We start from the raw sequence: 119,625 nt of genomic DNA on the forward strand, positions 1-119,625 counted from the left end.
CAGACAGGGAGGCTGGTCTACACTGTGCTGTCAGGAATTAGGTGCCAGTTCTAGTCCTCCTGTGCCTTGTTCTAGAGGGTTCTAGAAGGTGCTACATTCAAACTCTAATACAAATTTCTGGGACATTGAAGGGCACCTTACACTTCATGGAGCCAAAGAGAAATCCTGATTCTCATATCTCCTGCACAATATGTTCCACCAGCTTCCCACCCATACCTTCCCCTCATTTCCTCCTCACCTCTGTAAAAGGCACCAACTTCCCACTTGCCAAGGACAAAAACCTAGGCATAGAGGAAGTTTTTGTTCACTACAAAACACACCCCTTGGGAACATTTGATATCTTGCTCCCCAGCATATGTCATCATCACTTTGATTCAGATAAACTAACAAAAATTAACAATAAAAAAAAAAATAAGAAAACATCCTTCTGTGTTATCAGATTCTATGGTGTTCACTGTCGGCACAATAGTCTTTTTCACGCTCTTGCAGTCATCTTTTGGAATCAAGTTTCTCCTTACCTAAGATCAGAATTGTTTGTATTTGACAGGGCTAGCTTCAATTCCTTCCTTTGCCTTCAAACCCAATTTGTCAGCAAATCCTGCTGTCCCTACTGTCAAATACATCCAATTAAAAAATGTTTTATTGGCCCTGGCCGGTTGGCTCAGTGGTAGAGTGTCGGCCTGGCGTGCAGAAGTCCCGGTTCGATTCCCGGCCAGGGCACACAGGAGAAGCGCCCATCTGCTTCTCCACCCCTCCCCCTCTCCTTCCTCTCTGTCTCTCTCTTCCCCTCCCGCAGCCAAGGCTCCATTGGAGCAAAGATGGCCCGGGCGCTGGGGATGGCTCCTTGGCCTCTGCCCCAGACGCTGGAGTGGCTCTGGTCAGGACGAGCAATGCCCCGGAGGGGCAGAGCATCGCCCCCTGGTGGGCAGAGCATCGCCCCCTGGTGAGCGTGCCGGGTGGATCCCGGTCAGGCACATGCGGGAGTCTGTCTGACTGTCTCTCCCGTTTCCAGCTTCAGAAAAATACAAAAAAAAAAAAGAAAAAAAATGTTTTATTAAATATATTGGTTAATAAAAATATTTAAATTTTAAAAGTACCATTCTATAACACATCATCTCTCTCACCACCCAAAGTCAAATCTCCATTTGTCACCATATGTTTGACCCTCATTACCCTTTATTACCTCTCCCCCCCCCAAAAAAAAAAATAACCCAAATTGATCTATTTCCTTATCTCCCCACTGCCACCCACCCTATTCCAAGCCCCTGTCGTCACTGGCTTGGACCTTGCTTATACAGGTTTCCTGTTTTTTCTTCCCCTGCTCCCTGTCCCCTAAATTCCTTCACTAAAGGCCAGCCGGGAAGGTCTTTTTAAATGTGAAGAGAAAACCAATCTAAGTGGTGTAGGAATCAGTACACAGTGGGAAGGAGGGGTTGACTGAAAGGGGCATAAGGGAGGTTTCTGGAATGATGGTAAGTGTAGCTCTGTATCCTGATAGGAGTTTGGGTCACACAGATGTGTGCATTTGTTGTAATTCATCTAAAATAGACTTAAGAGGTTCCCCTACATCTACCTCCTATAAGTTGTGCTCTAAGAAGCAAAACTTCTCTTCCTTTCCACCGTCCACTACACAGCCATGAAGCAGCAACCACGTGTGAGTGCATCTTCATCCACACTGGCTAACCCAGGGCCAGATGCCAAGTGACAAGACCTTTGGGAGGGGAGATGACTCCTTCAACACCTTCTTCAGTGAGACAGGCTCTGCCAAGCATGTGCCCAGTGATCTACAAACACTTGTGTAGACCTAGAACCCACAGTCATTAATGAAGTTCACACTGGTACCTCTGCCAGCTCTCCCACCCTGAGCAGCTTATCACAAGCAAGGAAGATGCTTCCAATAACTATGCCCAAGGACACTACACCATTGGCAAGGAGAGCATTGCCCTTGCCTTGGAATGAATTAAGAAACTGACTGACCAGTGCACAGGTCTTTAGAGCCTCTTGGCTTTCCACAGCTTTGGTGGGGGAACTGGTTCTAGGTTCACCTCCCTGCTGATGGAACATCTCTCTGTTGATTATGTCAAGAAGTCCAAGCTAGAGTTCTTTATTTATCCAGTCCCCCAGGTTTTCACAGCTGTAGTTGAGCCCTACAACTCTATCCTCACCACCCTGGAGCACTCGAATTGTGCCTTCATGGTTGACAACAAGGCCAACTACAACAATCTGTTGCAGAAAGCTCAATATTGAGTGCCCAACCTATACTAAGCTGACTAGGTTTATAGGTCAAATTGTGTCCTCCATCACTGCTTCCCTCAAGTTTGATGGAGCCCTGAATGTTAATTTGACTGAATTCCAGACCTATCCCCGCATCTACTTCCCTCTGGCCACATATGCCCCTGTCATCTCTGCTGAGAAAGCCTACCTTGAACAGCTTTCTTTAGCAGAGATCACCAATGCATGCTTTGAGCCAGTCAGTTGATCAGACGGTGAAATGTGAGCCTCACCATAGTAAGTACATGGCTTATTGCTTGTTTTACCATGGTAATATGGTTCCCAAATATATCAGTGTTGCCATTGCTACTATCAAGACCAAGCATATTATCCAGTTTGTGGACCATTACCCCGCTGGCTTCAAAGTTGGCATTAACTATCAGCCTCTCACTGTGGTGCCTGGTGGAGACCTCGTCAAAGTACAGTGAGCTGTGTGCATGCTGAGAAACAACACAGCTATTGCTGAGGCCTGGGCTCGCCTGGACCACAAGTTTGACCTGATGTATGCCACGCGTGCTTTTGTCCACTGGTACAAGGGTGAAGGCATGGAGGGAGGAGAGTTTCCTGAGGCCCTTGAGAAGCATTATGAGGAGGTTGGTGTGTATTCCATTGAAGGAGAAGGTGAATAAGAAGAATACTAAAGTTAAAATGTCACAACGGTGCTGCTTTTACGAGAAAGCCTAACCTGCTTTATTTATTTTTATTTTTATTTTTTGCTTATTCTGTTTTAAACATTGAGAAGTTGTGGTCTGATCAGTTCATCTGTATGTAGCAGTGTATACTCTCATATGCAATCACTGGCCTGTGCTTTAAAACACAGCACTTGGCCTTGGCCAGTAGGCTCAGTGGTAGAGCATCAGCCTGGCGTGTGGAAATTCCGGGTTCAATTCCTGACCAGGGCACACAGGAGAAATACCCATCTGCTTCTCCACCCTCCCTCCTCTCCTTTCTCTCTATCTCTCTCTTCCTTTCTGTAAAGCCAGTAGCCACAACCACCATCACAGCCACCTGGCCAATGCAGGTTCGCATTTGATTCGGACCATCAGTAATGAAACAACGGAGCCAAGAACTGATGGGCCATTACCTTTAATCCTAGCTTGCACCCGGCGGGCAAGTAAAAACACACACTGGGCTCCAAAACCCACTCATTCAGTGTTCACAAGCTACTGACTTATCTGAGTTTCCTAGAATCAAAGATTTCTAGCTCACTAGCCTTATTCATCTCTGTTCCCCATCTCTTTCTCTGTGCACAAACTGGCTTCTCCTTCAGCACTCTGCCATCTTGGCTCCTTCTGCTCTCTTCCACGTGGTCTTTCTCTGCTCTCCTCTCTCTGCTCTCTCCTCTAATGCTAATCTCAGGAACTGAGAGAGAGCAAGCTCCCCATATGTCCCACTTTATAGTATAGAAATCAAAACCTTTAACCCAATATACAAACAAGGAAGTCTCTGATACAAAGTCACTTATCCAAGGCATCATGAGAGTGCACCACCCCACATCATGCAAACTATAAGTGAGCAAACATATATATCATTATTTACAAACTTATTTGACCAACACCTTCCCACAGCCAAGGCTCCATTGGAGCAAAGTTGACCCAGGCGCTGAGAATGGCTTCATGGCCTTCGCCTCAGGCACTAGAATGGCTCCAGTTGCAACAAACAACAGCCCAGATGGGCAGAGCATCGCCCCCTAGTGGGCTTGCCGGGTGGATCTCAGTTGGGTACATGCAGGAGTCTGTCTCTCTGCCTCCTCACTTCTCACTTCAGAAAAATTTTAAAAATAAAATAAATTTAAAAATAAAAAATAACTTTGTTATAGACCCAACCTGTCCATTTCTCTGATGGGTTTGAATAAAGTATTCCTTGTCTTAAATAATAATAAGGCCCTAGCTGGTTAGCTCAGTTGGTTAAGAGAATTGTCTCAAAAGCACAAGGTTGTGGGTTCCATTCCTGGTCAGGGCACACGGGAGAAGCTACTAATGAATGCACGACTGAATGGAACAACAGATGAATGCTTCCCTTCCCCCTGCCCTCTCTCTCCCTTCCTCTGTCTCTCCAAGAATCAATTGATAAATAAAATTAAATTAAAAATTAAGCCCTGGCCATATACCTCAGTTGGTTGGAGCATCTTCTCAGAGTGCAGAGGTTGCTGGTTCAATTCCCTGGTCAGGGCATGCACAGGAGCAGCTCGATATTCCTGCCGCTCTCAAAATAATAATAATAATAATAAAAGTAGACATAAGGTTTGTGATTTTTACTGTATGTAAAATATATAATTGGGGAGGAGAGAAATGACCTGTAAACAAATATTGAACTCTACCTAGCAAATGATATGCATGCTAATGTGTTTAGGAGTGAAGTGTACTGCTGTCGTCAACTGTATTTCAAACACATCCAAAACAAAAATAAGATGGATCCATGGAGCAAGGATAGTAAAATGTTGTTAGTGGAATCTAGGTGGTGAATATATAGGGGTCTGATCTATGTTTGAAAGTTTTCATAATAAAATCTTAAATGAAAATGCAAAGTAAACTAAGTAACTGTCCTGTTGGAAACCCTTCATCTGTTTCCTTTTGCACTGGAAAGAAAAGGCAAAGCCTTTTCCAGGACCCTACAAGAGTCCCTGCTGACTACAATGACTTCATCTCCTACATTCAATCTTTGATGCAACAAATATTTATTGAGCACCTCCTGTGCGCCAGGAGACGCTCTAGACACTGGATTACAGCTTTGAACCAAACAGCATGAATTGGAACATTGTAACCATCTTCTTTAACAAGCCCATCCTCCTGGCCCGGCTTTGCACTACCTGAAGTTATCTTAATTTATGACTTCATTTGCATGTGGATAAGAGTTTAGGGAGAGGGTTGAGCCCATCTCTCAGTTACTCATAGCTACATCCTCAGGTCTAGAACAAAGTCTTGTTTGTAATTAGACCTCAATAACAATTAATTGAATGAATATTAACTAATATATATATATGTATTTAACACTTGGTCTATATGTACCTGGCCCTGTTTTAAATTGTGTCCACATATGTTCCTATTTAATTTTTAAAAGTATCTTATTTTACAAGAGTTAAGGAGGCACAGAGAAGCTAGGCTGTGAACTCGGGTAGTATGGCTTCAGACATGATGCTCCTAACCACTATACACACTGCTTTTATTTAAAGAATGATTCAACCAATCATTCAAAGTGACTTTAGTTTAAATCCCAGCTCCGTCCCTTGTGAACTGTGTGGCCTATAGCACCTACCGATTTACTTCTCTGAAGGTCAGTTTCTTTATTGTTAAAGGTCACGTCCCTCCTCCTAGTTCGTGGTGAAGATGTCAAGTGCTGGAGAAAACTGGCTCAAAGACACCACACAGGCACGCACAGGCGAACGAGCATTCAGATTACAATGAGGAGGGAGATAGGAGCTGGGGAGGGCGGCGCGGGGTCACCGCCAGGCTCGGGGTGTGGCCTCCCGGAGGCTGCCAACATCTCTGGCTTCCAGGTTCCTCCAATTTGCCCACGCCCTACTTGGGGCCCCGGGCGCTGTCTCCGCCCCGAACCTGGGCGACTGGAGAGAAAGCTATTGGAAAAGGTGTCCCCGACACCAGGCGGAGGGGAGAATATTCTGCCTTTACGCAGAGTGAGGGGCTCGTTTCCTCGCCTCCCTCCACCTGATTTCTGCGGGAAGAGAGCTGCCCCGGCTGGCCCTGCAGCGCGGAGCTCCGGGAAAGGAACCAGCCTGCGGAGATGGAGGCGGCCGGCACCTGGGCGCTGCTTCTGGTGCTGCTGCTGCTCCTGTTGCTGTCGCTGGCGCTACCCGGGACTCGGACCCGGACCCGGAGCAACCTGCCCCCCGGGCCCTCACCGCTGCCGCTGCTGGGGAATCTCCTGCAGCTCCGGCCCGGGGCGCTATACCTGGGGCTCTTGCGGGTGAGGAGCCGCGGGTGCGCCCTGGCTAGGAGCGGGGGTCCAGGTTCAGGAGAGGGAGGGACTCTCTCCGAGGAGAAAAACGGGAGTGCCAGGCCAGAGAGGTCCTCGGGTATCCTAGGGAGGAAGCAAGCAGGGGTCTCAGGGCAAAGGGGCGAAGGGTGTCCTGGGGTGGGGAAGGAGCAGCGGTCCAGGACTGGAGAGGTGGGTCCCTGGGGAGAAAGGATGGAGGACCAAGGCTAGGAGAGGCAGAGGCTTCTGCCCACGGGATTCTGAAGTAGGCATGAGAGCTGGGAAGCAGGATCCAGTGGCAGGGGTCCCAGGGCAGAGGAGACCTCAAACTCCTGGAAGGCAGAGGGGTGGCGAGAGAAACACGAGCCGTTGAACAAGAAAGAAGTTGATGATGTGGTGTTGGTGGGCTTCTCCCTAGAGGTAGTTGGGTAGATACCTGTGATCTCCCCTGAGAGTGGGAAGAGAAGAAGAGGGAGAGGTTCCTGGTAGGAAGTAGAGACAGAGGCTAGAGGTTTCCAGGAACTTATCTGCAGAGAATCACGGGTGTGTATGTGGGGGGTGGGGGGCATGAAGGGACTCAGAGCTCCTCGGACAGAGAAGGGTCAGGAGAGCAATAAAGAAGGTCAGGCAGTTCCAACCTTTGGGATTGGTGGGAAGAGGCCAGAGGTTCCCCATTTGACAGGAGCCTGGGGGGTGGGACTTCCAGGACATAGGGGTTCTTAGGGAGAGCTGGCAGGTGCTCAGCAGTATGTGCTCCAGAATTTGAGGGTTTAGCAGTGATTGAAAAGGGTGGTTAGTCTTGGGGTACAGGGAGTTAAGGAATTATAGAAGATCAAAGCCTAAGCTGCCCGTTTTTGCTGCCAAATGTTTGAATTAGGAAGGTCGGGGTGGGCTCTGGGTTGTCACAGCTCGGAAGTTAGGGTCTGCAAGAGGCAAGAGAATGGGAAGGAGAGAGTGTTGGGGCAGGAGTTTGGGGACCTGGTGGGTGGTTCCTAGCAGGTATGGCGGGGCCATGATGGAGACACTGAAACTAGAAGAGGCACCGCCCCCTTCTTCCTCCCTGCCCTTAGCTGAGTAAGAAGTATGGACCAGTGTTCACTGTGCACCTGGGACCCTGGCGGCGCGTGGTGGTCCTGGTTGGACACGAGGCTGTGCAGGAGGCCCTGGGAGGTCAGGCTGAGGAGTTCAGTGGGCGGGGGATAGTGGCAACGCTGGACCGGACCTTCGACAGCCATGGTGAGTCTTAAGTGGAGCTTGATGTGCTGCTGCTACTTCACTCAGAGCCTGCCTTCATTTTCTGGTTATGTGACCTTTACCCATGGCTTAGAGTCACTGGGCCTCTGTTTCCTCATCCATAAAATGGGGTCACAGTAGTGCATGTACTTTGGGTTGTAGTGAGGATTGAACGAGGACAGAGCCTTGCACAAAGCAAGCGCTCAGCAGTCCCCAGAGTGCAGTAGTGAATACTCTGGTCCAAGAAAAAAAAAAAACAGTGCTGGGAGGAAAGGGTAAGCTTTCCAGGCACTAGGCACTGACTGATATGCAAACACAAAATGCAGAAGCAATTCTCATGCTAAGACTGAAAGCTGGAGTCCCGCACAGCAGGGATAAACAGCCCCAGCCAACCCCCTACAGTGCCTCAGCTAGTGGGGAAATTAAAACTGTCACAAGACGGTGACAGTCTGGAGAGGTCAGAAGTGGGGGAGGCACTGGCAGAAGGTCAGAGCCAGGATGGGGGAAGCTCTGGGACTCTGGATAGGAGGAGGTTCCTGACCCAGCCTTTTTGCTGGAGGATGTCCAGGAAGTCTGAGTGAAAAGCCGGGTGTCTGAGCTGAAACTCTCAAGATGAGTAGGAAGGATGTTCTAGGGCAGTGGTAGTCAGCCCGGTCCCTACCGCCCCCTAGTGGGCGTTCCGGCTTTCATGATGGGTGGTAGCGGAGCAACCAAAGTATAAATAAAAAGATAGATTTAACTATACTAAGTTGTTTTATAAAGATTTATTCTGCCAAACTTAGCAAAAATCCAACACAAAGTACTTGGTAAGTAATTATTATTATATGCTTTAACTTGCTGTAATTCTGCTTTATAAATTTTATAAAGTAAAGTTACTTCCCTACTTTATAAGTCACCATTACTTTGGAACCGGTGGGTGGTTAGAAAATTTTACTACTAACAGAGATACAAAAGTGGGCGGTAGGTATAAAAAGGTTGACTACCCCTGCCTGTTCTAGACAGAGACCGGGAAGTACAAAAGCATGAAGATCAGAAAACCATTCATTTGTTCAACTGACAAGTTTTCATTATGCCTGGCCCTGCACTGAGTACTGGTGACACAGAGGTGACTGAGATAGGTGGGATGTCCTGTCTTACTCTGAGAAAGGTGGGCTTGCAATAAGGCAATGAGGGAAGAAAACAGAATTCTAAAATGAGAGGAATAGACTTGAGAGCAGGACACAGGATCTGTACAGGTCTGGGGACAGGGTGTGGGGAGAATGGCAGGAATCTGGAAAGTTTTCTCAGAGGAGATGGCATTTGAGTTGAGATGTATGGGATGAATGGAGTTAGGTCAGGGAGGATGAAGAGGTGAATGATCCAAGCAGAGGAAACAGTAGGAAACAGCCAGAGGGGGGAACCCTGACACCTTTGAGGAAGTGAGAGAAGCCAGTGTGATTGTAGTGGGATGAGTAATAAAGAAGTGGGCAGAGCTGGGCAGACAGGGCTGGAGTCACACCAATGTTTGGGCTTGGGTCTTTTAGGAAGTGATAGATTTTAAGCAAGGAAAGAGTATAGGGTTAGAACAATCCCCTGTTTGCTGTGTAGGAGCCTAGGGAAAGGACTGGGCTGGGCTAGGGCTAGGGCCTTGAGGTTAGAAGGGTGGCGGTGGTTGGGAGAGGAATCCAGGGCTCAGAGCAAGGGGCAGAAGATGGTGGACTGAGAACATGGAGGAGGAGAGATGCTGAGGCCAGTTGGGGACACAGTGGAGGGGTGGGTGAGCAGGGGACATCCAGGAGGAGGCATCCAGGAGACTACTACAGGTAGGAATACTGAGCTCAGAGAAGGGAAGGATCGGTTTAGAGTAGATTTCTTGTATGAAGAAGAAAAACAGTGCAGTTCCATCCTCCTCTTTCCATGTTCAACCTTCAAACAGCATGGGGCAAGGAATCCGATAAATGTTGTGGTAGGTGGATGGATAGGTGGGTGGGTGGATGGACAGATAGAAGGAATTCAATAGTAATCTATAAATGTTGGGGTGGGTGGATAGATGGATGGATGGATGGATGAACGGACGGATGGATAGATGGGTGGATGGATGGAATTCAGTAGTACTCCATAAATGGATGGATGGATGGATGGATGGATGGATGGATGGATGGAATCTAATAGTACTCCATAAATGTGGATGGATGGATGGATGGATGGATGGATGGATGGATGGATGGATGGAATTCAGTAGTACTCCATAAATGGATGGATGGATGGATGGATGGAATCTAATAGTACTCCATAAATGTGGATGGATGGATGGATGGATGGATGGATGGATGGATGGATGGATGGATGGATGGAATCTAATCGTACTCCATAAATGTTGGACTGGTTTGGTAGGTGGATATATAGAACCAAATAGTGCTCCATAAATGTTGAGATGGAAGAAAGGAAGGAAGAAACCTTCACTCACCCTGGTTAATCACAGGTGCCTGCCTAATCCCAGTTACCATTTTCTCAAGAGAATGTCACCCTCTGATCAAAGATTGGGTATTTATTAAGTACCTCCTGGGCTTGGCAGATGTTGCCTCAAGACAGGGCCTGACGAGCCTTCCTCGAGGCACCTCACTGGGAGGAAGAGGGTAGTCCTAGGGAATGGGAAGAAGAGCCAGTCCCTCCTTGAGTATATCCTTCTGTGCAGGGGTTTTCTTCTCCAATGGGGAGAGATGGAGGCAGCTGAGGAAATTTACCACACTCACTTTGCGGGACCTGGGCATGGGGAAGCGAGAAGGCGAGGAGCTGATCCAGGCGGAGGCTCAGTGTCTGGTGGAGGCATTCCAGGGAACAGAAGGTCAGCAGGGCAGGGTCAGCCCAGGGTCCCTGGGGTCCTATGTGAGTGTGGGGAGGACCTTCCCACAATGCCTGGGCTGGGGGCTCTATTCACCTCCACCTGTAGCTCCTCCTTCACCTCTGTCTTCGTCCTGCTGTCTCCCTGAGGGTCTCTGTGTCCCTGGTTCTGTCACATCACTTTCTGCCTCTTTTCTTTCTCTCTCCACTTCTGTTTTTCTCCCTTGTAAGGTTGTTTCTGTCTCTCTACTTGGCTGTTTGTCTGTCTCCCTATCTATCTCTTTCTCTCTTTCCTTGCCTGTTTCTCTGGCCCTGTATGTCTGCCTCTGACTCTATGCCTATCTCTTTGTGGTTGCATCTGGCCCCTGAGGCTCCATCACAACACTCCTACTTGCCCCCTCCCCACCAGGACAGCCATTTGACCCCTCCTTGCTGCTGGCCCAGGCCACTTCCAATATTGTCTGCTCCCTCACCTTGGGTCTCCGCTTCCCCTACGAGGATGAGGAGTTCCGGTCTGTGGTGCAAGCAGCTGGTGGCGTCCTGCTGGGGGTCAGCTCCCCATGGGGCCAAGTAAGCCAAGCGACATCCCTCTCCAGCTATCATTCCCAACGGCTCCTTCCTACCTCTTCCAGGAGACCCCCAGAGCACGCCTTCCACCTGCCTCTCCACCCTGGTGCAGGGCCAGGCTTCCCTGGAAACAGCTGTCCTTCTCCCCACAGACCTATGAAATGTTCTCCTGGATCCTGCAGCCCTTCCCAGGCCCCCACAGCCAGCTGCTCAGCCATGCGGGCACCTTGGCCGCCTTCGCCGTTGAGCAGGTGCAGCGGCACCGGGGGAAGCTGGACACCTCAGGCCCTGCTCGTGATGTTGTGGATGCCTTCCTGCTGAAGATGGCAAAGGTGGGGGAGGTTAGGGTTGGGTAGGGGGCTCCTGAATGAGGCGCTGGTGGTTTGGCTGCCTCCCACCTGGATGTGGCTGGGAATCTGTAAACCATTTCTCTTCCTTTCTCTTTCCTCTGCAATTCTCTCTCTCTCTCTCTCTCTCTCTCTCTCCATGTCTCCGTGAATTTGTGTTGGCATGTGTATGCATATTTCTTCTTTCTGGTGCATTGTTCCCTCTGCCTCTCCCCACCCCCGCCCCCACCTCACGCTGCTTGGGTCTCTAGCATCTCTTCTTTTCTCCGCCCAACTCAGCCCCATGCTCAGTGACCTGCCACTAGCAAACACTGCCTTTGTTTCACCCTACCCCTGTTCCGCCCATCCACACAGGTATTTCCTATGACTTACAGTCATTTCCTCATGAAAGCTTGCAATAGCAAATTATACTAATAAAGTGTGCTTTATTAATTATATAAGGACATTTTATTATTATGAGAAAATAAGAATTAAGGTGACTTGCAGATGTAACTAGTTTTAGATTGTACAAACATTGGAATTATGTGAGATATTCAGGGCCACATCCTTTGGATAAATGCAATCAACTTGTTCATAGAGAGAGAGAGAGAATTTTTTCTTATCCTTGTGGCCTCATTTCTTTTCTCTTTTATTTTTTAAAATTAAGAAAAATTAATTGTAGTAAAATATACATAAAATTTACCATCTTAACTATTTTAAGTGTACAATTTAATAGTGTTAAGTGTATGCACATTTTTGTGCAACCAATCTTCAGTACTCTTTTCCACTTGCAAAGCTGAAATCCTATGCTCTCTAAACAACTCCCCATCCCTGTCTCCCCACTTCTGGCAAGCACCGTTCTACTTTCTGTCTTCATGAATTTGCCTACTCTGGGTACCTCATATAAACGGAACCATACAGTATTTGTTTTTGTTTTTGTTTTCTTTAAGATTTTATTTATTGATTTTAGTGAGAGGACAGAGAGAAAGGCCGTGGGGAAGGAGCAGGAAGCATCAACTCATAATTGTTGCTCCTCGTATGTGCCTTGACCGGGCAAGCCCAGGGTTTCAAACTAGCAACTTCTGTATTCCAGGTCAATGCTTTATCCACTGAGCCACCACAGGTCAGGCTACAGTATTTCTTCTTCTTTACTGGTTTATTTCATTTAGCTTAATGTCCTCAAGGTTCATCTGTGTTGTAGCTTGTGACAGAATTTCTTTATTTTTAACATTCAATCATATTCCATTGTATGGATAGACCCATCAGCCGTCAACGGGCACTTGGGTTATTTCTACCTTTAACTATCGTGACTAACACCACTATGAATACAAGTGTACATATTCTCTTCGAGACCCTGTTTTCAATTCTTTTGGGGAAAGCTCAGAAGTGGAATTGCTGGATCACATGGTAACTCTATTTTCATTTTTTGAGGAGCTGCCATTCGATTTTCCATAGCAGCTGCACCATTCTACATTCCCACCAGCGGTGACAGTGGTTCCAATTTCCCCACATCCTCACCAACACTTGTCATTTTCTGTTTGTTTATGATGGCCATTCTCTTTCATTTTTAAAACACTTCAACCAGAGAGAATAATATCAAGAGCCCACTTCCTGGCTTTCCCGAACATTTATTTAAACTCCTGACAAAGCTTGAACTTGTCGTGCTGCACCCCACGCCTGGCAGGGCTGGGCCTCTACTCCCTGCAGGTGTGTTCTCTGAGGCCCTCTGCCTGCTTTCTCCCAGGAGGAGCAAGATCCAAGCACAGAATTCACTGACAAGAACTTGCTGATGACTGTCATTTATCTGCTGTTCGCCGGGACGGTGACAGTCAGTGCCACTGTCCGCTACACCCTCCTGCTCCTGCTGAAATACCCTCAGGTCCGAGGTAGGGGCCTTTTCCACCAGCCAGGCCCTGGGAACAGAAGTGAGGAGTGGGAGGAATGATGCTCAGGACAGTGGGTAGCCTGAGTCAGAGCCTGGAGGTGATCATAAACCTGGCATCTGGGGTGTCTGAGCAGCAAGAAGTGGGGGAACTGCTGGCTTCCTCATGAGGCATAGTGAGAAATGAGGCAGGATGTGCCTCGGGGCCTCGTCACCTAATCCTGAGCAGTGGGGAACCATGGAAGGATGTTGAGCAGGAGAGGGAAAGGTCAAACTGGCATTTTAAGAAAATTCTTTAGGCTACCGTGAAGTGATGACAGAGGATGTCACCGTGAAGTCTTTCCGAGGAGGAAAGACTGGGTAAGGAATGGGTGGGAGAGGGCAGGGCTAGGTCCAACTGTGGAGAGAAAGAAAGAGGCCAAGTAGGCAAGTGGTGGACAATGGTGGCAGAGGGAGGCATCCAGGGACAGGCCCAGGACTCGGCCAGGGGTCTAGGGGACCGTGGGGCTACCCTGAGATGGGGACAGAAATAATGAGAGGCTGTTTCAGGGGAGACACTGAGACTAGATTGGGACACTTTGAGTATGAGGGGACCAGGGCTGCCTGTGAGGAGGCATCCAGGAGGATCAGGACTAGAGATAAAAAACAAACTGGGATCTTGAGAGCACAGGCAGAAACTGCAGCTGGAATGGTAAGAGGTGGTGCAGGGCTGGTATGAAGTCCCAAGGCACTCCAGGTCAAGTAGGTCAGTGCTGTTGAGCCACGGGGGGGTGGGCTGACATGGAGTATGGGACTTGGGGTGTGGAATGGAGTCAGCTGTGACTTCAGCTCTCTGGGCCTCAATTTCCTCATTTGGGAAATATGGATGGATACTGAGGGAGTTAAGAAGAGAGATGTAATGCCCAGTGCACAGGATGTGGGGGACCCAGGTTCAGTAAGGGTTGCCTCTCCTCCCCCCCATCCGCCAGATTCCCCCTCCCGCCAGCCTCACTCCTAACCGCAGCTGCTCAAGAAGATGTGGTTTTCAAGGAGAGGTTCTCACCCCACCTCTGACCTCTAACCCTCCTCTTTTTGTGGGCAGAGCGCATGCAGGAGGAGCTGACAAGGGAGCTGGGGGCTGGCCGGGTGCCAGGCCTGGGGGACCGAGCTCGCCTCCCATACACGGATGCGGTTCTGCATGAGGCACAGCGGCTGCTGGCGCTGGTGCCCATGGGGATACCTCGCGCGCTCACAAGGACCACCTCCTTCCGAGGGTACACCCTGTCCCAGGTGGGTGAGCGCCACTGCACGCCCAGCAGTGTTTCTGCCGTGGGCCTGAGGCTGGTGCTGTGTCTCTCTGACCTTTTCTGGATCTTGATCTTTCTTTCGGAACCGTACTCTTTCTCTCATTTCCCTCTCTCTTGTTGCATCTCTCTCTCTCTCTCTCTCTCTCTCTCTCTCTCTCTTTCTATATGCATTTCTCTGACTCTAGGCCTCAGTTTCCCAATATGTCAATGGATATCCTAATTCTACCCTGTCCCGAGGTGGCTAGGACCATCAGATGAAGGGATAGGCCATCACTCTCAGCCTCTGCTGCAAACACACAGAATCAGTCTCTTCCCACCCACTTTCCCTCCCTACACACACACACACACACCATCCCCATCTCAGTTCCTGCCTCTGCTGCAAACACACGTAATCAATCTCTTCCCACCCACCCCCCTACACACACACAGACTCACTCACCCACTCACTCACTCATTCACTCACTAAATCTGGCCCCTCCTCAGTTCCTGCCTCTTCATTAGAGAACAACTCAGAGCCAGCACCACCAGGGGGCGATGTCTCTCAAGAAACCTAAGACACCTTCAACAAGCTGCTCCCTCCTTGGGCTTCCCTGTAGTAAAACCAAATCCATGGCAGTTAGAATTCCAGACTACTGTCTGGGACCTTGGGCAAATCACTTCCTCCTCTGAGCCTCCATCCACTCCTCCTCTATATTGGGAAAGATAAGAGTATCAACCAAATTGTACGGAATATATAAGACAATGCTTATAAAACATCAACTCGGCCCTCAGCACTGGGGCTGGGAGTTCTATGTACAAGGCTGCAGCAGGGACTATTGCTAGTGCAGAGTCTGTGCAATGGCAACCAGTACGGATGGTAACAACAGTAATAACAGGCACCAAGATTGAGGACCTGCTCTGTGCCAGGTGTTTAATCTTCATCTACACCACTTACATGACCATTTTACAGATGAAAAACTGAGGCCCCGAAAGGTTAGAAGACTTGCCAAGCTCACTCAGCCTACAAGCAGTCAGGACAAGATACTAACCAAGTCTATGCTTTACCACTGCTATCTACCTTTCTCTTACTTTAACAGCAATAATATGACCCTGTCTTTTCCTGGAGTCCCCACACCTCCCCAACTCAAAGCCCAGTAGCCAGAGTTCCCAGCAACAGAGGCCCCTCCCCCTCCCCTCACTCCCCACCTTCCCTCCTCCTCCACCACAGTTCTGGGAACATGGTAACTGACCTTGGCTAAAGGGGCTACCAGTCTCCCTGAACCTGGCAGGGGAGCCTTCATGGATAGCCCTCACCCACCCACCGTTGCCTTCACCTCCAAAAGACCAGAGTGGCTTAGGATAGCCATAGCTGAATCACAGTGAACCCTTAAATTTAACAAGGTCTGCTGTCCTTGGGCAAGTTGCTTTCATTTTCTGGGCCTGTTTTCCCATCTTTAAAATGGGATTATATTAGTAACTGTTTCCTAGACTTGTTAAACTATTTAGTAAGTTTACATGTGTGTTTAAGTGGAAGACATGTACCTATTACATATAAGGAAATATATATAAAAAGCTTAATAAATTGCTTGACCCGTAATAAGCTTGTTATATGCTGATGCTATTACGTTTTATGAACTGGTGTCCCCAACACTCCAGACTCTGTGCTCTGCCGTTGGGAACCTGGGCAGTGAAGGATATTTGTAGCTCTGTTATGATTTCCCCTCAGGGCACTGAGGTCTTCCCCCTCCTGGGCTCTGTCCTGCATGACCCCGGGGTCTTCGAGCAGCCAGAGGAATTCAACCCAGACCGGTTCCTGGATGTGGATGGAAAGTTCAAGAAGCAGGAGGCATTCTTGCCCTTCTCCTTAGGTATCTGCTAGGTCTGTCCCTACCCACCCACTGTCTGCGGTATGAGGAGGGCTGGCCCAGCCTTATCTCCCTCTGCCCTCCAGGTAAGCGTGTCTGCCTTGGAGAGGGCCTGGCGAGAGCAGAGCTGTTCCTCCTGGTCACGGCCATCCTGCAGGCCTTCTCCCTGGAGAGCCCGTGCCCGCCTGGTGCCCTGAGCCTCCAGCCAGCTGTCAGTGGCCTTTTCAACATCCCCCCAACTTTCCAGCTGCAAGTTCGGCCCCGCTGATCTCCACCGCACCCCATCATGTGGACCAGATGACGGACAGGCATTGGGTGGTGGCAGCCTCGACATGTCTATGTCCAGAGCCACAAGTCTACACCACAGGAAACCACATTCACATAAACACTTGTAGCTGTTTTCAAGAGTCAGTCTCACAGATGTTCAGCCTGCTTGTCCACAGAGCCACATTCACTGTCCCGCGCAACTGTTGAGGCATACAACCACACACCCATACACAACCACGCACCCATACACAACCACCAGGAAACTCAGCCACACCAGCTTTCTACAGACATAAACTCAGTCTGTCTGAAATCACAACCACATGCCCAGATAACCCATGAACTTGCACATAACATTAACTCCCCTGGACTCACTACCCACATGTGGAAATTCAGCTGCCACCAAAACAGCCACCATGTTCATGGCCCACATGCTGTTCACTCATCAAGCTTACCGTACCATCATCTCTGGGGGCCTGGTGCAGAGAACATGTACCTTCCTGGATCATGTCACCTCACAGAGAGACTGTCCTCAGCCCTCAAGTGACTGCACCACTATCTAGGCATATGGCCATTACCAGCCACACTTTTCCAACCACTGAACCACACAGCCAACTCACGGATGACCTCGTCCTGACTCCCAAATATCTTCCTACTGAGACAGAGTCGTAGCCCGGCCTCCTGTGCACCTACAGCCTTCAAGAACACCACTTTCCAAACAATCTATTTCAAAATTCTTCAAAATACAGATAAACACCATTGTGCAATTATGCACACGGGCCTGGGAACCAAGTAAACTTGGACAAACGGGGACCCTCAGATCAGAAGAACCACACACACACACACACACACATATATATATATATATATACATACACACTCCAGCTTATATAACTGTGTTGAAAACCTCCCTTATGCCCCCTTAACATACACACATACCATCCCTACTCAAAGTCCCAATTAAACTCAGGGGAAAGGACTAGATGACCAAGTAGCGACCAGACTCCAACTCCCTATGTCAGGGAAGATACCAGGTCTGCTGGCCTTGTGACTTGAAGATCCTTGTTTTGCAATAAAAGTTTGTTTCTGGCTTCTGGTCCAGCCCCGTGGCAGGGCCCAGTGTATGACAGTGTCTGACATTGTGAGTAAGAGGTGGGGATGGGGGGGTCCACCCCTCTCTAGAGGCTGGGCGGGAGCTGAAAAACATGGCCCCCACCCACCCTGACTGTTGACATCAGTACCAGATGTTGGTGGGGGAGGGGCCTGTCCAGGCCTCACTTCCGGTGAGGCTGAGTGGGGGCGGGGTGGCACGGAGAAGGTAGCTGGCCTGGAGAAGGGCCTCGGCCAGGGAAAGCTGGAACGTGACCCATTCCAGCTCTGGGAACTCTCCCAGTCTGAAAGCAGATGCTGAAACAAACCCCACCCCTACTCCCACCTCTTTCTCACCCTCTTCCTCCTGCTTTCTCTAAGAAAAGAAACCAGAAGCATCTTTTTTTTTTCTTTTTTTAAAAAAAAATTTTAATTGATTTGAGATAGAGAGAGAGGAAGGGAAAGAGACAGAAACATTGATCTGTTTCTGTAAGTGCCCTGACCGGGGAATCAAACCCACAACCTTTGTGTATCAGGATGATGCTCTAACTAACCAAGCTACCCAGCCAGGGCAAAGCATTTTTTGACTTGTTAATTTATCTAGTAAGGAAATTTTCAAACACAATAGTAGACAAGTACAATCACACCAGTCTCATTTGATAACCATCAGCCATCACTTCTGCTATTTTTATTTCATCTATCCGCTTTTCTGCTAGTTTTGTTTGTTTGTTTGTTTTTGTTTGTTTAAGTGAGAGGAGGGAAGATAAACCGACTCCCTCACGCTCCCAACTGGGATCCATCCAGCAACCCCCATCTGGGGCCAATGCTCGAATTGAGCAAGCTATCCTTTGCGCCCAAGGCTAATGCTCGAACCAATCAAGCCACTGACCGGGAGAGGGGAGGTAAGAGAGAAGGGTGAGAGGAATGGGAGACAAGATAGTCACGTCTTCTGTGTGCCCCGACCAGGGATCAAACCCGGGACATATGCATGCTGGGCCAATGCTCTATCCACTGAGCAAACCGGCCAGGGCCTGCTAGTTTTATTTTACCTATCACTCTCTTACAATTATTCTAAAGCAAATCCCAGAAAATAATTGAATATGCATTTCTAATAGTAAAAAACATCACCCCCCACCATATTTTATTGTGACAATTTTCAAACATGCAGCAAAGTTGAGGGAATTATTATTTGTCCCTGGACTCAGTTTGCTTTAGGACATTTCTATTCGCCTATACATCCAGATTATTTTCTAGGAGTTTCCAAGTAACTGTAGACATCAGTTTATCTGACCCTAAATGCTTCAGCAATGCACATATCATTAAAGTGTTTTTTAAAATTTTCCATGATGTTATCACATTATTTTTTCACTTGAGTTCTATAGAGGTAGACCAGGACAGTGATATAAGAGAGAATTGAGCTCTTCAGGTCCCAGGTGCTCCAGGGCTGAGGGCTTTCGTGCAGATACGGCCAAGTCCAAGAACCACACCACACACAACAGTCCCAAAAATAGCACAGAAACAGCATCAAGAAACAATGATCGCAGGCCCTGGCCAGTGATGCCGTGGGCAGAGAGTCATCCTGGAGCACTGTGGTCACCAGTTCAGTCCTGAGGTTGCCAGCTCAATCCCGGGGTCACTGACTTGAACCTAAGAGTTCTTGCTCAACCGTGAGGTCACCGGTTTGAGCCCCAGTCAGGGCACTTGTCAGAAGCAATCAATGGCACAACTAAGTGGAACAACAAGTTGATGCTCCTCTCTCTCTCCTTTCCTCTTTCCCCCTCCCTCTCTCTTTCTCTTCCCCTTCCTCCCTCTCCAAAAAGAAAAGAAACTTTGATAAGATAAAAATCCCTTAAGGGAGTAGACCCCAATCTGAACTTTGCTAAGAAGCACGACACGTAGAACCTGAAGAAGGGCAGGCCCACGACACCAAGGGCGTGAGTACCAAGGCCACTTAGGCCCTCAGAAAGCCAAAGGAGGCCAAGCTCAAGATACCAAAGGGTGACAGCTGTAAATCAACCTGCTCACCCCAAGCTTGGGAAACATGCTCGAAGCCACATCACCCCTTGGGCCTCAGGCTCTGCCAGCCCAAGTCCAAGGCTAAGGCTCAGGCTTCCAACAAGGTCCCAAAGGTGCCCAGGCCCTCATAAATGTTTCACAGAGATCTCTGTCTACCCATATGAGGGCAGAAGGACTGGTGTGACCCCTGGGCACTGTCTGCATGGAGCTGGTGCCTTCCGGTGTTATTTGTACACATAAACTGAGGCAGGATCTGTTAAAAAAAAAAAAAAAAAGTGAGAGAGAATTGAAAGATGAGATTGGGATCAGATCCTAACTTTGCCACTTTCCGTCGCATCACAGCTTGACTGAGGATCTAGCCTCTGAAAGACTTGCTAAACTTCAAAAAGAAATGTGAAAAATTCTGAGACTTAAGAGAAACAAAATACACACTAAATTCCTGGATTTTCTATTACTGTTTTTTTTATACATCAGTGTTGTGGACAAAAAGGAGCTACATACTAAACCGGATAAGCTCCAGGGAGGCCTGCACGGCAGGCCTTATAAACTCAAACCAATAGTAACTGCCTAGGATGGTCTGAACATAAAAACTCCTAACTAAATGCAGGTCGTGGCACGTAGTCATGTCCTGGGCCTGCAATTTCCTTGACAAAGGTCAATCTTTACCTTAAGTGGGGCTATCTTTCTCTTAGACATACCTTTGAAATGTCAGCGTGATCTCCTTTTCCAGACCCCTCGGGACACACCCATGGCACCAGAGCAGAGAACACAGAAACTCTTGTTATCTTGTTTCCTCGCATACCATCTCTATGTGCTGTAACTTTAACTATCGTACTCACCAATGTAAAAGAAGTACGTGCGTTTCCTTTTTACTTTTCATCCAATCCTAGAGATCCACCGCACCCCACCCTCTCCGATCACCCCCACGCCCCACCTCTGCTTTGCTTTCTCCCACCCCCTAAATCTACCTACCACCAATGTATTTTATGTAACCCTCCCAACACCTTCTCTTTTGATTCTAAACATATAAAATAAGCTGCAAAACTGCCATCCTCTGGAGCTTTTCTCAATCCATTAAGATTTTGCTTCTTGGCAAGTGTTGTCAGTCAAATAAACTCATAACAATTGTCCACAGGTTTGGATGTTTCTTATGTCGACAGTGTGAATGAATGCTGCTTAAGGTTGTCTCCTTTTAAATTAAGGCAATGATTTGCTTTCCTTTGCACTCAAAACTCACATTCAGGGAACTGTAGGATCAGAAATACCAGCCAACTCATTTCTTTAAGGAAGGATAGACCTTGCATTGCATCAGTGTGAAAGATGGTATGCATTAGGATTGTGGATGAAGGAAAAAAAAGAAGGAGCCACACACTAAACCTGACAAGCTCAGGTGAGGCCTGTTTGGCAGCCTTACAAACTCAGAGACCAAAAGTAACCACATAGGATAGCCTGAAAAATTTAAACTTTCTAACCAAAAGCAGTTCATGGTGGGTAGTCATGTCTTAGGATGGTATTTTTCTCTAACAAAAGTCAATGTTTGGCCCTGGCCGGTTGGCTCAGCAGTAGAGCGTTGGCCTGGCGTGCGGGGGACCCAGGTTCGATTCCCGGCCAGGGCACATAGGAGAAGCGCCCATTTGCTTCTCCACCCCCCCCCTTCCTCTCTGTCTCTCTCTTCCCCTCCCGCAGCCAAGGCTCCATTGGAGCAAAGATGGCTGGGCGCTGGGGATGGCTCCTTGGCCTCTGCCCCAGGCGCTAGAGTGGCTCTGGTCGAGGCAGAGCGACGCCCCGGAGGGGCAGAGCATCGCCCCCTGGTGGGCAGAGCATCGCCCCTGGTGGGCGTGCCGGGTGGATCCCGGTCGGGCGCCTGCGGGAGTCTGTCTGACTGTCTCTCCCATTTCCAGCTTCAGAAAAATACAAAAAAAAAAAAAAAAGTCAATGTTTACCTTAGCTGAGCCTGTCATTTTTTGACATCTAGGATAACCTACTTTTGGAATGACAGGATATTTTCTTTTTTTCTGTACCCCTCACTGCACCAAAGCAATGACCACAAATCCCCTCATTGTTATTACCATGTTAATTGTTAACTCCCAACTATCCTATACCTGCCTATGTAAAAAAGTATGAGTCTATACATTTTGCTTTTCAACCAAACCCAGAGATTTCTCCACTATGCTTTCTCCCGCCTCCCTAGTCTATCACCAATGGATTTCAGGTAACCTTCTTGTCTTCCCTTTTGATACTAATGTATAAAATAAGTGGTGAAAACCGCCATTTTCCAAAGCATTTTCTCAATCTATTGAGATCTTGCTTCCTGACAATTGTCGTCAGTTTGGCTCAAATAAAATCATAAAAATTATTTACAGGTTTGAACATTTCTTACATTGACAGGATTATTTCAGTCACAAACAAAAGAAAATATAAACTCAAAATGACTTAGTCCAGTGGTTCTCAAACTTTTTGAAGTTGAGGAGCATTTAAAATCCTACAAATAATTGTAGGCATACTATATACAAATTTCTGAGAAATGTGTTATAACAATTAAGTCAAATATTAAAGAAAAAATATAAAGTTCAAGCATGCTTTTATGGTAATTAAATGAAATAAATATGACAAAATTAAATTTATTCTGACATTAAAAACATTTTTATGTTACATTTTGTTATACTTTTTAGAATTCATAAAAAAGAGGGGTTAAAAAATTTTAAAAATAACAAAAAAGTTATCTTTATATATATATATATATATATATATATATATATATATATATATATATATATATATATAGATACATTCTTAGTAAGATTTAGTAAATTCAGCAGGTCCCAGCATGAATGTGTTAAGTTTTTTAATTCTTGTGTTTATGAGAAACATGAGCCTGATGTGTCCTAGCAATTTCTTCAATGTTTGGGTATATATTTGAAAGGCAAACTCTCATTTCCTCATCAATACATTGAAGAATTTCTCTCTTTTTACTCTTAATTGTGTTGAGTGCAGAAAACCCCCACCATACATATCATCTTAACTTTACACCAAACAAAGGATAGAAGAAACTTGCCTCCAGTCTTTCTGGGGAACATGGGGGTAGTGTAAACAATCCAGCACCACAGCTTAACAGCCATTTGCAACCTAAGCAGGCAAGTGAGGTGGGGGGTTGGGCAGACTGTCTGCCTACAGCCATTTCCTCACACTTCTGTCCCCCAAAAATCTAAACTCCAAAAACCCTGTTGGTTTTTTTGGTCCCCAACAGACACATATTTCTCTGGAATACCATAGGGCGCATCTGGAAATCTAAGATGCACCAGTATGCCCTGGTGCACACTTTGAGAACCACTGGCTTAGTCAATAAAAAATTATTGGATCCCAAAATAAAAATAAAAGTGTGTGTGTGTGTGTGTGTGTGTGTGTGTTAAAATACACATAATAATATTTATCATTTTAATCAGAAGTGTACAATTAGTGGCATTAAATACATTCACAATGTATCTATAACCTAAAATTTCATTATCCGCAACAAAGACTTAACTTTTTAAAACAATAACTCTCCCTTTAAAATTTACTTTTTAACTCACCCTGGCCAGATAGCTCAGTAGGTTGGAGTATCTTCCTCATACACCAAGCTTATAGATTTGATCCCTGGTCAGGGCATTTACAATAATCAATCAGTGACCTGACCAGTGGTGGTGTAGTGGATAGCCTCAACCCAGAACACTGAGGTCACGGGTTCGAAGCCCTGAGTTCACTGACTCTGAGCACAGGCTCATCAGTACTGGATCACTAGCTTGAGTGGGGAAATTGTCCACACAATCCCAAAGCTCTCCAGCTTGAGCTCAGAGGTCACTGTTGTGAAAAAAAGCTCAAGGTCACTTGCTTGAGCAAGGGGACACTGGCTTGCCCTGGTCAAGGCACATACAAGAAGTAATCAATGTACAACTAAAGTGAAAACAATGACAAGTTGATGCTTCTCACCCTCTTCTTTTCTCTCTCTCTCTCTCTCTCTCTCTCAAAAAAAAAAAAAAAGATCAATCAATGAATGCATAAGTAGAACAACAAATTGATGTTTCTCTTTTTCCCTCTCTCTCTCTAAAATTAATTAAAAAATGAAAATTTGCTTTTTAAAAGTTACAACCACAATACACATTTTCATACCTTTCACAACAGTATGGAAATTCTTTAACAAAATTAAATTTAGAATTATCATATGGCCCAGCAATCCCACTTTTGGCTGCATACCTAAAGGAAAAGAAATCTATATCTCGAAGAGCTATCTCTGCACCCCATGTTCATAGCGGTATTACTCACAATAGCTAAGACATAGAAACAACGTAAGTGTCCTCAGCAGATGAGTGGATAAAGAAAATGTGATACGCAGATGACCCCTGAACAACACAGGAGTTTAGTGCACTGACCTCACACAGACACAAGCAGAGAAACAGTCAAAAATTCTCATATAACTTTTGACTCCCCAAAAACTTAACTGCTAATAGCCTATGTTAACTGGAAGCCTTAATGATAACATAAACAGTTCATTAACAAGTATTTTGCATATTATACGTATTCTATAATGTATTCTCACAATAAACTAAAGAAAATGTTACTAAGGAAATCACAAGGAAGAAAAAAATATCTCTACAGTATTTATTGAAAAAATGTCAGTGTGTATGAGACCCCGCACAGTTCAAACCTGTGTTGTTCGAGGGTCAACTCCCTCTCTCTCTCTCTCTCTATATATATATATATAGATATATAATGTATATATATATATATATATATATATAATGGAATATTATTCAACCATAAGAAAGGAAATCCTGCCATTTGTGACAACATGGATGGAAATTGAGGGTATTATGCTAAGTGAAATAAGTCAGCTAGGAAAAGACAAATGCTGCCTGATCTCACTTATATGTGAAGTCTAAAAAAACAACACTTATAAGCCCTGGCCGGTTGGCTCAGTGGTAGAGCGTCAGCCTGGCGTGCAGAAGTCCTGGGTTCGATTCCCGGCCAGGGCACACAGGAGAAGCGCCCATCTGCTTTTCCACCCTTCCCCCTCTCCTTCCTTTCTGTCTCTCTCTTCCCCTCCCGCAGCCGAGGCTCCATTGGAGCAAAGATGGCCCGGGTGCTGGGGATGGCTCCTTGGCCTCTGCCCCAGGTGCTAGAGTGGCTCTGGTCGCAACAGAGCGATGCCCCGGAGGGGCAGAGCATCGCCCCCTGGTGGGCAGAGCGTTGCCCCCTGGTGGGCGTGCCGGGTGGATCCCTGTTGGGCGCATGCGGGAGTCTGACTGTCTCCCTGTTTCCAGCTTCAGAAAAATACAAACAAAAAATAAAAATAAAATAAATGTGTATTTAAAAAAAAAAACACTTATAGAAACAGAGACAGATGGAATGTATAACATTGTAACTATAGTTAATAATGTTGTATTGCATATTTAAAAGTTGCTGAGAGCAGATAACGAGAAACAAAAATTTTGTAATTATGTATGGTGAAGTAGGTAAACTAGGCTTATTGTGGTAATCATTTTGCAATATATAGAAATGTTGAATTGGTATGTTATACACCTGAAACAAATATAATGTTATATGTTAATTATATTTCAAAATTAATTAGTTAACTAAAAAGAAACAAAAACCAGAATGGTGGTTGCCAGGGCCTGGAGTGTAGGGGAAATGGGGAGATGTTGGTCAAGGGAATAAGGTTTCAGTTATAAGATGAGTAAGTTCTGGGGATCTGCTATACAGTTTGGTGATTATAGTTAATACTGTATTGCATACTTGAAATTTACTAATAGAGTAGAACTGAAATGTTCTCACCACACACACACACACAAAAAAAGATAACCGCCTGAACCGTGGTGGCGCAGTGAGTAGAGCGCAGACCTTGAATGCTGAAGTCACCAGTTTGAAAACCTGGGCTTGCCGGGTCAAGGCACATACACGAGCAACCAATAAACAGCTAGAGTGAAGCAACTACTTCTCATTTCCCTCCCCACCCTTGTAAAATTAGTAAATTAAATCTTTTAAAAAAAAAGATAACTATGTGAAGTTATGGATGTATTAACTACCTTTATTGTAGTAATCATTTAATAATACATACGTGTATTAAATCATCATGTTGTACACCTTAAATTTATACAATTTTATTTGTCAATTATATAGCAATAAAACTGGAGGGAAAATAGCCCCCGGTGGTTTATGTATTCATTACAATAGCCAAAGTTCTCTCCAGGCCAATGTCCTCCCTTATCTCACCTCCTCCCTGACCTGCATTCATTCCAGCCACATGAGTCTTCTCCTTGAAATTCTGCACCTGACTGCCTCTGTTCCTTCTGCCTGAAATGCCCTTCCTTACATGACTCACTTGCTACTTTACTTCAGATCTTGATCAGAACCTCAGAGAGGCCTTCCCTGACCACCTTCTCTGCAATGGCATTCTTACCCTTTGCTATCGTCTCCTCTGCTTTTGTTTTTTTCACTGCCCATGTTGCACCCTGTTAAGTGCTTAGCCGGTTGTTCTCTCTCTTTCCCTTGAGAAATGAGCTCTGTGAAGGCAGAGATTTGTCTTGTTCACTATGGAATCCCCAATCCTTGGTACAGGGGACATTTCTATCCAACTGTCCACCTCATTTTTAAATGCATTGGAAAGTAAATTACAAGCATGTATACTGCTCACAAAAATTAGGGGATATTTTCCAAATTAGTATGAAGTGATAAAACATCCCCTAATTTTTGTGAGCAGTATAGTAAGGGCTCAGTAAATAGTTCTTGAGTGAAAGAACACAGATTCAAGTTGGCCATGCACGCAGCCAGGTCCACTGAGCCCTAGATGTGTAGGCCCCCCTAACATTGAAACAAGTAGGTAGATCTTTACACATATTTGCACCCCCAAAATGCCACAATAATTAATTGGCAGCTTTGTGGTAGGTTTTTATAGGGTGGTGGGGATGCAAAAGCGATCAATAGACCCAACCTCTGCCCTCCCAGAGTCCACACACCAGGGGGAGGAGACAGATATGGAACACATAGTTACACCAGTAAATATACAGCAGCCCCCCTTACCCACAGGGCATATGTTCTAAGACCCTCAGTGGAGGCCTGAAAGCATCAGTAGTACTGACCCCATATGTACAATGTTTTTCCCTATACATACATGCCTATGAAAAAGTCTAATTTATAAATTAGGCACAGTAAGAGATGAACAACAATAAGTAATAATAAAATAGAGCTATGATAAACTGTACGGTAATAAAAAGTTATGTAGATATTCTCTCTCTCTCTCTCTCTCTCTCTCTCTCTCTCTCTCGACATTGATCTGATAACCCATGGCACAGTGAGTAATGAATGGGGAGCATACACAGCATGGATATATTAGACAAAGGCTGGAGACCAGGGAGGAGGTCAGAGCAGGGAAGAGAACAGGGCTGGGCCAGAGTGAGGCTGTGGGGGGGGATCAGGGCCACGTGGGAGTAAGGTTTGTGGAGGCTGAGTCTTCCATGGGACTAGGTAACTCACTGCCCGGTGAGGGGATCCAAGAGGACCCTGAACGTCAGGCTTGGGTGGCAGGATGCATGCTGAGGCCATCACTGAAATGGGACACAAACGAGACAACTCGGGGTAGCTGAGGGTAAAGAGCCCTGAGTGCCAAGCTGAGAGCCGGGAGCTCACCCAAAGGGCAGAAAGGAGCTAGGGCCAAGCAGGGCAGGGACAGGGTCAGAGGTGAATGAACATCGCTCTGGTTTCTGAGTGGGAAATGATTTGGAAGGAGCAAAAGTGGAGGTGAGGAGGCCAGGGAAGAAGCCAGGGCAGGGGGCCAGTGAGAAAGGATGGGGCTGGACTCTGGGATGGGAGAAGAAGCAGGTGGGAGAGGAGCAGGAGGGAGAAGGAGCAGGAGGGAGAAGGAGCAGGAGGGAGAAGGAGCAGGTGGGAGAAGGAGCAGGAGGCTGAAAGGGCAGGACTTAGTGACGAGCTGTACAGATAACACAAACAGAATGGTCAAGAGCAGAGAGATGGGTGCCCAGCTCCCTAGCACAGATACACAAGTTTACAGAGACCCCCACGTGCAAAACACACTGGGGCCTGGAAATGGACACGCAGCAGAACCAACACACAGGCACTGGGTCTGCAAGGACCAGGATACATAATCCCACTGCGGGAGATCCTAATGCAAGTTCATGGAGAAACAACAAATGGCATGCCAAAAAATAAGGGCACCCAGTCAGGTGTCATCACCACGTGCAAAGAAAGAACTGCACACGCACTGACCTAGGACGTCCTCCCTCAAGTCTGCTAAGTGGGTTCATTTCTCATTTCCATCTTACAGATAGACGAACTGAGGTCCAGAGAGGCCAGTCACTTCTAAGACTACCAGTTCCTGGCAGGGCTGGGATTCCAGCCCAGCTCTTCAGACACCCACCTGGGATACTTCCACAGGACACCCTGGGGTCCTGTTTCTGTGCCCCCAAGGGGGTCTTTTTTGCATGAAGCTTCACATCCCCCTGAGTGTACCTGAGGGATGCCCACCCAGCTGGTGTGCTCCTGTTTCTGGTTTCTGAAGTTTCTCTAGGAACGGAGTTCCTGTTCAGGCTTGTCTTCTCAGCGATGTCCCGTGGGCTGGCAGCGTGCCACTGCGTGTCTCCTCCTGTCCCGGCCTCTGTCTGTCGATGACATCTCTGTGTGTGTGTGTGTGTGTGTGTGTGTGTGTGTGTGTGTGTGTGTGTGTGTGTGAGCGAGCCCGCGCTTCTGTGTCCTTGTCAGAGGAGGAGGAGCTGAGAGTGAGAGGAGTGCCTGGCTGGGGCTGGGCTGGGGGTGGAGGCCGGGGAGGGGGCATCTCAGACGCTGAGAAGGGAGAGAAGGGAGTGGAGTTCTGGAAGAATGTTTACTGGACACCAAAAGAGCCCAGGAGAGCCCACGGCGCCAGAGCCCAGAGCTCGGTAGAGAGACGCACAGCCTTTCTGCCTCACTGGCCCAGGCTAAGGAGCAAAGCCACCAGGGCCCCTTCCCCTTCTCAGCTTCCCTCCGGGGTCCCTTTAAGACAGGGCTGGTCCTCTCTCTCCTCTCCAAGTTAACCCCTGGAAGTCCTGTGGCCCCCTCGGCTCCTAGCCGGGTGGGTAGAGGCAGGGGGAGCCAGGGGCGGGGAAAGGGTTGCTGAGGTCTGAGAAAGAGAGAGAGAGAGAGAGAGAGAGAGAAGGAGTTGGGGAGCAGGGAAGGCGGCCACCAAGCAGAGCCATAGAGAAGCCCTCCCTGTGCCAGGCAGACAGTGCCAAAGCCGGGGCGTCCGGAGCTGGGGGGAGGGCCGGGGACAGCCCGGCCCTGCCCCCTCCCCCTCCGCGTGCCAGCAACTTCTGAGGAAAGTTTGGCAGAGATCACTCCGTGCCCTGAGGATGGGCAGGGTCCCACTGGCCTGCTGGTTGGCGCTGTGCTTCTGGGGATGTGTGGCCCCCAAGGGTGAGTGATGGGAGCCTGTGGGGCAGGACCACCCGTGGAGGGGCTGGAGCAGGCGGGAGAGTAGGGGGACGGACGGCAGGTGATGGGAATGAGTCCTGAGCTGGCTCAGGGGATTTTCGTGGACAACAGAGAGAAAGACAGGCACAGAGACAAACCCAGAGAGACCAGGGGGCACAGTAAGGGGCTCTGAGAGAGGAACAGAGGTACAAGAAGCAGAAACTAGAAGGGTCAGAGACAGAGAGCGATGAACACACAGAGAGACAGACACCCAGGAGAACCTGAGGGTGGAGGTGGAGGCTGGACTTGGTGGGGGCTCTGGGGAGAGAAGCAGAGATGGGGGCTGCCAGGGAAGGAATGTTCCAGAAAGGAGCACTCAGTCAGGCAGCGGGATGGGGAGGGCTCGGGAGCTGAGGGAGAAAACCCTCAGCACAGTCACCCCTACACACACACACACACACACACACACACACACACACTTGTCCCTGCCCCACCATTGTCTGTCTGTCCGCTCCATCTCTGGGGCCGAGGCTCTGTCTCAGGCTCCAACTCCACTAGCTCTGTGGGTTTCCCGTTCTTTCTCTCTCTCCCAGTCTCTGTCTTTATCTCTCCCTATTCTCTAAGTGCCTCTATCAATGTCTCTGTCCGCTTCCTCCTCTATGTCTCCCCCACACATACCCTCCTTTACCCGTGGGGTTTCTCTCTTCATCGCTCATCTCTAGTCTCTCTCTGGGTCTCTCCTCTTCTCTGTCTCCCCATGCTCAACTTCTCTCTGGCTTCTCTCTCGGTCTCTCCTTCCCTCTTTCTTTTTCTCTCTCTCTCTCCTCCACCCTTTCTTGTCCACCACCTTGACCTGTCAAGTCTCTGGAGACCCTAAGGGGGGTGTGAGGGGCAAGGGCTGGCCCTGCCAGGCAATCCAGGGCGTGGGAGGCTGCCAGATCCCAGGCCTAATTCCAACGATGAAGGATGGAAGCCGGACAAGGATGGAGGCTGGACCCCAGTCCCCTGGGAAGGCTCCCGTCCTCCCCTCAAAGCCTCCTCCCTCCAGCCCCTGCTGAGGTCACTCTACAGCTATGTCAGCTTAAAGCCTGGCAGGGTCCTGGCAGCCACAGGCAGGCCGGGGAGCATAGCACTGAGGAGTTGGAGGGAAGTGGGATTTCCTCAGTTGACTCTTCCCTATCTCTCCGCAGGCTCACAGGCACAGGTGGACCCCTTTGTGGGGAGCCCAGGGAATATCACTGGTGCTCGAGAACTCATGGGGACTCTTCAGTGTGAGCTTCTGGTTCATGGGGAGCCCCCTGAGGTGACCTGGCTTCGAGATGGACAGGTCCTAGAGCTGGCGGACAGCACCCAGATCCAGGTGCCCCTGGGTGAAAATGAACAGGATGACTGGAAAGTGGTCAGCAAACTCAGGTGACCAGGCTTTCCCTGACCGGCCACCCCACATCCCTCCTGACCTCTGTCCCCCACCACCTGCATCACATGGTGGGTGAAAAATCGCCAGTAGGAGCTCTACCTGGGTTGAAACTCCAACTTGGCCACTCGCTTGGCTGTGTGGCTTTGAGCATGTGATGTAGCCTTGGGTTTCACTTTCCTCTTCTGTGAAAGGAGTTAATAATAGTGTCCACTTTTTAGCTCTTACGTGTTTCCAGTCCAGACCCCTTCTTCCCTCTTTCAGTTCTAATGACTCCTTCAGCTTTGATCCCTAATGCTTCTGACCCTCCTCTGTCTCTGTCAGGATCTCATCCCTGCAGCTCTCGGACGTGGGATGGTACCAGTGTGCGGTGGTCCTGGGAGGAAGGACCTTTGTGTCCCAGCCTGGTTACATCGGCCTGGAGGGTGAGCCCTAAGCTCAGAGGTCATGGGAGGTCAGGTATCCTGAGAAGTCAGATGGTGCTGGAAGATGCATGATGTCTCCCAGGGACATACAGCCTAGCAATGTCAGAGATCTTGGGGTATCAGTAAGCTGGGGTCCATAAGTTATTGGGATTATATGTCTTAGGGAGGAAAACATCCTGGGGGGGATTGTTATATATCCTGGGGCCAGTCATGGTTGGAGTAGGACATTCTGAGATCAGATAAGGAATCAGAGACATGACTTAACCCTCTCCCCCATCCTCAGGGGCTTCCCTTCCTCGCTGGTAAAATGGGATAAGAAGTCAAATATTCTAGAAAAGAGACATGAGGGGCTTAGATGTGCTGGAGGCCCAACATTGGTTGGGGGAAGCAGATATTGGGAGCACATGTCCTTGGGGAAGAAGCCTGAGGGGCAGACATAGGGGTTAAAGACTCTGTAGCCTCCAGCAGCCTGGCAGTGAGTCAGACACCCGAGCGGGCGCAGGGAGACCCTAGTCTCTGCTTCTGCCCCCTCCCCAGGCTTGCCTTACTTCCTGGAGGAGCCTGAGGACAGGGCTGTCACCGCCAACACCCCCTTCAACCTGAGCTGTCGAGCCCAGGGGCCCCCAGAGCCTGTGAACCTCCTCTGGCTCCAGGATGCTGTCCCCCTGACTCCAGCGACAGGCCATGCCCCCCAGCACGTACTTCGTGTTCCAGGTGAGTCCAGGGATGCAGCCAACTCAACAAAGAGGCCTTGGCAAGATGGCAGTAGGGAGCAAGAGTGACCTTCGTGCCCCTGTGTGAGTGTCTGCCTGTCCCTCTGTCCTTACCTGTCTATCTCTTTCTCTCCCTGTGTCTGTCTCTGCATCTTTGCACCTGTCTTTCTCCTCACGTCTCTCTGTACGCTTTCTCTATTCCTTCTGTCTCTGTTCTCCATCGTTCTCTGTTTCTCTGTGTCGTTCTGTCTCTCCGCTCTTTCTCTCTCCATCTACCCCAGCTTGTCTCTGAATGGAACTCTGTGTGCTGGGTTTCCTCTGAGCTGTTCCATAGCCTAAGTGCACGTAGGTTTGATGGGCCTTTGTCAGTCCTCGACCCCAAGCAGGGCACTGGAACCAACAGTGCCTTCCTCTCCCAACTTGCACACCTCTGTCACTGAAGGGCCCCACGGTGGGGACCGAACCTGAAGCAAAGAGAGGGAGAGAAAGTAGGAGTCAGGGAGTGAGAGTTGGAAAGAGACAGAGAGAAAAACAGAGACAGAGAGGGACAGAGATAACCCAAGATGGGCTAAGACCTAGCTTGGTCACACAGCTGTCAGTGGCAGTTCTGGGTAGCCATGGGCACAGGGAGTTGTCCTGTCCCTCTCCTCACTAATACCCCTGTAAGGTATCGGCTTCTGGCACCCCCAACCTGCTCCTGGACCGTCTTCTTGGATGGGGAAAGGACTCCTGACTGAGGGTCTCCCAGGGTGGAGGGAGGTGCCCAAATTCCCAGCATTCCGGGGGCCCTGAGTGTGCGAGGAAGATGTGGTGAGCATGCCAGCCCCAGAGAGCTGACTCAGGCCAGTGGCTCTGGGGCCTGAATCAGCCTGGCAGGACCCCAGAGAGGGGGGTAGAGGGAGAGAAGGCTTGTTTCCCCACCCCATCCCAGGAAGAAGAAATGGGGGGGGGACCACAGGTGGGAGAGAGTTTGTGCATATATCAGTGTGTGGTGCAGCTGTGAGGGTGGATCTGTGTGTGAGGGAGGGGTGTATCCATGTCTCTCTGGATCTGTGTCTCAGTGTCTGTCAGCATCAACTTCTTTGTATGAGAGTGTGTCTTAGCAAGGCCAACTTATACGGCTGTCTCAGTGTGTGTGTGTGTGTGTGTGTGTGTGTGTGTGTGTGTGTGTGTGTGTGAATAGTTATGTTTCTGTCAGCTTGGGTATCTGTCCACTGTGTGTTTGGGTCTTTATAGTATGTCTCGATAAGTTTGTCAGGGGCTGTGAGTGTATGTGTATGTGTGCATGTGTGTGACTAAGTATACCAGTGTCAACCTGTGTCTGTCCTTTGTGTTTGTATGTTCTTAGCTGTGATGCTCTGTGTAAGGGTAGAGTGTGTATATGTGTGGTGTGGGGGGAAATGGCAGAGTAAGAGATGGAAGTGGCTATCTCCTATACCTCTATATAGAGATGACAATGTCAGCTCAGTTTTGCACCTGTGAGTGTGTGTGTCTCAGTGTGGGCTTCTGTTTCCTTGTGGAGTTAGAACGTGTCAATGGACAACTTGCGTTTTTCAGTGTATTGCCACTGACTATGGCTGTCTGTGTGTATGCATGTCTGTGTATGGATGTCTGTGATGTCTCTGTATATGTCACAGGGTGACATGTTGGTATGTGACTCTGTGTGTGTATGTGTGTGTATGTGTGTATGTGATTCACACCAGGGAGTAACAACACCCTTCTGCTTCTTTCTGTTCTCCCTGTGTCCTGGCCTGGCCCCAGTGCCCTGTTGGTGGATGAACATGGGGTGCTTAGCAGCCAGTGTGTAAATGTGTGTCTGTGTCACCTGTGTGCCTGTCTCCCCTCTTGTGTGTCTGCCGCAGTCCTGCATGTCTGTGCAAGTGTGTGTTTTTGTATCAGTCTGCACCTCAATGAATGTGTCTTAAACATCCTGAGTATGTCCAGCTGTGTTTTGAAGGTTTGGCTGCTTGGCTGTGATTGTGTGTAAGAGAGTCCACATTACCTTCTCCAGGTTCTGGTGTGTATCTGTTTGTCCACTGCAGCCTCAATGTATGGTTGTTGCTTGGTGTGTGCACCTCAGGAAAGTGCACACAGGGAAGTTTGTGTGTCTGTCAGCTGCAGTCTAGGTAATATTGTCTTGCTAGGTAGGTAGTTGTATTCAATGTGTGCAACTTTGATTGTATGTTCGTGTTTGTGTCTCTTCATTTATGTGCATCAGCCCATGTGTGTACACACAAGTTACTGAGTGTGTATTTGTGTTACTATGTGTTTGCCACAGCACTAGCCCTGTGTGTAGCTTGTCCAGTGTGGCCGTTTCTGTTTTTGTGCCAGCTAACGGTCTGTGTGTGTTAAGTGTGATTCATTGAATGCGGAGGAGGTGGGGGCTATGTCAAGGAATTTCAGTCCGTTTGTGTGCGTCTGTCCCTTGATCTGACTCAGGGCGTGCCTGCTCTCTCCTTCCATCCCTCTTATTCCCTCGGAAAGAGCACAGAGTTGGGGGAGGAGCAGGAGCAGAGGGGAGGTGGACAGTGCATCTGGGAAGCACATCTGGAAAGGGCTTGCTCCAGTCAAGAGGGAGAGCAGGTTGGATGGAAGAGGTCCCCAATCCCTTCATCTCTGCTGTCCCCCTCCTCAATGGGCTAGTGCCCAGCCTGGAAAAGGGGATCCTGGGCCTCGCCCCTCAAGGCCAGCCGGAAGTGCAGGGGGGAGCAAGGGGAAGGCGCACAGTGACTCATGCGGGGCAGGAATGCTGTGGTTGGAACAGGACCTGGCTCCAGAACTCCCACCCTGCTCCAGAGCTCCTCTGGTGGGCAGCACCAGCTCCCGCAGTGACCCTGGTGGACCCTCGTGTGCTATCGGCTGGAGGGAATGCAGGCTCCCGCCCTTGCCGGCTGCCTGCCTGACCAGAGCCGTCTTGTCCCTCCGCAGCAGCAGCAGCGGCGGCGGGCGGCGGCGGGGGCTGCGGCTGCGGGCAGGCGGGCACCTGACCTTGGCTGGGAACTGCCGCCTGAGCAGCAGAGCTAAGGAGCTTCCCTGCCCACCCCCCTTCCGGCCTGGCCTTGGCCAGCTGACTTGGCCAGGCGACTTTCCCTCCTTCCACTCCCTCTACTGACTAAGAAAAGGAAACTTTGTGTCTGCGTGTAGGTAGTGTTGGGAACACCAGCGCACAAACGCAGAACAGACACAGGAGGCACACGCAAGCTCCCAACATCCACAGACACACGCAGGGCCACTAACAGACCGGCATAGAAACAGACAGGCACAAACTGCAGTCACACACGCAGACTTAAGGTTTGGTCCTCCTTACATCCTGCAACCCAGACGGTGTGTGTATGTGTGTGTGTGCATGTGTGTACGCACACGTGTCTGTTTCTGTTTGTGTGCATTTGTGCATATTGTGTGGCTGCGTGTGTTTATGTCTGTGCTTCTTCTGTCACTGAACTTATATGTGACCCTCTGTGTGTGTATGTCTGCCTGTGTTCCCTCCATCACCACACTAAAGAGGAGAGGCAATCCAACCCCAGACACTTAAAAACAGTTATTCATGACACATACATTAACTCACACACAGAACTACTCATGTTCGCATTTCTGTATACACAGCCAAAAACGCTCATAAGTACACAAATGTATACACATAAATTCACTCACTCATTCGACAAGCATTTTAGAGCATGTGCCATGTACCAAGCCGTCTTAGACACAGAAAATACAACAGGAGACAAGACACACAGAAATCCCTGCCCTACAGGAGCTGACATGGTAGTGGAGTTGACAGACAGTGAACAGATACACAAGTCACATATAAGTACATTGTGATGAAAAGATCTTAAAGAAGAAGTAAAGCAGGAAAAAGGCTGGATATGGTGGGAGTAGAGGCAGATTAAGGTTGGTTGAGGCCCCGGACACAGAAGAAAATATTGGGCCCCTTAAAAAAAGAGAGAGACAGGGAAAAAAAATACATGTTAACCATATTTTTAAATAAATAAAAAATATTGTGTACTATTAATGTTAAAGTTGCACATATGAAACCAAACTTGGTGTCATTAGAAAAAAGTGTAAAGTTGGGGTTTTGTGAGGCCCTTCAGAAGTCACGGCCCAGGGCAGACACCTGGTGAGCCCACCATTAAATCCATTAAAGCTACCTCTGGGTGGTAGCTTCCCATTTTAAACAAGGAGGTCAGGGACAGAATGACTGAGAAGATGGGATCTGAGTAACATGTGTGAAGGAGGGGGAGTAAGGCACTTGAACATCTATGGGAAGACACTCCAAGCAGAGAAAACAAATACAAAGTTCTCATCTGACCAGGTGGTGGCGCAGTGGATAGAGCGTCGGACTGGGATGCGGAAGACCCAGGTTCGAGACCCCGAGGTCGCCAGCTTGAGCACGGGCTCATCTGGTTTGAGCAAAAAGCTCACCAGCTTGAGCCCAAAGTCACTGGCTCGAACAAGAGGTTACTCAGTCTATTGAAGGCCTGCAGTCAAGGCACATATGAGAAAGCAATCAATGAACAACTAAGGTGTTGCAACGCGCAACGAAAAACTAATGATTGATGCTTCTCATCTCTCCATTCCTGTCTGTCTGTTCCTGTCTATCCTTCTTTCTGACTCTCTCTCTCTCTCTGTCTCTGTAAAAAAAAAAAAAGAAAGAAATACAAAGTTCTCTAGGTGGAAATGTGCCTAACATGCGCTTCCCAGAAACACCAGGAGGCTGTGTGACCAGAGCCAAGTGGAGTGAGTGTGTGAGTGTGTGAGTGAGTGAGGGGGAATGGGGTTGGTGGGAATGGGGCTTAGAAACAAAGACCTCTACATTTTCACACACCCACTAGAGCCTGTTTTCTTAGGTGTGTGTCTATTGTGTGTCTCTGTTTCTGCATCTATGTGAGTGTACTTGTCTGTGTATGTGTCTGCATGTCTAGCTATGAATAGGTATGTTTCTGTATGTGAGTGAGTTTCTTTATGTGTCCATGGGTATAACTGTGTGCATTAGTCTAGGTATCTTGAGTTTATCTATAAGTATATATGTGTCCGTGTATGCCTGTATATAACTCTGTATCTATTGGTCTATGCATATATAGACTTTAACATTAATAGTACATAATATTTTTTATTTATTTAAATATATGAATATGTGTGTCTTGGTGTGTGAATGTGTTTCTAAGTGTGTCTATATGTATGAATATGTATGTGTATCTTTGTGTGTGCATAATTATGTGTGTCTGTGTGTCTGTGTATATGAGTTTGTGTTTCTGTATGTGTCTATGCGTGTGTATATGTATATGGGTCTGTGTGTGTGTATAAGTCTACCTGTGTGTCTGCATGTATGTGTACCTATGTGTTGGGGTGTTAGGGCTGAGGCCTCAGGCCTGTCCTTGTGTTATTGATGGAGGCCTGTATTCCCAATGCATTGCCTCCCCTTCCCAGATAGTCTCTCTTTAAGTAGGTGCCCCCGTGGGCTGGACTGACCCTGTCAGGCAAGGCATGTTAAGGGGTGGCCCAGCATGGCCCAAGAACCCCTTTTTTCCCCTTTGGCCCTGGACCTCACCCTCTTATGATTCCCCAGGTCTGAACAAGACATCTACTTTCTCCTGTGAAGCCCATAATGCCAAGGGGGTCACCACATCCCGCACGGCCATCATCACAGGTGACAGAAAAGGGAGCTGGGGTGCTGGGTGTCAGAAGATGTGGGACTGGGGTCAAAGGTCAACGCTGGGGTAGAAGGCAGGGTGGGGAGTTTGGGGCAAAGGCCCCGTAGTCAGTTCTTCTCCTCATCTCCACAGTGCTCCCACAGCGGCCCCATGACCTCCGCTTGGTTTCCAGCCAGCCCACGGAGCTGGAGGTGGCTTGGACCCCTGGCCTGAGCGGTATCTACCCCCTCACCCACTGCACCCTACAGGTGAGACTCAGACTTTGCTAACCCCAATCTCAGTCTCCCTTCCACACATACCCACAAGCCCTCAGCCTCTCCCTGGGTAACCAGCCCTTCCCACTGATTAGTGTGTTGAAAGGCAGTAGAGCCTCAGGTTAAGCCAGATGTCCTATGTTCAAATATTCACTCCGTGAGCTGCTAGTTGCATGAGCTTAGACAGATGACTTGACCTCTCTGAGTCTCAGTTTTTTTATCTGTAAAATGGGCTTAATGGTAGTACCTACCTTAAAGGCTTGTTGATGAGAATTCAATGAATAAATTCAAATAACAAACTTAAAATAGTATCTGGAACATAAGAAACATGTAATAAACTATTAGCTCTTTTCAGTTTTTTAAAGTATTAGTGATGTTGACTCTAGCCAGAATGGGAACTCTAAGACAGCAAGACCCAGAACCATCTCTGATCCCACTGGGTATCCTCAACCCTGCTTCTCCCACCCCTGACCACTACGTGTTGTCATTGTCTGAGGGTGAATCTGTCTCTCTACTGTGAGCTCTGGAAGGGCAGGGCCAGGCCATCTCAGTCACCACTAGGTCTTCATTATTGCCAATTGCCTGGCTGAGGGCCAGTCAGACCAGGGAATTTTTGCTGAAGACTACTTGACAGCTAAGATGGGCCAGACTCAGCCTTCTGCACCCAAGTTGTTCCTCCTCTAGGATAAGAAGAACAAATATGTCTGAATACAAGGTCCAGTTCTTGCCTGAAGTTCTCTATGATTTGGAAGTTGGTGAGAAAGTGCCCATAATGGGAGATGACGATAATTAATAACGGCCAACTTTCATTGAGTATCAACCATGTGTTGAGCCTTGTTTTATGGCTTTAAACATATCACCTTGTATGTTTATGAAGATGGTCTAGGTTTATACCCATTTTTCAGATGAAGAAACTAAGGCTCAGAACAACTTGTACAAGGTCACAGGCAGGAAGTGGCAGAGGTATGGTTCAAACCCTTGTCCCATGAGATCCAAACGAGGCTCCTTTTCTCCTCTGAGACCCTTTAGAGCCAGTGTTTGTTTAAACAACAGTTGTCTTTCTTACCATTTACGTGCCCTGGGCACAACCTCATTCACTTGTTATTTTAACCTAGACAGTAGTGACTGTTCATCTTCCTATTTTCAAGGTAAGGAACTGAGGACCGGGGAAGGGGGAGGGGGGAAGAGTGACCAGCCCTCCCCAGTGTGGCTAATGAGGAGGAAACTGATTCAATCCCAGATGCCGGGCCAATCTGGGAGACCTCAAATGTCAGGTCAGGCATCAGCTGTACTCCCACCCATACCCGTCCAGTGTCCTCAGGAAAGCAGAAGTGTGTCCTCTTCCCTCTGCAGATCTCACTTCCCGCTGCGCATGGCTGGGGCCGAAGCGTTCAGATGGGAGGGTCACAGGCATCCCAAGGAAAAGAGAAGTGGGAGTGGGCATGGGGAGGCTGACTGTCTGCATCCTTGTCCCCTTTGTCCCAGCAGAGGTTCCTCTTCTCATCTGCAACTGTGGGTCAAAGAGCAGGCATGGGAACAGCCTCCCCCCATCCTGCTACCCACCATCTACCCGCCTCCTCCCCAGTCCTGGGGGTAGTATCTTCACATATGGGGGCTGTGTGACTTTGGGCAAGTGGTTAAACCACTCTGGGCTTCTTTTTCTTCACCTGTAAAATGGGAATAGAAAAAACCACAGGGCGGTTTTAAGAAGTCACTGAGTTCATCCAAGCATGTGCTTGACAGGGTGCTTGGCACATAGTTAGCACTCAAGAAATAACTGTTGTTGTGATGTGTGATCCAGTTTACATGCTACACAGGTATATCCCCCAGCTGTGGCCCTGCCATCCTGACTGTGCTGTTCTTGGGGACCACTTGGATGTGCCAGCCTGTGCTGCTATGCAGAGGGTGCGGAGTTGGACACTTGTTGCATCTCACACACGCGCACAAAATACTAATAACAGCAAACAATACATACTAGCACTCTTCTAAACCCTTAGGTGCCTCATTTCAGTCAACTTTGCTAAGTAAGGAGCCATTGTTCTACCCCATTTTACAGATAAGGAAACTGAGGCTCAGAGAGGAAACATCTCGCCAGAGGTGGCTGTTGCAAGTGATGACAGAGCCACATCGTGCAGCTGAGTGGTCTCCTCGCTTTGCAGATGCAGGTGCCCATGGAGCACTAGAATGAAACTACCATACACACACACACGCACACACACATCCTTGCTGTAATAACGAGGACCACCACCATTGAGCATTGTCTGACTGTTCGTGTGATCATATCCTCATGCCCTTTTCCTCTCCCCAGGCTGTGCTGTCAGATGATGGGGTGGGCATCAGGCTGGAAGAGCCAGAACCCCCAGAGGAACCCCTCACCTTGCAAGCAGCCATTCCTCCTCACCAACTACGACTAGGCAGCCTCCGTCCTCACAGCCCTTATCACATTCGGGTGGCATGTGCCAGTAACCAGGGCCCCTCGCCCTGGACCCACTGGCTTCCTGTGGAGACACCAGAGGGAGGTAAGAAGAGGCTGGTGGGGGGAGACATTGCCCACGGCCTCCCTGGACCTTGCTCACATCAGTGTCACCCCCAGCATTTCCTCTCACCCATTTACCCCACATGGATTCCATCTCCTTTTGCTTCAGTCCCCACTCTACCTGGACTTCATCCCTATGCTTCTGCTCCTGGGAGGCCTGTAGGAGTTGCCCACGTGCATGCTCTTTGCACCCTGCCTCCACTTCCTCGGGGCAAGGGGGTCAAAAAGAGGTAGGGGTGCCAGCTTCCCCTCTTCCCTGTCCTCCAGTGCCCCTGGGTCCCCCCGAGAACGTTAGCGCCATGCGGAATGGGAGCCAAGCCCTCGTGCGTTGGCAGGAGCCAATGGCACCCTTGCAAGGCACTCTGTTAGGGTACCGGCTGGCCTATCGAGGCCAGGACACCCCTGAGGTAGGTGCCGCTGACTGGGGTGGGATGGTGGAACTAGGAAGGAGGGAAATAAGGAGAAGATGACAGAGCAGCCATAGACAATTGTGCAGGTTGGGTAGTGCATGATTATACTCTGCATAGGAGAGCACATTGTGGAGAGGTTAAAGGGATCCAGGGGAGGGTCAGGCAATGGCAATTTACAACTTATTTTAAAAGCCTTTCAGTAGATATGTATTTTACTATGACAATTTTACAGCAGACAGTTGTATAGCATCTTGGGGAAAGGGTGCGTTTTCTTATTTTCAAAAAGGTATTATGTGAACAAACAGCATCCCTGGGAAGGAAAGATGGGATGGGAAAGAGGGTGGAATTTAGAAAGGGAGGGAGAAATGGGAGTGAAAGATGAGAATTCAATTCTTCAACAAAAGTACTGTGTACCATGTTCTGTTGTAGGACTTGAGGACATGGAAGTGAATGAGACAAGTCCTGTCCTGGTGGAGCTGATATTTTAGTGAGCACAGGGATGGAGAATGAAGATGAAGCAAGTGAGGATGAAAGGATAGGAAGAGGAAAGGGAGAAGCAACTAGAGACAAAGAGAAGGTTTCCATAAGTTTGGGGAGTTGAGGATAAGGTTGAAAGCTTAAGAATTAGGAACCGGGGCTCTACCCTGATGCCAAGTGTGGATGTCCTAGGTGCTAATGGACATAGGGCTAAAGCAAGAGGTGACCTTGGAGCTGCGGGAGGACAGGACTGTGCCCAACTTGACAGTGAGCGTGGCAGCCTACACCGCCTCTGGGGATGGACCCTGGAGCCTCCCTGTACCTCTGGAACCTTGGCGCCAAGGTAACTCTTAAGCCATGTCAACCCTCTTCAGCCTACCCACAGGACCTTGTCTTTACCAGATGCCCTGACTTGTTTTCTGCAACTTTCAGTGTTACTGCAATCTGGGCTTTATTCCTACCCAGAACCTTACTGAGTCTCACTTCTTCACCCTTGTTACACCAGTCTTGCCCTTCCTGAGCATGTCCTCCCTCTGTCCTTTCTCCTCACAGGGCAAAGACAGCCAATGCACCACCTGGGTAAGGGCTTTTGTACCCTCTTTTCTCCCTACCTTCCCTCAACAACCAGTGAGGACCCCATCTCAACATACATGCTCTTTTCCCATCCCTTTTATGTTCCTCAAACTCATCACTCTAATCCTCTATTTCTTGGGTTTGTAGTCTTTAATAGAGGTGCTTGAAATAACAGTGTACTATAGGTGCTCAGTGAATGATGGGCTGATAAGTGGATGGATGGATGGATGGATAGATGGATGGACGAACCAACAGATGAATTACCCCTCTCACATTCTTCCCTCTCAAGTATTTCTCAACAATTCTCAAATATTTCTCTTACACCCATTGCACCCTCCTAATACTATTATAGTGCACCTCTTATAACTCATCTCACTATCCTTAAATATTTCTTACATGCCTTCTTGCATTTTTTTGCATAGCCTTTTCACACTAACCCACTTTCTTTTCCTCTTCACCCAATTATAATCCTTCATTCCTCATATATGTCTTCCAAACCCAATACATGCCCACACTTCTCATTCACAAACTCTACACATTTTTTACACACTCCCTATACATCCCACATTGTAAACACTGAAAAACTTTCAGTCCATACTATCTCTCCTTGAATACTTATCCAACACTCCTTACATGTTTCTCCCTCACCACTAGGCAATCCTAGCCCAGTCCCACTGTCTGCACACATGCTGACCCCAAACTCCTGGTATACTCAGCACATGCCTGTTCTCCATTTCTTACACATGCACTGCCACCCTTTCTGCACACCCTTTCCATTAATCCCCTGTTCCTCATCTATCCTTCCTACATTTTTACATGCTTGTTGCACACTCTTCTCACACCAAAGTTAATCACTCCTTGTATCTAGCTCTTTGAATACTTCTTACTCACATACCCACAATTCCTTTAACATTCATCTCTACACACTCCTTTGCACACTACACCCTTTTGCACATTTATTTTACTTTATCCTTGCTATGTAAAATGTTCTGTAGTCATCATATACTCCTCAAAAATATTCCTGGTCATTTATCCTAAGAACTTCACAGTTCTTGCGTGTTTATTGCACCTGCCTCATGCATCCATCCTACACTGCATGCTTTCTCTCCCCTACTTGCCTGTTTTTCTACACCCAGTTCTCCCTCCTTGCACAATTATCACACATATCACACACTCCTACACTACACTACATGTGATTTGCTCATACCTATCCCATGTTCATCCAGCCCTCCTTGCATTATTATAACCCATTCCACACAAGTTTCTCACTCCCCTCCCACAATCCTTCCACACTCAATTGTCCATCCCACTCTTACTTCACCCACCCTACATGTTTCATAGTCCCACTCTAGTGCTCTCTCATATCGCATTCATTGCATGCCCTGACCAGATCAGCTCAATCTCCCCAGCTATGTAAGTGCACCTATCACAGACCTCATCAAATATGTTCACCTTCCTCCAACATCACCCCCTTGGGTCCCAGGGAGATGGACCCAGGGCCTCAGCCATGACCTGTCCCCCATGCCCCTGACAGTGAGTGAACCTCCAACCCCCTCCTTCTCATGGCCCTGGTGGTATGTACTGCTGGGAGCAGTTGTGGCCGCTGCCTGTGTCTTCATCTTGGCCCTGTTTCTTGTCCACCGGCGGAAGAAGGAGACCCGCTATGGGTGAGTTAGAACTCTGTGAGTAGGGAGGCTCATGTGGACTAGAATGGAGAACCTGGAGGCAGGGAGACAATGAAAAGGCTGGTGCAGAAGGAGATATTACCAAGAACTAGAATGAAAGCAAGGGTCTGGGGAAATGAAGAATGAATGGAAGGAAGAAGGTAGCAGTCCAAGACATGTTCAGCAAATGCTAGAGGAGAGGGCAGGCAGGGCTTGGGCTTAGGATGGTGCTTGCTTTCAATGCTGGTGGAAGGAGGGGTTCCTCATGGCTCTGCCCCGTCCTCACCTCCCCCCCATTCCCTCCAGAGAGGTGTTTGAACCAACAGTGGAGAGGGGTGAGTTGGTGGTCAGGTACCGTGTTCGCAAGTCCTACAGTCGTCGGACCACTGAAGCCACCTGTAAGTGAACGCCATGCCTCCCTGCCCTGGTTTGGGGATAATGGTTATAGAGATTTAAGCTTCTGTAGATGCACGAACCAAAAGTTTCTGAAAGTCTTGGCATACTAGGATGTTAGAACCACAAACCAAAGAACGTCAGAATTGTGGAATCACATAGAACCTTAGAATAATAGAATTTTAAACAAAATAAATATTGGAAGACTAAACCTCAGAGCCATAGGATCTTAGAACAATATGTTGTTGTTGATGATGATGATGATGATATAATTATGATGCTTATAATAACAGTTGAGTTTAGTACCTCCTAAGTGACTGTTCTAAATACTCTACACATGTCACTTAATTTAACCCTCCAAGCAATCCAGTAAGGTAGGTGTGTTATCCCTTCACACACACACTTCACAGATGAGGAAACTGTGGCATAGAGAGGTTAAGAAACTTTCTCAAGGCCACACATCTTGTCATCTGTAGAGCTGAGATTTTAAGCCAAGCAGTTTTGCTCTGAAGTCCATCAACTTTACTGTCTCTTGGAATTATAGAATGTTAGAGGTAGAATAGATCTTGACCTAAAAAATTATAGGCTCTCCCTGTTAACCACTTCACTTTTATCTATGTCCTTGTGTCTCAGTTTTATATCCCACCTATGTGTAAAATCCTAGATATTATTCTTAGCTTTTTCTTTTATTTATTTATTTATTTTTTTTTTTTGTATTTTTCTGAAGTTGGAAATGGGGAAGCAGTCAGACAGACTCCCATATGCGCCCGACCAGGATCCACCCGGCATGCCCACCAGGGGGCGATGCTCTGCCCATCTGGGGCGTCGCTCTGTTGCAACCAGAGCCATTCTTGCGCCTGAGGCAGAGGCCACAGAGCCATCCTCAGCACTCGGGCCAACTTTGTTCCAATGGAGCCTTGGCTGCGGGAGGGGAAGAGTGAGACAGAGAGGAAGGAGAGGGGGAGGGGTGGAGAAGCAGATGGGCGCTTCTCCTGTGTGCCCTGGCCAGGAATCGAACCCAGGACTCCTGCACACCAGGACAACGCTCTACCACTGAGCCAACTGGCCAGGGCCTCTTAGCTTTTTCTGATTCACTTATTTCACTTATTATTATGTTCTCAAGGTCCATCCAGGGACCTCAGAGGCCATCCAGTCAAATCTCTTCATCTTTCCATTTGGGAAAACTTAAATCCAAGGGGAAAAAAATCATCAACGACACAGAGTTAGGTCTCTTCCTAGCACTCAGTGAGAAGGCTTCCAGGCCCCAGGGAGATATTAGAAGGATCTGGAACAGCCATTAATTTAAGAGGAGAATGAAGAGGAAACGAGCAAGCCACAATGATCTAATGGAATAATATGCGACGGCAATTCTCAAAGTGTGATCCAGTCCCTGGAGGTCCCCGAGATCTTTGCAGGGAGTCTGTGAGGTCAAAACTATTTTCATAATAATACCAAGACACTTTTGCCCTTTTACACTCTCATCCTCTTACAAGGATTCAATAGAGTTGTCCAGAAGCTTCCTAATGTATGATGTCATCACTCTGTTGGTTGATGGACTGTGTGCTTATATATTCTTGTGTTTTAAAAATCTATTTGTTTTTATTTTGAATACAGTAAATATCTATATATATAAACCATATAAACAAGACCTCTTTTTTTTTATTTTACTAGGGTGACATCAATAAATCAGGGTACATATGTTCAAAGAAAACATGTCCAGGTTATCTTGTCGATCAATTATGTTGCATACCCATCACCCAAAGTCAGATTGTCCTCCGTCACCTTCTATCTAGTTTTCTTTGTGCCCCTCCCCCTCCCCCTTCTCTCCCCCCCCCCCCCGTAACCACCACACTCTTGTCAATGTCTCTTAGTCTCTAAACAAGACCTCTTTACAGTTCTCTGTAATTTTAAGAATGTAAAGGGTCCTAAGGCCAATAAATTTGGGAACTGTTTCTATACAGCAATGAAAATGAATACATTACAGCTACATACGGCTTCACAACAACTGTCTCATAAACATCTTGTAGAGTGAAAGAAGCCAGCACAAAAGAGAACATAATGTGTGATTCCATGTTACTAACAAACCCAAACAGAGAAGGGTAATCTGTGGTAAGAGAAGTCAAGAAAGTGGCCACCGTGAGATGACAGGTCATGTTCAGATGGTCGGGGTTTTTTGTTTTTGTTTTTTTAGTGAGAGAGAGAGAAAGAGGGACAGACAAGCAGAGAGAGAGACGAGAAGCATCAACTTGTTGCAGCATCTTAATTGTTTATTGATTGCTTTCTCGTATGTGCCTTGACCGAGGGGCTCCGCTAAGCCAGTGACCCCTTGCTCAAGCCAGCAACCTTGGGCTTTAGGCCAGCAACCTTTGGGCTCAAACCAGCAACCATGGAATGTCTATGATCCCACACTCAAGCCAGTGACTCTGCGCTTAAGCCAGAGACCTTGGGGTTTTGAACCTGGGTCCTCAGCATCCTAGATCTATGCTCTGTTCACTAGTCAAGTGGTCATGATCTGTTCTTGATCTGGGTGCTAGTTATACGGTTGTGTTGTTTTGTGAAAATTCATCAAGCTGCTCACTTGTAATTTATTTCAGATTATATACCTCAATAAAACATTAATAAATATCTTTAACAACTGGTATGGCAGGGTGCTGCCCTCTGGTGTGAGGTTATATGACAGGCTCCAATCCTTTAGCTGGCCACCATGAGGAAGATTCAGGGGGTCTAGGGGAGGAGCAAGGGTGTGTGGGGGGTACTCAAGGCAGTAGCTAGTTTTAAATAAATGCAGAAGTATTTCAGTATTTTAATAACGGGTATATGCCTACTGGTGAGCGTCGCCTGAATGTCAGCCCGGCTCCATGGCTCTGTATGCCTCCACCCCCATGCAGTGAACAGCCTGGGTATCAGCGAAGAGCTGAAGGAGAAGCTGCGGGATGTGATGGTGGACCGGCATAAGGTGGCCCTGGGGAAGACCCTGGGAGAAGGTGAGTCCCCCTTAGCGTACATACACATCCCTGAACCACAGAGTCCTTCACTTCCCTACACCCACCCAACCACAAGAATGCAATCCCCACTGGCTCCGCTGAGGTCAGCGTCTCCCTCTGGTCCCCTACAGGAGAGTTCGGAGCTGTGATGGAGGGCCAGCTCAATCAGGATGATTCCATCCTCAAGGTGGCTGTGAAGACAATGAAGAGTGAGTCTGTGCATGCATATGCACGCATGTGGGACCCTCACCCCCTAGCCTAGAGCCCTTCCCTATGCCGCTAGGGAGGCAGAAGAGCATAAATGTTTACAGCAAGTTAGCCCTACCACAGAATCTCAGTGTTTCCAGGCAGGGAATAAAGTCCATATCAGGTACTTCTACGGAAGAAATTTAATATGGAAAGATTACTTCAAAGGTGTAGGAAGGACTGAAGGAACACCTGGAAGCAGTGAGGCAACCTGGAGATTAACAACACCTCTCAGCCTGAAGGGTGGAGGGAGGGAGTGGTGTTTCCGGTGGAGGGAGGAAGTGGTGTTTCCAGAGCCCATGGCCAGGGGCACCTGGTAGGAGTTGGGAATCACAGAATTAGGGGCAACCTTGTGGGAGCTTAAAATACAAAGGAGACACAGCCACCACCAGCCCAATACTAAGAAATAATAGACAGGGTGAAATACCCTGGCTTCCCTCCTCCTGCCCACCCGCCAGTTTCCCTTTGGCAAACTCCAACAGAAAACCAATAGGAAAGTGAGACCAGAAATGTAGGTTTTGTTTAGAAAGAGAGAAAGAGATCTGTTGTTCCACCTATCCATGCGCTCATTGGTAGGTTTTTGTATATGCCATGACTGGGGATCAAACCCACAACCTTGGTGTATCAGGACAATGCTGTAACCAACTGAGCCACCCAGCCAGGGCTGGGAAATGTAGTTAGCAGAGTAGGAAAGGTCTGAAATGAGGTACACCTAGAGTCATCATTTACCAGCTGTGTTATCTCAGGCAAGTGACTATCCCTCTCTGAGCCTCCCATTCCTCATGTGGAAAAAAATGATCGTAATGGCCCTACCTCCTAGGATGCTGTGAGGCAAAGCACTTATTGCTGGGGATGGAACACAGTACATGCAGTTAATGTGACCCTATTATTTACACATCAGAGAAGGTGAGAGCCAGTTCAGGGTCACACAGCACAGGAAGTCCATGGCAGGAAATGCTTTCCACACAGAGAAAAAGCATAGAGGTTCAGGCTGGAGCTGGAGGTGAAGGAGGAACAATCCGTTCTGAATCACAGGGGCTAAGAGCTTGGGTTATAGTTATCCCTCACTCACTCATTTATTTTTAAGCACTTCCCTATGTACCAGGTAATATTCTCAAACTGGATTTCAATCCCAGCTGTGCAGCCTTGGGCAAGTCACTTTGCTTCTATGAGCTAGTGTACTGAGCTGTAAAACAGGAAAAATCATATGGATCCCATGGCTGTTGGAAATATTCTGGGACACAGTCTATTGTAGTGTGTGCACATGGACCAAGAGCCTGACATTGAATTCCCCCTATTCCCCTTGCAAGCTGTGTGTGCACTCAGACAGGTTGCTTAAACATTCTATGCCTTGGTTTCCCCACCTTTAAAATGGAGAAAATAGTTCTGGCCATATAGCTTGGTTGGTTAGAGCGTCGTTGGTGCAGAGGTTGCCGGTTCGATCCCTGGTCAGGGCACATACAGGAATAGATTAATGTTCCAGTCTCTCTCTCTCCCTCTTCCTCTCTCACTAAAATCAATCTATAAAAAAGAAAAAAATTAAAATGTGGAAAAAAATAGGAACATCCCAGAGGATTAAATGAGTTAATATATGTAAAGCGCTGAGTATAGTACCTGGCACTTAGCAATCATGTTTGGTGGAGAAGAAGAAGAAGATGATGATGATGATAATGATGAAAAAGAGAAGAAGGAAGGGGAATACTCCTTCCACCCCTTTCTCCTCCCATCCCCTCCTTCTTACCCCCCTCCCTCTCTCCCCCAAGTTGCCATCTGCACAAGGTCGGAGCTGGAGGATTTCCTGAGTGAGGCTGTCTGCATGAAAGAATTTGACCACCCAAATGTCATGAGGCTCATTGGTGAGGAGCGGCTGATTTAGGGGGGCTACAGACTTTGTGGAAGCAACACTAGAGGGAAGACCCGTCTGGCACTGGGAAGATCAAACCTCCAGGCTCCCTGTTCTAAACTCCCTCAGAGTCAGTAAACTACCCCCTCCTTCTCTCCCTCAGTTTGGAATGTGACCTCTGACCTTTCCCAGACATAGCTAAGGTCCCAGGAGAGCTATGGAAACGTCCCTGAAAATAGTGCTGGAAATGGCTTCTCTGAAGCTTGGTCTTTGCAAACCCCCACAACAATTTGGAGGCCAGATTTGAGGGAGAGGTACAGACAGAGCTGGGAGAAGGGATGGCTTTCCTTTCTGTCCAACTGGAGTGACAAGGCTGCCTGGCGTGGGGGCGGCTCAGGCGTCTGTTTCCAGGGTTCCGAACTAGAAGGCTTCCCGGCACCTGTGGTCATCTTACCTTTCATGAAACATGGAGACCTCCACAGCTTCCTCCTCTATTCTCGGCTTGGTGACCAGCCAGTGGTGAGGGGCATTTAATTGTCCAATTTATAAGTATTGATTGAGCATCTACTCGGTACCTGGCACTACTCAGACACTAGGAAGACTGTGGTGACCATGAACTGGCTCTCATGGAGCTCTCTGCCAGTGGGGGAACCAGCAATAAATAAGTTAACAAATAAACAGGAAGATAATTTGAGTGCTAGGAAGGAATTATAGAGTAGGATGAATAGTAGGAAGGCAGGCAATTAGTTTGGATGGACCAGGAAGTCTCACTAAGGAGGTGACCTTGAAGGAGGAGCTAGTTGGTGGGAGGTGGGGAGATCTGGGAACAGCATGGGCAAAGTCTCGGAGATAGGAACAAGCATGACTTGTCTGAAAACCAGAAAAGAGTTCCCTGGAAGGAGCGTTATGCAGAGGGCAAGAACAGTAGGAGTTAAGTCACAGAGGAAGCCAGGACAGGATTTTATTAAGGGCCTTGTTGGAAAGGGTTGTATTTAATTCTTGGAGCCATGGGAAACCATTACAGGGCAGAGCTAAACATACACAGGCAGGGAAGAAGAAAGGGAGGAGAGATGGATCTCGGAGACTCTACTGACCTCTACTCCACTCCCTCCTGCCCTGGCCCCCAGTTCCTGCCCACTCAGATGCTGGTGAAGTTCATGGCAGACATTGCCAGTGGCATGGAGTATTTGAGTACCAAGAGATTCATACATCGGGATCTGGCTGCCAGGAACTGCATGTGAGTGCTGAGCCATCCAGGAACAAAACCAGCCCCTTAAGGAAGCCCCTTCCTTCCTTCCTTCCTTCCTTCCTTCCTTCCTTCCTTCCTTCCTTCCTCCCTCCCTCCCTCCCTCCCTCCCTTCCTTCCTTCCTTCCTTCCTTCCTTCCTTCCTTCCTTCCTTCCTTCCTTCCTTCCCAAGATGGAAGGAGGAGCTAGACACACACATTCACCTCACACAGGTCAGAACTCAAGACTGGGATAGAGAGGTCAGCAAGGAGGCTGGGGGAGGCTTCCTGGAGGAGGTGGGTCATGAATTGAGATTTAAAGAATGTGGAGCCTAGCGTGCGGAGGACCCGGGTTCGATTCCCGGCCAGGGCACACAGGAGAAGTGCCATTTGCTTCTCCATCCCTCCGCCACACTTTCCTCTCTGTCTCTCTCTTCCTCTCCCGCAGCCAAGGCTCCATTGGAGCAAAGATGGCCCGGGTGCTGGGGATGGCTCTGTGGCCTCTGCCTCAGGCGCTAGAGTGGCTCTGGTCGCAACATGGCGACGCCCAGGATGGGCAGAGCATCGCCCCCTGGTGGGCAGAGCGTCGCCCCATGGTGGGTGTGCCGGGTGGATCCCGGTCAGGCGCATGCGGGAGTCTGTCTGTCTCTCCCTGTTTCCAGCTTCAGAAAAATGAAAAAGAAAAAAAAAAAAAAAAAGAATGTGGAGAGAAAAGAGGCAAGAAGGTGGACTCAGTGGGCAGCATGAGGTGAATAGAGTGGTAGAGGTGACCAATTAGGGTGGTGACATTTAAACCTCAATTCTGTCCCCCTCCCTGCTGAGTGTCTTGCCTGGGTCTGCCCTTGGGGAGGGGTCATACTGGGTAAGGAGATTAGACGGGCCCATCAATGGATGTGTGTGTGTGTGTGTGTGTGTGTGTGTGTGTGTGTGAATCAGAATCTTCTATTAAATGTGTAAAATGTTCACAACTCTCAGAAATATGGAAATTTTTTTATTCCCCTACACTTTTTATTTTGAAAAATTCCAATCCTACAGAAAAGTTGAAAGAATTGTACAGCGAACACCCTACACCCTCCTTGTTGAAATTTTCCCATCTTTCTCCTCTTCTCTGTCTTCTCTCTCACCACCTCAACCATTTAATATTAAGTTGTCAAATTGGTGACATTTCTTCCCTGAATCTTCAGTAGATGTTTCCAAAGAATAAGGAGTTATGCCTAGAGAGTCATAATTCTATTATCACACCTAAGAAGGTTATCAATAATTCTGTAACATAATCTAATATCCAATTCATATTCAAATTCTTCCAATTGCCTCCTGAAATGTCTTTAGGGCTATTTTTCCCCCTGAACCAGGCCCTCTTCAAGGTTTCCACATTGCATTTGGTTGTTATGCCCTTTTGGTCTCTTTTAATCTAGCATAATCTCCTCCCCACCACCACCTTTTAATATTTTAATGGTATATTTTGGTATATTCTTTTGGAAGAGACCCATCCAGTTTCTTGTAGGATGTCCTGTATATATGATATATCTGCTTCTTTATCATGGCATTTGCCTTGTTCCTCTGTTCCCTGTATTTCCTGTTAATGAAAAGTAGATCTAAAAGCTTGAATAGACTCAATCAAAATTAAATTCCTTTATATCTGTAACTTGGGTTGATTCTAGTCTAGCCCCCAAGGTAACACTGACACTGAAAATCAGAGTGGAAATTAATTGTTATGCACCTGTCATTTTTAGGTTAAGTTAAAATATTGAACTATTTCCTTACCATGTTGGCAGTTGGTCACTACCCTACGCCTCCCACACGCTCCATAGCCATCAGCTTAGATGCCTGACCACCATCCCTCTCCACCCCCCTGCCATGACCCTCTTAACCTCCCCTGGGCCCAGCAGTTAAAGTTTAACTCCTGGGATATCAAGGGCCTCCAGGGTCTCTTCTAATTGGTCATTGCCCAAAGCTAGAAACCATCAATTCTTAAAAAAAAAAAAAAGAATCCTAGAAACTCAGATGCAAGAATCTGGAATATTCTATTTACCATATATAAAGCACAAAGACAAGGAAAAGCAATCCATACTGTTAGAAGTGAAGCTCATGGTTAACCTTGGAAGGCTAGTTACAAGAAGGGAGGACTGGTAATATGTTTCTTTTCCATACTTAAAAAAATTAATGTCCACAATTAACTTATTTGCACTAAAGTTTCCTTCTTCAAAAAAATTATGTATATTTTACATACACTGAAATATGCACATCTTATGTGTGAGCTCAATGAATGTTTATATTTCTTTAGACCCATGTAGACAACCACCATTGTGTCAACATAAAGAACATTTCTGACCCCAGCAGTTTCCTTAATGCTCCCAGTACCTTTTCCTAAGAATAAAAGGGATAATCACTCTTCTGAACCTTTGTCACATCAACTTCTGTCACTTGTTCTTAAATGCCGTATAAATGACATCATGCAGTCTGTACTCCTTGGCGTCTGGTTTCTTTCACTCAGCATGATGTTTTTGATATTAGCCCATATCGTGTGTGTGTGTGTGTGTGTGTGTGTGTGTGTGTGTCACTAGTTTGTTCTTTTTCTTTGCTGTGTAATGTTCCTAGTATAAATGTCCCACAGCATTCTGTTTCTTAATCTGGTTGCTGTTGCCATGGGTGTGTTTGTGAAAAGTCAGTGAGCTGCTCACTTAAGATTTGTGCATGTTTCTGTATATATATATTATACATCAAGAAAAATAGTCTGAGCCTGACCAGGTGGTGGCACAGTGGATAGAGTATCGGCTTAGAATTCTGAGGACTCAGATTCAAAACCCCAGGATTGCCAACTTAAGCGCAGCTTCATCTGGCTTGGGCATGGGATCACAGACATGACCCCATGGTCACTGGCTTGAGCAAGAGATCACTGGCTCTGCTGGAGCCCCCTGGACAAGGCACATATGAGAAAACAACTAAAGTGCCACAATGACGAATTGATGCTTCTCATCTCTCTCCCTTCCTATTTGTCTGTCTATCTATCTTTCTCTCTCTCTAAAAATAAATAAATAAACAAACAAACAAACAAACAAACAGTTTTTAGCCCTGGCTGGGTGGTTCAATGGATAAAGTGTCATTCCAGCACACCAAAGTCACAGGTTTGATCTCTAGTCAGGGCATGTACGAGAAGCAATCAATAAGTACACAATTAAATGAAACAACTAAGTGGAACAACAAATTGATGCTTCTTTCTCTCTCTCCCTTCCCCCCTCCCTCTCTACTCTCCGCCTTCCTCTATCTCAAATCAATGGAAAAACTTGTTAAAAAAGAAAAAGAGGACCTGACCAGGCAATGACACAGTGGATAGAGCATCAGCCTGGAATGCTGAGGACCAGGTTCGAAATCCCAAGGTCGCCGGCTTGAGCGTGGGCTCATCAGCATGGGGTCGCTGGCTTGAGCATGAGATCATAGTTATGACCTCAAGGTTGCTGGCTTGAGCCCAAGGTTGTTGGCTTGAGCAAGGAGTCACTGGCTCAGCTGGAGCTCCCTGGTCAAGGCACATTTAATAAAGCAATCAATGAACAACTAAGGTGCTGCAACAAAAAATTGATGCTTCTCATCTCTCTCCCTTTCTGTCTGTCAGCTGTTTTCTCTCTCTCTCTCTCTCTCTAAAAAAGAAAGAAAGAAAAAAAGAAAGAAAGAAAGAAAGAAAGAAAGAAAGAAAGAAAGAAAGAAAGAAAGAAAGAAAGAAAGAAAGAAAGAAAAAGAAAGAAAGAAAGAAAGAAAGAAAGAAAGAAAGCCTGACCAGGTGGATAGAGCATCAGACTGGGACTCAGAGGACCCAGGTTTGAGACCCTGAGGTCGCCAGCTTGAGCCCAAGGTCGCAGGTTCGAGCAAGGGGTCAGTCAGTCTGCTGTAGCCCCCCGGTCACGGCACTTACGAGAAAGCAATCAATGAACAACTAAGTTGCCACAAGGATGAATTGATGCTTCTCATCTCTCACCCATCCTGTCTGTCTGTCCCTATCTGACTCTCTGTCTCTGTCCAAAAAAAAAAAAAAAAAGAAAGAAAACAAATGTTTTTAAGACTTTATTTATTCACTTTAGAGAAGAGAGAAAAAGAAAGAGAGAAGGGGGGGAGGAGCAGGAAGCATCAACTCCCATATGTGCCTTCACCAGGTAAGCCCAGGGTTTCGAAACAGCAACCTCAGCATTCCAGGTCGATGCTTTACCCACTGCACCACCACAGGTCAGGCTGGATTTTGTTGCTGCTTTTTTTAAATCAGTGAATCAAACCCAAGAAGCTTAGGAAAGACTTTAGGGTCTGGCAAAAAGCCTAAGCTGAGAAGGCCATGGAGGAAAGAACATGTAACACAGCTCCCTCCACAAAGGGGGGAAGGAGGGACGACAGACTTCTACCCCCAAACAGGCAGCCAGGGTGAGAGATAGAGACAGGTCTGAGAGTCAGGGTAGGCGTCCTGGTGGAGGGAGCCAATGTCGTGACCCTGTCCCTCCCCTGCTTCCTGGCAGGCTGAACGAGAACATGTCTGTGTGTGTGGCAGACTTTGGGCTCTCCAAGAAGATCTACAATGGGGACTACTACCGCCAGGGACGCATTGCCAAGATGCCAGTCAAGTGGATCGCCATTGAGAGCCTGGCTGACCGCGTCTATACCAGCAAGAGCGATGTGGTAGGTGCACCTCTGACAGGAGAAGGGAACAGTGGAGGGTGTGGCCCGATCATCTCCCACTGTGCCTGGGCTCACAGGGGCCTGTCCCCATGGTGTGGTATGGTGGGTGACTAAGGATAGTGGTATGGACATGCTGAGGCTATGTATAGGCCCACGTGTGCCTAGTGGCAGGTTCTATATGGGACATGTGGACAGTTTAGGTTAGGAGAACTGGTAAGTATATATAGGTGTGTATAGCCAAGGTATGGAGTGTGGCACATGAGGCCATGTGTCCATTAAGTGTGTAAATGTGTACATGGTTGAGTGTGTCTGTGTGTGCGCAAAAGATACCTCTATGAGTGTGTACTTGTGTACACTGATTCTGTGAATAGCTGTGGTGTACCCACAAAAAAAGCTATGTGCACATAAATATGTGCTGGGGTCTCTCTATAAAGGAGGGACACTCTAATTCTCTCCCCTCTCCCCTCCACAGTGGTCCTTTGGGGTGACAATGTGGGAAATTGCCACTCGGGGCCAAACCCCATATCCAGGAGTGGAGAACAGCGAGATTTATGACTACCTGCGCCAGGGAAACCGCCTGAAGCAGCCTGTGGACTGTCTGGATGGACTGTGAGCACCCTTAGGACTCCCCCTCCCCAGATTTTGCTCCAAAACCCTGGGCACCCCACATGGCCCCAACATATCTTGTATCTTCAAAAACTGTATAGAATCCCTCAGACCCCACCACCCCTGCTCTACAGGGATGTGAATTAACAAATGGTGTAACAGGGTGTGAATTAGCAAAAGGCTCCCTTTTCTTCTTTGCCTTGTGAGTGGAGTGTAGGCTGTATCAACTCCCTCAGCCACTACTGTGCAGTGAATAACTGTACAACTCTACCTAGAGGACCTGCCTCTGAGACCCGCCCTGCCCCCACTCTCAAAGAATTCTAATCTGTCCCAGACTCCTGAGCACACATGCTTTCCCCAGATGCTCTTCAACACCCAGGACCCTCTGCAAAACCCTTCAGGTTGTTATATTGAGCTTCTCCAAACTTTCAAGTCTCCTCTGAGATGTTCTCAGGCTCTTTTAGGACAGTGCTTTTCAAACTTTGTTGTCTCTTGACACCCAGAGGAATAGAATATTTATTCAGCACTTAGGGGTAAAGAGACGATGTTGCTGGGTCAGAAGGCGATAGCCTGGGACCGAAGATTCCCCAGGTCCTCCATGGGTGTCCAAGAGCTGAGGGGAGTGACAATAATAGCTAACATTTCTTTTTAAAAAAAATTTTTTTTTTTCATTTTTAGAGAGGAGAGAGAGAGGGAGAGAGAGAAACAGAGAGAGAGAAGAGGGAGGAGCTGGAAGCATCAACTCCCCTATGTGCCTTGACCAGGCAAGCCCAGGGTTTCGAACCGGCGACCTCAGCATTTCCAGGTCGACGAATAGCTAACATTTCTATAGAACTTGCTAGAAGGCACTGTTTTAGGTACTTTGCATGTATTAACTCATTTGGTCCTTCCAGTGGCCATATGAAGTAGGTTGGTAGCATTATTATTACCATTTGCAGATGAAGAAACTGAGGTCCACAGAGTAGGACATATCACTTGCCAAAGGCTACATAGCTGGTCTATTAGTTATCTATACCTCCAAATCCAGTAGCTTAAAACAGCAAGCAAACCTCACAGTTTCTGAAGGTCAGAGTCTGGGAACAGCTTAGCATGGTGATTCTGAATTAAATTTTCTAATGAAGTTAAAGTAAAGATTCAAGGTGATTCTGAGTCAGAGTTTCTAATGAGATTACTGTCAAGATGGGGCTGCATGGCCCTGGCCAGTTGGCTCAGCGGTAGAGCGTCGGCCTGGCGTGCGGGGGACCTGGGTTCGATTCCCGGCCAGGGCACATAGGAGAAGCGCCCATTTGCTTCTCCACACCCTCCCTCCTTCCTCTCTGTCTCTCTCTTCCCCTCCCGCAGCCAAGGCTCCATTGGAGCAAAGATGGCCTGGGCGCTGGGGATGGCTCCTTGGCCTCTGCCCCAGGCGGCAGAGCGACGCCCCCTGGTGGGCAGAGCGTCGCCCCTGGTGGGCTTGCCGGTGGATCCCGGTCGGGCGCATATGGGAGTCTGTCTGACTGTCTCTCCCCATTTCCAGCTTCAGAAAAATACAAAAAAAAAAAAAAAAAAAAAAAAAGATGGGGCTGCAGCCATCTGAAGGTTAGGACTAGACGACTGTTTTCAAGGTAGCTCACATGCATGACTGGCAGGAGGCCTCCGTTCCTTGCTACGCAGACTCTGCCATAGTGTGGTTTGAGCTTCCTCACAACATGGTGGCTGGCTTCCCCCAGATGAACATTCTAAGAAAAAGAGTAATGAGGAAACCACAGTGCCTTTTACAGGCTAGTCTCAGTTGTCACATACACTATCACAGCTGCTGAGTTAGCGTCACGTCAAGAAGTCCAGCTCAGACTTAAGGGGAGGAAAGTTTGGCTTCATATTTTTCTTCATTTTTTAAGGTTTTATTATATATTGATTTTAGAGAGAGGAGATAGAGACAAAAAGGCAGGGGAAGAGAAGGGGGAAACATCAACTTGTTGGTTGCTTCTCTTATGTGCCTTGACCAGGCAAGCCTGGAGTTTTAAACCAGCAACCTCAGCATTCCACGTTGACGCTTTATCCACTGCTCCACCATAGGTCAGGCTAGGCTCCATCTTCTGAAAGGAGGAATGTCAAAGAATTTGAGCACATATTTTAAACCAACACAGCTTGCAAGTATTTGATGCCTTTCTGTCCTGGGGAGCCACATTGGAAAGCTCTGTTCTAAAACACTCCCACTAGAGCCCTGGCCGGTTGGCTCAGCGGTAGAGCGTCGGCCTAGCGTTCGGAGGACCCGAGTTCGATTCCCCGCCAGGGCACACAGGAGAAGCGCCCATTTGCTTCTCCACCCCTCCGCCGCGCTTTCCTCTCTGTCTCTCTCTTCCCCTCCCGCAGCCGAGGCTCCATTGGAGCAAAGATGGCCCGGGCGCTGGGGATGGCTCTGTGGCCTCTGCCTCAGGCGCTAGACTGGCTCTGGTCGCAACATGGCGACGCACAGGATGGGCAGAGCATCGCCCCCTGGTGGGCAGAGCATCGCCCCATGGTGGGCGTGCCGGGTGGATCCCAGTCGGGCGCATGCGGGAGTCTGTCTGTCTCTCCCTGTTTCCAGCTTCAGAAAAATGGAAAAAAATAAATAAATAAAAAATAAAACACTCCCACTAGAATACTGCACCATACCCAGAGAGATTTCACAAGACCCTTTCCAGCTGCAAAGTGTACCAAGAACCTCTCAGAAACTCTTGAGAATTCTTCAGTCTTCCTAGATGCCCCCTAACTGCTATAGCTCCCTCCAGTCGCATGAAATGTCCCTGGTCCCCTGAGTGCCCTCAATTTCCCCCAAACTCCCAGAATGCTTTCCTTCTAAGCCCCTGCTCAGTCTCCCACTGCTCATGTTCTGTCCTAGGTACGCCCTGATGTCCCAGTGCTGGGAGCTAAACCCGCAGGACCGGCCGAGTTTTGCAGAGCTGCGGGAAGATCTGGAGAACACACTGAAGGCCCTGCCCCCTGCCCAGGAGCCTGATGAAATCCTCTATGTCAACATGGATGAGGGTGGGAATCATGCTGAACCACTAGGAGCGGCTGGAGGAGCTGACCCCACAACCCAGCCTGATGCTAAGGATTCCTGCAGCTGCCTCACTGCAGCTGAGGTCCATCCTGCTGGACGCTATGTCCTTTGCCCTGCTACAGCCCCTGGCCCCACCCTGCCTGCTGACAGGGGCTCCCCAGCACCCCCAGGGCAGGAGGAAGGAGCCTGATACAACCCTCCACCTGGGACTTCCTTTCAGAACCCAAGCTAGACACTGCCACTGGGGAATCCCCCCTATGTTTCCATTCCAGGCCTTACTCCCAACTGCAGCCCTCTCTTCCTTCCTGTTCCACTGCCATTCCACACAGATCCTCTCCCTTTCCACACCTAATGTCTCCATGTGTAAAAGGAAGGAGTTGGATTGCAATCCCTAAGAGCCCTCCTAGTTCTAACATTCCAAGATTCTGGATTCTAAGCCTTAAAAAGTCTAGGTTCTAGGTTTCAACGATGCTATGAATCTTCGGTTCTAAGGACCTAAAATTCCAAAGTCTCTAATTCAAAGTGCTAAGATTCTAGATATGGAAGTTCTAAGGCCTATATTCTAAAGCTCTGAGATGCTATGGCACTAGATTTTTCTGATTTTAAGATTCTTGATAAAGCCTGTAAGTTTTGGGGTTCTAAAGTTCTAAGATTCTAGCCCTCAAAATTAAGATTCCATGATGCTAGATTTTATTTTCCTTAGGGTGTGAGATTCTAGATTCTAAAACTCTACAATTCTATACATGGAGGTTTTAAAGCCTAATGTTCTAAAATTTTATTTTCTAAACCTCTTAAAATACATAAATCCTCTGGATGACTCTAGACTCTAGAGCCTTCAAGATTTTACCTTCTCAAGTTCTAAGATTCTAATGTTGATCAATTATAGGCTCTAAAGCTATTTGACCCTCAAAGCTCTTGCTATGAGATTCTGGATCCTAAATGCCTAAGATTCTAGAATCTGCAATTCAAAACTTTTAAGAATCTCCAAATGGAGGTTCTATGTCTAATGTTTAAGATGTGATGTTCTAAGACTTAGTCTAAGAACCTAAATTCTCTGTGTCTAAGATTCAACATCAGAATCTTCAAAGTTCTAGATTATTAAACTAGATTCTAATGCTCAGTTCCATGTTCCAAAGCATTCTAGATTCTATCAGTCCAAGATTCTGGATTCTCAGCATCTAAGGTATTCTAAGACTCTACTACAGTTAGTTGAGACTAACTAGATACCAAAGTTCTAATCATTTCTAATGTTGAACACCATTAGGTTCTATGCTGCATTCTTCCTTTCTAGGAGTTCAGTTAAGGGTCCAAGAATATGCATTGCCAAATCTTAAAATTTGGGGCATTCAAGTTCTAAGATTCAAATGTTTTAAGGTTTTAAAGGTCTACAGGTCTCAGACTCCAAGGTTCCAAGGTTGTAATTCTATAGAATTCTGTCTGACCCTCCCTGAGCCACCTCTGCTTCTTCTCCCCTCATGTGGGGGTATGCCCCTCTAAAGCCTGTGCAATGCATTAGGGATGCTGCCCTTCCCTAAGGGACAATCTTCTTCCTTTTGGGCCATGCTGCCCCCCTGAGCCAGTCCCTCATGACTCCTGTACAGAGTGTGGGCCCAGGCACCTCCAGAGGGGCTAAGATCACATAAAACTTTGTATATTCACACTTCTGTCTCTTCTTGTCTCTCTCAGTAGTCATGTGATCTCCCTGGCAATTCAGTTTTCCCATCAGTAAAAAGAAGGGTTTGATGGGATCTAGGAGTTCTCTCTCTAAAGAAGGTAGAAATGAACATACACATAAACAAAAAGTCATGCAAGCAAAGGAATGCAGACTCTCCAAAACTCCTAGTGAAGAACAGGCACATAAACAGTTCTTACAGAGACACCCATTCCCTAAAGCCCTGGTTGGCAAACTGCGGCTCATGAGCCACATGCGGCTCTTTGGCCCCTTGAGTGTGGCTCTTTCACAAAATACCACGTGTGGGCGCTACCTCAATAAGGAATGTACCTACCTATATAGTTTAAGTTTAAAAAATTTGAATTTCTCAAAAGAAATTTCAATCGTTGTACTGCTGATATTTGGCTCTGTTGACTAATGAGTTTGCTGACCACTGCCCTAAAGTAATAGACACATGAATTAATGGACATACTCAAGAGTACTTGGTCACAAATATAGGACACTAAAATTCAGACAGAGTAACAGAGACATACAAAATTACAGATACAAACATATTTATAAACATTTGCACAGACAGATACTCACCAGGAGTAGGAAGAAACGAGTAACACACAGAGTAAAGACAAAAATACTCAAACATAGAGTACCCGGCCCAAAAAGGAACTCCTGCCAAGACAGGCCCAAACTGTTTTGCATCCATGGCTGACACACTTTCCTGGGTGTGTCCCGCAGCCTATGGAGGAGCTCTTGGCAGCGCCGGGACGCCCCCCGGTGGCGGCTCCTGAGAACCAAGAACAGTTCAATCCGGGCCACAAACTTTTTTAGGATAAATCTGAGGGAAGCTGGGAGGAGAAAGGAAGTCCGACGTGGGCGATAGGCGGGGTGTCTGGACTGGAACCTCCGGGCCCACGTGAGTGTCTGTCCCGCTTCTAAGTGGGTGCTGTGTGTCTAGGCTGTTGTAGTGTAAGGTTTTAGTGTAAATGCCCTGTGTCTTTATCATTTGATGCCGCCTGCCCGTGCAGATCTTAGGGGGCGCGTCTACACTGCAGTTTGGTATATTGTCCCCTGAACTGATGCATGTGATCCGGTCTCACGATCATTTGTTTATTTGTGTTGTGTGTGCCTTTGTCTACGGAGAGGTTGTGTGTGAGCTCTGTGGGTTTAAGGTAAGGCTCAGTGGGCAGCCGGCGTTTGCATGTGTATCTCGATTGTGTATCTTACAGGAGTTTGGTGTCTTTTCAGTTAGAGGCGACAGGTGGTGCAGGGTTAGACACTGTGAAACTGTGGTGTTTACATTTAGTAGCTTGAGGCTTAGCTATGGACCTGTGTGTTTGAGCTTCTCAGTACAGGCGTCAAACAGCCAGATATACTGAACTGCAATTTAGAGGACTTGGGGTAGGACCCGCGACCTTCTGGAGGCCTACCTTCCCAGAGATACCACTTACGGTACCAGCCATAGAGGAAGAAGGTAGCGAAGCTATGATCGTGGAAGGAGGCACCCACTGAGATGTACTATCAAGGGGAGAGGGTGCGATTTCCTTTATAGCTTTTCTCCCATTGTTAGTCTAGCCTCTATTGTCAAACCTTCAGGACTCTGAAGTCAAAGGGTTACTTTTTGCATAAAGTCAACTGAGTATCTTCCAGATTAAAGATAATTTATCTACTTAACCATTATTTTATATACATCCCTCAACAGTGAAATTCGTGAGGCCATCCGCTGAAGAATGGCCAATCTGGTTAGTTTTTCCTAATGCGATCCGACTATGAGTTTAGTGAGGTAAGATACTAACTGTGATTGGTGGGCAGATTGTTTTGAAACCGCCCTAACGGCAAGGGGCGGGCCCTTCGTGAATTCTTTTTTTTTTTTTCCGGTTTCTAAAGGCAATAGTGGAAGGGGTGGGACTATCTGCCGACCCTCCGTTTGATTGGTTCTAGTGAATTTACCCACTTGGACTCCTAGGGGCGGGAGCTTAGACCAATCAGGATATGTGCTACAAAGACACAAGCTCGAAGAAGGGGCTGCGCCGGAAAGGCCGTGGGGCGCGCTCATTCTGTGATCTCATCGCTGATTGATCCAAGTCCTTACTACCTTTCCCTCATTTGACCCTACGGGAGCGACCGCACGGTCTACAACCAATCACCGCGCGCTCCGCCTCCCACCTTTTCCCGCCCTCCGTTGCGGCCTCTGAATCGACGTAGGCCAACGCTTCCTCCCCGGCAGCATCTGAGCCCTTTCCTTGACGGTCTTTTTAAAGCCACACTCTGATTGGCTGAGTCTCAGGCCCGGGCACGTTGCACCCAAGCGGACGCCAATTGGCACCCGTGTTCCATAGAATGGAACCACCCAGGATGGGGAGGCGGCGGCGGCCATTTTAAGTTGCCGCCTCCATTGGAATGGACCCCCCCCCAATCCCCCTTGCCTTCTGACAGTAAAGGTTTAAGGGGGACAGAGCCCTGGGAGGCCGGCCGGGCTCGAGGGCCGCCCCTGGGGCCCGGGCCATGGATGTGCGCCGTCTGAAGGTGAACGAACTACGCGAAGAGCTGCAACGTCGCGGCCTGGACACTCGGGGCCTCAAGGCCGAGCTTGCTGAGCGGCTGCAGGCGGAGCTGGAGGCCGAGGAGCCCGACGATCAGCAGGAGCTCGAGGCCAACGAAGAACCCGGGCGACCCGGGCACAACAACGAGGAGGTCGAGACCGAGGGGGGCTCCGAGCTGGAGGGGACCTCGCAGCCACCGCCGCCCGGGCTGCAGCCGCACCCGGAGCCCCGCGGCTACTCGGGGCCGGACGGACATTGTGAGAGTGCGCGGGGCGAGGGCGGGTAGCCCTGAGTCCGGGCCGAGGAAGGGCTGTGGGAGTCTGGCGCCTGGGGGATCCCGCTACCCGCCGCTGAAAACGGTCTGGAAACAAGGGCCTCGGGACGACACAAGGATGGATCCTGGCATTCGCTGCCCGGGAGATTCTGGGAGTGGGGGGTCTCGGTTTCGGAATTGAGGAAGGTCCGGGGGTGGGGACGGGTGTAGAGGCTTCTGGAGCCTAGGGCTCGGAGACCGGAAGCCGTGGTTTCTGGAGCCAAAGAGAGTCGGAAGAAGAAGAGGTTTTCTTGTGGGGGATTGATGAGGGTCCTGGAAAAGGTGATCCCGGGTTTGGAACTGTGTAGGCTTGGAGGTTGTGCTAGCCCATCTCGAGGGTTGGGCGTTAGGAGCCGTGTTTTCAGGACTGGAGAAGGAATGACCAGGAGTCCAGGGCTAGGAGTGTTTTGAGGATGGAGAATCCTGGAGTTTGCTGCTTGAATGGAGTAACGAGAAGTCTCATAATTTCCTACAGGGATAGGTTGGTGAGATGAAGATACTGTATCTGGCCAGGGAGTGTCTAATGCACTGGGTGCTCTGGTATTCAGCTGGTGAGTGTTTAGGGGATGTGAGAGACCCCAGTGTGACTGAGCTGTGGGGACCCACCTCTGCCCGAGGATGGCCTGGAGGACTCAGATCCAGAGCTGAAAGCCAACCTTGAGGCAGGGACATTTGGTGCTGGGAAGTCTGGGGACCTTCTGATTGACTTTCAGAGGAGGCATAGGGAGCCTTGGTGTCTGGAAGCTGGCAAGGGAGAGAAGGATACTTCACTGGACAAAGAACCTAGAGGTCTGGAGCTGGCGAGGTTCTGAAGTCAGATAACTCAGTAGCTGCTGCTGAATGATTTTGGATTAACAGTGTAGAAAATAGTGGGTGGGATGGGGCAGATAAGTTGTAGTTTGAAGTGTTGGAGTATCTGGAGGACAGGATCCCGTGTCCAGCACAGGTATGTGTAGCTGGCCTAGCAAATGGGGGTGGAGGGTAGGAAGTGGAAGTAGAAAGAAAAGAGGGAGTGCTGGGGAGCTCAGGGTGGAGTAGGGGGAGTATTCCTGGGTCTGAGCATCTCCCTGAGAGAGCCCCTTAGACCCAAAGCAGTTATATGTGCCTAGAGATTGGGGTTCGTGTGGCTACAGAGGTAGCGGGAAACGTCTGCATCACTCAGAAGTTTGATGGAATGAGGGGATAGAGTAGATCTATAATGGAAGAGAGTAGACTGTGGGATGGAAGGAAGTAAATCTGAGGTTAGAAAAGGGGAATGGGGATCAAAGAGGTTAAGGAGTGAGTAGAAAGGACTGGCATTCAGTGTTTGTGGTATTTCTCTGAAAAGAAGGCGCTCTGGGCCTTGGGGCTAAGGGAATGAGGAGAACAATTTGTTTAATGTGGGAAGAGGCAAGTTAGTACTGGATACTTGTTCATGAGAGATGGGATCTCCTGGAGGGGAGCAACTTGAGTGTAGTTTTGGGGGGTGGAAGGTGGCCTGGGGATTGCCTAGAACACTTCCCATTGTAGAGACCTGTGAAGAAAGGAAGAGTGAGTGGCCCAGTGTGCAGGGCTAGGGCAGAAGAGCCCCAGACAAGAATGCCTAGGAAGGGCCAGTGGCCAGAGGTGTCTCAGGAAAGAGGTTTAAGTGCTTCAGAGCACAGACTTGAGACTGAGACATTGTTTCAAATGGCTCCATCACTTGGAAAAAGTCACTTCACCTCTGTGACCCCTGGTTTCCTTGTGTGTAAAACTGGGATAATAATACTGCCCCTCTCTCGTAGTTATAAATGAGATCACATATCTAAGAGGCTTAGCACTGGGCCTACTTGCTTGTTATTAGGAGATGGATGATTTAGAGAGTGAAGGAGGACCCCAGAATCACAGCTTGTGTGGGCGAGGCTGCTTCTGTGGGCCCAGGAGAGATTCTCCAGAAGAGAAATGTGAGGCTTTGTGGGAAGAGCACTGTGCTTGGAGTCTGGGAGAAACAGGATGGTTTGAAAGGACATGGTGTGTTCCTGTTAATATACTCTATTTCTTTCAACCCTACTCTCTACGACAAAATCCTTTGCGTTTCCTTCATGTCCCCCTCCAAGCCTTGAACCCTTCCTTCAGTTCTGGAAACAGACCTGTTGCAAACCATGTGATCTGTCACTTTCCTCCCTTTGTGCTGTACCTGGTTTGTGCCTAGATATATCTGTCCTCTGAGAAAGGATCCAGTCAGTTAGCAAATAGCCGAATAATCTCTCCTTCCCTGTGGCCCTAGAAGCACTTAGCTGAGCTTGCCCCTGGATTGGAGAGCCTGCTTGCTGCTCATCCTAAGTTTCTCAACTTCTTTCTGAGTTTGGCTGCAAGGTTCTTTAGCAAGGGAATTTCAGGTTTGGTACTCTGATTTTAGTCCCACCTTTGAGCTTTCTCTTGTATTTCCCAACTTCAGGAATGGTTTCTCCATCCTCATCATTCTCTTTACTTACCTGGGTCCCTGTTTTAGTTCCTGGTACTTCTTTGTAACACTTAACACAATCACAATTAGTTTTTGTATTTGTTTAATGTGGGTCTGTCTCTAAACTGAAAGCTTTAGTAGAGCAAGTTTATTCTCAGTGGTATGCCTGGGTTTGGTGTGTAGTATAATTTTAATAATTCAACTCCATGAATTATTAAAATTCTTACCACCCTTCAGCCAAGCTCCTCCTGGACCCACAAGATACCTTCCTGAAACCCCCCACTCCCTGACTCCAAATATTTCAAGACTTATCTCTACTGAGTCTAAAGGCCACTGTTATCATGATTTCTGTTTTCTTAACAATTCTGTTCCTTTCCCCTTCAGCTGAAATGGTTACCCCTTATCATTGCAGCTGTTGCAGGGCGGGAGACAGTTTTTAAGAAGGTTAGCTGTGCAGGTTAGAACAACAAATTGAGCTAGGCAGAGGACTGGTTTGTGCTCTGAACAGTCTTATAGCTTGTGCCCTGAAGGCAGCTTCCTAAGCTCTATAACTTGTCAGAGAACAGCTTGGCTGGTGGTGTTTTTAAACTGTGCTCCAAAGAGTCCCACGTGTCTATGGTCGCCTCCTGCCCTGAAGTGGGGTCTCAGAAGGTGAGGTCAAGTTGGGCCCTTTCTCTAATCCTCCTGTCTCCTCACTTCTACTGATCAGTTCTGCTTCCATTGCTTTTGTATATTGGGATTCTGTAGAACCCAGTCACAGGTTGAAGGTGTTGTCATACCTTTTAGCCTCTGTCAGACTGGCCCCGGGGTAGCATAAAAAAGCCATCTCTAATCCCAAGAAGGACCCTTCTAACGGGCTGTGTTTTTGTTTTAAGATGTCATGGACAATATTCCCAGACAGAACCAATTCTATGAGACCCAGGTCATCAAACAAGAGAACGAGTCAGGTTATGAAAGAAGACCACTGGAAACAGAGCAGCAGCAGGCCTATTGCCCAGGTAGGAAACTGCACGTGGTACATGTCTTCTGAGGGAAATGGAATGAATATATGTGTGCATGACCCTTACCCTCTACCTAGATCCCATCTTCCCAGAGAGACTTTGCATCTTCCATTTGGGCTTGTTACTCTGATAGGATTCTTTTAAAAGAAAACTTAGTCAATGTCAGCACCATGGAGAGAATAGACTGGGGCAAATATTAGGGTCTTATTTAAAAGCTTAGAATGTAGAAGCCAGAAAAGACCTTTAAAATCTAGTCAGGTATTTCCCATGCTCTGAAGAATTGTTCCAAGAGATGTAATTAGGTATTTCTTAGAAAAGGGTTTCTTGGCCAAACACATCTGGAAATGCAGCATGTGTTTCACCACCTCTCAAGAGTCACTGTGCTCATTAGAGTATTAAAATCTCTAAGTCCTGGATTGAAAACATTTTATCAGATGGTTTAAATCCAGGATTTTTTAAACCTGTAAATATCTCTTTGCAGAACATACTTCTTTATTATACCAGTTAGGGAAATATGTAATTCAGCTCTCTGTTTTATAGATTGCGGATGTGGCTTGTCTGACGGTAGAGCTGGAAAGTGGCTCCTGGGACACTGCGTTGCTGACTATTTGTGTCCTGTTGTTTGGAAAGCAGGGTCCCACTTTTGAGTAATGACTGAGCCTGGACTGACTCCTAGTCTTGTGTACCTTTCACTGCGTCTTGGCCCTAGTACCTTCTCTTAAAAACTAGTTGATTCTATCTAATTCCATTCTGGTTCATCCACAAAGTGAAATCTCCAGACATTTCTTGAGGGTGGATCAGGATTTTAATAAAAGTAGGTTAAACTGCATATGTATGTCAGGCTCTATGAGACTTGTGGGATCATTTGGCCCAAGGAGAAATTTTGTTTGTTTGTTTGTTTGTTTGTTTGGGGGGGGAGGGGGTAGCTATTCTCATATTCTCAACAGACATTTATCAGGGCCTCCTGTGAGCTCAGCACTGCGCTGGGAACCGGGGACACCCTCTTCAGATGGGCGAGCACCATCCCTTCCTGGGAACTTCTCTGAGAAATTTGGTCTGCATTCCAAAGCTGCGGAGTGTTGAGTGCTGAGACGAGTAGATGTAAGAGAGCCGCAGCATCAGGCATGGATGCTGTGGGAGAAGTGAGTTTAGGCTGAATCCACAGTTTGCTCTTGATTAGGCCCAGTTTCTTGGGGTCTGCCAAAGACCGGGACGTTCCTGTGGTCCACAGCACGTTATCCATCCAGACTTCCTACTTGTATGATTCACTGAGGCCATCACACCTGTGGGCTGGCTTAAGTGAAGACCCTCCCTTCTGGAGTGATTCTGGGCTTTGTGGTAGACTAAAGCAGTGGAGTTAGCTGCAGGATGATACACTGTTGAATTGACCTTCCCCTCCCCTGTAAGACTAAAGAAGTTTTGTGAGAACTGAGGTGGAGAGATTCTTTGGGAGGAAAAATTGGAGAATGTAGGCTTGTTGAATCTCAGTTTAAAGGGATCTTAGAAGTCCTCTGAGGTTCCCTCTTACTGGGTGCAGGCTATGTAAGCTGCCAACTTTCGTGGGCCCTTTGGTAAAGTAGTCAAAGGCAGCCATGCCAACTTTAGGTACGTCCTTAGAGGGCTTGTTCTCAATTAGTACTGAAGTCTCCTCTAGTTCCCCATGAAGCTTGAGTTATCTGATGGACATCTGCCACCTCATCAACTGCCAGTGCTGCTATGCCTAGCTGGCCATCCCAGCCTCCCTTTGTCCTAACCCTATTCTCCAGTACAGACTCCTGGCTCCCAGCAGGCGCCCATTGAACCCAGCAAGCTGCCTGTGCCCAGCCCTTCATCACCATAGGCAGGATCCTGCCAACGTCTCCTGAGGTAAAGGGGGCCAGAACAGTGATAACTGAGGGGTTTCCAAGTGTCTTGACCATCTGGACTTGTTCCAACAGTGGAAGTGAAGACAGAGATGAAGCAAGAAGCACCCACTAGCTTCCTTCCACCTGAATCGTCTCAGTTCAAGCCAGACAGACAACAATTCCAGAGTCGGAAGAGGCCTTACGAAGAAAACCGGGGAAGGGGGTACTTCGAGCACCGAGAGGATAGGAGGTGAGTGTGTGGGCAGTGGTCACCCTTGTTCCAGTGGGTCTCTGTGTCTGTGGCCCAGTGCCTGCTGGGGCCTTTGTACTAACAGAAGGGCAGACAGAACAAGGCTCTTCCTGCCCTTGTACTGTCCCTCCAATTCTTCCTGTACTCTCTATCAGATTTAACTTTGCAAAACTTGATCCTTCCCATTACCTGCAGGGTCGAGTCCAAACACCTTCGTCTTTCTTTTTTTTTTTTTTTTTTTGTATTTTTCTGAAGCTGGAAACGGGAAGAGACAGTCAGACAGACTCCCGCTTGCGCCCGACTGGGATCCACCCGGCACGCCCACCAGGGGCGATGCTCTGCCGCAACCAGAGCCACTCTAGCGCCTGGGGCAGAGGCCAAGGAGCCATCCCCAGCGCCCGGGCCATCTTTGCTCCAATGGAGCCTTGGCTGCGGGAGGGGAAGAGAGAGACAGAGAGGAAGGAGGGGGGGGGGTGGAGAAGCAAATGGGCGCTTCTCCTATGTGCCCTGGCCGGGAATCGAACCCGGGTCCCCCACACGCCAGGCCGACGCTCTACCGCTGAGCCAACCGGCCAGGGCCTCCTTCGCCTTTCACGTGTAAGATGCCAGGGTACCTTTCCAGTCCTTGACCTCACTTCCCTGCAGTCCTATACAGTATCCTGTTCTAATGGCTGCTTGATATCCCTTGATTGAAAAAAAATAAAAAGATCTATTTCCTGGCCATTCTCTCAAACTCGTGCCCTTCATCCATCTACTCATTTATTCGTTGTCATTGCTCATAGTGCTTTCACCCTTAGGGTGGGCACTGGGGACAAAGATGATTGGACAACGGGTTTGTCTTTCTTTTGTTGCCAATATAGGGACTTAAGACAAACACGCACATAAGCCACAATAGTCAGGGTGCATGTGAGTGTCAGGAGCTCACAGGAGGGAGTGGCCTGTCCTGGTCATTTGCTTTTTCCTGTTTCTGACAAGCCATACCCCTCCTTCCACCCTTAGTCCAGTCCCCCACCTCCCTTTTTCCCTCCTTCGGCATATGTGTAAAGCTTTTTCTGATCACAGAAAGTAGGAATGATCATTTCTCTACTCATCTGGATTAGTCAAACGACATTTTATTTCCTGCCTGGGAGAGTCCATCCTGTAGCTGGAGCTTTGTCAGTCAGGGCCTGGGTCTCACAGCTATGATTAAAGTTAGGATACGGAACCCACCTCTTCTGAGTTTCTCTCACTTCCTCCCAAAGAGCCTAGAGCTACTTGCCGAGGGGGAGTAGAGGAGGAGCGCTTGGTCTGATGCAGGCCGCAGGGAGAGCTTCAGAGGGTGGACTCCCTGTGTGATGAGCTCCTTCTTTGATCAGGCTCTGTACCAGCCCTGGACTGGCAAAAGGGGCAGGGCTGGAGGGCACTCCACAGAGGGAAGCCTGCTGCCGAAAGAGTGCCAGTAGTCGGATGGGCGTGGGGTATCTAATTTGGGCACCGTGGACTAGGGTCATCCGACCTGTTACAGCAGGGCCATGGGCATTGGACCCCATTCTTCTACCACTCCCCTTTATTCCTGTATGTTAGAAACCAGCAGTACTTTAACTTAGTCCCCTTTTAGTGTTTTGGTTGGAAGCTGAATCTTGTTCAAATTTAGGACACTTTTGAAAGAAAAAGAGACAAAAAAATGGGTCATTTCATATTCTTTCAGATGTGGAGTTTTAGGAAGCCTGGTATGTGGACAGATTGTAATTACTGAGGTTTAGCTAAACCTTTGCACATTCCCCTTGCTGGCCCAGTACGCTTTGGGCTACCACGGCCTCCCGTCAGTAACCGGTCAGTATGGAGGCAGTTCTCAACGTGCAGAGGGTGTAGATCAGAATCTTGGGTTGTGAGAAAACTAGTCATTGAAAAAATTTTCTAATTGATTCTAATGGCCCTCTTTAGCAGAGCAAGCCCTCTCTGGACCCTGTCCCCACCCAGGGAGTTAACAATCATTGCTCTCATTGCAAGGATGTAGGATTACAGAGGGTTTTTTTGCTAACCTCTGTGGGAACAAACTGAAATCCAGGAAGCAATTTGGAAGCCACTTGTAAATTCCAGCAGAACCTTCCTTTTCCTCCCTCTGTGCTCATTAACCATTCTCACATGACTTAACCTCTATTTCTGATTCAGGGGTCGCTCTCCTCAGCCTCCTGCTGAAGAGGATGAAGAGGATTTTGATGACACACTTGTTGCCATCGACACATGTGAGTCCTTGTGTACCTATCTGATTTTGCCTTCCAGTTAATATTTAGGAACTGCCCTGACCTTCACTGAATCTCTCTGCCCAGCACTCCAGAGCCATAGTTAGTCCAGATAAGGTACTGGTTTAGAGACAGAAGTTCTCCCAACTCAAACTGTGGGATCCTGGGCAAGTCATTCTACTTCTCTGCGCTTCTGTCTACAGAGGAGTGAGGCTGCCCTAATGCCTCAGAGAACTTTCACTGATACTCAGTAGAGAACGGATATGAGAGCCATTTGGAAAACCCTGAATAACCAGTACCATTGTGGGTTGTCATCTAATCAGGAAGGGAACCTGAGTGCTTCTGGGGAAACTTAACTCTTTGAGGACCAGTTCCCCAGTTTCCATCAGCTGCTCACGTTCCTGGTGACACCAATGCCACTTTGTCTTCTGATGAGCTATTAACCTGGCCCCCGCCTGCTCTCTGTCCTCCAGTTCAACTTTCTTCCCATTGGATAAGTGGCTTTCCCCTTGACTACGTATCTAAACACTTAAAGCAATGATTATAGAGTTCCTGTCCTTCCTCGGACGTAAGACAGAATCAAAGTGGGAGAACCTGTGAATCTGAATTTTTAAATGTACCCAGAAGCCAAATCAGGTCTAAAAGCACTGCACTTTTCAACAAAAAAGCAAGTAAACAGTTTATTTATGTATCTTGTTGCATAGCTCATGTTTATAGAGCAGTGGCTACATGCTTTTAGAAGAGATAAAGCTATTTCATACAGTTTCTTTTATCACAAGATCTCAAAGATAGTATACTCAGCAAAGCTAAACATTTTTTAAAGTATTGCATGGCAGTGGTCATAAAACACCATCTGATCAAATGCCAAGTGTACAAACCATGGCACTTAGCCTTAGAGAAAGGAGAGAGCCTGCCTGTTGGAGTCAGGGGAGATTCTTGGGGACATGACTGGTTCCTTGAAGAGTGGGAAGAGTTTGAGCTACAGCAGGAGAGTCCTAGGCCCACAAGAGGAGGCGTAAGCCTGTGGTACCTAGGTGGCGTGTGTGAACCAGGGTCAGATGCGTGGCAGTGGGCGTCTGACTCCCAAACTGATAGAGTTAGTGCAGGGAGATGGTTGAAGTGAATGGCCATAGGGATAAATTTTATTGTCGTGTGTGTCCGAGAGAGGAGACAGATAAGGAGAGAGACGAGAAGCATCAACTTGTAGTTGTGTGACTTTAGTTGTTCATGGACCGCTTCTCATATGTGCCTTGATTGGTGGGCCTCAGACCGAGCCAGTGACCCCTTGCTCACACCAACAGCCTTTGGGCTCAAGTGACCTTGGGATCATGTCGATGATCCCACACTCAAGCCGACAACCTCGGGGTTTCGAAGCTGGGACCTCGGCCTCCCAAGTTGACACTCTGTCCACTGTACCACCAGTGGGTAGAGTCAGGCTGGATTAGCCTTTTTAAATTATAAAATCTTTTGAAACTGGTAAGGGTATGGACCCTAATCCTAGCAAGTATATGTCCCTGTAAAAGGCAGTTGTGTGTGATTTCCAAGGGTGTCTCCTGATGGTCATCCTTGGGCCCCATCCAGGTGAATAACCCCTGTTTCTGTGTGAAGGACTGCTTTGAGCCTTTGCAGGCCTGTTTGCTGTAGTCCGTACCCTCTCTGCTGAAAGGGAGATGGGCTAGGCTGTGTGGCTGGTTTCTTATGAACCTGTCCCTACAGTGTGTCAGTTTGTGTACTCCTGGTTAACACTCTTAGGGAACTTATTGCCTGTGTGTGTCTCTCTGAGACCTTTAAAACTCCAGCCAACTTCAAGTTTTTTCTCCACAGACAACTGTGACCTCCACTTTAAGGTAGCCCGAGACCGGAGTAGTGGCTACCCACTTACAATTGAGGGCTTTGCATACCTGTGGTCAGGAGCCCGTGCCAGCTATGGGGTCAGAAGGGGTCGTGTGTGCTTCGAGATGAAGGTGAGTGGGAACAGCAGAGGGGAATATGAACAGAAAACATGTTCATCCTTTGAAATGTCCTGTCATCAGCCATCTTGGTCAGACCCACAATTTTAAGATGAGCAAAATAAGTATAATGAACTTAAAAGAACTATACCATTGCTAAACTCAGTATCAGAAAAGCAGGCCAACCATCAAGCAGATCTTTCCTTGGTGGGATTTGACCCAGGTATTATACAGCCTGGGATACTCTAGGGATGATGTGTTTATATAACAGAAAACGGACCTAGAAAGAATGGACTCAGGCAGCACCAGTTAGAGGGAGGCTAGAAGGAGAGCAGGGCAAAGAAAAATTCTGCCATCAGGTCACCTTCTGCCATCATCCCTCCACAGTTTTGTGTCAGGATGTTTATGAAAATAACATGTTTGCATTTAACAGTTTAGGTGGCACAGGACAGTATAGGTAAAAAAGCAGAAGTCCTCTCAGGCTCCCTCCAAAGGGAACTTGTATTAACAATTTCTTGTGTATCCTCCTTTGTCTATCAAAACATTTATGATAGCTGATTATAGAACACTTTGATTGCACCAGATATGCCAGTTTCTTTACATGGATATCTACATTAATCCTCACAGTGCTATCATGAAATAACCGTTATCCCCATTTTTTAGAGGTTAAAAGCTGAGACCCCGGGTTATCATTTTTCATTGACTGTTAGACACCGTTGATTTTAAGTAACTTACGTGTTGTTTTGTGTGCTGCTCAAAAACACTGCTGGTGAAATTGGCCAAGTGCTTTCTTATCACGCCACTTATAATGTATATCCTGATTTTGGAGATGTTACTGTGTGAAAAATGGGCATCTGAAAGTCGATGAAATAGGGTACCTTAAAAGCCACAAACTAATTCAAATAGATATGCTGATTAGGTGGTATAATTTCTAATTTAATTAGAGGTTAAGTCAGAGGTGCTTTTTATTCTTCCTGATCATTTTATTTACTACTATATGTTGAACATCTTTTCCATGTCAGTGCATTAGCTCGGCCTTATCTGCTTTTAGCAGCTTCATCATATGCTGCATCATATTCTGTGGTGTGATGTGCCATAATGTGACCTGTGCTTTATGGAAGGCTTTTTGTTTTTGTTTTTTCTCCTGGTAATATAAACAATGCTGCACTAAATTGCTGGGTTGTGCAGCATTGTGTGTCTTCAGTTTTAGTAGAGACTACCAAATTGCCCTCCAAAGACAATGCACCAATTTATCCTTCTACATTAAATGTTATGAGTTCTTATTTTCTCTGCAGCAAGTGTTAGAACTAAAAATGACTGTATTTTGAAATACCTGTCTCTGGCCCTGTACTCTCCTGAGCCCTCAGAGGCCCTGGTGTCAGTACAACAGGCCCAACAGAGCAGCTCTGCCCCCTTTTCCCCAGCCACAAAAGTCATTGCTGTTTTTAATGCATATATACCTCCCTCCTGGATTGCCTCATAACCCACCAACCTCCAGAGAATGAATCAGTTCTGAGCCCTCTTGTTCTCTGTCCCCAGATCAATGAGGAAATCTCGGTGAAGCACCTTCCATCCACGGAGCCTGACCCTCATGTCGTCCGTATTGGCTGGTCCCTTGATTCCTGCAGCACTCAGCTAGGTAAGTGGGAGGACAGCCAAGGAGTCCAGAGGAGGGCAGTTACCTCTATCCCTGGGTTCTTGAGCTTCCTAAATTTCTCTTGTTCTCAATGTTGGACTTAACAGAACTAGTCTTGGGTGAAACAAACACAATGATTACACATACTACTGCCTGTCTGGGCAAACAAGATTCAACTGGACAGACCACAGTTACATAAAAACTTTTGTGTGAAAAATTTACCTTCATCTTTTAGGAGAGTATCCAAAGTTCTCTTTAGAAAACTATTCCCTTTCTTTAAAAACAATTTTCTCCGGTCCTCAAACCAGGCTGAAAATAAAAATGAGTTCTCAAGCCCCATTAAGTTCTGTCTAGGATTTTCTGTCCAGAGCCTAACCCAGAGTAAGGGGGAGCAGAAAACCCTGGGGCCCTCCCTGCAGGGCAGGTTGGCAGAGGCAGTGACAGGGTTTGAATTTGCCTGGGACCCCAGGCTTCAATGACCTTCTGTCCCCAAATGAATGACTTCAGTGACCAGTGCTGGAACCCACTTTGGTCAAGTAAACATTCTGATTATGAAAATATCCTGACTGGAAAATTTGGTTGGTTAAAGCATCATCCCAATGCTCAAAGGTTATTGATTTGATCCCTGGTCAGGGTACACACAGGAATAGATTGATTATTTCTGTCTGTCTCCCCCCACACACACACTTTCTCTAAAATCAATAAATAAAATTTAAAAAAAAATTCTGCCATACAAAGGAAAAATTTTAAAAGCTCCTAAACCTGAAAAATAATCAGTGTTAACATTTTCATCTACTGTCTTCTGGACAGTTCTTTGTATATCTCAAACTGGGTCACACTGTGCATGCTAGTTTGAAGCCTAATTTCTTTTCCCTACTTAATTAGACGATGAGCATATATTTGTAAATAAATATAGCTTTTGACCACTGCACAATTTCCACTTTATAGTTGTAGCACTTATTTGTAAATATTTTGTAGATCATTTAAGTTGACTGTATTTTTTTGTTACTAAGCTGTTAAGCTGTTCTTGTATATAATTCTTCTGTTCACTTAAGATGATTCTTGAGGCCCTGACCGGTTTGCTCAGTGGGTAGAGAAGCGACCATCTGCTTCTCTTTCCCTCCCTCTCCCCCTTCTCTCTCTCTTCTCCTCTTAGAGCCAGTGGCTTGATTGGTTCGATTGTCGACCCCAGGCACTGAGGATAGTTCAGTTGGCCTGAGCGTCAGCCTCAGGTGCTGAGGATAGCTCAGTTGATTCGACCATCAGTCCCAGATGGGTTGCCAGTGGAGTCCGGTCAGGATGCATGTAGGAGTCTGTCTCTCTGTCTCTCCTCCTCTCACTTTAAAAAAACAAAACAATGATTCTTGAAAGTAAGAATACTAGGTCAAAAGGAATGTAGTTTTTGCTCTGATACATATTAATACTTTTAATTTAAGTCTCGTGTCGTCTCGTTTTATCTTTGTCTCAGTTTTGAGTTGTAAGTGGTGGGTAGTTGGCATAGTTGAAGATACAAAGCTCAGTACGGTGACCCAGGTGTCCAGGGCCACACAGCTGGTTCATAGAACTGGGCCTGGAACTCATACTTGTTGGCTCCTCCTTTTCTGGTAGGATGCTCCTTGGGTTCCAGGTGTCAACCAGGCCTCTTGGGATCTCAGTCAGTTTGTTTCAGTCCCCAGTTCTGAAGCCTAGTGAAATCCAGTACCTTTCCTAAGAATTAGACTTCATGGTCTCCAGAAGCCTCTTGACTGATTGCTGCCCAAAACCCCTGTCACCAAAAATGGATGTCATTAGTAGATTTGATTGGATATTGAGGGTCTCAGGGAAGGGTTGCATCTCAGCATACAGCCTTCTTCTGTCCCAGCTCCTCTCTTCCCTTCCCTTTCTTTGCAAATTCTCCCTTTCTATGCAGAGCAGTTCAGTTCAGCTCCTACTCCCCAGACTTAACACCTAAACCCATCAAGTCCTCTGGAGTTCCTCATATGCAACGAAGGGCTTCCTTTCTGTGGAATCTTCCTCGCCTTCCCTCCCTCCCCCAACCCAACCCCTAAAAAGAGCATCTGATTAGTAAACTAGTAAAGAAAATTATTTTTTTCTTTAAAAGTGTATGACAACCATAAAGGCTATTGTGATCATTTCGGGTTTAACCTGCCTTTGCCTATTTCTTTCCTCAGGCGAAGAGCCTTTCTCCTATGGCTATGGAGGCACTGGGAAGAAGTCCACCAGTAGCCGGTTTGAAAACTACGGAGACAAGTTTACAGAGAATGATGTGATTGGCTGCTTTGTGGTGAGTGCTAGCAGCCTGTGGGCGTTGGTCCTATCAGGTGGACCTGCGGGCGGGAGTTTTTTGTTTTGTTTTCAGAATACCTCTGTCCATTGTATGCACTGTGGCCAGCCACTCTTGCCACACCTCTTTGTCTCTCTTTGATAAACTGGAATGTTTGCTGTCATTTTGTGCAAAAATTTACCATTCTGCCTGCCTGGTCTTTTGTGGAAACCTGTCAGATGGCACCTTGAAGAGGTTTGGGGTTGTCAAATGTGCACACCTTTCTTCCTGTCCAGATACCAGAGTGACATTTTCTAAACAAACCCAAGAATTTCTTCTTTCTTTCTACTGAATAGCCTGTAGGCTCTCAAAGGCAGTGATGTTGGCTCTTGCCCCACTTTGGCACCATCTCATCCCTAAACTTCTCTGTTTCCTCACCTCACACTGGTTGAGCCAGGCTTCCTACAGTGTACTGCCCTCGAGGAGAGAGAGAGTGGGTGCAAAACAGAACAAGATAGAGGATGCCTGAGCTGCTGCCAAAGCCGAATGCCCAAGAGCATTGACCCACACAGTGCTATCAACTGTGGCTGTCAGCTCTGGGGCCAGACTCCCTAGACCAGTGGTCGGCAAACTCATTAGTCAACAGAGCCAAATTTTTTAAACTTAAACTATATAGGTAGGTACATTCCTCATCGAGGTAGCGCCTGCACGTGGTATTTTGTGGAAGAACCACATTCAAGGGGCTGAAGAGCCGCATGTGGCTCGCTAGCCGCAGTTTGCCGGCCAGGGTTCTAGACCCAATCCCTGTTCTTCCCCTCACAGTCATGGGCCCCTTACCCTCCCTGTATTTCAGTCTACTCTAACAGAGAATCTTTACACCTACCTCAGAATTTCATGTGGGGTCCTTAAGTGAATCCATTAGAAGCACTTATAGTAATGCCTGGCACATGGTTATGTGCTCTGTAAGTCCTACTTAGTACTGTTATCATTAGGATTAAAACGTGTTTATAAAATGTGCCATGAAAGCCTGGCAAGGAGTGATTACCCAGGTAGATGCTTGCGCTTGGTCTTGTTCTCTGTCCCTCGCTTAGATTTGTACACATGTACTCTTTTTTTTTTTCTTTCTTTCTTTCTTGACTCTTATTTTGAAATAATTTCAAACTTAAAAGCCCTAAGAACTCTCATAGAGCCTTGTTCAGATTCTAACATTTGCTTTACTGTTTTCTCAAATATATATCATTTTATCTGTGGAATAAGTTGCCTATATCATGTCTTTATTCCTTAATATTTTAGCATCCATTTCTTAACCGTAGTATATACAGTCATTAAACTTAACATTGATGTAATGTTGTTATTAACATCAGTTGTCCTGACAATATTTTTTGGAGCAATTTTGTTTATGGTTCAGGATCACTATTGCATTCTCATGTCACATCTTTTTAGTCTGAAACAGTCTTTTATGACCTCATTGTCTTGATAAAAAAAAATTATTTCTTTACCAAAACTACCCATGTTCTAAGCCTGGAATTTTTTTAGCATAACAGTAAATCAGCTCTCTCTCTGTGTCTACACAGGTAATATAGATTTAACTGAGTTAAAAACATTTTATATCACTGCCTTGTGGACTTGAGTGTGTGTGTGTGTGAGAGAGAGAGAGACAGACAGGAAGGAAGAGAGAGTAGATTGCTTCTCATAGAGTCTTGATGGGGGGGGATGCTCAAGCTGAGCCAGCGACTCCTTGCTCAAGCCAGCGACCTTGGGAACATGATGATCCCACGTTCAAGCTGGCGACCTCTGAGTTTTGAACCTGGAACCTCAACATCCCAGGTTGATGCTCTATCTACTGCACCACCACCAGTCAGGCTTCTGTGTTCCTTTCCATCATCTGTAGTCAACCATATTTATGTAATCAGTCCTTCGTTACTGGACATTCGGTTAGTTTCTTGCCTAGTGGCTGCCTAGTTTTCTGATGCAGGTGTTACTTTGCAACTCTTCTTTTGGTGGACCTGAAAGTTATTTGCTAGAGCAGTTTGATTCTGCAGTGACAGCTTACCTTTTTTAACTTAACCAGAGTATTTTTGAGATCTTTTTGTGTCCCCACACATGGTCTCCTGTGTGGCCCACTTCCCCTTTGGAGCATATTTAGCTGTGGTTGGGTGAGCAAGTTACACATCTATATATTTTTATGGGAATATGATTGTATTTATTTTTTGAAGGCATAACTTCTCAGTCACAGGTATATTTTTAACCTTTGATAGCTACCAAGAGTGTACTCTAAAGAGGTCACAGCAATTTAATATGTCATCAGCGTGTGACATTGTTTCCCAAACTCCCATTTGAGCGTGAAGTTCTGTTACTGTGTGGCAGTTTGGAACTCCAGGCCTGAACTTTTGCTTCATCTACATCATCTCTGCTTCTGTTAAGATTCCACATACAACTTCCTCTGTTCAAAGGATGCCATTTATTAAAAGGCTCAAAGTGACAGGCTAGAGCAGGAGTTGGGAACCTATGGCTCGCGAGCCAGATGTGGCTCTTTTGATGGCTGCATCTGGCTCACAGACAGATCTTTAATAAAAAAATAATAATGTTAAAAATATAAAACATTCTCATGTATTACAATCCATTCATCTCCTACCACTCATATTCATGGTGTCAGGTGGCTGGAACCAATCACAGCTGTCCTCCAGGACAACACCAAATTGTTATTGGATAATGCATAACGTACACGGGTCGTATGGCTCTCACGGAATTACATTTTAAAATATGTGGTGTTCATGGCTCTCTCAGCCAAAAAGGTTCCCGACCCCTGGGCTAGAGGAAGTATAAAAGTCAGTGACCTGAGGGAACCTGGGTGAGGACACTTGTGTCAGTTCTTGAGTTCTCAACATTCACAAAACAAAAAGGACAAACCGGCCTCTAGGTAGAACAGTATAATCCATTCCAACCTTAATATGTGGAGCCGTGGGGATGACATGGAGACATGACTGATGAGGCTGCAACAGGGGCACATTCTGAATAATGCCAGGCCTAAGGACTTGAGCAAGAGAAATGGTACTACACTTGCCTCTTGGACAGATGTTGGATTTGTCAGGTGGTTTATGTATAATACAGTAAGTTACTATAGTAAAGCTGATGGCCATAAGGCAAGTTAATCCCCATGATGTTCTTTTCTGTGTTAGAGTGAACTGGGCCACTTCTGCTCAGGTGAGAAGACGTGGTAGGGACCATGCTGCAGGAATTGGGGCAGGATTCAGTCTGGCAAATGTTTGCATATCTGCCCTGTCTGGTCTCGAGCTGTATGGGCACTTAGAGGCGAACAGATACAAAGGACTGTATGGAGCTGTGCCCTGTGAGCACTCAGGAGGGTGGTGAGGAAGCTCTTGGGAAGAAGAGGTGCTCACTGAAGGGCTAATCCCAAAGTAGTCTTCTCATTTGAGAGGGAAAGAATACATCTTGTACTTTTTTTTTTTTTTTTTTTACAGGGACAGAGAGTCAGAGAGAGGGATAGATAGGGACAGACAGACAGGAATGGAGAGAGATGAGAAGCATCAGTCATTGGTTTTTCATTGTGACACGTTAGTTGTTCATTGATTGCTTTCTCATATGTGCCTTGACTGTGGGCCTTCAGCAGACCAAGTAACCCCTTGCTCAAGCCAGCGACCTTGGGTCCAAGCTGGTGAGCTTTTTGCTCAAGCCAGATGAGCCCACGTTCAAGCTGGCGACCTCAGGGTCTTGAACCTGGGTCCTTCTGCATCCCATTCCAACGCTCCATCCACTGTGCCACCGCCTGGTCAGGCTACATCTTGTACTTTAAATCAGGACCCTCAACTTGTACTTTGCTTCAGTCTACTGTCTGATTCCAAGTTTTGTACTTAATTATAAACCTTTACCCTGTACCCAAACTGATCTTTCTGAAACAGTTCTGATCACACCACTTCCCTATTCAAAACAAGTCAGGGGCTTGGCTCTGCCATGAGCAGGAAGTCCTAACTCCTAAGGTGACAGAGACCCTCACATGCTCTGAGGGTAGTGGCCATGTCTTCTCCCTACACACTTCACCCAGCACAGAGCGTGGCATCTTGGAGTGAGATCCCCCATTCGTTGTGTGCTCAGTGTGGGGTATACTCATTAACTTACTTACATAGTGCAGTTATCCTATTGTACACTATTGAATCTTTTCTTTTTTTAATTTTTATTTATTTATTTATTTATTTTTTACAGAGACAGAGAGTGAGTCAGAGAGAGGGATAGACAGGGACAAACAGGAACGGAGAGAGATGAGAAGCATCAATCATTAGTTTTTCATTGCGCTTTGCAACACCTTAGTTCATTGATTGCTCTTTCACATGTGCCTTGACCACGGACCTTCAGCAGACCGAGTAACCCCTTGCTGGAGCCAGCGACCCTGGGTTCAAGCTGGTGGGTTTTTTCGTCAAACCAGATGAGCCTGCACTCAAGCTGGCAACCTCGGGGTCATGAACCCGGGTCCTCTGCATCGCAGTTCGATGCTCTATCCACTGCGCCACCGCCTGGTCAGGCTACACTATTGAATCTTATTATGGCCTCCCTTTTCTGATAGTAAATGGCAGAGCTGAAGCAATTCACCTTCCAAAACAGGATATTAGCCACTATACTTCAGCTGCTCAGTGGGAACTCAATGAATAGTTATGTGGTCCCTGCCTGACTGTCCAGCTGTACATGAAATTACTTCCCCCTCATCCTTTATGCTTCAGCTGGTCTGACCCTATGTTTTCTTTTTTTTTTAATTTTTATTTATTTTTTACAGAGAGCAAGTCAGAGAAAGGGATAGACAGACAGGAACGGAGAGAGATGAGAAACATCAGTCATTAGTTTTTCATTGCACGTTGCAACACCTTAGTTGTTCATTGATTGCTTTTTCATACGTGTCTTGACCGTGGGCCTTCAGCAGATCGAGTAACCCCTTGCTGGAGCCAGTGACCTTGGGTTCAAGCTGGTGGGCTTTGCTCAAACCAGATGAGCCCGCGCTCAAGCTGGCGACCTCAAGGTCTCGAACCTGGGTCCTCTGCATCCCAGTCCGACGCTCTATCCACTGAGCCACCGCCTGGTCAGGCCTGACTCTATGTTTTCTTACTGTCATATTTGCATACAAAGAACACTTCTTTTGGGGGCTCTCACGAACCCCAAACTTGGCTCATTTCATTTTGTTGTTTAAGACTTGGCTTATGGTTCCCCTTCTCAGAAAATCTTGCTTCTGTGTAGTGCTCACTGAATTAGGATAGTGTCCTTATCTCGTTTCCAACTAGGCCCTGACCTCTGTCCAGCCCAGATCAGCACAGACAGATGCACTAAGAAGAGCAGAAACTCAGGGAACCTATGTCAGACAAGCAAATGAATGCAGTTATGGAAAGAAAAGGTCCTGCCGTGGCTTTTCTTTCCATCTGTTGTCTTCACAGACTGTCCTTGTTGGGATTGAGGATGGACAGAATCACCTTTTGCTTCATCTTTATCTCAGGCTAGGCACAATTTTAGACTTGGAACTTCCTAAAATTACATACTTCATATCCACCAGCCTTTGGATCTTGGGGAAGGAGGGCTTTGGGCTACACATTCCCTGAGCTGCTCGCTGGTGCTGCCCACTGAACCTGTATGTTGAAGGGTGGGGTTACAGCTAAATCTGGGAATCCAGCTGTGTTTCTGCTCTGCATCTGCTCTCTCCAGCTTGTGGATCCCAGTGCCTTCAACTGAGTGTTAGCCTAAGAGTATCTTCCTTTGGCTTTTTCTTCTAGGACTTTGAATGTGGAAATGACGTGGAACTTTCCTTCACCAAAAATGGGAAGTGGATGGGCATTGCTTTCCGAATTCAGAAGGAAGCTTTGGGGGGCCAGGCCCTCTACCCTCATGTCCTGGTGAAGAATTGTGCAGTGGAGTTCAACTTTGGGCAGAGGGCCGAGCCCTACTGTTCTGTCCTTCCAGGCTTTACCTTCATCCAGCACCTTCCCCTGAGTGAGCGGATCCGGGGCACTGTTGGACCAAAGACCAAGGCAGAGTGTGAGGTGCGTGGACCTGCAAGACTGCATTGGTGGCTCTCTCTCCCGGGCCACCTTACTGCCAGAGTGGAGGGAGACACTGGGCAGCTGGGTGTGGGGAAAGCTGTACCCTCTCCTTGCTTGAGTAACCTCAGAGAAAGGGCCCTCTTCCTCCTCATGCTCAGGGCTGGACTGAGTTGAAAGCTGCTCTGAGAGTGAGATGAGGGCTGTGGGGATAGCTTAGGCCAAAGAGGGCGGGGATAAGGTAAGAGACCTCAATCTTGGAAAGGTTCCAAAAGGAAGTTGCTACGCTGCTCCTTAGGTGAGGTCAGGATCTTGGAATAAAAGGCTTTCCTCCCAGCAGAAAACTATATGAAGGTACTTTCCCGTGAGTGTGTTCTTCAAGGAAGTTGTACAGCTTCACACCCTCACAAAAATGACAACTGACCTTGGGGTTTTTGGCTACAGAAGCTCTACTGGTGATTTTTGTTCTCAGCGTTTGTTTTTTTTTTTTCTGATATACAAGTGGGTTTTATGTCTATTCTAGAAAATTAAGAAATGTAAAGAAATTAAAGTTTCCCATTATTCCACCATTCACAAATAAGTTTACTTTTAAATGTTAGACTTTGTCTTGTTCTTTATGCTGTGTTAAGTGCTTGTTTTATACACAGACACATTTATGAGGTCTTATGGTATAAGCATTTTGTTATCTAACTCTTTATACTTAACATTATTTAGTGAACACTTTTTTTTTTTTTTTTTTAAGCAAGGATTAGGGGACAGACAGGAAGGGAGAGAGATGAGAAGCACCAGCTCATAGTAGTAGCACCTTATTTATTCATTGCTGTCTCAGATGTGTCTTGACTGGGGAGCTCCAGCCAAGCCAGCAACCATGGGGGTCATGCCTCTGATCCTGTGCTCGAGATTGTGAGCCCTCACTCAAGCTGGCAACCTCAGGGTTTCGAACCTGGGTCCTCAGTATCCCAGGACAACATTCTATCCACTGCATCACTGCCTAGACAGGCTGTAAACACTTGTTTTTAAACTCATTTTTAGTAGCCTCAAAAAACTAACCATTTTCCTTTTTGGGGGCATTTAGAGTGCTCTAGTTTTCTACAAATTCTAAAGGTACTGACTAGATAATGATGCTTGTTGTCATGTGTATAGTTCGTCCCTGTCTCGGGATCCAGAAATGTTGGACCACTTTCTGTGTCCACTCCATGGCCGGCCACAGTACACAGCCCTCCCTGGGCCTTCCCTGTCAGGGGCCACTGAATCCTGTAAACAAAAATATAAATACTCATAACAGCCCTTGGTTTTGTGCTCGTCCCATGCCAGGCCATCTCCTGAAGGTTTGACAGGCTTCATCTCTGAATCCCAGCAGCAACTCTGTGAGGTAAAAGCTATTGCTTTCATTTCCTGAAGGAGTCCATGAGGTTTAGAGTTACCCTCATGGTCACTGACAAGTCAGGGTGGTACCAAACTGCCATGCCACATCCTGCTACTGCTTCAGTGCCCCTCCCCATCCTGTTCTTACAGATTCTGATGATGGTGGGCCTGCCCGCTGCTGGTAAGACCACGTGGGCCATCAAACATGCAGCTTCCAACCCCTCCAAGAAGTACAACATCCTGGGTACCAATGCCATCATGGATAAGATGCGGGTAAGGACGGCCTCTGGTCTCTCCTTAGTTACTTCCCTTACCTCACCCTCCAGTGCTGCCTTACAACAGGGGACCCCGCCCCCCATTACTCCCTGTCCACAGGTGATGGGCCTACGCCGGCAGCGGAACTACGCTGGCCGCTGGGACGTTCTGATCAAACAAGCCACCCAGTGCCTGAACCGCCTCATCCAGATCGCCGCTCGTAAGAAACGCAACTATATCCTAGACCAGGTATTTACTGGTGACTATCACGGCCCTGAAGAGGGAAGGGTCCTGTTGGGTGCCGGGATATTCCCCTCATCTTTTTAACTTTTCACCGTAAGGCTCTTTGACTACAGTGCTGGTAAGGGGTTCAGCCATACATGATGGCAAAGTCCCAGTTGCTTAGCACAGCTCTGTGAGCCCTGTCTGTGGATGGAGTTCAGGGACGTGACCCAGTCCTAGTTCAGGCTCTCAGCAGCCCAACAGAACATCATCAGGTAAGAGCTATTTAGTGAAATGAAAAGAGCATAGATTTCTGAGCCAGACAGACTTGGGCTTAAATCCCAGCTCTGGCCTTGGAATTTAAACCCGGGTGTGCCCTAGCTGCGTGCCTGCAGACAACTGACTACATCCTTCACATTTTAGTCTCCTGGTCTGTAAAATGGGATCCTGGTGGTGGCCACATACATACCTAACACAGGGCCTAGCTCACGGTAGCTGGCGATTATTGTTACTTACCGAATAGGTGTGTCCCAGTTTCTCTGAGCATGTTTTTATGGCTGTCACATACATGTTTCAGTCACATATTTTGTACCTGTGTTTCAAGCAAGAGCAAAATTGTCTACATCTGGCGATCTGGGAACCTTTGAAATTAAACAATTTTAAATGCGGGTACAGGCATGTCCTTTAAAGAAAAAATAGACAGTTTTGAGTTAGGATGGGAAGATCATCTGTGGCTTTCAACATTATCAAAAGTATAAGTGTCCCAAACATAGTGAAAGATCCCTGTCTTAGAGTAAGAAGTTCATATTTACCACCTGGGAGACATCATTCTTGACATGTGTCCTGAGGGTTTCTCAGGTAGCGATCCTGTATTTGGGGATCTGTGAACAAACCTCTGTTCCCCTAAGCCTTGCGTTCATGCTTTCTTAAAAACCTGTGAGTGTGCAAATATGTAAAGTGAGTAGCACCCTTGCCCTGGCGGTCTTACTGGAATGTATTTCATATGTGTAGCTCATTTCATATGTGGATACTTGCTTACTGGGAGTTCAGAGGACTCCTGATGAGGGTGGAGCTGGTGATGGTGGTTGGCTCACTAGAAGGGTACCTGTGCTTGGGAGTGAGCATCTTATACCAAACAACTGTGTGGACCACGTGGAGACGTGGGGGACTGATGTGCTCGGAGAGCACAAAAGCACCGCGCCCCTTCCTGTGTAACCTTGCCCTGTGCGTCTCTTCCATGTGCTGGTCCTAAGTTACAGCCTGTCATAGTAAACTGGAAATCTAGTGTTTATAGTTGAAAAAATGATGCCTTGTTTCAACATTTGAAAGGAGCCTACGGTAAGAACTTAGTTCGTAAAGACAAAAAGAAAAAGGGCTCTTGGCTGCTGGTAGTTCTTGATAGACAAATTAATTTAAATACTCTTGCCAGGCAGTTAGGTGTTGGGAGTAGAAATCAGCTATTTGCTGCAGGAACAGCCATGCTAGGAAAACTAAAAGTTGTCCAGGGCTGGGCCATAGCCTGGCTCTTTTCTGGGATGGTGGACATGTGAGATTTGCTCTGGATTCTGCAGCGTGGGATTGAGCCCTGAAGACCCTCACATTGGTGAAGAAGACAGTAGATGATCCCCCAGTACTAACTTTTGATGAAAATGACTAATTGGGCTAACACTTAGAATATTTATTTCTGGGCATTGGGGGAAACTGTGAACACAGGATAGTCCAAGAGCCACCCAGGGTTAATGCCCCAGCCCAGCCCCATCAGTAAAGCATCCAACCAGCCTTTTCTCTCTGAGGACGTTTTTTAACCCTGGTCTTCCTTTCCCTTGTTTGTCAGGTCATTTGGAATTGTAGTCCGAATTAGCACCAGTGGGACTCAGTTTCCTGCCAGGGGAGCATCCAGAGGATTCCCAGCAAGTTATCCCTGCCTGTAATTTTGTCCCTTTGCTGGTTAAATCAGCTGTGAAACTCATTTCCAGTATGTGGCTCAGTGGAGAAGGGTTATAGTCCTAGGGTTAGATCATCTTAACATCTCTGTCCATCATTTCAAAGTGGGCCTTCCCAGGTGGCCCAGCCCCAGCTTGAGCCAGGCACAGTACAGCTGAGCTGTGTAAAGACATGCTGTTCGTCTTTTGAGTTTGTTCTGGGATGAGGCCCAGGGCTCTTCCCAGTACACCTGTGGTCCTCAGGGCCGCGGGCCTCATGGGTGGATGTAGAGGCGGGCCAAGTGATCCAGGCCAACAGTGAGGCCTCAACTCTGAAGGTTGGGGAGGAGGGTTGACTGGGGGCCTCAAACTATAGGTTATACAGGCCTGGGAAGAGGTCTCATGCCAGTGGTTTTACCTGTTTTGGCATAAACCCAAAAGGTAGGTTCCAGACAACCCTGTGGTAGGGGGATGTGTGTGTGTAGAAGATTCGGAGCAGGCCCTGTACCTCCCGGCCCACCAGCTCTGGCAGTGAGGATAAGCTGATGCATAACTGTCTCCTGAGCTAGATAGAATTCCCAGAGTAGAGACTGTATTCCAGGCAAAGTCCCTGCAGTCCTGGATTTCAGTCCAGGGCCATCTTTTCCCTTCTTGGATTCTTCCCAGATGGTCAGACTTCCCTGCATTTGGCTTTTCTGAATCTCGTATTATATAGGTTGGCCTCAAATGCCCATTCTTGAGGGGGAAGGAGAAGATTCCTACAGAAGGCAGGTGAGGCCGTGTGAGCCAGGACTGCCTATGTCTGGTTCGGGCCCCAGCCCCTATCCCAGGGTACATCTTATTGAGCACAAACTCTTGGGTTTTTTGGGACTTCGAAATATATTTCATGATATCCTGTGTGTACTCTTCAGACCATGTGGGTGTTAAAGCTGTGGAACAGCCAAGGAAAGAGGGAAAGGAGATGGACCATGGGGAAACATGCCTCATAGAGGAAAGAGAGCTGTTCAAAGTTATGCTGTTGCTTTACTGATAGAACATATCTTTGCTGACTTCCCAGATGGCCATGGCCCAGAATGGTTAGAGTCATGGTAGGAAATTGGGAGGTTGGTTGCCTGGGCCAGGACATGGAGGATGAGTATTTGTCCTGTGGGCAGCGGGGAGCCATAATCATGTTTCATCAGGGAGGGATATGCTAAATTTGCCTGCCTGCTAAAAGGCTAAAGATAAAGGAGAAAGGGGAAGTAAGCCACATTGCTTCAAGTGGTTCTTCGGGGTTCTCTCTTGCTAGTGGAAAACCTCTGAAATGAGATGCTAACTAGCCTGTCCCTAGCCTACCAGGGAGCTGCAAGAGTGCATACAAAGCCTGGCCTGTGGTGGCACAATGGATAAAACATCAACCTGGAACGCTGGGGTCTCTGGTTCGAAACCCTGGGCTTGCTTGGTCAAGGCACACATGAGAGTTGATGCTTTCCGCTCCTCGCACCCCTTCTCTCTCTCTCCTCACTCTCCTCTCTCTCTCTCTAAAAATGAATAAATAAAATCTAAAAAAAAGCAAGTGAGTACAGAGCCTGACCTGTGGTGGCACAGTGGATAGAGTGTCTACCTGGAATGCTGAGGTTGCTGGTTTGAAACCTTGGGCTTGCCCGGTCAGGCACATATGGGAAGCAACAACTACAAGTTTATGTTTCGTGCTTGCCCCCCTCCTTTATCTTTCTCCTCTCTCTAAAATCAATAAATAAAATATTAAAAACAAAAACATTTAAAACTTTGCAACAAAAATTAATTCTACTTTAAAAAAGAGAAAAGAATGAGTGCAGAATAGGAGCTCGCCCTCTGAAGCAACAGAGTTGTCCTTATGGAGGCTTCTGAGAAGGCCTCTGCAGGGCCATGTGCTGCAGGCTAGAGCTCCCGTAGGGCTCTAGCAGCCCAGATCCAGGGCAGGCAGTGATCAGAGGCGGGACTGGATATGACAACACCAAACTCGCCTCAAACATCACATGTGGCTCTAGTCCTGCTTGCATCCCTGCTGAAGGTCCCACGCCTTTGCCTGAAACAAAGCCAGAGCAGAGCTAGAACAGAGGCCCAGACCACCTCTTACTGGCAGGGGAAAGGGTGGGTGTTTCTTTCCTCCACCCTCTCTATTCCTAGACCTCAGCCAATTCTATTGTGATACTCCAGCTAGTCTCCTTACCGTGGGTTCCTTCCACTAGGTTTACCTTACTGTAAGCCCAGGGTGAAGTCTTTTATCACCAGCTTTAAGTTTGCCCCTCTGGGATCCAGCCAGGTTTCTCCCGCTGCCAGCCTGACCTTTTTGAGCTATGGATGGAGGGAACAAGTGAGAGTGGACATGGGACAGTGGGACTTGTATAGAACCCAGGCTGTGAGCAGACTGCTATGTCACATACCACAACTGCCCAGAAAGTTCCTCTGAGAATTCTAACTTCTGTCCTTTGGTCTACATTGCTCGAGATTGGGGCCTGGCCGGGGGTCAGGGAACATAGCCCCAACAGACCTTCTTCAAGTCAGCATCTTCCAGAAGGATGGGACTTGGAGAAGCAGGAGCCAGGCAGAGGGAGCCCACAGAGCTGGAAAAAGCTGATCTAGCTGTTGTGCTGGTCTCGTAGCAACAGACACCAGCAGTCCCCAGTGACTGCAGCAGCCCCTGGCCAGCCCAGGGTCCCTGACCTCACTGTGTTTGCTGTGGCAACAGCTGCTAGCAGCTAACTCCCTTTCCTCCAGGGAAGGCAAGTATTTGTGTGTGCTGGTGTGGCTTAGACACTTTTCTTCCCCAATCCAAGGAGTATAGATGGGGGGGGGGGGGTGCAGTCTTAGAAACTGTCACCAAGGGAGGTCTCCACACCTCAGTTCCAGAGTGTCTGATGAGGTATCCCTAAGAGTCCAGCCACTTGCCAGGACTTGGCGTGTTGCTTCTCTTCTTTGTCCCATCATAAGGACATTGACAGGGCAGGTCTGCCCCAGTTAACTCTCCAGGAGATGTTTATCTCTGTCCTCAGTTCAAAGGAGTCAAAATAAGATCACTTCTTATAGGCAAATAAACCATGGAATGGGTTGTCTCCAGAATGGTCTTGGGCCACATTCTTTTTGGCATCCACCCACTGGCGTTGGTGCCAGGAGAAAACCTCATTATTTAGCTGGAAGAAGCCAATTTCTATCTTCCTATGACCAGATGCCACCTTCTGTTCTGCTTTTAGGAATAGAGTCCAGGAAGAGCAGTGGGGAGAGGGACTTGACTTTTCCCCTGTAACCTGATGTGCTTTTTAAACATTTGGGCCAGTGCTCAAGATCAGGACCACAGCATTTGTATGCCCACCACATATACCCTGTACCAGTCCTTCGTGAAAGTCAGAACACGGTTCCCTGGGGAATCAGGTGTGTGAGCAGACTGCCTGGTGTGTGTGTCAGGACCATGGAGATACTGGTTTTGAGAACAACTGCACCCACAGCCCAGCTCTCCCAACAGGTGTGCGCTGGGGTCCCTGGCCTCCAGCTGACCCACAGCCCAGCTTCCTATTCTTTTGAGTCTCATCTTTTCTTCAAACTTAATTTTCCTTGGTCCTATCCTAGGAGTTCAGTCCTGTTGGGCATATTTTCAGATCCACCCTGAATGTGTTGACTTCTTCTGCCACATGCCAGGCATTTTCATATCTGTATATCCTCACCAGATCTAGGAAAAAGGTGATATGATCCTTGTCTCCCAGATGAAGAAATTTGAGACTCCAACTAATAGGTGACTTGTCTACAGTCTTACAAATAAACAGTAAAGGGCACTGCTGGGATTTTAGCCCCAGCTTCTTTACAAAACCTGCGTTCTTTCTACCCTGTCTTACTGTTTCTGCCTTTCTGTTGGGAAGACACTACAGTTTGACTTTCCCTTGATCTGGTTTGCTTCAAGTCAACATTACAATGAGAATATCCACAATACCCCACCCAGTGATGACCATACCAACTGTGGCTCCCATTTGTTCAGTGTTGGTTGTGAGCCAGGCCCTGGGCTAAATAACCATGAGCTTTTACTCATGTGAACTCCTTTAGTCTTAATAGCAATCATGTAGCATTCCTACTATTTTCCCCATCTGGGGCTTGAAACTCGGTAAATACCCAGTAAGGTGACTTTACAGATGAGAATGTTGAGGTTTTGGAAGTGTTCACCCAGGGCCACAAGGGTGTCACATGGCCAAGTGAGGTTAGAGCCCAGTGTGCCAGACCATCCCCCGTCAAGGCCTGCTTTGGGCAAGGTGGCTTCCATTCTGAGGCTAACTCATAGCCTTCACTTAAGGAGTCTTCACACTGGATCGGTGCTTAGTGGTCCTTTTCCTGCTCAGTCCTCACCAGCCCAGGAGGAGGCTTTTGTCCCCATTTTACAGGTGAAACAACTATAGGGACTGGCCAGAGTGACTTTGTAGTAACACCAGGACTTGATCCTGGGCTATTTTCACTCTGCCAGTCTGTCTTTTTATCTGTTTGTTCATGCCCCGTTACAAAATATTCTTCCTCTCTAGCTTCTCTCTTGAGTCCCTGTCAGGCCACTAAAAGTTGTTTAAATGCATGCATTCCTCATCACTCCAGCTGTGTTGAGTGAGTTTGGACAGAGAGAATAACCATAGAGGAGCCTGCATCCCACCCACCTCCAGAGATTGGGGTGTGGGAAGTCTTGAGCAGTGTTGGGCTCCTCTCTCTTTTAGTAGTGTCCAGGTGATTCAGATGTACAAGCTGAATCTTTGGTGCCCTGGGGTCCAACAAATCTGTTCCCCAGTTCCAAGGGGTCTAGCCTGTAGAAGATAATAAATGGAAGCTGTTGTAACTACTGCTCTTAATTGCCTCTCTATGTCAGCACCACCCAGGCCACATCTGCCCATCATCTAGCAGACGTCCCCAAACTATGGCCCCTGGGCCGCGTGCGGCCCCCTGAGGCCATTTATCCGGCCCCCGCCGCACTTCCAGAAGGGGCACCTCTTTCATTGGTGGTCAGTGAGAGGAGCACTGTATGTGGCGGCCCTCCAGTGGTCTGAGGGACAGTAAACTGGCCCCCTGTGTAAAGAGTTTGGGGACCCCTGACTAGAGGAAGGGAAAAGAATGTTAGTAGCATAACTGCATTTGTGAAAAGCCTGGTTAAAAACTTATTGGTAGGCTGATATTTCACAGAAGCACTGAGGGAATAAATCAGTGTTGATCGAAACAATCTATACAACTGTCGGAAGAGGCTGGTTAACTATATCCATTCTATAAGTAATATGGAGCCATTAAAAGAGAACAGTGGCACAGAAAAATGTTAGAACTGTTATGTGGAAAAAGGCTTCAGAAGAGTGTATATAGTATGAATCCATTCGAGTTAAAAAGAAATCATGGTTTTTGAAATATGTAAATTTAATACAGCTTATCTCTGGGAAGTAAGCCTGGCAGTAGGTGGATGAAGATATTCTAAACTCTATACCATGTACTCTGAATTTTTTACAGTGAGCATGTACAGGCATTCTTCAGGGATATCATTGGTAGAAGATCTTGCCTTCAGTTTGTAAAACAGCATCTGTGAAGCTAAATAAAACAATCCTGTATTACTTCGGGGGGGGGGGGGTTGAAGCACAGTGTGAAGAACAAAGAGGATTAAAGTGCAAAGGCCAGTCATTGAAATCCCTGTCCTGTGACTGTCGGTCACTTTCCCAAATCAGTTCCTGTTCTGAGGGTGGACTCAAAAATCTTTAAAGAGCAGTTTCCTGGGTTTCTCTGCTTAGAAGAACTGGTGCCCTTTTCTCAGTTCCTCGCTTACATAACGCCCCACAGGTGATGAAACCATTCTGTAATGGACTATCTCTTGTCTCTTCTCACCTCTAGACAAATGTTTATGGGTCAGCTCAGAGACGAAAAATGAGACCATTTGAAGGCTTCCAGCGCAAAGCTATTGTCATTTGTCCCACTGATGAGGACCTAAAAGACCGAACAATAAAGCGAACCGATGAGGAAGGGAAAGATGTACCAGATCACGCAGTCTTGGAAATGAAAGGTAGGAGACGAGCAGTTCTCAGAGGAACATCTCAACGGTGTCTTTTGAAGAAAAGCTCCTTGTGCCCTGGCTGGATGGCTCGGATGGTTGGAGCACCATTCTAAGATGCAAAGGTTGCAGGTTTGGTCCCCGGTCAGGGCACATACAGGAACAGATTGATGTTTTTTTCTTCTCTTTCTTCCTTCATCTCTTCTAAAATCAATAAATAAAATTTTTCAAAGTTCCTTACGTAGTTTTTCACTTCCTAGCTTCTTGATTTGTTTTTCCTTTGCTTCTGCTCTGCTCCTTCCCCGTCCAGTGCAGCTGTGAATGGAAGAGTTGCCCGTATCTCTCTTGTGGCAAGGTTTGCAGACTAGGTGGAACTGGGGTGAGATGAGGAAGGTAATGTGTGAGAGCAAATGCTAGAGGTCTGCCTGGTCACCTGCCTCTGGCCCCCAGTGGGTAGGCTGACTGAGTAAGCCTCAGTTGCTTCCCAGATTCTACCTGCCTGACCTACTCCCAGGGGTGAGCTTGGAAGGAGCCTCTATCCACACTGGTTCGGTGGGGCTTAGCTATCTCTTCAGGAAAGGGAGAAGAGCTCTTGGTTAGCCACTGGTGGTTGTCAGAGAGGCGGAAGGTAGGATCCTCACTTCTCTTGCTCACTACTCCAGTGTCCTGGTTGTGAAGGGGACCACATCTCAAAAAGTACTGACCTACTTGTTCCCTCTGGGGCCCTCCCTTCCTCCTAGCCAACTTCACATTGCCAGACGTTGGGGACTTTCTGGATGAGGTTCTGTTCATTGAGTTGCAGCGGGAGGAAGCAGACAAGCTGGTGAGACAATACAACGAGGAAGGCCGCAAGGCCGGGCCACCTCCTGAAAAGCGCTTTGACAACAGAGGTGGCAGTGGCTTCCGGGGCCGCGGAGGTGGCGGTGGTTTCCAGCGCTATGACAACCGAGGCCCTCCTGGCGGCAATCGAGGAGGCTTCCAGAACCGAGGGGGAGGCAGTGGTGGAGGAGGCAACTACCGAGGAGGTGAGCTCTCTGTACTTCCGGTTCCTGGGTCAGGGTTGGGCTTTGGCAACTTAGTAAGTAAAGGTTCCCTAGCCCCAGCTCTGGGTTGAACTTGGGGAGAGACCCAGGAGGCAGACTCTGGTGTCTCAGGAAATGCTCCTGCTGTCATGCTTGCCCTGGGTGCATTGCTGTCATTTTTGTGAATCTTCCCCATCTGACCTTGAACTCCTTGAGAAGAGGGGCCAGCCCAACTTTACTGCCAATCCTGAGTCCCAGCTCAGGACCTGGTGTAAGGCAAATGTTAGGACTGCTTTTGGGTTTTGGTTTTGTGGAGAGGTAGGCTTAGAGAGGTTAATTTACCCTGACTGCCTGTCTAATTTTAAAGTTCGGATCAAGTGATCCAGAGCCCAAGTTCTTGGTCACTAAGTTGTGCTGTCTCTGCAATCAAGTGTATGATCATAATTAAACAAGCATGCTCTGCCATATTGTGGTCTTGTGCTGAATAGTTCGGGACACAGCCATGACTGAGGCAGACACATCACCCTGTAATAACAGTCAGGAAGGATTCTGGGCTTAAAAGGAAAGCCCAAGGGCCCAGGCCAGTTGGCTCAGGTAGAGCACTAGCCTGGCGTGTGGATGTCCCAGGTTCAATTCCCAGTCAGGGCACACAGGAGAAGCGACCGTCTGCTTCACCCCTCTCCCTCTTCTTTCTCTGTCTCTCTTCCTCTCCCTCAGCCATGGCTTGGTTGTAGCGCATTGGCCCTGGGCACTGAGGATGGCTCAATGGCCTTGCCTCAGGCGCTAAAATAGCTCAGTTATTGAGCAAAGGCCTCAGATGGGCAGAGCTTTGCCCCATAGCAGGCTTGCCAGGTGGATCCAGGTCAGGGTGCATGCGGGAGTCTGTCTCTGCCTCCCCGCTTCTAACTTAAGGAAAATAAAGGAAAGCCCAGGACAAACTATATCCTTAGGTAACATGTGATCCAATCTATGTGGCAGCAGGACTTAGGAAAGACCTCCTGAAATTCTAGTGCTTAAGTTAAGGTCCAGGGGTTAACAGGAGTTGGAAGGAGAAAGGGTCCCAGACTCAAGAAACAGTTGCACGATGGCTCAGGAGAGACTGGCCCACTTGGACAAACCTGATAAGAACTGTCCCCAGTGCTTGGCATCCCTTCTTCCACAACATCTTTTCCAATTTATTCAACAGCTATTGAGATGCTAGGGACACACTAGAAATCAAGACAAACCTGTCAGTAGGTGGTGATGACCGCGTATTATCAGGGCTGCGTGAGGAATGCGCCCAGGGGTCTGGGGAATACCAGGGGAGGTGCTTTGTTTGTTCACTGGACTAAGCTCCTGCTCTGCCTGGCCACACTGGGGCCACAGCAGTCACCAAGACAGCCCAGCTCCTGAGGGTCCCAAGTTCCAAAGGACAGGTTTCTCACCTGGTTTCTTCAACACAGGTTTCAACCGCAGTGGAGGTGGTGGCTACAACCAGAACCGCTGGGGTAACAATAGCCGGGATAACAACAATTCCAACAACCGAGGCAGCTACAACCGAGCTCCCCAGCAGCAGCCACCCCCTCAGCAGCCACCACCGCCACAGCCACCACCACAGCAGCCACCACCACCACCCAGCTACAGCCCTGCTCGGAACCCACCGGGGGCCAGCAGCTACACCAAGAACAGCAACATCCCTGGCTCGAGCGCCAGTACCAGCACCCCCACTGTCAGCAGCTACAGCCCTCCACAGGTGAGCGGAGGTGGGAGCAGGGGAATCGCCAAACCTTCAGCCTGTCTTCACTCGTACCTCCGATCCTGCCCTGCTTTCTCCCAGACAGTGCTTTTGACAAGGATGAACCCTAGCCATTTCCAGGTCCCTCCAGCAAGTGCGTTTCTCTTCGCTGTGTTACTGGTTCATTGGATCCTCAAGAAAGCAATCTGTTAGAGTTGCCCCTTGCCCAGGCTGGAAGGGGCTAATCCCTTTGTCTTCAGGATGTGGGAACAGGCCCTAAGGTTGGTGAGGACTTGCTCTCTGCTCCTGCTCCTCATCCAGAGCAGCTCCAGATTCGGTTCCAGTTCTCAGAAAGCCAGTGCTTGGGCTCTGGTAGCACAGGCCCTGTCAACCAGAACAGTCTCTTTTTATTGTGCAGTTGTTTTCCGAACACCTTTCACATGCCAGGCCTGGGAACAGCTGCCAGGAGACAGGAGAATTATTCCCAGTCCTGGTCTAACAAGACTATTTCCTAAAACAGAGGTTGAGCAGGCACACATTCAAGCCTGAGCCCTGAAAGATCCTGGTTTTGTGACATTAGTCAAATAGCCTCACCTCTCTGGACTTCATTTTTCTCATAAAGGGTTAGAATTGTAGCCTGACCTTGGTGGCGCAGTGGGTAAAGCGTCAGCCTGGAATGCTGAGGTCACCAGTTCAAAAGCCTGGGCCTGCCCCATCAAGGCTTATGTGAGAAGTAATTACTATGAGTTGATGCTTCCCGCTACTACCCCACTTTTATCTCTCTCTTCTCTCTCTTTTTTTTTTTCTTTTTTTCTTTTTATTCTGAGGAGAGGGAGAGACAGACAGAGAGAAGGGGGGGAGGAGCTGGAAGCATCAACTCCCATATGTGCCTTGACCAGGCAAGCCCTGGGTTTTGAACCGGCGACCTCACTCAGCATTTCCAGGTCAACGCTTTATCCACTGCACCACCACAGGTCAGGCTCTCTTCTCTCTCCAATATCAATAAAAGACTAGAGTTATTAGTAGAACTCACATCCAGTTCTGGCTGGTTTGCTTAGTGGATAGAACATCGGACCAGCGTATGGACATTCCAGGTTCAATTCCCTTTCAGAGCACACAAGGGAAGCAACCATATGCTTCTCTCTCTCTTCTCCCTCCTACAGCCAGTGGCATAATTGGTTCGAGCATTGACCTCAGGCATTGAAGATGGTTCATTTGGTCCCAGTACTCAGCCTTAGGCACTACAGATAGCTCCATTGATTTGAGCATTGGCCCCAGATGAGGGTTGCCAGCTGGATCCCAGTCAGGTGCATGCAGGGGTCTGTCTCACTGTCTCCCATCCTCTCACTTAAAAACAAAAAACAAAACCTCATATCCACGGTTTGTTGTGGGAGATGGATTGTGGCATTATGGCTTCATGGGGAAGGCTCTGGAACTGGGCAGATCTGGGGTCAGGACCTGGCTCTGCTACTTTTTAACTGTGTGAATTGGGCCCAGTCAATAATTTGGAGTCTCACCTTCTCCATAAAATGAGGCTAATGGAACATACCTCTTAGAGCTGGTGGGGGACTGGATGATACAGTGTGAACATAGGAAGCCCTTACAAAATTGCCATTACTGTATTTCTCAGCAGCTCTTCCCCTGACGACTAGCACCATTCTTAGTACCCATGGTTTGTGCACACAAGCTTATTGAATACACAAGGCAATCCAAGGGGAGTCCTATTGTAATCTTCATCTTACAGAAAAGAAAACCCTGCCCTGGCCAGATAACTCGGTTGTGTAGAGTTATCATCCGAAGTGCAGAGGTTGTCAGTTAGATCCCCCAGATCAGGGCACTCTTGTCTCCCTTCCTCTAAAATCAATACAATAGACATTTAAAATAGAAGAAAGCCCCTGGGATTTCAAGATATGCCTGTGCCTTGCTCCCCCTGGGTCTCAGATTAGAGGCCAGAACGTAGCTCTGCATTCTACCCTGCCTGTCCTGCCATGTCGCTAACCACCTCCCCGTCAGTCCTTAATCTGCACCAGGGAAGTTCCTTTGTGGGCCCATGGCTTACAAAGGCCGTTCCTTCAGCCCAGCTGAGCTGGCTTTTTCAGAGCCCTGTCTTTCCCCCTACTTTCCAGCCGAGTTACAGCCAGCCACCCTACAACCAGGGAGGTTACAGCCAGGGCTACACAGCCCCACCACCTCCACCTCCACCACCACCTGCCTACAACTATGGAAGCTACGGCGGCTACACCCCAGCCCCCTACACCCCACCACCGCCCCCTACTGCACAGACCTACCCTCAGCCCAGCTATAACCAGTATCAGCAGGTAGGTGCCAGATGGTGGCGGGAGCAGGGGCAGCGGGGGGCAATGGAGTGGAGAGACTTTCAGGGGCTCCCTGTAGATGTGTATTCCCAGGCTCGAGTTCCTGCTTATTCCAAGAGACAGGCAGTCTGTAGATGTTCATCTGACATAGCCGGTCCATTTGGTGAACACTTCTGTACTGGCTGCTAAACAACTGATACTCTAGTCTTTTTCCCTGGCGCAGCCTGGAAAGGACATAGCAGTGGCCCCCAGATCCTGCCTCAGCACCATGGCCAGTGCCCAGTCTCATGGGCTGGTGGTAGGCTGCCGAACCTGTGATTAAGTATTTTATTGAATATGGTATTTACCTGAAAGGGCATTAGGTTGGCAAGCCAGGAGACATGGTCTTCAGTTCCTCACTGCCCACCCATGTGGCATGAGATCAGCCCCACATACTCCCTAGGTGCCTTGATTTCTCTTCGGGGACCCATGTGTCAGCTATTGCCACTGCACCCATCTCCCCATCTCTGTGCTAGGTGAGAGTGGGGTTAGGGGAGGAGCCAAATGTAGATCTGAATGAATGACAACTTAGTACTTTTGGTTTCTCTCCAGTATGCCCAGCAGTGGAACCAGTACTATCAGAACCAGGGCCAGTGGCCGCCGTACTACGGGAACTACGACTACGGGAGCTACACTGGGAACACACAGGGGGGCACGAGCACTCAATAGCCAGTGTGCCCTGGAGGCCCCTGCTGGCCTCCTCCACCAGCGCCCACCTTGGCCCCTCGTCAGCCCCCACCGGGTCCTGTGGTGCTGGGGGACAGGTCATCCCAGGGCTGCCTCCCTCCAGCCCACCGCCGCCCCTCGGAGGGACTTCTTCCCCACAGGGATGGGCATTTTTCTCTGGATTCAAACAGGCAACAATGACCTTTTATTTTCTCTTTTCCCCCACCTCCCTCTTCTCTTCCCCTTTTTGACTAAAGACACCCCCTCCCTTGGTCATACAGTGACTGTGGGGAGGACCCCTTTCCGTCTACTCTTCCCAGCCCTGCTCCAGCCCTCAGCTGCCCAGACCCTCATGCAGTTGGTTGTAAATTCTTTCAGGAGCTGTTTTACTGTCTACTTTTCAGGATTTAAAAAAATCAAAAACTTTTAAAAAAAGTTTCAAAAGTAAAATGTGGAGGGAGGAAGCAGTGACATATTTTTTGGTAATTATGCTTTTCTTAATTTTTAGAATTTGTCTGTTTTTACTGTGGGTCGGCTGTTGATATTTCATCAGGATAACTGTTTCTTTGCTGAGTTCAGGCCACCAACGAAGAGCCACACCCTCAGAACAAAGCCACAAAATCACCTTTAACCTAACTTTTTATACTATGTCTCAGTTTCCCGATGTCTCAGTTTCCGGTAACTTTGCACACAAGCTTCTGTATTGAGTTGAATTGTAACTGCTTTTTGTATTTGGAGAGAGTGTGACTATTGAACTTGAAACCTTTTATTCCAGGCGTCTTGGTAGTTTCTGGTGGGATTAAGCGGGCAAGAGGGAAGAAGGAGGGTGGGTGCAGGGCGTTCCTTCCCTTCAGAATATGAAATTTTTTCCACTGCCTACTCCCCAGAGACCTTCCAGGTGCCAGACTTAAAGGTTTTTCCTAAGGTGATCCTTTGATTATTTTTACTACCCCTTGCCCCATATGTTTTAACAGGATTTTAACAAACTGCGCTTATTAAGAAATGTGTTTTCCCTGTTTTGTTTTGTTTCCTTTCAATAAATGGCATGGCACCTCTTAGCAGGAAGGAAGAGGGGTTGAAACCTTGAAGTGTTACTGCATTTGGCCTTTAATTGGGGTGGGGGCCTTTTCAAGGGGACATTTACTCATTAAACCACTTATTGAGGGATTCGTGTGCCTGGCCCCGTTTTTGGTGCTGGGGATGCCCCCTTAAACCTGGGGCCCTCGGTTTAAAACCCACTGGTTCATTTTTGACGTTTTCCTCTGGTCCCTGCCCTTTCTAGACCACTCATAGTCCCAGGAATCCAGGAGTTTGTGTAGAAGGCATGGAACCAGGTCCCTAGGTGTGGAGGGTGAGGTAGGGCCAGTGGGGTAGAGATCAAGGCTGGACTCATGGGGACATCACTGGGTGTGACTGCTTATCCCCCACAGACCTGACCTGTGAGCTGGATTTAGATAGTTCCTGACTGTGCACTTGGGTCCAGTCTAGTGGAGATTCCACGAGCCGCTTTATCCAGCCAATATGTTCCTCACCCAGTGTGGATGGTGCTGGGGACACAGCATGGCCAAGGCAGTCCTGGACCCTGCTCTGTGAGGGCTCCCAGTCTAGAGGTAACATGGACCTGTCATTAAATGGTGATAGCAACAAGTGGTCAGCTGTGAGAGCCTGGGGTGGAGGGTGGGAGGTAAGGGCTTCCTAGAGAAGGGGAAATATTTTAAAATAGGAGTGAGCCAAGGACATGGTGATTGCATTCCCACAGCCTATCATCCTCCCCCCCAGCAGCTCGAGTCATTTCTCCATTCCCTCTGTGCATGCGGAGTTCCTGGCCTCTTCTGAGCGACAATGCTGGGGCACAGGAGTGGCCAGTTCAGCCCCATCCCTCCCCTCACAGGAAGTATCTTAGTGCTGTGAAGGGGACAGGGCACAAAAAGGAAGCAAAAGGCTGGCTTGTTTTGAGGTTAGGATGGAACATCTGAACATAGGAAGGTGCTAAGGCTGGTGGTTAGCTGGACTAAAAAGTTCACCAGAGTAAGTGCCCCCCTCTCCCTGCTCAGGGAGGGCCTCCAGTCTAGTCTGGGAAGTCCCTGTTACTAATTCTGGTCCACGTGTTGGGCAACAGCTCCCTCTGCTGGCCTTCCAGTAATACATCGTAAGTGCAGTCCCCACCTATCCCGTGGCAAAAATCCTGGGAATGCAAACTGCTTCTGGACAGGATTGGATTACTGCACCAGCCTCCTCACGAATCTCCCTTACCTCCAGTGCTTTACCCTGATACCTTCGCCTTCCCCACAGAATATAAAGGAACTCAAGCTACTTAATATATATTATGAGGCCCCATGCCTGGCCCCTATGACCTCACTGGCTTCATCTTTATTGCTTCCCCTTTGAACTTCTGATTTGTGGTTTGTTCTGGGGGAGTCACAATTCCCTTGAAGAATCTATAAATGCCATGAACTAAATCCACATATTTGTGGAATTTTGCATAAAGATTTGTTAGGTTCTAAACCCTCTGCAGCCCAATCAAGGCCTTCAAGCTAGAATTGTTTCTATTCCTGGGCCATACTAAAGACTTTGCAAGAACCGTAACTATCCATGTGTGTCCTCCCCTCTGGGTCTTCACCTCTCCCATCCCCTGCCTGAGACTCTTCCCTACCTCCTTTTCTCTTGTCCTAATTTATCTTTCAGGTCTTATCTTGGGCATCCTTCCTCCCAAAAGAAACCTTCCCTGGCCTTCCAGATTGCAATGGCATCTTGCTTAGCCCCCTTAGTCCGTCAGAGCCCTGGTCACTCAGGGTGGTCACTGGTGATGTGTGTCTACTTGTGGTAACACCTAAGTACGTACCTAAAGCAAATCAGTTTTCTAAGGCCACAGTTTCTCCTTCCACATCTGCAGATGGTCCTGGTCCTCATCACCCATTTCATAGTAGCCAAGGACTGGGTATGATGACTGAGCAAGTGAACTTATGAAGAAGTAAGTGATAGACTGGAGTCTAAACTAGAGCACAGCCTGACCAGTAGTATCACAGTGGACTGGACGCTCTTGGCCCCAGTTTGAGAGCACTTTATCTTCAAAATGATGCCAAGGTTGCTGGCTTGAACCCCCAGGTCAAGGCATGTAAGAGAAGCAATCAAACAAGTAAAATGAAGCAACGAGTTGATGCTTCTCATCTCTCCTGCCCCCCTCTAAAAATAAATTAATAAAACACAAACACTGTGAGTCCCTGAATTGTTTCTCATTCAACCAACCGTCCATCCCAAAACTATGCATGCCGTTCTCTGTACTCAGCTGTGAACAGGTAAGCAATGGTTCATCTTCATATTCCATAGCGGTTCAGGTTGGGGATGGAGGAGACAGAACGGAAGGGCCTCTCTGACCCTGGCACCCATTTTTATTCCTGACTGCGGGGTCCGAGACCAGAGGGCACGCATGTGCCTACGGAAGTCCGCCTTCGGCCCGGAACTTTGATTCTGGATCTAGCAAAGCATCGGGTCCTACGTCGTGTGCTCAACCGGAAGTGGCCGTTTAGGGTGTGGATCCGAGTTTAGCGTGCGGAACCTACAGCGGTGGTTAATAAGCGTAAAAAATCAGAATGGATGCCGGGTCGGCGGCAGCGACAAGGGAACCCCGTGAAGGTGAGGTCCAGGAGACGTGGAGGCGGCAGGAGGGTGGGGCTGCGGTGTCTTTGGGAAATGATTCCAGAGCACCGAGGACTATAGGGGGACACCTGCTCTCGGCCTCACCTGTCCCTTCACCACTTTGGTCAGGGTAACTCCTCTCGTTACAGGCTGACTTCCTTCACCCCTAGCCCCTTCCCCGAAATTACTCTCTTCCATGTTACAGACTAGCCTTTTCCATGTCCCAGACTAATTCCTTTAAATTTAAAGCCCAATTCCTTACCGGGCTAATTCTCAGGTCAACGTAAACCTCTTCCTGCCCGGGCTTACTCTACCATAGCCTCAGCCAACCCTGCTTCTCCAGTTACCTCCTTCATTTTGCAACTGACCCTTTCTCCAAACTAACCCCCGCCCTGCCCCATGCGAACTCTACTTACCCTAAACTAACGACTTTCTCCATTTCATTCCAATTCCTCTTCTCCCAAAGTTCACAGTCCCATCTGTCACCTCGGGGTCCTTAATGCATTCTGTGTTCCACCAATCTCTCTCTTCTCCTTTGCATGTGTAATCTCTCTCCTGATGCGTTCCCACGAATGTCTCATATACTTTTGTTTTTCCCGTCTTAAAATTCTATCCCGCTGCTTCAGAGTAATCCCATACATATCTGGTGAGGTGTGGTTGGGAGGCTGAAACATCACTGGCTAAGAATTGGTAATTTTTGAAGCTGGATGATGGGGACGTGGGGGTTGTACCTCTAGTTTTGTGCGTGTTTGAAATATTCCATAATAGAAATAAATCTTCTAAAAAAATCTATCCCTTGATCCCATGCTGCTTTCCAGAAACCATTTATCTTATCCAGAGTCATCCATACTTCTTTCCATTTCCTCACCTCCCACCCACTGCAGTCTGACTTTTACCTTTTAGAAACTGCTTTGATTAGGGTCCCCAGTAACCTCCCTGTGTCACCCCATTCAGTTTTTTCCTATTTAGACCACATGGAGAATTCAATGCTGTTGACCCCTCATCCTTCTTTAAAGTTTCCCTTTGTTTCTCTGATGTCCCTTTTTCTGATTTCCCTCCTATCTCTGAAGCTCAGTCTCTATTCCTTCTCTGTGGCTACTGTAGCAAATTACCACAAATTGAGTGGCTTAAAGCAACTGAAATTTATTTTTTCACAGTTCTGGAGACCAGGAGTCTGAAACCAGCATTACTGGGCAAGACTGTGGAGGGCACTTCCAAAGTCTCTAGGGAAGAACCCATTCCTTGTCTCTTCCACCTTCTGTCAGCTCCTGACATTCCTTGGATTGTGGCGACATCACTCTAATCTCTCCTACCATCTGTCTTCACATTGCCATCTCCTCTTCTTTTTTTTTTTTTTTTTACGATTTTATTTATTCATTTTAGAGAAGAGAGAGAGAAGGGGTAGAAGAGCTAGAAGCATCAACTCTCATATGTACCTTGACCAGACAAGCCCAGGATTTCGAACCTGCAACCTCAGCATTCCAGGTCGATGCTTTATTCATTGCGCCACCACAGGTCAGGCACCATCTCCTTGTGTGTCAAACCTGAGCTCTCTCTTACAAGACAGTTGTAATGGCACTTAGGGCCACCTAGACTGTGCAGGATAACCTCCCTATCTCCAGATGCTTAATTTAATCACTTCTGCAGACCCTTTTGTTGTTTTTGTTGTTGTTGACTATATAAGGTAACATTCACAGGTTCCAAGAACTAAGATAGTGGTTCTCAAACTTTTTAAAGTCGGGGCACATTTAAAATCCTACAAATAATTGTAGGTGCACTATATATACAAATTTCTGAGAAATATGTTATAATAATTAAGTCAAATATTAAAGAAAAAAATATAAAGTCCAAGCATGCTTTTATGGTAATTAAACGAAATAAATACAACAAAATTAAATTTATTCTGACATTAAAAAACATTTTTATACTACATTTTTTCAGTTATACTTTTTAGAATTCATAAAAAAGAGGAATTAAAAATTAAAAAAAAAAAACGACAAAAAAGTTATCTTTTTATATATATAGATACATTCTTAGTAAGATTTAGTAAATTCGGCAGGTCCCTGGCGCGAATGTGTTAAGTTCTTTCATTCTTGTGTTTATGAGAAACATGAGCCTGATGTGTCCTAGCGATTTCTTCAAGTGTTTAGGCATATATTTGAAAGGCAAACTCTCATTTCCTCATCAATACATTGAAGAATTCCTCTCTTTTTACTCTTAATTGTGTTGAGTGCAGAAAACCCCCACCATACATATCATCTTAACTTTACACCAAACAAAGGATAGAAGAAACTTGCCTCAAGTCTTTCTGGGGAACATGGGGGGGTAGTGTAAACAATCCAGCACCACAGCTTAACAGCCTTTTGCAACCTAATCAGGCAAGTGAGGTGGGGGGTTGGGCAGACTTTCAGCTTCCAGCCAAATCCCTACACCTCTGTCCCCCAAAATCTAAACTCCAAAGACCCTGTTGATTTTTTGGTCCCCAACAGGCACATATTTCTCTGGAATACCCAAGGGTGCACCTGGAAATCTTCTAGGGCACACCAGTGCACACTTTGAGAACCACTGCACTAAGATATGGCTAAATTTTTTTTTTTAATTTTTTTGTATTTTTCTGAAGCTGGAAACGGGGATAGACAGTCAGACAGACTCCCGCATGCGCCCGACCGGGATCCACCAGGGGGCGACACTCTGCCCACCAGGGGACAATGCTCTGCCCATCTGGGGCGTCGCTCTGTCGCGACCAGAGCCACTCCAGCGCCTGGGGCAGAGGCCAAGGAGCCATCCCCAGCGCCCGGGCCATCTTTGCTCCAATGGAGCCTCGCTGCGGAAGGGGAAGAGAGAGACAGAGAGGAAGGAGAGGGGGAGGGGTGGAGAAGCAGATGGGCGCTTCTCCTGTGTGCCCCGGCCGGGAATCGAACCCGGGACTTCTGCACACCAGGCCGACGCTCTACCACTGAGCCAACCAGCCAGGGCCGACATGGCTAAATTTGAGGAACCACTTTTTAGCCTTTCACAAACATGTTTTCTCCCCATCCAGTCGGGGCTCTTTCCTAGCCACTGTTTTCTCATCCCTCACACACACCTTCCCCTACATGCTTCCCCCATGACCTCTCATTTCCTTCAGCCTTAGTTGTCTTGGCTCTATAACCCGCACAACTCTGTCCCCAGTCCAACACTTCTTTCCTGAGACATCTCTAGTCCATAAACCAATCATCTCTTACATGGCTCCCTTTGGGTGTCCCTTGGTCCAGTCATATCTTCCATGTCCCAAAGTGACCTCAGCATCTTCCCTCAAACCTGTTCCTCCTCCATGCCTCTGTCTCAGGCACAGTTTGACTAGTCCAGGGGCCAGAGCCCTGAATCTTAACTGGGTATCTCCCTCATTTCCTAGCCCTTCAGCTCCATAGCTTGTCTACTTGGCCTCCCAGGCATCTTTCCAACCACCACCCCTCCTATCCCTTCCTTCACAGCCCCTGCTGTGGTCCAGCTCAGCCTTCTCTTGCCAGTGCTTAAAACCCTCCCTGAAACCCATGCACCTGAAAACGTCACCGCTTTGCTCTTCCCCATCCCAGCCTAGCTGCCTGAAGGAGTTGTCTGTACTTCGTCTTCAGTTAGCTCCTGCCTGCTGCAGCCTAGCTCCAGTTCCCACCACTTTCAAGAAGCAGCCCTGGCCGGTTGGCTCAGTGGTAGAGCGTCGGCCCAGCGTGCAGAAGTCCCGGGTTCGATTCCCGGCCAGGGCACACAGGAGAAGCGCCCATCTGCTTCTCCACCCCTCCCCCTCTCCTTCCTCTCTGTCTCTCTCTTCCCCTCCCGCAGCCGAGGCTCCATTGGAGCAAAGATGGCCCGGGCGCTGGGGATGGCTCCTTGGCCACTGCCACAGGCGCTGGAGTGGCTCTGGTCGCAACAGAGCGACACCCCAGAGGGGCAGAGCATCGCCCCCTGGTGGGCGTGCCGGGTGGATCCTGGTCGGGCGCATGCGGGAGTCTGTCTGACTGTCTCTCCCCGTTTCCAGCTTCAGAAAAAAAAAAAAAAAAAAAGCAGCTCTCATTAAGGTTTGCCTAGCTCTCAGCTTTCCTCTTTCCAGTGCCTGTACTGTCTTTGATCTTGCTGATTTCCCTAATCAACTGGGTGTTTCCTAACGGAAGGAGCTGGATTGGATTTCTCCTGTGACTCCTCAGCATTACCCACCTCAGGGTCTTGAATTGATTTTGAGTTGCTAAAGAGTGGATGGATGAATTGTCAGTGAGTAGGAGAAAATAAATGAAAGAGTAAACAAGTTAGTGGATATATTAAATTTTGTGAACAAATGAAATGGAAAAGAGCCTGACTAGGCAGTGGTGCAGTGGATAGAGTGTAGGACTGGGATGCAGAGGACCCAGGTTCAAAACCCCGAGGTCACCAGCTTGAGCATGGGTTCATCTGGTTTGAGCAAAGCTCACCAGCTTGAGCCCAAGGTCACTGGCTTGAGCAAGGAGTTACTCAGTCTGCTGTAGCCCCACGGTCAAGGCACATATGAGAAAGCAATCAATGAACAACTAAAAGTGCTGCAACAAAGAATTGATGCTTCTTATCTCTCTCCCTTCCTGTCTGTCTGTTCCTGTCTGTTCCTCTCTCTGACTCTCTCTGTCAAAAAAAAAAAAAAAGAAAGAAAGAAAAAGAAATGGAAAAGAATTGAGTGAATCAATGAATGAGGTGGTAAAGGACCAAGCAAGCAAGCACACCAAACATACTCCTGCCTCAGGGCCTTTGCACTGGCTGTTCCCACTGCCTGGAACTCTTCTCCCTCAGAAATCTCATGGGTCAGTTCCTCACCACCTCAGGTCTCTACTGAAATGTTACATTTTTGGTGAGCTTTCTCTAACTGTCTTAAAATTGCAACTTCTCACCACATTGGCCCAGCATGTGGAAGTCCCAGGTTCAATTCCCAGTGAGGGCACACAAGAGAAGCAACTGTTTGCTTCTCTACCTTTTCCCCCTCTTCTCTCTTTCTCTCTCTCCCCCTCTCCTTGCTCCCCCTTGGTTGCCAAGCAATGGACCAGCGGCCCCAGTTGTTGGGTAGATCCTGGTCAGGATGCATGCAGGACTCTGTCTTTCTGCCTCCCTGACTCTCACTTTAAAATAATAAAAATAAAAAATATTGCAACCTCTCCCTCCATTCCTTCCTTCTTTCCTGTTATTTTTCTGCATAGCTCTTAGAACCAAACACATTGTGTGTTTTCTAACACACTATATGCTTTTAATAGTTATGTTTTTAATTACCTGTGTCCCCCACTAAAATGTCAACTTCCTGTTTACTGTGATATTTCTAGAGTCTAACACAGTACCCAGATTATAACAGGTGCTCAATAAATGTGAAATGAGTGAAGGACTGAGCACCCAGTCCCTTCTACCCCTTCCCCCTTGCCCCACTCCCATCTCTGGATTCAGAGGGCTCCTCTCTCCCCACAGGCTGCATGGAGCCCAGTCCTGGGCAGTGGGGGGTGCTGAGCTGGATGCCGGTCCCATCCAGACCCCTGGACGAGGTGGAAGCAGTGGAGGGAGTGCCAAGAACCCCGGACGATGACCCCCCTGGGGCCGAGAACACAGCAGTGAGCGCTATGCTGCATGCCGTGGCTGCCAGCCGCCTGCCTGTCTGCAGTCAGCAGCAGGGAGAGCCTGACCTGACCGAGCAGGAGAAGGTGGCCATCCTGGGCCAGCTCTACCACGAGAAGCCGCTGGTGTTCCTTGAGCGTTTCCGCACGAGCCTTTGTGAGTGGCTTTGGCCACTTGCGTGGTGACCACCGTGCTGACTTTTATTGTGCCGAGGTGGCCCGGCAAGGTGCTGCCCGCCCCGCACCCTGCACACTCGCCTGCGTAACTGGCGCTATGCTGCCCTGCGTGAGCTCATCCAAGGTGTGGGCAGATGGGCTGGGTGGGAGGGATGAAAATTAGATCCCTCCCTCAAACCAGACACCAAAGCATTGCTGGAAACTGAGGGGAGTGTATTTATGACCCTCGGGACACAAAGCCCTCTTGAGCAAGACACATGTGGAAAGCATGAAGGAGAATATCAATACCTGTTTGTGACAGGACTAGTGTTTTTGTGACCAAAGACACCAGAACTAAAAGTAAAAGCTGAGACCTGAGCTGTGGTGGTGCAGTGGATAAATCATCCCCCTGGAAGGCTGAGGTGTGTTTGAAACCCTAGGCTTGCCTGGTCAAGGCACATATGGGAATTGGTGCTTCCTGCCCCACCCCCATCTCTCTCTCTCTCTCTCTCTCTCTAATGAATAAATAAAATCTAAAGGAAAGTAAAAATAAAAGAATAAGGTAAAAGCTGAGAGTAAATGAAGCAGAGAGTGAGCGAGGTCTCTGGTTAGGGAGAAGGCACGGGCTGAGGGAAGTGGAGAAAGTGCACGGCGACCAGTGAGCAAAGTGAAGGTGGGGGCGGGGGTGAATGAGGTGGTTGGGTGACAGAAGCAGGTCAGAGAAGGCGAGGGAGAAACAGACCAGAAAGGGGGTGACAGAGCCAGGGAAAAGGGGAGAGAAACACTGGTGGGAAACCCCAGAGCTGGGGAGAGAGGACTGGATGGAAGGCAGACAGGGATGGTCACACCCTGGTGCTCCAGAGGCCAGGACTTCAGGCAGATTCCCACCCTGCGCTCTGAAGGTCGGGCTGGGACCAGCGGATGTGAGGGACCAGGGTCAGTTTAACTGTTATCTGAGGGACAGAGCTGTCCCTGCAAGATGAGGCAGTCAGGAGAGATGCAAAGGCCCTGGGTTTGGGGTGGTGGGGATGCCAGGCCTCGCTGGGAGGTGGCTGCAGAGAGAAGCACTAGAGAGGTAGGATCCCGGGTCTGGAACACTGCTGGGAACAGCACACCTGGGCAGAGGCCCTGCCATACCTGATCCTGTGCGCACACGTGCCGCTCCACGCGTACGTATATAAATACTTATGTGCCCAGCAGCACAGGGTCTCCAGGTCCACAGCCAAAACGGGGCTCAACAGGTCAACCCTCAGCCTGTAGACTGTGCCGGTGTGTGACCCACATGGGAGGAGACACATGGGCAGGAGCTTGTGATCCTCCCCTGGCGCAGTGTCCACGGGCCCCAGGCCACCAGTGCCCCAGGGGCCAGAAGGTACATGGGCCTGACCGCACATACGTGCTTGGACACCTGTGTAGGTATAGGCTGGTCACGCAAACGTGCCCAGACACATGCGTGAGTACTGGTGGCCACACGACCTCGGGCATCTGCATTTTTTCCTACATATTTTATTTCTTTAATTTATTGATTTGAGGGGGGAGAGGGGAAAGAAAGAAAAACATTGATTTGTTGTTCCACTTTTTTTTGTTGTTTTTTTAGAGAAGCATTCATGTGTTGTTCCACTTGGGTGTGCATTCATCAGTCACTTCCCGTACGTGCCCTGACCGGGGATCAAACCCACAACCTTGGTGTTTCAGGATGATGCTCTAACCGACTGAACCAACTGGCCAGGGCTTATTCCACTTACTTATGCATTCATTGATTGATTCTTGTATGTGTCCTGACGGGATGAAACCTGCAACCTTGGTTATCGGAACGATGTTCTAATGACCGAGCTACCCAGTAGGTCCTGTTACATGTTTGAATGTGTGCACAGTCGCACTTATTTGTTCTTGGCCTCCTACTAGCATGATCACACACATGCCTGGACACACGTGCTCAGGCACCCTCAGCCCACACACAGCCCCTGGCCTTGCGCACAGGACCACTCTGTCTTCTGTGCAGGAGGCGAGTACTTCAGCGACGAGCAGATGCGGTTCCAGGCCCCGCTGCTGTATGAGCAGTACATCGGGCAGTACCTCAGCCAGGAGGAGCTGAGTGCTCGCATTCCAGCCCACAAGCCACCCACGCCTGGCTCCCCCAGCACACCCGCTTGCCCGCTTTCCGACCTGCTGCTTCAGTCCTACCAGGAACGGGAGCTGCAGCAACGGCTGCTTCAGCAGCAGGAAGAGGAGGAGGCCTGCCTGGAGGAGGAAGAGGAGGAGGAAGAGGAGGATAGTGACAAGGAAGGTGAGGGCCAACAGCAGAGAGGCTTCAGTATCCAGACTCCATAGTCCTAGGCCTGACTGTCTCCCCATTCCGTGACACCAGGCTGGGCCCCCCTGCAAGAGCAGACATCGAGCCCCTCCCCTGCCTGCCCTGAGTGCCCAGTGTGCCCTGGCCCTTCCTAGCTCCTCCCGCATCTCTGCCCCCACTCCTCAAAAGCACCAAGCGATCCCTTACCTCTAGGCCTTTGCTCGTGTTGGTCGCTCTGCCAGGAATGCCTTTCCTTTACCACCCTTTAATCCATCCTGACCCTGTTCTGCAGCCCCAGAGCACTGGATTCTCGTGTGTTTGGTGTGTGCTTTGGGAGGGCAGGGATTGGAGCCTTTGTGGTCACGGCTGTGTTCCCAGTGCCACCCAGCACAAAGGAAGCAGCTCTCTCTGGACTGTCTTCAGCGCCTACTTGAGTGTGTCCTCACACATCCCCATGTGGGTGTCTCCCCCTACAGTCCAGAGTCCCGGCAAAGACTCGGAGGCCTGGGTTCCCGACTCAGAAGAGAGGCTGATCCTGCGGGAAGAGTTCACCAGCCGGATGCACCAGCGCTTCCTGGACGGCAAGGATGGGGACTTTGACTACAGGTGCTCTCGTGACCCTATCTCCCCTTCCCCCAACCCAGCGCCCTACCAGCCTTGTCCACATGCCAGATCCCAGGCACCTTCATGGAGGGCCTCCTTCCATCCTGCTAGACGGCCCAGAACAGATCCAGGTGATGGGCCCTGGGGTCAGACAGCCTCAGGGTTTCAGATCAACTAAAGATCAGTGGGTGACCTTGGACTAGCTTTGTCCATCTGAGAGCCTCAGTCCTCTCCCCAAATGTAGGGAGGCAGTCAGCAGCGCTGACATTGAGCTGATGAAACATTGAAGCATTTCCCCTCTGGCAAGTGGGGTGGCCTGGCAGGATGCCGGTACCCCCAGGCCTCCCAAGTGTCCCCCAGGACCCCAAGCCTCCTCATAATATAGGAAGTAACCCCTAGCCGAGCTGATGTATGGCAGGGAGGGCCTGAGGTGGGTGACCCCGCAGTGCTGGCAGGTAATTTCTCCATTATAGTCCCAGGGGTGAGACACATGGGCCACCTGCTTTGAGAAGGATTTTTGCCATCAGAGAGAAGGACACAGGAGAGTAAAGTATCAAAATCAAATATAAGCAATTTTGTCAGCTGAGGAGGTCTTGCCTTGTGGTCCTGAACACCAGTGTGGCAGCACAGGGCCTCAGTGAGGGCACCACTGCCATCATAATACCCACGAGGATCCCAGGCCTGGCATGAGGAATGGGGAATGGTGGGACTGACGCCTGTCCCATCTCCAGGGGACACTGCTACCCAGCAATGCCCAACAGTCCCTCATTGGCCTTCAGCTACCTCGTTCTGAGTGCCTGCTGTGTCCAGACCCGGGGGTAAGGCAGGGAACAAAACCAGTAAGAGGATTCCCTGCCCTGAAGAGGGTCCCGCTGCAGTGAGAAAACAAGCGTTTAGTGGTGATGGGCCAGGAAGAAAATGAAGGGGGCTGAGGGGGGGTGACGAGGTGGCAGGGAAGGCTCTGAGCAGCCATGCGGGAAGGGAGGGTGGACAGCGGATATCTGGGGGAGTGTTCCTGTCGGGAAAACAGCAAGGCTGCAGGAATGGCAGGAGGGGCGGCTGGATCGGACAGGGTTTCCTCCATGGGAGTGAGCTTGATCGGAGCTGCGGGGGGTTTAGAGTGGAGCCAGCCTTCTCCTTAGTTTAGGATCACTTGTCACCTTTGGGCAGCTTCTGGGCCTCAGCACTATTGATCTTCGGGCTGCATAATTCTTTAGAGGGAGTGGGGCGCTATCCTGTGTGCCCAGGACATGGAGGAGCATCCCTGGCCTCCACCCACTAGGTGCCAGTAGCAGCCTTCCAGTTGTGACAACAAATGTCTCCATTAATCACTGAGTGTCCCCTGGGGATACAAAGCCTTCCTGGTTGAGAACCACTGCTTTGGGAATGTGGGCCCCAGTGTTGCCACATCATACTTTCTAGCTTTTCAAAAGAAACCAGAGTTTTTATATAAAACCTCTGATTTGGAAAATGTTGCCTTTTGTTTGAAGCCCTAAGGGTTACTGGGGCATAGAGCTGCCAGCATACGGCCTTTGACTCAGGGAGCCCCAGCCATGTCCCCAGCTTCTCCAAAGGATGAGGAGCAGAGGTGGGGACGGGCCCAGGCTGAGGCAACACCTGACGGCCTCCTCCCTCTGCAGCGCCGTGGACGATAACCCCGACTTCGACAACCTGGACATTGTGGCCCAGGACGAGGAGGAGAGGTACTTCGACGAGGAGGAGCCTGAGGATGCGCCTAGCCCGGAGCTAGACGGGGACTGACGGCCCGGACCTGCCCTTTCCCCTCCCAAACAGGGCAGCTGATCGCAGGCGGCTCAGAGATTCTCTCCAGGGCCCCAGTGTAACCGCCCACACCACCGGCCTCGCAGGGTCTGGTCCTGGCTCAGCCTGCCCTTCCCTGTGCCTGCGTCCCTACCTCTGCCCCAGCCCAGTCCTGCTGCCCTGTGCCTGCGTCCCTACCTCTGCCCCAGCCCAGTCCTGCTGCCCTTTCTCCGTGCTGTCTCTCTGGGGTTGTCTCTGGTCTCCTTTCTCCCTACCTTCCTTTCTCCTGTTTCTGTCTCCCTCTCTCCACCTTGTTCTTCTCTCTGCCTTTCTGTTTCTCCCCCTCTGGGCCTTGGCCTCTGGTCCGCACAGGAGGTTGAACATTTTCCCCTTGACCAAGGCCGGCAGGGCCCTTTGTAGCTAGGGCCGGCCAGGTTGACACCAGTGCCCAGTTTGGGCCCAGGCTGACCTCTGGGCCAGAGCAGCTCACCGTCTCCTCTCCTGGTCCCTGCCTCGCGTTCACCTGTCCCGTTCGTGTCCAGCTTTCCTTGCCTCTGTTATGTTTCCTTCTCTCCTGTGGCCTTGTGGGCCGGTGGTTTTTCCTGCCAGTCCATTTCCATGTCTTGCCCTCTGTGCTGTCTCTGTCTCTGAGCCTTTATCTCTGGGTTTCAGTGTCATCCCAGTCTGGCTGCTGAGTGCAGCCTCACTGTAGCAGGGGGAGACCACAGACGTGGCCACAGCGATCACCTCTCCGTCAGGACCCAGGCCTGGGAGGGTGGGCAGGGGCAGCACTGGGTTCGGGGGCCTGCCAGCTTGGGTGTGGGGGGAGGGCTGCAGGGAAGGGGCACTTTCCCCTCCCAGCCCACAGCCCCCCTCTGCTCAGCCACAATTTTCCTTTCCTCACTTCCTCCGCCTCCCTCTCCTTCTTCTGTTTATACTCCCCAAATACACACAGTCTGTTATCATGGGTCCTGAGTCATCCCACACACACAGGCTGCCCCTGGTGTCTGCCCCCAGCCAGCCACAGGACCTGCCCCACGGAGCCCCCTGCCTCCTCGGGCTAATGGGAGCCAGATGGCCGCCTGGTGACTCAGCCTTGGCCTGTGGGAACCCAGGCGTCCCGCCTTCCCATGCCCCCACACCCAGCTCATGCTCCCCCAGTAGACACACGTGGAAAAGGGCCGTCTGCTGGAGGAGGGCACGGCCAAGGGTCAGGGAGGTGGGGCCTGGGGACATCTCAGTCCTCTGCGCAGGAGTGGTGGCATCCTTCAACAGCCAAGACTGAAGGACCCTCCAAGCTGCCTCTTTGGGCATGTGGTCCAGAGTGAGCGGAGACCGCAAGGCCTCCCAGGGCCGCGGCTCTTGACCCCCAGGCCTCAGCTCTGCCCTCCGGGTCATCCAGAATTAGAGCCAGACACAGAAAGTGAGAGCTGGATGGGGGCCAAGGGACATTCAGGCTGTTCAGTGAGATTTAAAACAATAAAAGGAAAGTTCTGGCTTCTGAACAGTTCTGTTCTGTGCCAGGCCCAAGTGAGGTGCCTGACAACTGCATGGAACCTTCCAGACATCCCTGTGGACTAGGGACTCAGCTCGTAGGTCCAGGGAGCCCAGGGAGGAGAGTGGCAATCAAAGATGGAAATGCGAGTTTAGAACCAGAAGTCCTAGAGAGCTCTCTGCTAGCCTGCCTGCCAGCTGTCGGGCCACTCAGAGTGGACAGGTGCACAAAGTCCTCAACTGGGAAGATTGGAGAGTGGTTGATAACAGCAGCTGACGCTTTAGGGGCCCTCCTCCAGCACCAGGCGCCGTCTTCCACGCAGACATGACTGAATCATCTTGGAGACCTCGGTACCTGAATCAACCATTACAGGTTCCTGTGCGCCCTGTGCTATCAGCATTGATAATCCACCTCCCAGAGGAGACCCAAAATAATCCAGCCAGGTGGGCTCAGAGGAGAGATGTTTGTCTCCGGTACTTGCGCTTATTCCGTCAGGTGAGTGCGTTCATATTACAGGCATCGACCCCTGGTGCTCATTTTTCAACACTCATCATTCGGTCATTAAATTTGTGATAGGTCCTGGCCTGATAATGCGGTTGGTTAGAGCATTGCCCCGATATGCCAAGGTTGCAGGTTCAATCCCAGTCAGTGCACATACAAGAAGCAACCAATGAATGCATAAATACATGGAACAAACCCATGTTTCTCTTTCTCTCTAAAACTCAATTTTAAAAAGTTAAATTTGTGATATACTTTGCCATACATAAATTTATTTTTTTAAGTGATGAGAGACACAGCAATTGAGTAAGAATGAGGGTGAGGCAGATGGTGGAAACAGGAGCGACTGTAGCTGAGACGGAGGTGGAGCCAGAACCAGTCAAGAGGGATGGAGAGACTCATCCCCTAGGTCACGGCCTCAGAGCAGCTGAGACCTGGAGGTGGCCGAGTGGCCTGTCCCTCGCTCCCGCTCCCATGCCTGGTGTTGGGGTGGGTGGAGAGGCTGAGTCAGGGAGGGAGGGCCCTGCAGGGGGGGCCCTTCCATGTGTATCCGGTCCCCACCCCTCAGTCTCCTGTCTGTCCTGGCCCCTGCTGGCTGCCACCCCCACCCTCACGTCTGACACCTCTGTGTGTCCTGCCAGAGCTGACAACCAGCTCCCTCCTGAAGCCCCCTCCACCACCTGCCTGCTCTGCCCTCGGTCCTGCTTTCTCTTTCCTCCATCTCCCGCCCTCCTCAGTCACCCTTCCATTCTGTCTGCACCTCTCTGGTTGTCACCATCTCCCCTCAGTCCCTTCTCTTCCTCCTTGTTCTTCCTGGGCCTCTGCCTCTCTCCCTGGTCATTCCCTGCATCTCAGGCCTGAGCTTCCGTCACTCTCATGACCCCTTCTCCCCCCTGCCCTTCTGTCAGGGCCTTCCCTCCCTCTGTCACTCCTGCGCCTCTTTGCCCTCATTTTTTCCTATGCCCCTCCCTGCTGTCTCAGCCAGCCCCCCTCACCCCATCTCAGTCTCTGTCCACCCTCCTGTGGCTGCCAAACCCTGGGACGCCTAGAGAGGGTGTCCAGGTTAGAGGCTCACTGGTGGTCCCTGGGATCCCAGAATCAGGGGTTGCCCCCACCCAGAAACAGGACAGGAAGGGGCAGTGAGGTTGTGGCCTGTCTGGCCAGAAGGAAGTGTCTGTGCTGTGGCCTGGTCACCCCTCCCCAACTGGCCCCCAGGACTTGTCGGGCTGCCGCCGCCCCCAGGCTAGGACAGAGTAAACATTGCCACAGGCAGCCTGGGATATTTATACCAAGAGCTGGGCATGGGTCCAGTGCCCACCGCAGCCCCTGCCCTGCCCTGCTCGCCACAGCCAGCTCCGAGCCAGCGTGGCACCAGCCAGCGAGGGGACATACCGCAGATGTGGCCTCCACTCAGCACGGAGGCCACCAGGTATGCTGCCCTGGATACCAGAGGCTTCACTGAAGACGCATGATGTCCCCCTCCCCTGGAAACACCAGCACAAAGTGCTCTGAACACAAACACACACACCACCGAGAACTCAAAATGCCCTTGAAGGTGATGCAAAATTGGAACACACAACTGTTCACACACTGAAGCCACCAGCCCATACGTGGGGACACAATACAGATGCCACCTGCACACACACACATACACACACACTGGAAGAACAATAGCTTGCGTGCTGGAAACACAGCCTGTAGACACACAAACATGTTAGAACACCAGTGGCACACACACTGGTCACAAAGTTGTAACTCAGGAACAGCTCACCCACAGACTCTAAGAACTGTCACACATACACCTTGAAAAGAGCTTGTGTAAGAAACAAAACACAGCACTTAGAAACACATCTTTTCAGGCTCTGGCCAGTTGGCTCAAAGGTAGAGCATCGGTGTGGTATGTGGAAGTCCTGGGTTCAATTCCCAGTCAGGGCACACAGGAGAAGTGACCATCTGCTCCACCCCTCCTCCTTCTCTCTCTTTCTTCATCTCCTGCAGCCATGGCTCCAGTGCTTAGAGCAAGTTGGCCCCAGGCACTGAAAGTGACTCCATGACCTCACCTCAGGTGCTGAAATAGCTCTGATTGCCAAGCAACAGAGCAGAGCATCACCCTTTAGGGGGTTTGCCTGGGTGGACCCTGGTCCAGGTGCATGTGAGAGTCTGTCTCTGTCCCCTGCCTTGCCACCTCTCACTAAATTTAAAAAAAGAAATAAAAAAATAGACGCATAAACATACACAGAAAACACCCACATTTCAAGTCAAACTTACACTAAGGATGCATAAATTCACACCCGAGAAGAACAGCAAAGATGTTGAGGAAAAGTTTAGGCACTCAAGACACACCAGGCATACCATACGACCCACTTGTACACATAGACCCTCCCAAGTCACAAGTATCAGGTCACAGAGCCCAGAGAGCACACCAACCGCACACCAGGAATGCAGCAGTCACCAACACACACTGAAACTCCCCATCAACACCCAACACAGCCCATGGGCACCCAGCTGGTATGTTAGAGACCCCCATTCTAGACACAAAATTTACACCACAAAACTTGGGGACACACACACAAAGGGGTCCTGAACACACTCAAATTCACATTAGAAACACAAAAGACCACCCTGGCCAGGTAGCTGTGTTGGTTAAGAGCATCATCCCTGATATGCAAAGGTTGTGGGTTCGATCCCCAGTCAGGGAGTAAGAGCTATAATTCTGTCTATATAGCTCTCCCTCCCTCTCTCTAAAGTCATTAATTTTTTTTTTTTTTTTTAAAAAGAAACACCAACACTCGGGAAGTCGAGATTAGGAGACAAGGACTTGCCCCTGTCTCACTCACAGACCCCTGTCACAGGCCTGTCTCGGGGAGGTGACAGGAAAGCCTGAGCTGGCCTCCCCCAGCCCCACTTCCTGCCCTGTAGGGGCTGGATAGGAAGCTGGGGCTCCAACCGGAACCCAGGCTCCCCCCACGACTTCCCTCCCTGCCTGGGCTGCCCGCAGAGGCGAGGGAGGGGCCAGGGCACCCTGAACCCTGAGTCCTGCCCCTGTGGTGGGCTGGGGACCTGAGCTGCTTTGTCCCTATGGGGCCTGGCTACCCTGGGGAGAGGGGCGGGCAGAAGCAGTGCTCACGTGGTAGGAAGGTGCTGAGCCCGCAAGTTTCCTTCACCAGCAGCAGGCAGGTGGGCGGGCTGTGTCGTGAGGGAGTGGCCAGGGCTCAGGCAGCAGGAGTGTGCATGAATCCCCAGTGTGCAGCCAGGACTTGTCCTGCGGCCCAGGCACGAGCTGGGCGTGTGAGGGCCGCGACCCTAGGGGGGGTGTCTGGGTGTGTGGGACTGCTCCGTCTGGGACCCGGGGTGTGACAGTGTGTCTGCCTATGATGGGTTGGCTGCTGTCTGCCAGGCCACACGGGACTCCCCAGAACTGAGTGTGTGGGGCCGTGAAATGTCAGACTGAGTGGGCACGACCATCTGGCAGTCTGTGTGATCATGACGTGTCAGATCTCTGTGTGTGGTGTGTGTCTGGGTGGGAGTCTGACCGGATAGGTCGTGTACATATGCACTGTGCCCGTTTGTGACTGTGACCCCGTCCCTAGAGGATGCTTGTGTAACTGCTTTAGGGTCCCTGCTGGAGTCTCTGTTTCATTTCCTTTTGTTATGAAGTGTGTGTGTGTCACTATGTCTGGTGTGTGGTGGTTGTGACTGTGACCCCACAGAACGTATTTGAGTCGGTGTGTTTTGCTGTGTCCCTATTGAAGACTCTGCCTGTGTTGGGCCCCAGTGAAGCTCCAGGCTGGGCTGTATGTGTGCAATGGGCTGTGCTGTGCGGGAGTCTTGATGTGTTCATTGTGGCTCTGAGACCTAACTGGGTGAGATGAGATGTAGGGAGATGGGGAGCGGCTGGCAGGGTGGGGGCACTCTCCCTGTGACCCCAGGCCCTGACTCCGCCTTTTCTCTGCACCATTTTTTGTTTGTTTGTTTTTGGTGTAAAAGGAAAGAGGTTTATTCAAGTGCTGCTCCTGTCTCAGAGACCACCTGGCCTTCCTGCTCAAGCCGCAGTTCTTACAGGGTTCTTGCGTGGCTGTGGGACACCGTCCATACTTCAGCGCCTGTATGGTGGGATGTTTGCGCACATGTGCCACATCCTCCTGGGGATGCAGTGACTACAGCTTGTGCCACTGTATTTTCACCTGTCTGCACACAGGAAGCCGGGATAATGGTTGCATGTCCTTGCATAGTGAACTGCCCCCACCCTACCCTGCCGTCTGTGGCTCCCAGACCTGCAGCAGGAGTAAACACATTGCTACCCTGGGCTGGTCTGGGAGGACGCTCCGGCCCACTCACCCAGACCTAGTGCAGTCCACGGGCACCTTGCACTCACACAGCCCTCCCTGGGGCACCCTTGGGCCCTGGGGACCAGGGACCAGGACCTGGGAAGGGCAGGGGCACAATGAAGGAATTGAAACCTGGGAGGAAGAGGGGAAACCAAGAGGCCAGAGAAAGAGGAAGCAGAGGTAGAATTTAAAAGCAAGACCACAGCAGATGGGAAGAAACAAGGGCCCAGAGGGAAACCCACCCCAGGTGCAGGGCACCAGCATCTCTGGCCTGGACCACTGTTCTCCCTGCGCCCTCATTCAGTCTACTCTCAACCATCAGCCAGAGGGATCCTCTGAACCCCTAAGTCAAATCACGCCCCTCCTCTACAGAACCCTGTTATGTATGGCTCCCATCCTCTCCCAGGGACAAGTTTTCTCAGGTTTCCACGTCCCAAGGGGCTGATGTGGTCTGGGAAGCAATATCAGTGCAGAGACCCTTAACTCCCGATCCCAGAGCTGGTTTAAGGCCCAGCACTCCCACTTGTTAGCTAACAAGTAACCTCTCTGTGCCTCAGTATTCCCATCTGTAAAGTGGTCTCTATAGCTGAAGTTGGCAAGCTTTGTCTATAAAGGGCAAGATAGCAAATATTTTTGACTTTGCCCTTGTAGCACCAAAACAGCCAGAGATGATCCAATTCATGGCTGTGCTCCAATAAAATTTATTTACAGAAACAGGCAGTGGGTCAGAATTTGCCTGCAGGCCATAGTTTGCCAAGCCCTGTTCTGCTGTGCTGTGGGGAGAATGCAGTGATCTGGTAGATTCGTACCTGGCATGGAGGATTGTTATTACGCTCTGGCCTGTGAGTGTTACCATCTGACTCAGCTCCTGACACCCTTCTCCTTGCCCCTCCCTTCCAACCACACTGGCCCCTCCCTTCCAACCACACCGGCCTTATACCTCCCTCCCTCACCTCAAGTTCATCCTCACTTCTGAACTTCCAGACCTTTCTTTTTATTATTATTATTTTTGTGTGTGTGTATGACAGAGACAGAGAGAGGGACAGATAGGGACAGACAGGAAGAGAGAAAGATGAGAAGCATCAACTCTTCGTTGTGGCACCTTAGTTGTTCATTGATTCCTTTCTCATATGTGCATTGACTGGGGGCTACAGCAGGCCAAGTGACCCCCCGCTCAAGCCAGCGAGCTTTGCTCAAACCAGATGAGCATATGCTCAAGCTGGTGACCTCGGGGCTTCGAACCGGGTCCTCCAGGTACCAGTCTGATGCTCAATCCACTGTGCCACAGCCTGGTCAGGCTGCAGGCCTTTCTTTTTGTCCTGCCAAGGACACTCCCTCATCCTCCCCCAAGCTGCCTTCAAGTTCCAAATGCCACCTCCTCTGAGAAGCCCTCCCTCCTTCCTCTCTACCTCCATCTTGCTTTCCTGTCTTCATGCCACTTACCTTGTCTGTATCTTCCCCAGAAAGTAGGTTCCTGGTGGACAGGTACTATTCCCTTAACATCTCTGGGCTTTAGCTTTCTCACCTTTAAAGTGGGTG

The 119,625-nt window shown here is 48.6% G+C and overlaps 4 protein-coding genes and 1 pseudogene across 6 annotated transcripts; all 5 read left to right on the top strand.

Moving 5' to 3' along the window:
• The first annotated feature begins 1,694 nt into the window (after window positions 1-1,694).
• On the top strand, window positions 1,695-2,912 carry LOC136380888 (tubulin alpha-1D chain pseudogene; annotated as a pseudogene).
• A 2,902-nt stretch (window positions 2,913-5,814) lies between these two features.
• CYP2S1 (cytochrome P450 family 2 subfamily S member 1) lies at window positions 5,815-16,564 on the top strand. The gene is made up of 9 exons (XM_066349110.1): window positions 5,815-6,195; window positions 7,275-7,440; window positions 10,112-10,261; window positions 10,667-10,827; window positions 10,977-11,156; window positions 12,895-13,036; window positions 14,114-14,301; window positions 16,024-16,165; window positions 16,249-16,564. Exons 1-9 carry the CDS (start codon window positions 6,013-6,015, stop codon window positions 16,428-16,430), a joined length of 1,494 nt encoding a protein of 497 aa, XP_066205207.1. The 5' UTR covers window positions 5,815-6,012; the 3' UTR covers window positions 16,431-16,564.
• Window positions 16,565-28,351: 11,787 nt separating this feature from the next.
• AXL (AXL receptor tyrosine kinase) lies at window positions 28,352-59,732 on the top strand. Of its 2 annotated transcripts, XM_066349975.1 has the most exons (20): window positions 28,352-28,969; window positions 30,157-30,379; window positions 30,705-30,805; window positions 31,343-31,519; window positions 37,082-37,162; window positions 37,299-37,414; window positions 39,729-39,939; window positions 40,224-40,363; window positions 41,036-41,186; window positions 41,396-41,422; window positions 42,951-43,083; window positions 43,387-43,478; window positions 46,362-46,457; window positions 46,589-46,666; window positions 48,467-48,559; window positions 48,944-49,065; window positions 49,674-49,783; window positions 54,267-54,426; window positions 54,899-55,035; window positions 57,893-59,732. In XM_066349975.1, exons 1-20 carry the CDS (start codon window positions 28,906-28,908, stop codon window positions 58,242-58,244), a joined length of 2,664 nt encoding a protein of 887 aa, XP_066206072.1. In that variant the 5' UTR covers window positions 28,352-28,905; the 3' UTR covers window positions 58,245-59,732. The 2 variants fall into 2 exon arrangements, with proteins under 2 accessions (XP_066206072.1, XP_066206073.1); XM_066349976.1 differs by lacking the exon at window positions 41,396-41,422.
• An 836-nt stretch (window positions 59,733-60,568) lies between these two features.
• HNRNPUL1 (heterogeneous nuclear ribonucleoprotein U like 1) lies at window positions 60,569-98,491 on the top strand. Of its 2 annotated transcripts, none has more exons than XM_066349978.1 (15): window positions 60,569-60,636; window positions 65,874-65,996; window positions 67,937-68,093; window positions 70,245-70,318; window positions 72,140-72,279; window positions 73,804-73,903; window positions 76,072-76,184; window positions 81,932-82,198; window positions 83,711-83,833; window positions 83,936-84,064; window positions 91,810-91,978; window positions 92,707-92,991; window positions 94,431-94,720; window positions 96,829-97,020; window positions 97,609-98,491. In XM_066349978.1, the coding sequence occupies exons 2-15, from the start codon at window positions 65,879-65,881 to the stop codon at window positions 97,723-97,725; spliced, it is 2,274 nt and encodes a 757-aa protein (XP_066206075.1). In that variant the 5' UTR covers window positions 60,569-60,636; window positions 65,874-65,878; the 3' UTR covers window positions 97,726-98,491. The 2 variants fall into 2 exon arrangements, with proteins under 2 accessions (XP_066206075.1, XP_066206074.1); XM_066349977.1 differs by lacking the exon at window positions 60,569-60,636 and adding an exon at window positions 62,005-62,520.
• A 2,746-nt stretch (window positions 98,492-101,237) lies between these two features.
• Window positions 101,238-112,096, top strand: CCDC97 (coiled-coil domain containing 97). The gene is given in 7 exon segments (XM_066349287.1): window positions 101,238-101,355; window positions 106,810-107,107; window positions 107,109-107,185; window positions 107,188-107,253; window positions 109,111-109,395; window positions 109,878-110,007; window positions 111,645-112,096. Coding segments are annotated over 7 exon segments (1,020 nt in total). The 5' UTR covers window positions 101,238-101,312; the 3' UTR covers window positions 111,766-112,096.
• Window positions 112,097-119,625: the final 7,529 nt, after the last annotated feature.

The sequence above is a fragment of the Saccopteryx leptura genome, chromosome 9 (assembly GCF_036850995.1).
Source record: "Saccopteryx leptura isolate mSacLep1 chromosome 9, mSacLep1_pri_phased_curated, whole genome shotgun sequence".
Classification (NCBI taxonomy): domain Eukaryota; kingdom Metazoa; phylum Chordata; class Mammalia; order Chiroptera; family Emballonuridae; genus Saccopteryx; species Saccopteryx leptura.

Coding starts and splice junctions, on each gene's coding strand:
- CYP2S1 (XM_066349110.1), top strand. CDS start 6,013: ATGGAGGCGGCCGGCACCTGGGCGCTGCTTCTGGTGCTGCTGCTGCTC. Junction 10,262..10,666: donor GGCATTCCAGGGAACAGAAG/GTCAGCAGGGCA, acceptor CCTCCCCACCAG/GACAGCCATTTGACCCCTCC. Junction 14,302..16,023: donor GAGGGTACACCCTGTCCCAG/GTGGGTGAGCGC, acceptor ATTTCCCCTCAG/GGCACTGAGGTCTTCCCCCT.
- AXL (XM_066349975.1), top strand. CDS start 28,906: ATGGGCAGGGTCCCACTGGCCTGCTGGTTGGCGCTGTGCTTCTGGGGA. Junction 30,380..30,704: donor AAAGTGGTCAGCAAACTCAG/GTGACCAGGCTT, acceptor TGTCTCTGTCAG/GATCTCATCCCTGCAGCTCT. Junction 41,187..41,395: donor TCTGGAACCTTGGCGCCAAG/GTAACTCTTAAG, acceptor TTCTCCTCACAG/GGCAAAGACAGCCAATGCAC.
- HNRNPUL1 (XM_066349977.1), top strand. CDS start 62,226: ATGGATGTGCGCCGTCTGAAGGTGAACGAACTACGCGAAGAGCTGCAA. Junction 76,185..81,931: donor ATGTGATTGGCTGCTTTGTG/GTGAGTGCTAGC, acceptor TTTTTCTTCTAG/GACTTTGAATGTGGAAATGA. Junction 83,834..83,935: donor CCATCATGGATAAGATGCGG/GTAAGGACGGCC, acceptor CCCTGTCCACAG/GTGATGGGCCTACGCCGGCA.